This window comes from Pogona vitticeps, chromosome 4 (genome assembly GCF_051106095.1).
Source record: "Pogona vitticeps strain Pit_001003342236 chromosome 4, PviZW2.1, whole genome shotgun sequence".
NCBI lineage: Eukaryota > Metazoa > Chordata > Lepidosauria > Squamata > Agamidae > Pogona > Pogona vitticeps.
Genome location: NC_135786.1, coordinates 211,610,319 through 211,732,500, shown reverse-complemented (window position 1 = coordinate 211,732,500; position 122,182 = coordinate 211,610,319). Strand labels below are relative to the sequence as shown.

General features: G+C 40.5%; 1 protein-coding gene across 1 annotated transcript; it reads left to right on the top strand.

Moving 5' to 3' along the window:
* The first annotated feature begins 7,118 nt into the window (after positions 1–7,118).
* Positions 7,119–57,305, top strand: TRIQK (triple QxxK/R motif containing). The gene is made up of 4 exons (XM_020785388.3): positions 7,119–7,243; positions 13,311–13,388; positions 42,903–42,988; positions 53,662–57,305. Exons 2-4 carry the CDS (start codon positions 13,328–13,330, stop codon positions 53,773–53,775), a joined length of 261 nt encoding a protein of 86 aa, XP_020641047.1. The 5' UTR covers positions 7,119–7,243; positions 13,311–13,327; the 3' UTR covers positions 53,776–57,305.
* Positions 57,306–122,182: the final 64,877 nt, after the last annotated feature.

Genomic DNA, 122,182 nt, shown 5'->3' with positions numbered 1-122,182 from the left:
GAAAACTCTAAAAAGACCCTTTTAACATTTGAACCACTAACAGGTTTTAGTTGGCATAAACTCTTGTGGACTCAGCCCCAATGAATGCCAAATAAAACATGTTAGTTTTTAAGGTTTCAGAAGACTCTTTGTAAGAGAAGGAACAAGTTTGTCTTGGCAAGACACTTTTTTTTCATTTTGAAATCTTTGTACATTCTGATATAAAAATGTGGCCTTCAACAACATCCACCTATCTTCCTTCCCATAACCAGACATTAAATCAAAACAAAAAAGAAAACCAAAAGGGTTTAGTATTTAATACATCTTTTCATTATTCTATAACTTTAGACTGTGTCTGTAATCACCAAAATTGTAGGAAGGACTGAATGGAGAAAAGCAAAGCGTTATTGTGTGCATGGTACATTAAGTATGAGAATCCAGACATCCTGAAAATATGTCACACATCCTTTACTCACCATTTATTATCACGTCAGTGTTTTTTCCAGGCAGGACATGATGCATTGTGTAATCCATATGGCAGTTTTGGCTGTCATGGTGGCCTATGAACTGCAACTCTGTAATAAATGAACAAAACCAGCCATTCTTCTTGCAACACTGCTTTAGAAGTTTCAGATGATTTTGAGAATGTGAGATACAAAAAATGCGTCAGAGACAACGCATATGGAACGTGTTTAGCTTCCTCTCCTGCCGTTCACAAAGGATCCAGGAGTCACTGCAGGAGTGTGCTCAGGACACAGGCTCTATAGACCTGGATCTTGGTATATGCCACCAGCTTCTTATTAAGCCATACTCTCTTTGTGAATCTAGAGAACATGGTAGCTGCTTTGCCAATGCGTTTATCCAGCTCGACATCTAGGGAGAGAGTGTCGGTGATTGTTGAGCCAAGGTACACAAAGTCATGAACAACCTCCAATTCTTGTGTGGAGATGGTACTAGAGGGAGGTGAGTCCACGCCCTGGCCCATGACTTGTGTTTTCTTCAGCCTGGTAGCTGGTAACTTTCAGAGATTTTTTTAAAAAAAGTATTGTAATTATTTTTGAAACAGGAAAAATTGAGTTGTTTTTATAAAGTGTAACCACAATTGCACTAATTACTTTTTAGGACCTAGATGTTATAATGGTAATTAATTACTTTCTAAAACAATCCAGGCATGGTAGATAGGCTGCTCTAAGGATAAGAGTTACCCGGGATGATTTTTTTCCCACCTGAGCTGAAGAACAAGCCAAATGTGATATGCTAGTTAGAACAGTGGTTGAGGACTCACTGAAATGCATGGGTTCTCGTGGGCCAGTTGCTCTCAGTTAGCCCAAGGAACCTCAGAATGAAGTGAGGAGGAGAAAACCTATATATACACCACCTTGACCTCATTGGAGGCAGCGTGGGATATAGAAATAACTCTGTCCTCTAATATCTCATTGCTATCCCCTGCACCTGAAGCAACTGCCTCTTTATACCCAGTAGTATAGCTGATGCAGATAATCATTGCTACTACTGTGCTTAACAGTATTTCCAGAGCGAGAGGAACTTGAAAAAGGAGCAAAGCAAGTAACATAGGATGAGTCAAAACAATCAAGAACCATCAAAACTCTCACTGCAGCTTTCTCAAACCAAATCGCACAATCCCTGTTGGCATGGAGATTGGAAAGTGCTAGTGAGATCCTTATCCAAGACCACTAACTAGAACTATCAATGAACACTGTCCTTTCATCCCCCTCCTCATCACACGCATGCTGTTTGCAACATTTTGGAGACACAATCTGGTTTTCAGTGCATGATCTGTCCGAAGCAATTCAGGCTGATATGAATCTGGTTCAGATGCAATTAAGATCAATCTCATGCACATCAGCCCTGATTCCAGTTGATCTGAAACCACTTGATTTAGCTGAGGATTCAGTCTGCGATCCTCCTGTTCACACTGATGGATATTTTTTCTCTTTTGACACCCTCCCCACCTCCTCCCCTACTTTTCCTGCAGCTGTCAAGTGGACCATGTTGATGTTGTTAAATAAAGTAAATGATATAGTGCAACAGCAATGAATCTACCCAGAGTGGTACACATAATACCACCAATATATCTAGAATACCACTGCATCAGTAGGAAGATATATTTAACAAATTAAAATGATAGGGTAGATAAAAATAGAGGAAAGGGGTTCTCCATCATCCCTTCCAATGCTACAACCCACCAAATATGTGACAGGGTTATCACTTCAGATAACACTGTCCATAGCTCTGTTTGGGTACAACTAAGCAATAGCCCTAGCACTGTGCCAAAAAGGAGCAGGAAAGCTCTACAAAGGGGCAGGATGGATGGCTCTTGAGTCAAAACACGTGTGGAGGCCATAATTTGATTCAAACAACAGGTGATTCAAACAATGAGCTATATGCCTGTCTAGACGAGCCCTTAGTTTGTGCGACTAACATCCATCAGCAGAGCTACACCCCTTTGTTTTAATCCTGTTCTGAAAACTATGTAGGCTACAGGCTAGCACACTATCTTTGGGGTAATTTAACCAATTCTGTTCTGCAATTCTAGAAGTTAATTTTATGTAGGTGACTGTCCAGACCGATCATGACAATGTTCCAGGAAGAGACCCTTATTTCTTTGCAGAACTTAACAGTAACTGAAGCTGTCGCTACAATTAAGCTGAGCTGGGGTGTGTGTGTCTGCCTAAGGCAATAAGTGTGAATGTTTTAAAAGGGCAAAAACATATTACTGAGTTTATTATGATTTCAGTTTTTTACTTCAAGTGGTGAGGAGGGCCATTTATGAGCTTTTGGGTCAAACCAGAAGATTTGCTTAGCACGTAACTAGAATAGGTCCTCGCTCAAGCAATGAAAGATGAGTGTTCGTCATAACTTACGTTTTTCCTCACTTCCCCATCTTACGATTCTGTGTGGTTCATTTTCTGATTAGTCACTGGGAAATAAATATGCTCATATGGGCTCATATGGACTGGTAACCAAGCCCGGTGAGGAAAGACTGAAAAAACTGGGCATGTTTAGTTTCAAGAAAAGAAGATGAGGGGAGATATGATCGCCTTCTTCAAATACTTCAAAGGCTGTCATAAATTTATTTATTTATTTATTTATTTATTTATTTATTTATTTATTTATTTATTTATTTATTTATTTATTTATTTGACTTATACCCCGCCCATCTGGCCTAAAAGACCACTCTAGGCAGGCAGGAGCTGTTCTCAATTATTCCACAGTGCAAGACACATAATAATAGGCTCAGGTTACAGGAAGTCTGAATTTGGCTGAATATCAGGAAATACTTCCTAATTGTTAGAGCAGTACAAAATGGAACAACCTACCATGGGAGGTGATGAGTCCTCCAACAGTGGAGACATTCAAAAGAGAGTTAGATACCCATTTCTCAGACACACATTAACTCAGATTCCTGCACTGAGCAGGGGATTGGACCCAATGACCTTATATGCCCTGTACAAGTCTGTTATTCTATGATTATGTCTAATTGCCCTGGGTTGCATCTTTGAAGAATTCCCATCACTGAAGAAAAAACAAGTGATTACTGGAAATTTCCTCAACTTAGCAGATGCCAAAATACTTAGGCCTGCCTGGGAACGACATTAACCAAAATCAACCCTGCATTTTTATTGCCAAATGCAGGAACTACAGCTTAACCTGCTCCATGAGATAAGGTTTTGCCCTCCTACTCTTTCTGTAAAACAGATGGAAACCCATAAATACATCATTTTCTTTTCATATTGAAACCTACATATGTAATTAAATGCATACATTTTTATGCTGGATGACTGTCTAAAAACTTGGATTCTTTGATTAACCACAAATTCTTAATTCATTTTCTGTCTTTCAAAGTTTTATTATCTTTAGTATAAAAAATAATTGGTATTAATATTTAAGTATCCCCTATGACCACAGAACCAAAATACATTATACAAGATCCAGTTTAATTTTCATGAAAATTTGTGTGCTGGTAGATATTGCTATGTACACTGGAAGTCCCTTTGAATCTTATTATTCTTATTAATCATTTATATGGGGCCATAAATGTAAAGGCACAGTGCCATGTAGTTTATAGCACTTATATTCATTTTTATTAGTTGAATCATTCACAATATTTTTTTTCATTAATGAAAAGCAAGGGGTGATGCCTGAGATACTGAGGATGCAGCAATAAATCTCCTCAAAATGTAAAAATAATGCGGACTTCATGAGTAGTGGACTGAAATATATTCTCTTAGAGGTGTTACATAAATTACACAACTTTTCTTAAACAAACTAAACACCATTCTTCCACCTATAATATTGATAGAGAAAAGGCCTCCATTGCACAAAGTTAAGGAGTTGAAATATGTTACATCATTCCCATCTTGCTGCTGCTGCTTAAGGGATGTTAAGGCTTCACTTTAACTAACCCAAACTGTAGACCAGGGGTCCCCAATCCCCAGTCCGTGAGCTGGGCCAGACTGGGCTGAGGAGACTAATCTCCCACTCCCCCCGCACACACTCCCTCACACACAGCCCCTTCACATATGTGCATGAGTGTGTGCATGCCCTCGCGAGTGCCCCCCATCCCTTTGCGCATGCATGCGAGTGTCCCTCCACCCCTTTGCACATGGCTGTGCGAGTGCCTGTGCAAGTGCCCTTTGTGCATGAGCACACGTGAGTGCACCTTGCCCGTTCGCACATGCATATGAGCGCAGGGGGTGCCCTGCCTTCCCTGCACACTGACCCCGTCCTCCCCCAACTGGTCCACGGTGTCAAAACAGTTGGGGACCACTGCTGTAGACAACTACAAAGTGTTCTACTGTGGAAGTGACAAACGCAGAAGAAATGGAGTGGTTTAAATACTGTAGCAAGATGTAGCACAGCCAGTTAGGCACTACTGTATAATGCAAATTCTATCAATCAGACTCTGTGGAAAACCTATCAACATAACCTTCAAGTCTATGCTCCAACTCTAGATGCTAAAGAAGGTGAAAATGAAAGCTTTTATCAAGAAGAAATTGATCACACACCAAAACAAAATACACTTATAATCACAGGTTACTGAAACACAGTAGTAAGAAACAAAGAAGAATCTATTGCTGTTAGAAAATTTGGCTTAGGGGACAGAAATTAAGTACGTGAATGATCCATAGAGTTCTGTGAAGCCAACAACCTGTTTATTGTAAATAAATGCTTCAAACAACCGGACAGCTGTGCACATGGACATCATCTGATGTCAGTATAGAAATCAGACAGGTTATGCAACTGGAAATGGAGAAGCTGTATTCTCCCTTCCAAAACAAGACCAGGAGGAGATTGTGGAACTGATAATGAACTGTTATCCAACATTAGAGTAAAGTTAAAAAATAACACTAAAAGAATAAAGCCAAAACATAATTTAAATATTCCTAGTGAATTTAAAGTCCATGTAAAGAACAGAATTGCATTACTAAATTCAATTGACCATAAGCCAGAAGAACTGCAGATAGAAATGAGAGGTATTATTAGGGAATAATGCAAAAAGAAAATTCCTATAGCAAAAGGAAGAAAGAAAGACCTATATAATGGAAGAAACACTTCAAATTGTAAAGGACAGGCAAGAAGCAAAAATAAAAGGTAACAGGAATAGGGTCAGAACCCCGAATGCAGTTTTTCAGCAACTGTCACATAGAGACAAACAGAACTATTACAATAACAAGTGCAGAGAAACAGAATAACAAAAGGAGGAAAACAAGCTGAAAGCATTACTTGGAGCCTAAGTTGTATGAAAGCCCTTCTTAATGTGGGTAAAGTTAATGTACTGAGGTATTGAGACCTTCATAATCTCTTCTGTTCTTGAAATACCATTTAGGGGCCCCTGTTTCAGTTACTTCCAGCCAGACATGTAAAATTGCAGTGTTGTCATATGCAGGGTGTTGTTGCTGTTACAAGCTGTCAAGTTGCCTCCAACCTGTCCTGTTCTCAACAGCCCTGCCCAGCTCTTACAAATTCCAGCCTGTGGCTTCCTTTGCAGAATCAATCCATCTCATATTTGATCTTTCCCTTTTCCTGCTGCCTTCAACTTTTCCTAGCATTATTGCCCTTTCCAGAGAATCCTTTCTTCTTATCCAGTGCCCTAAGTAGGGCAGCCTCAGTTTCAACATTTTTGCCTCCAGAGATGATCCAAGCTGGATTTGATCTAGAACTCTTTGTTGTTCCCGTAGGTGGAGTAGACTAACTGAAGTCAACAGCTCATGTAAATTATGACTTTAAATTCCATAGGGAGTTACAAAAAGAGAAGGAAAGAAGTACATGCGTCTAGTGTGTATTAGAAAAGATTGCAGTTTGTTCCCTCCCCCTTGTTGTGGTTGTGAGTACATTGTGCTTTCACCATTCGGAATAGTAATCAATCCGTAGATCAGCGTCCCTAACACAACCAGATTATAAACCATGCTAATTTGCTTTCTTTGCCAGTTCTCATTCCAGTCTTTGTACAAGGCGTGTGTCAACTGATGGAGCATTCATTTTATTAGGCATCCTTCTGTCTCGAGAGACTATGGCAACGTCCTCTGTATAGAGGTCTTGGAACAGCGTCTAGTGTGGCTGAGAAGGCCAATTCGAGAGTGACAATCCCTTCCACATTGGAGACAAATACAATCTGTCCCCTGTCCAGCTCCCTGATTTTGCTGCTTTCGTAACTGCCTCTTTGCTTCGGCCTGCTGGACAAGGGTCTCTTCAAATTGGGAGAGGTCGTGATGCACCGCCTACCTCCAGGCTGAACGCTCAGATGTCAGGGTTTCCCATCTGTTGAGATCCATTCCCAAGGCCTTCAGATCCTGCTTGCAGATGTCCTTGTATCACAGTTGTGGTCTCCCTCTGGGGCAATTTCCCTGCACTAATTCTCCACTGCAGAGCCAGTGTGGTGTAATGGATAGAGAGTTAAAGTTCAGGAGATTTGGGTTCTAAATCCTGACTTGGTCATGGAAGCTCATTGAAACATATGGGACCACACTGAACATGTTGGAGCATGCATGCGTCCTAAAATAGGTTCTTTCCCCTTCAACCTTTTCTAGCAGCCTCCGCAAAAATCACCTGCCTTTCGCTTAGCTTCGTCCACTGCTTCTGTGCAGAAAAGGAAGGGAGGGTTTAAGAACCAAGGCAGAAGAAGAAGAAGAAGCGAGCTGGATTTAGGACCCAGAAGAAGCCTCAGGCCAGGAAGGCCAGGAAGTGGAAGAGCCTGAAAGCTGTGCAGTTCAACACAGAGAGAGACTTTGCACAGAGCGTGGTAACGGAAAAGGCGGCGGCGGCGGCGGCGGGGGGGGGGGGGGATAGTTACGCCCTTCTTATTAATAAAATACCTGCAGGGGAGGAGAGTGGGGGTGTCGGGGACTTATATATTTTTTTCCCTCGGAGAGCACTTCCCTTCTCCTATTCCCCCGCTCCCCAGGTAGAGCGACAAGCCCCTGAAAGCGAAACGTGGCAAGGAGGCACACCCGCCGGCTGCCGGATCCGGAGGCTTCTTGTTTGGGTCCTTGCCTGGATATGGCCCCTGAGTTCTCGCGTGGCCCTTCCCTCTCTGGCGGATAGTTCCCCACTATCCAAATACCCTCAAAGATTAAAAAAAAAAATTGTCTTCCAGTTCGTGTATGGTGGATGGCTTAAGATAAATCACCATCCTCTTAAGAGCTGCAGAGAAGGGACCCTATATAGCTTAGTGGTTCTAAAAACTTGGGTCTCCAGATGCTCTTGGACTACAACTCCCAGAAGCCTTCACTACCAGCTCTGCTGGCCAGGATTTCTAGGACTTGAAGTCCAAGAACATCTGGAGGCCCAAGGTTGGGGACCACTGCTATATAGCTTAGTGGTTCTCAAACTTGGGTCTCCAGATGTTCTCGGACTGCAGCTCCCAGAGATGCCGCCCAAGAACATCTGGGGACCCCAGTTTGAGACCCACGGCATGCAGATCCTCCAGTCCAGCCCCTGTTAGGGAGGCACAGTGGGGAACAGAACTCCCTACCTAAACCACCGAGCTGCCCTGCAGTTCTGGGTGGCTGGTTGCACAGTGGCCAGAAGGGATGATCTGCGTCACTAAAAAAAAGAGAAGTGATCAGTATGATTTGTGTAACATTGCATACACTTCTGTTCCTAATTATGCACATTGTATGCACACTTAGAAAATGGTGTTGTTGTATAATTTAGAAGTACAGTGCATTTTTCTAAGACAGGGAAGATTCCAGTGGCATCTGTGGCCTCAGAGCTTGCTTGGTGCTTAGGTGCTGACAGTGGATGGGTAACATCAAGATTCCTGGTCTCCCTCTTTGGTTCCCCCCGTCCCTTTAAATCAGACTTAGGCTGGAGAGCCCTCCAAGTGGAAGACACTTTCAAAAGGATGATTGTCCTCTGGAAGGCCTTCAGAGGGAGGATTGGCTTCCTTTAAAAAAAGACTGCTAGCCACCTAACTTGATGTATGTTTGGTGCTGTGGGAGAATCGTACCACAACATCCTGCTGTAGCTCTTTGGTCCTGTACTGCTTGCCGGTTGTGTCATCTCCCTGCTTGGGTGCATCTGGAAAAAAAATGATGCATGTATGAACTTCACATGTGATAGGCATGCCCTGATTCTGCCTTCCTCAATTATGGAAGTTGGGGTGCCCTGTCATACTTGTCTACACTTTTTTTTGAAACTTTGGGATACTGAAAAGGAGGTACGATGAGGTGCATCTTCTACCACCAAAGATGCAAGTATTTATATCTCCAAATTCAGCTAAATATTAACTTGAAGGAGATTGGCCCATAAGGGCTCGTGGGCCCCCACCCTTCTACTTGGGACTAGACAAATTAAGTGTGCATAGATTTATAATCAAATAGACAGAACAGTAATGTGGAAGCTGTCTGAAGGACTATTTTTCATTTCAATTAAAGTTAAATATGAGTGTATTGTTGATGCAAGGGTAAAGGAAGGAACAAAGCCAGAATTCATTAACCTCATTGTGGGCTTCAGCTTTCCTTCCCTGCCAGGTGGGCACCTGATGGGCACAAGTTGCCACTGTATTAATTCATTAAGACTAAAAAGTGTAGTCGCGTATTAGGCCGGATAGAGAGTTAAAGTTCAGGAGACGGGTTCTAATCCTGACTTGGTCATGGAAGGTTATTGAAAGATATAACCATAGTGAACTTCTCCTTGAACATCTCACATAACTCAAAAACCTTATTGTGTATGTGTCTTAGGTGCTGTCTAGTCTCAGAACTGATAATGATTGTAATAGAGTTTTCAAAGTAAGTGAGATATTTAAGGAGTGCTTTTACCAGTTCCACGCTCCTAGTGAGTTTCCATGACTAAGCAGGGATTCAAACCCATGGATTCGCAAACCCCATTAAGATCACCATAAGTCGGAAGAGACTTGACTGCACAGAATGACATCTCGGATCTTCTTTTTCATTGCAAGCATCATAGGCTTGAAGAGGTGGGGGAACAGAATGTTCCTTCAAACTCTCCTGTTGCACGTTTTATTTTCCTGGTTGCTTGTTTCCTAGTGAGGTCCATTAAAAAAGGATAAGGTTTGAGTGCAATTTATTCTCCCCCCCCCCCTTGAAATAAGCGATTGTAGCCTATGGATAATTCTTGGATGGGAAAATTGGTCTGGTAGATACTTTTGGATCTCAGTTCCCATCTGTAATAGCCATTGTGGCCAGATGGCAAAAAAATGGTGGGTTTTGTAGTCCAACAACATATGTAAGGCTTTATATTTCTCCTTGCTGATATAGGTAAATGCAGTAACCACATCAAGACATTGTTTGACTATGTGGTGTCACAAAGATAGTTCCAAGAGATCACTCTGAATGGGCCAACACACTCTTGAAAAATGAGTGTGTTTTCAGATCTATAAAAACTTTCACATAAAAATTGGCATTATTCCTTTTTTGTCTTAATCTTGCCAAAAATTACTGCCGGATCCTCCTTTTCTGGAGAAACTGATTTTTTCCTCCTTTTTTCTGCTCCCCCCCCCCCCCAGTTTAAATGCACAACAGTGATACTGTTTGGTCCTCATGTATTTTATTTAGTTGGAAAGACACTAAGTATGTACATCATTTTAACAAAACCATTGTTTAATACAGGGCTGATAGTTTTATTTTCAAAGTACTTCGCAAACCTCAGAACCCCTGGTACAATGATTACAATGAAAATCATTCCTGCACAGGATTCATAAATAATGAATATATTTTCTCATTAATCCATAGCTCAGTTTAACTTCAGCTCATAGCAAGTTCTTTCCATAGGGGATGAAGAATTTTTATTTTTTTTAATTTATTTTTTTTTTACAAGGGAAGGTGATGAGCTATGACCCCTTGGGAATTAAATTGTGAAAACAATCTTGATTTTGTACATGTTAATATAGATCTGTTATTCCCTTTCCACAGCTATTGCAAGATGTTTTAAATTGTGGCTGATCTTTTATGCAAATAGCTGTCTTATTAGACGTTGCGGCTGTATGTGCTAATGTCTCCCTGGGTTTCTTGGGAGTTTGCTATCTAACCATCAAAGCGGTTGAAATGAATGATGATTACTGCACAGCTTTGAAGAACAAAGAAAAGTCACAGCACTTTGAGAGGTCTTGCTTACTGCAAAAAAAGCTGTGACAGCTTGAGCCACACAGATACCCAGGAAAGTCTTTGTGGCTCGTATTAACTAGGCCAAACTTAAAAATAAACAAACAAATAACAAAATTGAAATTATTTTCCATTCTGTGGTTTATTGGCAGCTACAAAAGTGTAGTGCTTTTTTTTTACTGCTGACATTTTGTTGCGAAACATAACAATGCTATTGAAACTGAAAATGGCAAAATGAAAAGCGATTACTTCTGGTGAATAAAGTAAACGATGGATGTTACACATAACTGTTTTATCTCATTGCCTTTGCGTTGTTAAGATGTTGCCACCTTTCTTCTGTCATATCAAGGCTGTGATATTCTTACTGTCTTAAATCTTATTACATGGGCCTTGTTACAAATAATAAGTATAATAATACTCTTAGAACTGCAGAGCTGGAAGAGACGCTATGAATTGAGTGGGGAACTGAACTCTCAACCTCTTGTTCCATAGGCAGTCACCTGAACCACTGAGCTATCCTGCACTTGGTGCCATAGCTGCTCACAAATAGTTATGGGGACTATAGTTTGGTGAGGAGGATAACAATTCTCTAGCATTTCTTTGCTGAAAATGGGGAGAGCTCCATTATAGTTGTTTCCATGAATATGCTTGTAGAGGTAAAACTAGAGATGGGGGTATTCATATACGAATATCCTCGCATAGGTGGAAATAACGAGGGTTTCACCGCTGCCACCGGCTCCGCGGAGGCTTCCTATTGCATTGTTCTCTGCAATGGATTAGCCACTCTCCAGCCTAGCAGAGAGGCTTGTCATCCTGCCTACTCCCAGGATTGGGTAATCGACTGCAGACAATGGTGCAATAGGAAGCCTCCACAGAGCTGGTGGCAGCGGCTAAATCATGAGTGGACAGTCGTTATTTCCACCTGTGCGGGGATATTCGTATTCGAATACCCCCATCTCTAGTTAAATCATTAATACAAGAGCTTATATGTAGCCTCTTTTGGATTTTCAACATAGTCCTTCTGGAGGGTAGTTCCTTTGGCATAATTTAAAAATATTTTTTATTTGTTTTATTTATTTAGTATCATTTTTAGTCCGCCTTTCTGAGGGGACTCCCAGGGACTCGCAACATAAAAACAAATAGATTTTTTTTTAAAAAAAAACAATAAATGATTCACTAAAAAGGGAATTAAACCAGAATGAAAATTAAACATACATTACATGATTGAAAACATTTAAAACTTTATAAACAAACGTAGTAAGCTAAAAAACCAGCATGCAGGACTCTGTTATGAAAATTCTGTTTGAAAAGGTGGGTTATATTTATTGATGAGAGAGAGGGTTATGGTGAGGTCATCTTGGCTTTATAGATAGATACATGGAATTTTCAAGAGGAGCCAGATTTGCTCCTCAGGTCCATCAGCTTATGTTTTTCAGTTGTAGATGATGTCTTGATGCTAATCCAAAATTCTGTGGGGTTCTTATATGCACACACTTTAGCTAGTAAGACAGGCACAGCTGGGTCATGTAGTGTACACTTTGGAAACATAAGAAGCCATTATAAATGACAGCTGTGTTCACATACTTCTGTACATCTGATTTCCCATAGAAACATCAGATTCATTATGGTGTATACATCTTGTTTTTACTGCAGTATGAAATTGCACCATGCAAAGCAACATGTGATGTGGTTTTGATCATAATGATTTGGAGCTCAATGGGCCTGTGCATGAGCAGCAGGTGCTTCCACTTTTTATTTATTTATTTATTTATTTATTTATTTATTTATTTATTTATTTATTGGACTTATATACCGCCCCATAGCGCTACAAGCACTCTCCGGGCGGTTTACAATTTTTTAATTATACAGGCTACACATTGCCCCCCCCAGCAAGCTGGGTACTCATTTTACCGACCTCGGAAGGATGGAAGGCTGAGTCAACCTTGAGCCGGCTACCTGGGATTTGAACCCCAGGTCGTGAGCACAGTTTTAGCTGCAGTACAGCGATTTAACCACTGCGCCATGAGGCTTGGAAGAAGATGGGAAGGCTGTTGAGACACAATTCCCTACTCCCATTTCATGCCACACCACTGGTAATCTCTGGGTCCGCAGAAAAGGATTTGGGGGAGAGTGCAGCGTACTGCAGCATGGAGGAAGGATAGAGGACCACATTTCAAACACAGAACTTTGCCTGTCCACGTTGGGATCCAACCCAGAGAAATCTATGCAGAAGATCCAATTTGTATTTGTGTCCACCTGACAATCTGAAAATGTACAAGTCTATACAGGGTTTTCAAAGAGTATCTGTGTTAGTTTGTTTAGCTAACAACAGAAAGGAAAGAAAGAATTCACAGTCTGCTTTGCCTGGATGGCATCTGGAGAAGTGGATTATAATCAACAAAAGCTCGTCCTGGAATAAATTGTAGAGGTGCTGCCATACTTTTGTTTTGTCTTATGTTGCGTAATGCCAGCAGTCTTAGTGTTTGGAAAAGCATTGAAAGCAAGTGTTGGATACTGGCAGCAGTCCTGTGTAATGCATAACTTGGATGATTATCTCCAAGGTCTAACAGAAACATATTTATGTTTTGAATTTTCAATCTGTAAAAGTTACTTATTTGTAATTTATTTATTTATTGGATATTTATAGCCTGCCTTTCTGCTGCAAGAATAGCACTTAGTGCCTCTCACAGTACATAACAAACAGTCTTACACGTTGTTACAACCTTTTTCTTTTTCTTTATACAGTTCTTGGATACAGAAACATGGGCAGAAAAGATGCATCTTCTGCAAGAACCCCGGTTGATCAGTACAGAAAGCAAATAGGTAAAAATGTTCCTTGGATATTCCTGTGCAACATGCTTCCTCAAACACAAGCTTTCATTCATGTTTTTATTTTATTGTCATGTACTGTGAGATTGACTTAAAAAGTATCAAAGGAAATTTGAAACTCAATGTATTTGTTGTATCCATCTCTCATATACTCTTAGTTATTTAAAAAGCCTCCAGTTTATGAATGTGGGATATTCTGTTTCGGTATTCACAATTTAAAATTTTAGGAAGTGGCCTGAAATTGCTGTACAATATTGTGCTTGCGTTGCCAGGAGGAGAAAGGATACCAAGCTGTACATAGCAAAGGGCAGCAAGAATGTTGATACACCAGTGTCGGCAGTCAAGATGATCTACGATATACCCTCTTGTGCTCACTTTCATTCCCAAAGTGACACCAAGCAAGGGAAAAATCCCAGAATCTGACTCCTTTTTCAGACTATCTCCTGTACCTAGCAAATTTGGTGCTGATTTGAAGTCTTGTTTCACAGTTACAATTTTTATTTGGATTGCCCCTGTCTTTTAAGATTGCCTGGTAGAATGTTGTGAAGGCATTCTGCTGTACAGGAATATAAGCTCAAACACCCTCTGTCCTGTCACTTCACTATTTGGGTAATGGTCTCTGTAAATAACTATAAGAATAAATATGTTTTCATTAAGATACTGCTGGATAGCTCACTGGTTTAGGTCTCTTGTTACAGAGCTAGAGGTTGGGAGTTAAATTCCCCACTGTGCCTCCGCTACAGGAGCAGGACTCAATAATCCATAGGGGCATTTCCAGCTCTGCAGTTCTAAGGTCTAAGATTAAATAATGTTCACTTATTACTTTTCTTCCTCTTTTCCTGCCACCCTTTAATTGCCACTGAGGGGGTGGGGAGATCTGCGAAGGGCCATAAAATCAATTCATATGAATATGGCCATAAAAATACTTCTGAGAAGTCACATGGTTTTGCCCTGCAGTCATCATAGGCATCCTTCAGTCTCGAGAGACTATGGTAATGTGCTCTGTATGGAGCACTTGGAACAGCGTCTAGTGTTTTGACGCTGTACGCGAAGCTGGAGTGTCCTCTCCAGGGCATGAAGCCTGGGTAAAATAATATGGAAGATAGGCTGTTACCCAAGCAGCAAATCCCCCCTCTTCACGTCACTGAAATAGTCCAATGGAAAGGCAAGAGCCAATACAACTGATTTCAGTGATGTCGCAGGAGTTGACAGAATGACATGAACTGCCTTTGGGACTCTGGCTCCGGATTCTGCCTTGAGGTTAACTCCTGAAGCCTTTTCCATCGGTGGATATAGCCACAAGGCAGTGCAAGTTTGAAATCAGAGCTTTCCTTCTCCTAGATGGGCTGCCTGCCAAGGCTGATGAGTCCCACCTACCCGGCCTGCTCGGTCATGGCATGGAAGCCGATGGCGGCGCCTCAGTGGATGTTTGATGTCAGAGTTTTCCTTCTCCTAGATGGGCTGTCTTCCAGGGCTGAACAAGTCCCACCTACCTGGCCTGTTCCCTCACGGCATGGAGGACAATGGCGGCACCTCAGTGGGGGTTTGAAGTCAGAGTTTTCCTTTCGTAACCACAAACTGCTGACAAAGTGCTGGATGAAGCTGCCTTTCATCTTCCATTTCTGATGATGGTGTCATGCCTCCAATTTCATATCTTCTTCAGAGTCATTGTAACTTGTGGTCAATGGTGATCCTTCCCTGCTGCCTATTTCAGTCCCCAAACTGTTAGAATACTTCACCTGATGTTTTGTTGGAGGAAAGCTCTTCTGCTTTTTGCACTTTTTGGTTTTCAGAAGTTACCACTTCATTGCAGAAGTTTTTTTGTACTTCTGCAATGAAATCAGGCTGTTAAGGCAGCCCTTTAGGATCCAAAAAACAAAGGTATATTTTAGGATGCCCAATAGGATGTTTCGGAAAACCTACAAGCAGATTTTTAAAAGGAGTACCTGGAAGAAAACTTTCCTCACCCACCTCTATGACGGAAACATCCTGCTCAGCCCAGTGAAATAGATTTACAGTGGGGTCTTGACTTAAGAATGGCTCGAGTTAAGAACATTTTGACTTAAGAACCACTCTCATAGGAAAATATTGACTTGACTTACATACTTAGATTTGAGTTAAGAACTGAAAAAAAAACCACGTGGGCGGCAGGGAAAGTGCAAAATTTAAACTTTCAATTAACTGTTGGCCAGTGAAAAGGGTGCCTGTCTGCTTCCTCACTCCTCCCAGCGTTTAGAGAGTGGATTGGGAAACAGTCTTCGGACTGCCTGGTACTATCCTGCCTGGACTGTATTTTCCCTGCCTTCCCTGAACCTTTCTTGACCTAAGAAAAAAAGAAACAAAATATCCCCCTCTAGTGGTCGAAGGCGGAATAGCAGCTTCCCACTAGTTTCTATGGACGGAAAAGAGCAGATACAGATCAAATGGTTTTCAGTGCATTCCTATGGGAAATGCAGATTTGACCTGAGAACTTTTTGACTTGAGAACCGCCTTCCAATACGGATTAAGTTCTCGAGTCAAGACCCCACTGTAACTTCCTCACCCCAGTTGTTTTGTTGAAGGAAAGGTCTTCTATCTTTTCCACTTTTTGGTTTTCAGGCATTGTTGCCAAGCTGCTTTCCTCTGTTGAGGACATGATGACTCTACCTAAAGTCTCTGCTGGAGTCTTTATAAAGTTGATGAAAAGTAACATCACAAAGTGTGGTCAATAGGGCTGCAGCTTTAATGAGAAACTGGGGAACATAGGTAGTTTTAAAATGAAATGCTAAAAACATGGGTAGTTTTAAAATGATAATTGTGTGTTTTATATACCATCAAGTTAGTATCTTCTTGGCAAATATTGTGCAGTACTGTACTTAGAGATGCCATGGATTGAACCTTGAACTTCCACATTTAAGGCATAGGTATTACCTCGGAACTGTGGTTCCTTCTTGTCTACCACTATGTTTTCTCCTATGCGTATATTGTAAATGAATAGTGACTTGTCTTTGGGCAGTCTCTTGAAATTGAAAGTATGAAATATTAGATGCCCTCATCTATCAATCACTCAGTCAATAAGCATATAAACTGTCAGTGTAGCATATAAACTGATTAGTGTAGCAGTCTCATTAAAGAATGAAGGCTATATAAAGTAAAACAAAGTCTCTGTTGCCTGTTATTTTTATTAGAATGTATGTGTTCATATCTGTATGAATTGATTTATAACCAGCCCAAGGCCTGTCTTTAATCCCTTGTTTAAAGTCACAGAAATTTTCTTGATGAACTCATCCTCGGTTTTAGATAATCAGCTGTGTTATTTACTGGACTGCTGATTAACCTCTTGCCACCAGGAATCAAATTTGTATCTGCTCTAAATTCATAATCAACAAATTTTAATTTTTGTGCACTTCTTTAGGTAGAAACTGTTTTTCCCAGATAATTTCGGATATATACTGACAGAACAATCTGCTGGCACTGCTGCCAGTAATCTGCTAGTGGAAGAGCCAGAGAGGGTATGGATGAGGAAAATGGTGGAGGAAGAGCTGAGCAGCATCTCCAGCCCAGAGATGAAACCAGAATGCTGGCACAAATTTAGGCAAAGATAAGAACATCAGTGCAAATCTATCTCTAGGCTGGGAGATGTTTGGCTTCACCTTTATTTATTTATTTATTTATTTATTTACAATATTTTTTAGCCGCACCATTGCCAGTGGCTTAACATCAGTTCATCAGTCCCTTAGCTGTTTTAGTCAGTTACAATTGCACTGTTATATGCACGTAAGTCCCACTGAACTCACTGGGCCTTCTGAACAGGCATATGTGGGATTTCACAGAAAGTCTTGTACAATGTAAATAGAAGAAATAAAAAGATGGATTGAAGAAATAATGCGTGAATGGATGTGGCAAAGCTTATTAAATGTGTCTTGTCTGCTTCTCTTGCTGTTAGTACGAGGAAGAAGTGGATGCTTCATTTCCAGTGTTTTCCTCCAATTAGAGATGAATGGGAGAGACAAGTGGGGATGCATTTAAGTTGCTAGAAGTTCCTTATTTATTTATTTATTTATTTATTTATTTATTTATTTAGTTAGTTAGTTAGTTAGTTAGTTAGTTAGTTAGTTAGTCAGTCAGTCAGTCAGTCAGTCAGTCAGTCAGTCAGTCAGTTATACCCCACCTTTCTCCTTCTAAGGACCCGAGGGGGGTGTACATCATTAAAAGGACAATATTTAAAAGCTAAAAACAATAAGTATACAAATATTTACAAAGAATCAAGGTCTCCTTGGCACATTTGCTTATAAGCATACCATCCCTCAAGTCCACTGCTGCCTATCCGTCATTTTTCTTTTTTTAAAAAAAGGGAGGGGGAAGCGCCTTAAAAGCTAACAAGTTTTACTCAGCCATATAGGTTTGTGGAGAAGCAATCAGAGCATCTATTAAATTGAACATGCTTGCCTTTTACGGTTCCACAGGACTTTTCATGGTCTTTGCTGCCATAAGCTAAGGTGGCTACCCCTCCTGGGAAATTCTTGCATGTCAGACTGCACAGCATCATCTAGGCTTAAGATGCTCCACACATATCTAGCCCAAATGAAATTATTCTTTAATCTGGGCCAGCTGCCAGAGTCTCCCAAACTCCTCAACAGTTAGAATGTCTGTAGCCAATATGTGACGTGCCAGCAAATTCAGCCAATGGAGTAATGGCAAAATGATGCTAGAAACTGGTTTCTTTTACAGTAACTGGTTTCTTTAAACAAGGATTGAAGTTATATGTTGTAGTTGTTTAGTCGTTAAGTCGTGTCCGATTCTTCGTGACCCCATGGACCAGAGCAGGCCAGGCCCTCCTATCTTCCACTGCCTCCTGGAGTTGTGTCAAATTCATATTGGTTGCTTCGATGACACTGTCCAACCATCTCATCCTCTGTTGTCCCCTTCTCCTCTTGCCTTCACACTTTCCTAACATCCAGGTCTTTTCCAAGGATTCTTCTCTTCTCATGAGATGGCCAAAGTATTGGAGCCTCAGCTTCAGAATCTGTCCTTCCAGTGAGCACTCAGGGTTGATTTCCTTTAGAATTGATAGGTTTGTTCTCCTTGCAGTCCAGGGGACTCTCAAGATACTCCTCCAGCACCACAGTTCAAAAGCATCAATTCTTCAGCGGTCAGCTTTCTTTATGGTCCAGCTCTCACTTCCATACGTCACTACAGGAAAAACCATAGCTTTGACTATGTGGACTTTTGTTGGCAAGGTGATGTCTCTGCTTTTTAAGATGCTGTCAAGGTTAGTCATCACTTTCTTCCCAAGAAGCAGGCGTCTTTTAATTTCGGGGCTGCTGTCTCCATCTGCAGTGATCATGGAGCCCAAGAAAGTAAAATCTGTCACTGTCTCCATATCTTCCCCTTCTATTTGACAAGAGGTGATGGGACCAGTGGCCATGATCTTAGTTTTTTTGATGTTGAGCTTCAGACCATTTTTGCACTCTCCTCTTTCACCCTCATTATGAGGTTCTTTAATTCCTCCTCACTTTCTACCATCAGAGTGGTATCATCTGCATATCGGAGGTTGTTGATATTTTCTTCCAGCAATCTTAATTCCGGCTTGGGATTCCTCCAGTCCAGCCTTTCGCATGATGTATTCTGCATATAAGTGAAATAATCAGGGAGACAATATACAGCCTTGTCGTACTCCTTTCCCAATTTTGAATGAATCACCTGTTCCATATCCAGTTATAACTGTTGCTTCCTGTCCCACATATCGATTTCTTAGGAGATACATAAGGTGATCAGGCACTCCCATTTCTTTAAGAACTTGCCATAGTTTGTTGTGGTGGACACAGTCAAAGGCTTTTGCATAGTCAATGAAGCAGAAGTAGATATTTTTCTGGATCTCTTTGGCTTTCTCCATAATCCAGCACATGTTAGCTATTTGGTCTCTACTCGTAGTTCCTCTGCCCCTTCGAAATCCAGCTAAAGCCTACCTTGTAGGATTTTGAGCATAATCTTGCTAACGTGTGAAATGAGTGCAATTGCACGGTAGTTGGAGCATTCTTTGGCACTGCCCTTCTTTGGGATTGGGATGTAGACTGATCTTTTCCAATCCTCTGGCCACTGCTGAGTTTTCCAAACCTGCTGGTGTATTGAGTGTAGCACCTTAACAGTGTCATCTTTTAAGATTTTAAATAGTTCAACTGGAATGCCATCACCTCCACTAGCCTTCAGCAACCACACTATCTGGGTTGTCTAGGATATCCAGATCTTTTTGGTATAATTCCTCTGTATATTCTTGCCACCTCTTCTTGATATCTTTTGCTTCTGTGAGGTCTCTACCATTTCTGTCCTTTATCATATCCATCTTTGCACAAAAGGTTCCTTTAATATCCTATTTTTTAACAGATTTCTGGTTTTCCCCTTTCTATTATTTTTGCTATTTCTTTGGACTGTTCATTTAAAAAGGCCCTCTTGTCTCTCCTTGCTATTCTTTGGAAGTCTGCATTCAATTTTCTGCAACTTTCCCTATCTCCCTTGCCTTTCTTTCCCTTCTCTTCTCTGCTATTTGTAAGGCCTCTGATAGCCACTTTGCTTTCTTGCATTTCCTTTTCGTTGGGATGTTTTTTGTTGCTGCCTCCTGTACAATGTTACAAGCCTCCATCCATAATTCTTCAGGCACTCTGTCCACCAAATCTAGTTCCTTAAATCTCTTCTTCACTTTCACAGTGTATTCATAAAGGATTTGGTTTAGATTCTACCTGACTAGCCCAGTGGTTTTTCCTACTTTCTTAAGTTTACGCTTGAGTTTTGCTATAAGAAGCTGATGATCAGAGCCACAATCAGCTCCAGGTCTTGTTTTTGCTGACTGTATAGAGCTTCTCCAAATTTGGCTGCAGAGAACATAATCAATCTGATTTGTATATTGCCCATCTGGTGACGTCCATGTGTAGAGTCACCTCTTGTCTTGTTGGAAAAGAGTGTTTGTGTTGACCACCTTGTTCTCTTGACAAAACTCTATTAACCTTTGCCCTGCTTTGTTTTGAACTCCAAGGCCAAACTTACCTGTTGTTCCTTAGATCTCTTGACTCCCTACTTTAGCATTCCAATCCTGTATAATGAGAAGAACATATTTCTTTGGTGTCCGTTCTAGAAGGTGTTGTAAGTCTTCATAGAAATGGTCAGTTTCAACCTCTTCAGCATTGGTGGCTGGTGCATAAACTTGGATTACTGTGATGCGGAAGGGTCTGCCTTTGATTCGTATTGAAATCATTCTATCATTTTTGAGATTGTATCCCAGTACAGCTTTTCCCACTCTTTTGTTGACTATGAGGGCTACTCCATTTCTTCTACGGGATTCTTGTCCACAATAGTAGATATGATAATTGTCTAAATTGAATTCGCACATTCCCGTCCATTTTAGTTCAGGATGTCAATGTTTATTCTTGCCATCTCCTGTTTGACCACATCCAGCTTACCAAGGTTCATAGATCTTACATTCCAAGTTCTTATGCAATATTTTTCTTTCCAGCATCAGACTTTCCTTTCACTTCCAGGCACGTCTGCAGCTGAGCGTCCTTTCGGCTTTGGTCCAACCACTTCATTAGCTCTGGAGCTACTTGTCCTTGTCCTCCGCTCTTCCTCAGTAGCATGTTGGACACCTTCTGACCTGAGGGGCTCATCTTCCAGCGTCATATCTTTTAGCCTTTTTTCCCTGTCCATTGAGTTTTCTTGGCAAAGATACTGGAGTGGCTTGCCAGTTCCTGCTCCAGGTGGATTGCGTTTAGTCAGAACTCTCCACTATGACCTCTCCATCTTGGGTGTCCCCACACGGCATAGCCCATAGCTTCTCTGAATTACTCAAGCCCCTTTGCCACAACAAGGCATCAATGCGTGAAGTTATATAACTATCATATAACTGTATGATATAGCAGTGACAATCAGTTATTTATTTGATGGCTTAAAAATACCGACTGCACTGTTAAAAAGTGCTGTGTTGGGAATGAGTGCATTTCTGCTTCTTTAACCTGTGTCACTTTGATGGTTTTACTGTTTTGCGCTGGGAGTTCAAGAGCTTTACAAAGGTTAATAGTTACCACAGTCACTCAGCATGAATTTCCTATTCACTCCTACAAAAGTGAACAACCGGTTTAATTCATGGTCATATTCTTTCAGTTTTTTTGAATTGCATAGTTGACTGTGATGGATATAGCATCTTCCTCCTTAAAACAAACTAGAATAACATACATGCTAAAAGTATCTCTGAATTTTGGATCTGATCTTCTGCAATGGAAGTAAAATAATGTGGGCTTGTGGGAAACATTTCCTCTTTTGAAAATGTACCTCGAAGTATAAGGAGAGTTTAGGAAGGGCTTAGACACCTTTTTGAAAAAATGCAATCTCCTTATCTTAGTAATGTCCCACTGTGTATCTTACATGCATACAGTAATTCTGCTGAACACAAGGAAGAAAGGAGATGAGTAAGACCGTTATAACTCCACAGCAGTTGTTCCATGAGTATATGCTGTGCTTTCTGGATACCAAGTTATCCCCTTTATAGCTCAGTTTGCCTTCAGGTGATGGTGCTGAAGATAACATTTAATTTCCATTTCCCAATTTGTGTCTGGGTGGAATATATACACTCTAGTCATTTGTCCCAACCAACACTATGCATTTCACCTGTAGAACAGAGTAGTCTAGGTGGGACACTTAAACCTAAGTAAAGTTCGTAATCCTAATAAGAATAGACTCCTTGGCCAAAATCTTCTTGTGAAGTCTTGCACAGCATTAATGGCATCATGCATGGAAGCTAACAATGGTTCCGGTGGATAAAGAATAGACCTTTGGTCTAATGGGTGCCCAGAGTAGACCGTTGGTCTAAATGGGTGGGATAGAAGTCTAATAAATAAATAAATAAATAAATAAATAAAAGAAAGAAAGAAAGAAAGAAAGAAAGAAAGAAAGAAAGAAAGAAAGAAAGAAAGAAAGAAAGAAAAAGAACATCTAGCAATTAAAAAAAGCACCCATCTCTAATTGGAGGAAAACACTGCAAATGAAGCAGCGACTTCTTCCTTTGACTAACAGTACAAAAATCAATAAGCATAAAACTCTGGTTGGTGGACACATTTAATAAGCTTTGACACACCTGTTCATGCATCATCTCTGCAGTGCATATTTCTCTTATTTTGTTATCTACTAGCTATTGTGTCATTAATCTGAGAAAAGAAGCCCTTTGATTGTAATTTCATTAGCTAGGAGTGCAACTTCCCCTGAACACATGTAGAGACTGTATATGTCATGAGTAGAGATGGGGGTTATTTGTATATGAATACGAATATCCCTGTGCAGCTGGACTTAATGAGGGTCCAGCCCCTAGGGTCTGACAATGTACTCATGCATCTGGCAGTGGAGTGCCACTCTCTTCCGGAGTGCCTCTCTCTTCCTGCTCAGCTAGCAAATCAGCAGCTTTGCAAAGAAACTCATCCTCCCTCCCATTGCCAGGAGCGGCTAGCCGAGCGGGGCTGTGAGAGTGATTGAAAGGAAGAGTAAGCCCCACAGGGCTGGACCCCCGTTATCTCCAGCTGCGTGGGGATATTCGTATACAAATACAAATACCCCCATCTCTAGTCATAACTCTTTGGTTTGCATGACTGTTCATCTTGAGCCCCATGGATTAATCTTTTGTACTCTGATACTGTATTGGAGTATCTGTGTAGGATGGCTCTCTGTGGTTTACCTCTGCCACATTACTGCTGTTTATGGGTTCTGAAGGTAAGAATAGTGAGGGACATGAACAAAGAACAGGCTGCTTGCCCTGATATAAGTGGTCAACATGTGGCACTCTTCAGGATCAATAACGGGATCTTTATCTTGGGAAAAATGGTCAAGCTTTTAAAAATACTGCAATGATTCTGCTACCCACCTTCTTGTTTGTCCAAGCTGCATTCCTGTTCTCCATGACCTCATTTGAATGTAGGCTAGTTTAGTATATCTTATAAACTGATTGTGGAAGGTATTGTTTTAAAGGCTTTGCATATGTTCTATATCAAGGGTTGTGTTTAATTCCAGAAAATAGAATCTCTATGTGTTTGTCTATAAATATTTAATACTAATTTTTTATAAATGAGAAATTGATTCTGAAGTCCGGTAATAGCAGGAGTCAATCTGAAAGAGGTATGTTTGCAGTTGTTTTACATACTAATAGTAAATGTAATTTATGTGTTTCTATATAGAGAGCACCTTATATCTAATGAAATACAAATGTTGTATGAGCATTACTTGACTATATGATTATCTGGTTACAATTCAGAAAGTGGGCATTTGGTGCAATGTAGATTAATTTTAATTATGTCATCCACCAGACAAGAATTCAGATTCAAAGAGTGTGTTTGGACAGAACAATAAACAAAGAATCCTGGTTGTTGTAGGTTTTTCGGACTCTTTGGCCATGTTCTGAAGGTTGTTCTTCCTAACATTTTGCCAGTCTCTGTGGCCGGCATCTTCAGAGGATAGTAGCCAGAACTCTGTCTGTGCTCTGTCAGAACAGAGTTCTGACTCCTGTCCTCTGAAGATGCCGGCCACAGAGACTGGCGAAACGTAAGGAAGAAAAACCTTCAGAACGTGGCCAAACAGCCTGAAAAACCCACAACAATCATTGGATCCCGGCTGTGAAAACCTTCAAGAATATAAAGAATGCTGGCTTATTAAACTTCTACAAGGAGAAACTGCATGTTAATTTGTATTGCCTGCTACATTCTTCCTCAGTCATTTCACTTGGCTGGGGGAGTAAATGAACCTGGTATCAATAGTTTAGTACTTTGACCTACCAACCTTGGTCTGGATTTCTATTTGTCTGCTACTAATAGTGGTGGAGAAATGAAGATAAGAGGCAGGACAATGGTGGGTGAGGGAAAGGCTTTAATTAGAGTCTCCCATCACTGTTCAGTTCAAGATCCCTTTAGAGTAGGAAATTTCTCTGTCTCTTTGGGTCTCTCTCTCTCTCTCTCTCTCTCTCTCTCTCTCTGTGTGTGTGTGTGTGTGTGTGTGTATGAGACAGACAGACAGACAGACAGACAGACACACACACACACACACACAGAGAGAGAGAGAGAGAGAGAGAGAGAGAGAGAGAGAATGACGGAGAGAGAATGTGCTAGGTTACCTTAGTATTGTTTTCATTCACCAAATAGCAATTTCATTTACTAAATGAGTTTTTCTTACGACATTTTATTTCTACCTGCCTGTTGAAAACTAGTGGGCACTATGAATCTCATGCTAGGATATTGGCAGTACAGTATATCCATGAAATTACATGATTCTTTACAAGGAATTCCAAAGGGTGGAATCAGGAGTGTGACTTTCTGGCATGTGTGCATGTGTTTGTGTGCGAAAGTGGGAAGGAAATGAATGAATGAATGAATGAATGAATGAATGAATGAATGAATGAATGAATGAATGAATGGAAAAGTGTGCAACCTCTAGTTGGGAGAAAGATCAAATTTAAGTCCTGCTAAACTGAGGATTTAAGGGAATTCTTGGCAAGATAAGACACCCAATAATGTGATTGTTCACAGTTTTCTCATTACAATATGGAGTAGTCAGCTGTGAGAGTCCCAACTTCATGGAGATGATAGAATTGTGGACCAACACATCTGGAGGTCCCAGGTTGGAGAAGACTTGTTACACACGTCACTGAAAAAGACACAACATTCTTGTATCTGTGTTCCAATACACACAGAAAACAGAGGATTGTAAAAAACCTAGTCAGCAAATCCAGATAGTATGTTTTAAAGCGTTTGGAGCAACATTTTGTGCCACTAAAAGTAATTTGGGAAGTTAAAGACCGATACTGATTTTATAAGAGGTGTTATAAAATCTCTTTGAAACAATTATTTGGCTTTCAAACATGATTACATTTTAAAAGCTTAGTAAATAAGGGCACTAAAAAGAGCCCATTGTAAGATGGGAAGCATATTAAAAAGGAAGTTAATAAATACGGAGAGAGTTAAAATTGCAAGTAGGCAAATGAAGAGGGTCCTCTGTGGGCACAAAAGACCATTACACAAGGCATGGACTCTCTTGACAGAATTGTTGGTATAGATCACTCCTCTCTTTTGTTCCACCGCACTTCTTGACGGTGCCATCTGTGCATCTACTTCAAACAGAAAGACTATGAAGGTAGACATTTCCCAGTGGTTCCCTCCCAATTCTTTTGTTGAAAAATCCTTTCCCCTAGAGGAGAAATCCAGACCTCCCTTGCTAAACAGAGGGGGTTGGAGCTGGCATTTGACTGGTAAACAGATGTAGAGTGATTTTACTTCTTATTCTGCAAGCCCTGTTGTTTTCTAGGCAGCCACTGGAAAGCTCTTTCCTTTAGTCTGAGATCTATTAACATTTGCTAAGCAGAATCTTTTCTGATTTACCTGGCTGGCCACTGCAGATCTCCATTGTTCCTGTACAAGGCTGGTCCTCAGGTGTGAAACTAGTAAAGATTTCTGTTCAGTCCTATGCTTTTATTTGTGTAATCACTCATTTTTAAAAAAACTATATCTCATATTTTAGTTAGATGGTTCTCAACATGGCCTTAGAAGAAACAGGTAAAATGGGGGGACAACGAAGAAATAATGACCTGTATGGATGTTTGTTTGTTTGTTTCTTTTCCTTTGCTGGAATTCTGGCTAGTATTGTGAAATAGAATTTATGTCCTGATTTCAATCATAATCTCTTCTTATTTGTTTGAAGCATCCTCTGCCAAATTCTTTAGACAAAAGGCTTCTAGAATGCCTCGAATGTATCAGTAGCAAGACTGACTGTGTTCCCACATTCAGTATGACACAAAAGGAAATGGTGCTGGGGTGGGAGGAGGGAAAGGCAAGCTTAGGCTCCAATTTTAAAAGTTAGAAATTTAAGAAAAGTGAGAAGGAAATAAATGGGAAAACAGGATGGAAAAGGAAGATGAGATGCACAAATACAAAAAAGAAGAAAAGAAAAAAGAATAAAAACCTGTCTCAGTATCTAGATAATAGGTAACTTCCTGATTTATATTTTTTGAAAATATTTCCAGAGAGAAGTGAAAGTTGCGTATAGAAATCAGTGTAAAAATCCAGTACTGTAGCATTTTTAGATTTAAATGCAAGTATATCCATCCCCACTACAAAGCCCCCTGCCAACATCCAATATGACCCCCCAAAAAAGTGGTGAAGATGCACGTTGCATATTATGTTTTGGATGAAATTTCTTTACCGCTCTACCTACCTACCTGTTCCCCATTTATCTGTGATTTTTAAAGAATCAAACAACACTTTAGAAGCACTTCTAGATCCCATAAGGATGCAGTGGCTCAAGGCAGCTCTTTTTATTTATTTATTTTTACATAAAACCATACTGTCCCAGTAGTTAACTGCATCTCAAAAAGTGCCGCCATACTACTGTTAGGCTGAGTTTCTCTACTAGTGGGGCAACTTTCTTGTACTTCTTGAGAAGTGTATGAAAGTTGCAGTACCCGAGACGTTGGCGAACTTTTTTTTACTAGCAGTTTATATCATTTCCTCCTCATGGGTTCCTTTTGCGAACACGAGACAGTTGCTTTATGGATTTAAAATTGTAGCTTAACTTGCACAAGTAGACTTCCATCCTGAAACTGCAGGGAGAATGGAAATAATTGAAGGTGTACATATTGGTATACTCAAGGAAGTCTTTTATTTAGAGCAAAGAAACCCTTGCTGGTAGCATAAAAGAAACTTATTCACTTTAATGCATCCTTCCAGTTGGCTTAAAGCTGAAACGCAGTTGCTTGAAAATTAATTTACCTCTCATGAATGACTGGCTGGATTATCTTTGTAGCATAAAATGTAATGATATGTCAACCCAGAGCTCAGAAGACGTTGTGTCTACTGTAAAAAAAAGTTGTTCTTGAGCACTTAATGTTGTGTTAAATGATGATGTGTCCTTTGCAAATGTATTATTAGTGTCAAGCTGTTCCATCTCTCGAGATTGAGAAATGGCCGGTGATTTGAGCTGCCATTAAACCTGAATAAAAAAAGCGAGGAGGCGGTGGTTTTATTCTTTTCTTTTCCATGTTCTTTCTGAGTACTTATACTGACTATATTCAGTACGAATCAAAATGTTTCTTTTAGCTGAAGACACCAAAAACATCTTTAATCACAGCAATTGAAACCATATTAAAGCAAATCTCTCTTCCTCTTTTATGGGGGGAAAATTTCCCTGTACCAAGGGATGTTAATAGTAAGATGTTGTAAAAGACCACTGTGAATGCTGCTTATGTTGCAGTCAATTGGCTTGCTACTCCCTTGAATGGCAATGAAGCTGAGCGTTTTTATTTGACATGTGGGGTTACAGATTGCAAACTGAAGTAATATTCTGAGTATCTTAGCATTCGATCCCATCCAGGTTGTCAGTATCACTTTCTGTTAGTAACTCCCTCTTCAACAGTGGTCACAGCAAAACATATTGTATTATAAGAACAAGAGATTCTTGGTGTGGTAGTGACCAGACCTCTTGACCACATTGGGTCACCTGCATTTCCAAAAGAAAAGAAAATATCTATAAAACACTTACTTTACACCATGCAGTACTTTAAAATGGTTTAAAGATTTGCTCAGAGTGGGGTTCGTGTGTGTGTGTGTGTGTGTGTGTGTGTGTGTGTGTGTGTGCGTGCGTGCGTGCGTGTGTGCGTGCGTGCGTGCGTGTGTTGGGGGTCAGAACTTTCCAATATTTGAAAACTTCTTCATAAATGTGATGGAAAGAATTAAGATGACATTGAAAAATGTGAATATGAGAGAAGATGAAACTGTCAGATTGGCTTATCCAGGCAGAGGACTTTGGGTGTTTTGATCTTAAATGTCTGGGTTTGAATCCCTGGTTTTGAATTCCTGTACGTTCAATCATGTTTGTGACTCTGAATTACAGCCGTGTCCTCATCTTTAATTGTTAAAGGGCAGAGATAGCGTGGTGCTTTCTGTGCTGAGGAGAGCTACATTTAGCCAGTGCAGGTGGCCAGGGTAGGGAGAAGAGACAAGAACTTGCTTAGATTAGCAGATTTCTTGATAAATAAAAAGGACTAAATTAAAGTCCCTGAGGCTTAGTTAAGTCTAGCTCCACTCAAGCGTCCTTTTCCCACCCCAGTGCTAGCTGGGAGCTTTCTTTCTGAGCAGGAAGCTTGGGTGGAGCTAGACTGCCTCAGGGCCTTCCAGTTTAGACCTTTCTCCTAGGACCTTGGTGCAACACATTGAAGTGTTTGGAACACCTCTACAAGGCGGGTAGAGCTCCCAAAGTGGCCATTTTATGCTATTTGTGGTCCAGAAAATCCAAAATATCCCATCCCTTTGTGGGAAGGAACAGAATCAACAAATTCATCTTTCACAGTCTGGATTGGAACTGTTTTCTGTATAAGTCATCAGTTTTAGCGTGAAGGCATCAAGTAGGCATAACTACACACTTTAGGACTATATCCAGAAGGATGAACGGTCTCATCTCTGGACAAAATGTAGAAATCAGTTGTACTGAGCAGTTGAGTGATAAAATTCACAACAATCCCTTAAGCCAACACCCAACTGGGAGAGCCCAAAAGTACAGTTAGCTGGATAAGTCTGTATCAACAATTGAGAATCAGGTCTTTTATAATGGTAATGGCTCTCGACTGCCCATTTAGGACAAAGTGCCCACAAATAATTTGCTGTACAGGACGAATAGCTTGCAACAATGTTTTCCTCCCAGCTATTGCATGCAATAGAGCAGTGGTTCTCAACCTTAGATAATCTAGGTATTGGACTGCAACTCCCAGAAGTCCTTGCCAGCACAGCTGGTGGTGAAGGCTTCTGAGAGTTGCAGTTCAAGAATGTCTGAGGAATCCAAGGTTGGGAACCACTGCAGTAGAAGAGGAGCAGTGGCCAGACAATGCCGTCGTATCTGCCACTCAGGTGTCTTTTGCTGACCCATTTATTCAGCATTGTTGAATCATTGGGGGTGGGGGGGGAAGGTGGATTAGGAACCCAGTAAATAAATGAATGGGAATCATATCCGCTTTAGTGTGAGGTTGTGGCTCATTTGCTTGCTGATTAAATGTAAAATGGTTTACCACTGCAGGGGTTGGGGGAGAACCAGAGTTGACCATGCCACCTCAGTACAACTTAGCTTAGCACAGAGACCATGACGAAAGAATTCATGAGAAGGCGTTGCTGGAACAATAGTTTCTGCATAGGCTCCACAGCTTTAGAATTACCTTTCCATGTAGCTTAAGTTTATCTCTTTCACTGCACATGTTTAAATGGCTATAGTTAGGGATTAGAAAGGAGGAGAGGCTTATTTGCAGCTGATAGACTGGTAGTGGGTAATAGTGAGCATACCAAAGAAATGAGATATAGTTTAAATATTATTTCTGTTGTCCGTGTGAAGGGGTAAGGTGCCAAATTCAAAAGAAAGGACATTGTAGACAAGCAGTGCATCTTTCTAAGATTATGAAATGAATGGTGTCCTTTTAGGCCACATCCTGCTGCTAGAGCTGAGATTGTGCTGAGACTTGCCATCTGAGTTCTCACTATGCTACAGAGAGGATATTATTCAAAGTCAGTTGCAGTGGGTTGACCCTAATTCAGTAATAAGGATGTTTTGGTTCACAGCATTTTGGATGCTGCATTGCCTTTTATCTTGCATCAATTGTTCTTGTAGTGAAGAAGATGAGTTGCAAACTGTACGTATATAGTCTTTTTGTTTTAGTTGTTATTGTGGTACCAGCATAAAAAAAATATTCAGGGCAGCAATTTCTTGGCAGTTACAAATTGAAAAGAAAGTGCTGAAAGGAAATTTGAATCTGTAATGTTGATTCCTTTTGCTATCTCTCTGCTTTTGGCACGCAGTAAATAACTCATTTTCAAATAATTTGCTTATGTAATTAAATTTAGATTGCACATTTCTCATTTCAAATATTTTGACTCTTCCTAGTTTGCCATTCAATTGTGGCATAATTGGTATGGTCTATATGAATGGGCAATAAATTTATGGACTTTTGTTTGAAAAGATCAGGCGGTGAATAGAACTTGGTAATCATCCCAGGAGGAATTATGCTTGAACATGTTTGCAGGAGTTAAAGAACTGCATTTCTTTTCTCTTTTTTTGTTTTTAAATTAAAGACAATTAAAGATGTGCAGGCACCCATAAAAGACAATGTATTGAGGAACAAGTTGGAAGCCAGTCCATTTGCAGGTGAAAAGAAATGCCTTTGAATCAGAACCAGCTGTATTTTCCATGAAAGAATGTGCATGCTTGATAGCATAATGTGCTCCTAAGCTGCTTATGTTTTACAGTATTCAGAAAATAGGACCACATTAATTTTTAAAGTCGCAAATGCAGGCAAAGAGCAGCCCTGCCTCATGACGATAATGAGGGTGGATATCGGAAAGTCTGTTGGGTGGGGGGAGGGTGGCAATAAAGGAGCTTCTGAAATGTGAATATTCATAAAACAGTAACCAGGCATCCCAATGATAACGAGCTTGGACAGGAGCAAGAACAAAGGGCAAAGATGAAGGCCCTCGTTAACAGCTAAAATGAAAAAACCAAAAAGTGGGTTGATATTCCTCATTTGTTGCTTAAGCCAGTCAACTTGCTAATTCCACCCCCCCCCCCAATGTTTCAGTGAACAAATGTTAATTCCATTGTAAAACTAATCCAGAGAGTTTGACCAAATTATCTCTTCAACCCTTACTGCTACTGCAAGGCAGCACTAATGGGAGATGTGCTGGTGGAAACCCAGCTGATGCAGTAAATTTTGAGACTGGACTTTAATTGGCCATTTCTGTTTATCTGCATGTGTTTGCACTTTCTAGTAGACATGGAGATGAATTAAAAAAAAACAAATTGTGATATTTGTGAAATATCACTGATTTGTGGGATATTTGTCCGTTTGTATTTGTCAGGTCCAGAGACCCCAACAAATACGAAGGGATGAACATTTACCCATTTTTATTCATCCCTTTGTGCAGGATGGCTGTGGAATGGAACCAGGATTTGCCTTCCCACAGCCAGCCTGCTTGTCAGTGTCCTGTTGATCAGCTGATGGTCAGGACACTGACAAGGAGGCTAGCTGCTGAACAGAAATAGTTCATTTCCAGCAGCCAGCCTGCTTATCAATCATGAGCTGATGGTTGGATCATTGAGAAGTAGGCGGAATGCGGGAAAGCAAGGTTCAGTTCTGCAGTCAGCCTGCTTGTCAATGACCCAGTAAATGACAAGCAGGCTGAAACCAAGGTTTGCCTTCCAACAGCCAGCTTGCCATTCAGCTGATTGGCTGGACATTGACAAGCAGGCTGGCTGTGGGAACAATAATTGGGTTCAATGTATTCGCGAAGGCTTTCACGGCCGGGATCTAATGGTTATTGTAGGTTTTTCGGGCTCTTTGGCCATGTTCTATTGTTCTTCCTAATGTTTCGCCAGGCTCTGTGGCTGACATCTTCAGAGGACAGCACTCTGTGCTCTGGTGTGGTTGGCTTGGGAGTGGAGTATTTATGGCTGTGAGATGGGCTTTTGTCTTTTTCTGTAGTGTGTCTTGTTGTGGGTGTATTGTTGTGATAAGGAGAGATTATCTGTCACTGTGGTTGATGGGTGTTATTAGCTAGTCAAGAATGCAGAGGCTGTTTCCTGTCCTGGGACAGACAGTGGGGAAATGAACTTCCAATTTGTAGCTCTGCAGCCAGATTCTGAAGCTATCCACCTTTGGACTTGGTCTTCAAGTCCTTCTTGAATTTGTGCATTTCACATTTTGACATGTGTATGTCAGACCAGTTTTCCCAAGTTTGGGTCCTCAGGTGTTCTTGGATTACAACTTCCAGCCAGTGGTGAAGGCTCCTGGAAGTTTTAGACCAAGAACATTTGGGGATCAAAGTTTGGGAACCATTGGCTTTGATCATCTCAGTCATGGTCCTAGAAGTCTTGTGGTGCGTTTGAAAATAACAAGTTTTATGTGACGTGTGTTTTGTGGGCATAATCCACTTCTATAGGATCATGAAGGACAAGCAATTCAAGCAGCAGTTGGTATGCACACAGGTTCTGTGTAGTTCCAGTAATGGCAGAACAAAATGAAACATAGAAAATGAGCATTGTTTTATCAACACTGGTCATAAACATCATCACATGATGTCTTCTGTGCTTTCCTATCCTCTGTCAGGCACCAATTCATCATCCATTTCTAAATTTCTGTTAAAACATATGTGGGTATAATGCAAGCTGCGGCCAGTTATAGTCATCAGGCAACTAGGATAAAGCTGTGGTATGTGAACTGACTTTAGTCTAAGGTTCCAGCTATAATTTGCTCAGTGTGGATGCCCGGGAAAAGTATTTGTGGAGAAATCCCAGGAAAACTATGAAGCCTCCCAGATTTTCAAATTTAAAAGGACTGAGAGGCAATGTCTGAACTGGTGTGAGTGACATAAATGAAAGTTGGAGGTATGCATTGGAACGTGTGTGTGTTTAAACAGGAAGTGGATTTCCCGTTATAAAGTGGTGCCTCGCTTAATGAGCGCTTCATTTAACGATGAATTCGCTTAGCGATGGCTTTTTCGGAGCGATCTTGCGCGCCGTTTAATGATGTTCCCTATGGGCAATTTTCGCATAGCGATGTTTGGGACCATGCTTCGCATAGCGATGACAGTTTGGGTCCCCCTGTTTTGCGTAACAATGGTTTTGACAGCCTCATGTTGGCTGTTTTTTATACGTTTAAAAATGTTTTAAAAATGTTTAGAATGCTTGAAATCATAAGTTCACTTTATAAACCCTTTGTTAAACTAATTTGACTTTGTTCCAACTCTTTTTAAATTTGTTGTAATTTTTCCCCCCATTGAGATGCATTGAATAGGTTTCAATGCATTTCAATTGGGGAACCACGTTTCGCTTAGCGATGTTTCCTATGGCGATTTTCGCTTAAGGACGGCAATCCGTTCCCATTGGAACGGATTATCCGGTTTTCAATGCATTTCTGTGGGAAACCGTGTTTCGCTTAGCGATGTTTTCCCATAGCGATGAATTTTTTTGGAACCAATTAAAATCATTAAGCAAGGCACCACTGTATATAGTACATGTATTTCTTTCATTAGTGTTATTACTATTAGTGTATTAGTGTTAAGATCATCAGGAGAGGCATTTCTATCAGCCCTGTCACCTTCACAGGTGCGTTTGGAGGGGACACAGGAGAGGGCCTTCTTGGTTGCTGCTCCCAGACTTTGAAACTCCCTCCCACAGGAGGCCAGGCTGGCCCCATCTTTGCTGTCCTCGGCAAGCAGGCAAACACTTTTCTCTTAAGGCAAGCTTTCCCTCAGTGACTGCCTGCCTGGGTGGGGTTTAAAAATGGATTTTTGTACCTTACTACTTTGAATGTAATTTGGTGTTGCTTATGTTTTTAAATAGGGTGTTCATTTGATCCTTTTCAGTAATTATATACTCCCCGTTATTCGCTTTAAAACACTGTCTTTTAATGATGCAAGCCACCTTAGGCCCCTTTTAAGGAGAAAGGCAGGGTAAAAGATGTTTGAAATAAATAAATAAAAATATTCCACTACTGTTTCTGGTACAGCAATACAGAAAGCTGTGAAATATGTTCTAAAGAGGCAAAAAAAGGGATGCATATAAGCAGCGGTTTCTTTTTCAAGCCACTTTCAATTCCCTGGAGTAAATGAATTCAATATAACCTTGTGCAGAGATAGAAAATATGTGGCCTCCTAGATATTGCTGGACTTCGACCCTCACCATGGGCTGTGCTGACCAGGGTTGATGGGAGTTGCAGTCCAACAGCACTCCAGAGCTACAGGTTACCCATCACTGATTTACTGGAATGAAGTGTTTTAACAATAGTGAAAGGTGTTTGTGTGTTTTATGTAAATTGAGTATTTCAGATGACTACTCTGTGGGTGCATGGGGCAGTTTTGCAGTACAGGTGGTTATCTTGGGATTTTTCAAGAAAGTTCAGCTGCTTAAAGAGGTATGTGTTTTTTTTCCCCAGTCCAATGTTGAAATGTGGTTTCCATTACCAAGGATTTAACAGATGTCCTTTGTAAATTTTTACACACAGTTGGTTCAGACTTGTATTTTCTGGTACAGTATATACTTTCTCTTCTAGCTACAGCATTTAGTAAGGAGAGTGGTAAATTAATCACAGATGCTTTGTTTTGGAGACTTACCAGCTGTAGAGTCATTATTAAAATAGATTGTTTGCAATAAAGGTAGTTTCAGTCGTTAATATCGACTTTAATTTCAGTCTGCAAATACTGTCAATATTAACTTGTGCCAAGGTCAGATTTAGGAAAGTGGTAAGAGAGAGAGCATGGGATTTTACTTCAGCTGAAATGGTAAAACAAGTTGCTCCAATGTAATCTTGATTCAACTTGTGTGTCTTCTAAGAGATGAGTGACTGCTGGATTGTAGTCTCGTTTTAGCTGGAAAAAGCTGATTTCCCCCCTAAAAGCATAATATAACTATGAAACTAGTTATTACATATGCACTCATTTCACATGCTAGCAAGGCTATGCTCAAAATCCTCCAAAGCAGGCTTCAGCAGTATGTGGACCGAGAACTCCCAGAAGTACAAGCTGGATTTCGAAGGGGCAGAGGAACTCGAGACCAAATTGCTAACATGCGCTGGATTATAGAGAATGCCAGAGAGTTCCAGAAAAACATCTACTTCTGCTTCATTGATTATGCAAAAGCCTTTGATTGTGTGGACCACAGCAAACTATGGCAAGTCCTTAAAGAAATGGGAGTGCCTCACCACCTTATCTGTCTCCTGAGAAACCTATACGTGGGACAGGAAGCAACAGTTAGAACTGGATATGGAACAACTGATTGGTTCAAAATTGGGAAAGAAGTACAACAAGGCTGTTTATTGCCCCCCTGCTTATTCAACTTATATGCAGAATACATCATGCAAAAGGCTGGACAGAAGGAATCCCAAGCCGGAATTTATTTATTTATTTATTTATTGGACTTATATACCGCCCCGTAGCGCTACAAGCACTCTCCGGGCAGTTTACAATTTTTTAATTATACCGGCTACACATTGCCCCCCCCCCAGCAAGCTGGGTACTCATTTTACCGACCTCGGAAGGATGGAAGGCTGAGTCAACCTTGAGCCGGCTACCTGGGATTTGAACCCCAGGTCGTGAGCACAGTTTTAGCTGCAGTACAGCGTTTTAACCACTGCGCCACGAGGAATCAAGATTGCCGGAAGAAATATCAACAACCTCCGATATGCAGATGATACCACTCTGATGGCAGAAAGTGAGGAGTGTAGCGGGCACACTGAAGCCTCTACCAACTCAGGCCTCCAGGGGTGCTCACTCTTCTTCTTCAGTTGCTGCCACCAATTTTATCCAATATTTAAAAAGACAAGTGTTGTTTCAAAACAAAAACTTGTTTATTGGTTTAACAAAATAAAGTAAGTAAATCACAAAATGTTAATCAAGGTCTCTCACTGCCACACACAGACTCTTCCCTCACTGACTGTTTGGCTCACCGGCCCATAGACACACTCATCACTAACTCTCTCAAAATCTGTTTCTAATCTCCGTTCTCCCTCATCATACACCCCTTTATATATTCCAGCTCCTCCCCCTTCTGCACCACTTTCCGTTCCCTCATTGGCTGATGTTCCACTGCCCAGCTGTGACGGACAGGTGAGGGCAGGGCTGAATGCTACAAGGAGGAATTAAGGAACCTTGTAATGAGGGTGAAAGAGGAGAGTGCAAAAAATGGTCTGAAGCTCAACATCAAAAAAACTAAGATCATGGCCACTAGTCCCATAACCTCCTGGGGAATAGAAGGGGAAGATATGGAGGCAGTGACACATTTTACTATCTTGGGCTCCATGATCACTGCAGATGGTGACAGCAGCCACGAAATTAAAAGATGCCTGCTTCTTGGGAGGAAAGCGATGACAAACCTTGACAGCATCTTAAAAAGCAGAGACATCACTTTGCCAACAAAAGTCCGCATAGTCAAAGCTATGGTTTTCCCTGTAGTGATGTATGGAAGTGAGAGCTGGACCATAAAGAAGGCTGACCACCAAAGAATGGATGCTTTTGAATTGTGGTGCTGGAGGAGGCTCCTGAGAGTCCCCTGGACTGCAAGGAGAACAAACCTATCAATTCTAAAGGAAATCAACCCTGAGTGCTCACTGGAAGAACAGATCCTGAAGGTGAGGCTCCAATACTTTGGCCATCTCATGAGAAAAGAAGACTCCTTGGAAAAGACCTTGATGTTAGGAAAGTGTGAGGGCAAGAGGAGAAGGGGATGACAGAGGATGAGATGGTTGGACACTGTCATCGAAGCAACCAAAATGAATTTGACACAATTCCGGGAGGCAGTGGAAGATAGGAGGGCCTGGCGTGCTCTGGTCCATGGGGTCATGAAGAGTCGGACACGACTAAACGAAGTTATTATGTATATCACAGATGCAGATATGGACAATGTTACTTTTTTGAACTACACATCCGAATATCCTGGGAATTGTAATACGAAAAGTGAGATTTGGTGTGAGTACGTCAATGGAGTCTGAGGTTGTTCCATACGATCTGCACTGTGAACTACATCATTTCTCATTCTATTTTATTGTACATATAAATAAATGGAATTCACTGCGTTAGCATAATGGCATAGGTCATACCTGCTTGTGATCCTTCTGCTTTACAGATAAATGATTTCTTTAGAGGGAGGGGATAGCAGTCTGTGTATACAGTAGGAACTCCCCTATCCATGGGATCACTATCCACTGGTTCACTTGCCCACTGCCTAAAAATGCTAAATAACCCCCCCCCCCCCGAAACAGGCAAACAAGCCTATTCAGACCAGGGGGAAGTGTATGGAGGATAGATCAGGGATCTCTTATCAACTCTCCTCAGACTGAAGAAGCTACTTGGATGAGTAGTGAAACATTTCAACCTAGCAAGAATGAAGTCCAGGTGACATAACTCAAGTTCCAGATAACCACACCTGAATGACTGAGAAACGTCGCAGATGCCCCTAGAAATACCATATTTTTCAGTGTATAAGACGCCCCCGTGTATAAGATGCCCCCCACTTTTCTAACCCCAAATTAAGAAATCTAAGTGGGGCTTAGCAAGTGTAGGGGGAAAGGGATCAAAGCGATCCTGCAGTGCTTTGATCCCTCCTTTCTCCCTTCGTGCTAAGACTAGACAAAAGTCTAGTCTTATGCATGGAAAAATACGGTATGCATTTATATGTATCTCCAGGGTGTATTTACCAGAACTGGCCACTAGAGGGAGCCAGAGACAATGCCATGTACAGCATTCAATTCTTCTGTATTTTTCGACATCTGCAGGGGCTTGGAACTGATCCCCCTGTGGTCCAACTGTATTTCTGCTTAGTGAGGAAATAAGATACTTGGCCATGGAGTGGGGAGGATCCAGATTTCTTCCTTCTGAATTTATTCACATATATGATCTTTATTGAGGAGGAGCTGAAATTCTTCTTGAAGTTTAGGAAAGGGGATGGGCATTTCGGTGGAGGTAGTGAGGATTTGGGTATGGAAATGGCCCCTGTATTTTAAATAAGAAAGTGGTCCAATGCTTTTTGAACCTTAAGAGCACAGCTTTATGTTGGGCTTCTTCCAGGGAAGGCAATTTGGAAACGGGGCTATAAACTATCCTGAGAAGATACTACACTATCCCCAGATATTTTAATGGAAATTGGGCTGGAGGAATCCTATCTCATAATATAGTTTAGAGTTACTGTTTCCCACCAATCTGAAGGTCTTGATTATTTCTTCCCTTTTGAATTTTCCACTCCCAACATTTCTTGGGAAGAATGATCCAAAGAAAAGTGAGCTGGGAATTTTGCCAAGCACTTCTTGTTGCTTTCCCAGAATTGGGTCAAGACAAAATTTAGCCCTGGCCATTTAATGAACTTTATGGTTGACTATATTGCAAAGCCAGAGGGTTTGTTAAGAGTACAGAAGGTGTATGGGAAAAAGTTATTAAACCAACTACATAGTAAAACTCGATATGGCTGTTTGACACAATAACCAGTTGACCACCATATATGCCAGTTGCAGTGGGCATTCGTTTTGCTATAGGGGCAGAATAAACTTTTGATATTATGACTCTGTTCCCTGTCTCAAAGCCCAAGGTCTAAATTAGACATTAAAATCATGAATAAATCCTGTTTGAAGATCTTTACGGTGTACAAGGTCTCTTCAGCTTTGCATTTTATCCAGTAACCCTTGGGCCACCACTATTGGTTACATCTGTCTTCTGGGGACATTTCCGTCTTTTTATCTGTCATTCTGTCAAACGCTCCTCCCCCCCTCAGAAAATCTAGGACCGTAATATAAGTATCTGTGTAGCTGTCTTAACTACTCTTATATCTTTATGTCTATTCAGAGATATAGTCAGTTTCAGGAACAGGAAACGGTAACACCGATATAAAAAAACACACTGATACCCCGTCCTCTTCTGAGTTAGAAGCCTCACATCTCTTCCTATATTGAAAATCTACATCCTTTGCCTTTATTTACAGTTAATAGAATAGTAAAGTCTGTTAAGCTGGTTCTACCACTTGCTTTGTCAAGATGCAACACCTTTCCATACCTTTAGTGATAATATCTCTAGCAAGTGTGCCTTGTTTATTTATTTATTTAAAATATTTTTACCCTGCCTAAAAGGACTAAAAGTTATTTAAAAATTATAACTCTTCCAAAGCTGTATCATTAATTCTGTTTCGTCTTTGGAAACAGCAGGTCTCTGGGATGTAAGTCATGCTTTGATTGTCTTATTTTCTTTTTACCACAAGTATGAGAAGATATTTGTTGCAGTCTTGTAGTGAAATGAGCACATTTCCCTCCTCCTTTCCAAAAGTCTTCTAAATCTGTGTCCAGAGCCCAAAATGAATAAATGTCCATGTTTGTTCTCAGGTACAACTTTTTTAGCAGCTGTGTGCCGTTAGTTCAAATTGGCTCCAAAATATTACAAGTTGAGATATATATTTAAAGCCAAGTTTTACCCTGGAGTGATTTTTTTTTTATGAGCTTGTAAAACTCAGTCAATTCATAATGGAAATTCTGACAGGTCCCTTACTATCACATCGCACATGGTCATATAATGACTAGTGGAGAGCAACTCATATAAACATTCTTTTGCTTACTCCACTGTGGCCATCCTTTGACATTTAGTCAGAAACGAACTAATTTTCCCATACATTGTAGCTTAAAGGCCTCAATTCTGTGGATGTTGAGACAGCATCTCTGGAGCAATAGATTTGTGGGGTCTCCTCCTCTAAGAATAGAAAGTTCTGATTTTGGAGGCAGGGATCAAGTCTTTAAAAACCCTTCCTAGCTCCTGTGGAAACTCCCAAGATCCTTGCCTGTTAAGTGTTGGAGCTCCAGTACCAATAAAGGGAGTAAGGAGGCAGATCAAGAGATATGTGTTGTGACAGGAGTCTTCTGTCCTTAAACACACACTACTGAAGGGGGAAAATGTACAATAGTCTTGAAACTAGTATATATTACATCTGTCCTATTGGTGACAGTGGGAGGGTGGGTGTAATCAAGGGGGGGCAAGTCCTTCCTTCAACAGAAGTGAAAACCGACATTTTTCTCGTTGCTTATGAGCTAGTGGGATATTTTTGCTCAGCTTCTTGACAGGGCTTTTGTGCAAATTGTGTCACTGAACTCATTATGATAATTGAGTGCCCTGTTTTATGGACTTTTAAACATCAGAAGAGTAGGATGTGTTTGGACCTTTTCTGTCAGTCAGAAAAGTCCTTCTGTGCTTGCTTTGGGTGTAGGCTTTGCTTCATAAAGGGAAAAGATAACAGTTTCTTACAGACATTTTCCACAAACTGCAGACACTTAGAAAGAAAAAAAAAGTGCTACTTGTCTAGTTCTCACACCGGAGGCAGGAAATCTCATGGGGTTTAGCAATCTTTCAATAGGTTGTATCAATGTGTAGATGTAGCCTGTCTCTCTGAGAATGACAAATTTATTGAGATTTCTTCACATCCTTATTGTCATTGCCATTGTCATCATCATCAACATCCAACCCAGAAAATACCTTTCTTCCTTTCCACCCTGCTGTTGTGAGCCCAGGAGGGCTTTGTGTGAGACAGTTCATCCATCTTCATACCTCCCCACCATGGCCTGTCAGATTGCTCTGTTAAGATGTCTGTCATTTCTAGTGTGCCATAGAGACCTCCAGAGAAGCCACCTTATGTCATCCCAGTAAGGGAAACATGACATCTTAAGTTAGACTTTTTAGGGCTAGAAGTAATTAAAAACAAACATACGTTGTGCTATTCTAATAATCAGATATTAGACCTTTTGCATGTTATATATATGTCCAAATGGAGGCAGATTAAAAAAAGAATATCTGCTATTTAAAATTACCTCAGACCTACCAGTTTCATAGAAATGATTATTAGGTCTGTGCATGGCAAGGGAGGGTGTAGCCAGTACTGTATTAGAGACCACAAACATGGAAGACTTAGAGATCTGTCTTTGTAACCATTTTAATGGATCATTTTGGCAGCTATTTCTTGATAGTAGCCATCAAAGTACCCTCACGCAAAAGCGATAGCAAAAACTTCGTCGTTATGCGATTTCGTCATAAAACGAAGCGCTCGTCTTGCGAGACACCATTGTATTTTAAAGGCCGTGTAAAGCTACAGTCAGAGCTTGGAAATGTTATTACTCCAGACTGCATTTCTTGTGGTGTAATGTTGGGATTCTGGGAATTGTAGTCCATTTCTGCATGTTACATTTCTATGGGCAGTACATTTTGTCATGTGTGGTATGCAGCCACCAATAACGCTGAATCAAAATGTGTGTATATTTGCAAATATTTCCCTCTTGATTTCTGTCCAGGCTTTTGCACCCTTTTATACAAAAACAAACAAACAACCCCCCCCCCAAACTGCTCTTGGAAGGGCAAATGTTTTAAGAAACAGGGAACACAGCTCCACTCTTCTATCATAAAATTGACCCTTTAGGTTTTTTGTATGTGGTAGGATAGGTATAAAAAGTAAAAGTTCCCCTTGACATTTAGTCGAGTCATGTCCGACTCTAGGGCGCGGAGCTCTTCCCCGTTTCCAAGCCATAGAGCCAGCGTTTCTCCGAAGACAGTTTCTGTGGCCATGTGGCCAGCACGACTAGACACGGAAAGCCGTTACCTTCCCACTGAGGTGGCACCTATTTATCTACTCGCATTTACATGCTTTCGAACTGCTAGGTAGGCAGGAGGTGCGACAAGCGATGGGAGCTCACTCCGTTGCATGGATTCGATCCCACGACTGCTGGTCTTCTGACCTTGCAGCACAGAGGCTTCTGTGGTTTAACCTGCAGTGCCACCACTTCCCCCTAGGATAGGTATAGCTGTGTAGTAAATTTCAACAATAATCTTTTTGGCCACTTGCAATTAAATAGCTTGAGTCTAAGATATCTCAAGGACTGTGTCTCCCTTTATAAGTCTGCCTGGATGTTAAGATATCAGGGGAGGCATTTTCTCTCAGTCCTACCGTCTTCACAGGTAGGTTTGGTGGGGATACAGAAGAGGGCTTTCTCTTTTGCTGCTCCCAAACTTTGGAACTCCCTCCCACAGAAGGCCAGGCTGGCCCTGTCTTTGCTGTCCTTCTACAAGCAGACGAAGACCTTATCTTCAGGCAGGCTTTTCCATAATGTCTATCTAAGACAGGTTTTTAAATGGATTGCTGTGCCTTGTTGCTTTGAATACAGTGGTGCCCCGCATGACGATGATAATTCGTTCCGTGAAAATCGCTGTTTAGCGAAATCATCATCTTGTGAAAACCGTTTCCCCATTGGAATGCATTGAAACCCGTTTAATGCATTCCAATGGGGAAAAATAGCCCATAGAGGCGAAGATCGCCCATAGGGCAGCCATTTTGTGAAGCGCCAATCAGCTGTAAAAATGGCTGTCCTGTGAAGCATCGGTCCCAAAAACATAGGGAAGCCATTTTGCTAAGCTGCTGATCAGCTGTAAAAATCGTCATCTTGCGAAAATCGCCCATTGGAATCACTGTTTTGCGGATTGCCATAGCGATCGCAAAATCTCATTGTTATGCGGATTCGTCATTTTGTGAGGTCGTCGTCTAGCGAGGTACCACTGTATATTTTTGGTGTTGCTTTTGTTTGCCATTTTATCGTGGCATTTGTTTGATTGTTTTTAAATATTTGTGTACTCCTTTTTTAGTTTTTTACTGCCTTGAATACTTTTTAATGAGAAAGTTGGTGTAAAAAAAGAAAGAAAGAAAGAAATCATCCCTAGTGTGAAAAAAATTCATTGCTCAAATTACACTGTCATGCATTTCCTATTATAGCAAATATTTCAAAGCATGTCACTGTGCAAGCAAACCCAATTCTCTCTCTCTCTCTCTCTCTCTCTCTCTGTCTCTCAGTTGTTCTCGGTGACCATTTTAGAGGCTGCAGTTATGTTTTGTGCTTTGTAAAGGAAAATTTGGATCTGCTGCAGACATTAAGATAATTGTTCCTCAGCGATTTCAGTAACTGTTTTTCTCCTTCTTCAACAGGAAAACAAGATTACAAGAAAACCAGGCCAATGTTAAAAGCAACACGGTTAAAAGCAGAGGCCAAGAAAACCGCACTAGGCATAAAGGTATATATCTCGCTGATAGCTTACATCAACTTCCTATAGATATTGAGTTTCTTTCCCCCAAAGATGTCCTGTGTGAATATTGATCTTTGAGAGATATTGTTTATGACACTTCTAAACTCTAAGTGGAATGCTAGGCTCTAAAATATTAATGTCAGATTTCTTTTGCTTTAACCCCCAGCCAAACTAGAAACTACCAGCTGTCTTCAGAGGCTGCCTTCTAGGACAGCTTTACTTGGGAGTCAATCCCATTGATTGTTGAGAAATTCATTTATACGTTAAGCTGCATGGATGTGGGAAACAAAGTACTTTAGATTCTCTGCATGTCTGTTGAGAAGCTTGTTTGTTTTGCTGGCAATGAGCTACTGCATGTTTTTAAAATGATTACTATCAGTAACCCATGAATGTTGTATAGAAGCCATTCTCAACCTTTTTTGGGGGGCCATGGCCCTTTTAGGAGCTCTTCTGAGGAGCCAGGCTCCTCCATCAATCAAGGAAAGCCTTGGGATGAGTGCAGACAAGGACGGATGAATCTGTGGCTCCTTGCAGATGTGGCAGGGCCCACCAGGATGCCATATGGCCCCTGTTGAGAATGGCTGTTCTATAGCACAGTCCTCCCCATAGCATTCTATAGTGCTAAATGAATATGTGTAGAGGTACGGGGGTCTTGTGACCTATCTAGCCATTTATGTACTCTTTCAGCACTCTTGTGGCCCCTAGCCTCCATACTTTAAAAATATGTTTTTTAAAAAATCCCCTGGGGGGTATGGGGGAAATTTTGCCACATTTTGAGTGGTCAACAGACTCCCGCTTAATATGGTTGTGGCCTCTAGAGATTACTAGAAGCAGTTTCATAGAAGTATAGAGCTGAAGAGGTGGAAACCCATTTTTAGTTAGCAAAAACTCATTGCAGTTAGAGCAGCTAATCTCAGTGGGGGGGCCATCTGGCTCCCTGGGGGCCCCGGGAACATTTGCAGGTAGCTACAGACTGAAGAATGTGAGAAAGAGATTTTTTTAAATTCTGTTCATGTTGTAAACATGTTTGACAGGATGTCCTGGAAGCTGAGAAGAGCTCCTATAAAGGCCATTACCAAAAAGGATTGAAAATAGCGGAGTTACATACATACATACAACAGTTGCAACATACAACAGTTGAAGTCACCTACCCTTCTATTACAACTATAGTAGTTTATATGCAACACTGGTGCCCAGGGGCTGAATCCAGTTGTTACGCCTAACTGGCACAGATCTATTGAATGAATGCCACTTGTTTCACTTATGTAAGTCAGAGTGATTCAATAGATCTACTCTAGCCAGGATTAACAATTGGGCTTAGCTCCATAACTTAAAAGAAATAGAGTGAAATCCAACTGTGAAGGAGTGAAGCATCACTGGTTTGACAGAACTTCTCATCCTTTTCCTTCCCATGGCAGCTTACCATCCCTGTACATTTCCAGTTTGCTCCAGAGAGGCCAGCAACTTTCCACAGTGAATTTGAGAGTATGAGAAGTGAGGGGAGCATGCAGGTAGAAATATAGGAAAACGCTGACTGGATAGCTCGGTGGTTTAGGTATCTGGCTGTGGAGTCAGACGTTGAGGGTTCAGTTCCCCACTGTGCTTCTTTGACAAGGGCTAGACTTAATGATCCATTGGGTCCCTTCCAGCTTTGCAGTTCTAAGATAATGCTGATGCTGATGTGCTGTTTCTTTTTCATGGAAGACAGGGGGGAAACCGGAGACTGTCCTTAGCTGTTGTCTATTTGTGTTTGTTTAATATGTATCTAGGCTACAGTTTTCATTTTGTCTTCAGCATGCAAAACCATTACTTTTTCTCTCAGTGACCCAGCAAGAATACTAGTGAACTTTAAATCATTTTGAAACATCCTGTTTATAAAGACTAAGGAAGGTGTGATTATAATTTAACAAGCAAAAAAAATAAATAATAACGCAAAGGGCATAGGTAATATATTTTCACACAAACATAAAAACACACCCCTGACCCTTGTTGTAGAGTTTGGCTAAATGTATGCTGTTTATTTAAATTGTTTCCAGTGTTTTGCTGTCAATTTATTTTTGGTTCAAAATAAATTAACATAAAATCAGCTTAGCAACCCATGCTGGAAGAAAGATGCAGATCTGGGAGAAGAAAAAAAAAGGATTTTAAAAATGAGCTGTTTCTGTTGAAAAGAATTTTAGTAGTGTTCAAAGAAGAATATTTTCTTCTTTCTGGCAGATGAGAAATCATTTTTTCCCCCTCCCCATGTTATAGCTTACAGGAAATGGCAAGGTATTACTACCATGCTGCACAGCTGTTGAGCTGCCAGATGATGTATTTGGTTGTCTTCCAGAATTTGCTATTATAATCATGAAACAGTGGTTTCTTTTCGCTCCCTGATAACTGATCTCGATCAAGCATCACCATGCAATGCAGTCTGTTTTCACAACATAATCTCTTCTGCTAGTGCTGCGTGTCAGGCTTTAATGAGAAAAAGTAGATTGCCTTTTTTGTTGTTTGCTTAAAAGGCAGCTTATTAACCTGTTGAGTCGTATCATTTTCTCCACCCCTTCCTGATTAAATTTTACTTCTTTTGTTGGGAGCCACGTGGGATAGACTTGAGGCTAGCTTAAGCTAGGAACAAAATAGACAGTGCATTATGAGCAACAGTTAAGTTCTCTCCATAAATTACAAAAGCTGCAGGTTGAGGACCTTGTAGCACCAGGTTGAAAATGGCTTCAAACAGAACCTCTCGCACAGAAAGCAAAATGTGCTGCTAATATACCATCCCATATTGCTTAAAGCACTCTCTGGGTAGTTTACAATTTAATTTTACAGGACACAGGCTACACATTGCCCACCCACCCCTAGTGAGCTGGGTACTCAATTTACCAACCTTGGAAGGATGGAAAGTTGAGTCAACCTGGAACCGATTACTGGAGCCCAGGATCAAACTCAGGTTATAAGCAGGGACTTAATTGACGTACTGCAGCTTAACCGCTGTGCCATAAGGCTCCATGGGACTTGACATCAGGGTCAGTTGTGCAGCTGTAAAATTGAAATAACTCAACCAGTTATTAAGCAAGATAATGACTATGTATTATTTTGCATACTAGAACTGCTATGTAAAAGATTAGAGCTTGGCTACACAGTTGAAATGAAACATTAGCTGGATCGAGGGGTTTTTGAAATCAATTTAAAGTCATGTCTTTATGTCGGTGTGTGTGTGTCCTCTTGGGACAACTTTCATTCCTGTATCACTGCACCTTTTCCTTGAGAGCTTTCATAGAAACAACAAGTGAGCCAATGAACTGACAGGCAGAGAAAGAAGAGTCTTAACTATTTCACTAATCCAGACAGTCAATTCCCTTTATGCTCTGTTCCATTTCCTGAGCCTGGTGTCACCAGCATGGCAGCCACATCAGTCGACTGTCTGTTCCCTAACAAGGGAATATTTACAGTCTCATCCCTATCATTCTTCAGCACATTGGGTTTGCCCATGACATGGATCTTTCCTCCACCACCATCCTCCTTGTCAGGTCGCTATGCTTCTCCCCCTTCCCCCCTTTTTTCACATGTTAGCTCTTCAGGAGCCTCATGACAGTTTTGAATGGGCAATTGGAAGTGCAACTAATTAGTGCAAATGGTTTCCTTCTCATTATTGTTGTTGCAGCTGCTTTTGGGTTTGGAAAGTTGGACTTGTTCTGATCTGATGGAAAGACAGCATCCTTTGAGTCTTCAAGGAAAATAAAATCTTTGCCCTTCTTCCTCTCTTTTGCCTGCATTCATGTCACAATCTCCTGTTTTTTAAAACCTTCACGGATATCCGATTGGAATGCTGATGGGTCTACAGTAATGAATGCATGGAGGCTTTCTGAAAATACAACCTTTTAATATTTGCTTTAAAATTTTTATATGCATTTCAAAATGGCATAGCACTAGAGCAGTGGTTCCCAACCTTGGATAACCCAGGTGTTGTTGTACTGCAGCTCACAGAAACCCCAGACAGCACAGCTAGTGGTGAAGGCTTTTGACAGTTGCAGTCCAAGAACACCTGGGTTGCCCAAGGTTGGAAATCATTGCACTAGATTGGTGTTACAGATAGAAAAAAAATTAAGATTTTGGACTGCAGTCTGAAGCCTGTGATCCTGGTCTCCAATACTTGACAGACCCCACAGACACAATGTACTCCAAGATGGGCATTCACAAATGCCAACATGATTCATAATTTATTTAAAATAAATAACCCACTATTTTTTAAAAAAACTTGCTTTCCAACTAATATGTGTAGTTAGCTATATATCACGTAAGCAGATATTTTTAAATCCATTTCAAGTGTGCTAAACCTGATGCAAAAACAGGAGTATTATGACTTGTACCCAAGCCATTAATACCAATAAAACAATTCAGAAATGTAGTTAATTATAATGCATTGTTATTTTTCAAGGATTGAAGACTTTGAACCTCATAGTGCAGTGGTTAAACAGCTGTACTGCAGCCAAAACTGTGCTCATGGCCCAGGGTTTAATCTCAGGTAGCTGGCTCAAGATTGACTCAGCCTTCTATCCTTCCGAGGTTAGTAAAAGGAGTACCCAGCTCGCGGGGGGGGGGGCAATGCGTAGCCTGCATAATTAACTTGTAAACTGCCCAGAGAGTGCTTGAAGCGCTATGGGGCGGTATATAAGCAGCACACTCTGCTTTTTGCTTTTTACTTTGAGTTGGTTGTCAGACACATGTACATTACTAATTTTGAGGGTATTTTATTACATTTTTGACTGGCTTCTATACATTGACACAAATGAAAAGCATGCTTCCTGAAGCACTGAACTTCTTCACACACAATACCAAAATTTATGCTGGCTCACTGCTACATGCCCTGAGAGTTCACTGCTCCATGTCTACTTTTGAAAAATAAAGGTATTTTTAAACTGGAAGTGGCTTTGAAACCAAGTATAATTTTGAGTTTTGGATGTATTTCAGTCTAAGCCCAGTACTGAGATGAAGAAATTAACCTCTGGACCCACCAAATTGTTCACATCTTGTTAGAAACATAGACGGTCCGATAAGATTAGAAGGATGTTGTGATTTCATAGAGATAATTTAATTAAATGTTATTCAAACATTTTCCAGTTATGACATAACTTTGTTTATTACTTACCCAGAGAAGGAGTTCAAGAATCCATCAGGAGATGTAGTTTGCAACATTTTCAAAGTTTGAGCCTTCATTCCTCAGAACAGACATTAAACTTTTTAAAAATCAGCCCCAGTGTGGTACTTTTGATTTCATAACTGGCATGCTAATTAGTCTATACTGTCACATTTTGATTGCCCGTCATTTTTATGCTGGATTGAAAGCAGCAAAGTTTCATTTAGTTATTGCCGTTTAATACTTAGTTAATTTCCCCAATGAGTGATTTTTATCTATGTTGATAATGTCAGCATAGTAACTTGTGGGCAATAAATATCTGATGTTTTTGACTCTCTGTTATTGAAGACAATTGATTGTTTTCATCTACTGGATTTATGTGCTTTTCTAGGAGTATTAAATGTTCTCTATATGTCAGTAATCTTTCTGTCAAAAATACTCGTGTGGGCTTCTTTGATTTGATATTCTGTCATTCAACAGAAATTAGGGTGTGCATTGTAAATATGATCAGCATTTCTCCTTACTCTTCCCCTAGATTTGGAAAGGATCCATGTTTGTACCATATTTGGAGACCACCTTAAAGAAAACGTTTTCAGACTAAAATTTCATAGATCTTTAGTTTCTTCCCAGGTCCAACAATACATGTTGATCTAGACTTGATTGACATTTGTTTGTTTGGGCAAACATAACATGGGAGCCTAGGAATGAAAAAAATAAAGTTTGAGTGAGCTTTGGATAAGGCAAATTATAGATGTATTCTCAAAGGCTTTCACAGTCAGCATCCGATGGTTGTTGTTGGTTTTTCGGGCTGTTTGCCATGTTCTGGAGGTTTTATTTCCTAACATTTCACCAATCTCTGTGGCCGGCATCTTCAGAGGACAGGAGACAGAGTTCTAGCTCCAGTCCTCTAAAGATGCTGGACACAGAGAGTGGCGAAACGTTAGGAAGAAAAACCTCCAGAAAATTGCCAAACAGCCTGAAAAACCTATAACAACCAGAAAATTATAGAGTTCATACATAGAATGGAAAGAGCATTTTAAGTTGAATGTGGGAGAAAGAAAAACAGACAGATATCCCCATCCAGACAGAGAATGGTGACTGCCCCACTCTTAAATTTCTGAATAGTGAATACATGCACTTACGTTTGTCACCATTTTTTTCTAACAGCCTTTTCTTTCAATGGTAGGCATGCATTAGATAGTCCTCTCCCTGTTTGAAGAGTTGTGCCTTTTGAGTTTTGTGGCTAGCAATATGTGGGAATTCCATTTGGACCAATTTTTGATAGAAATGTGCCAATATTCACAACTTCTGCATAGAAAGCATGGTGCCAGCTGACCATAGAATCACTTTCTGCTACCACAAGGGCATATGTTTCCATCCATTATTGTAATACTAATTGCGGGATTCTTCTCCTGTGGTAAGGCACTTCTTTTCAAGAAACACATTGCACATTCACTAAGCTGGGAAGCAGCTCAGGTTGCAGATGGTTCTATGGTATATTTGATGGGGACCAATTGGTTCACACGCCAGGTTGGCCAGGCCAACAGAGCTTCACTGTCAGTCCATTTAACTGAAACAAGTAGCACAGAAAGCTCTTAGCAGTAATTCTACACAGTACTATAGCATTGTTGTTGTTTAGTCATTTAGTTGTGTCCAACTCTTCGTGACCCCATGGACCAGAGCACGCCAGGCCCTCCTGTCTTCCACTGCCTCCCGGAGTTTGGTCAGATTCATGTTCATAGCTTCGATGACACTGTCCAACCATCTCATCCTCTGTCGTCCCCTTCTCCTCTTGCCTTTGCACTTTCCCAACACCAGGGTCTTTTCCAGGGACTCTTCTCTTCTCATGAGATGGCCAAAGTATTGGATAGCAGAGGAGGAAGCAAACAAAGGCAGGCAAGCTATCTTTCTGACAAGCTTATCCAACATTGTGGTCTATGGCCTAAGCAACTGACCAAATCTCATATGGACCTCCCGAAAGAGGTCACCCCTGGTTAGTACTTGGATTAGAGACCTCAAGAGAACACCAGGCGACCTCCAGCTAGAGCTGTGAAGGAATCCTGCCTGAATCTTTGAAGGTTCCAGTCAGAGTTGACAGGACCGGGTTAGAAGGATGAAAGAAAGGTCTAATTGGTTTAAATCAGCTGCCTATGTTTCTGTATTCTGACAAATGACTATTATGAAGGATTGGCTGCAACAGGAAGTATTCATTCTGGGAAATTTTCTAGAGAAATACACACAGGTAGAAGTAGACAGGTGGCGGCCGGTTCTGCAACCAGGCAGTCGCATCAGACCTCAGAGTCAGGGCTCCCGCGGGCCTCATCGTCGAAGCACCATGACAGCTGCTGCATGGAGGTCGAGAGGCTCCGCCAGGCCCATCCAGCGAGCGTGGAGGCACTGCCAAAGGCAGCCATGCAGCTGGGTGAGCGTCACTGCTGCCCAATGGGCTAGGACGGGGATGGGGCAGTGTCCCAACACCAGAAGGCTGAGCCTGGCCCAGGCTGCTGTCATGGCCATACTTGACCCCCTTCACCGTGATCCACCCCTCCAGCACTGGAAGGAGAGGCTCCACCATGGCTTAATCTATTTACAGCCGCTGCCTTGATTGCCGTACGCTGCCAACCCGGGGCCTGTTGCTGGCCGCCATCCGCCATGGCTCGGTTGCAACCTGGCCAGAGAAGGGGGCGATCAGACAGCCGGGGACCCCCCGCCGGGCAGAAGAGGAAGAGGGGGGAAAGGGGGTTAGGGTCATGTCCTCATTACCCCCAGGATTTTCATTTTTACCCCATTTGGGGTAATTTACCCCTGTTCCCTGACCACTGCACTGTCAAGGATTTGGCAACAGGAAAAACGCAGAGTTATTGAAGACACAAGTTCTTCTTCTTTTGCAAGGCGGTTGTATTTACAGTATTTACAAGTATGTACAGGCAGGTACCACATCAGCATGGCAGGACATCATTACACAAACCGGCAAAGAGTATAGCAGCATATGGTGGAGAGAGAAGAGAATGATACATAGACACTGTTCACTTATATACATACACATGGCATCTCTAGTCCAATCAGAAGACACATGACTTCATCTTCTGCACCTGGGTGTCTTCTTATTTCCAGACATTGCATCATCTTCTCAGTAGTCAGAGTGACTCAGCATACACACATCTGTGCCCAATGGCAGCTTGTTAATAATACATTTATCCAGGTTCAGGCCTATAAAATTTCTATATTCTGACATGCACTAGTGTGTTTCAGCTTTCCAGAGCATCTCTGAGGATACCGTTGTAGTTGAGACAGAAGCAGATTATCCCCTCCTAGTTCTACTAATGAAAGATATCCCACTAACAAAAACTGAATAGCTCCATAGTTTAGGTAGCCAGAAGTTGGGAGCATGATTCCCCACTGTGCCTCCTTGACAGGGGAGGGACTTGGTGATCTGAAGGGTCCCTTCAAACTCTGCAGTTCTAAGATTATCCTTATAAAATGGCCTACAGTTGCCCTGGAGTCACAGGCTTTTTTGTTCATTTGCTTTTGTTTGTTTGTTTGTTTGATGTATCACCACCAAAAGTAATATGCTGTTCATGCAAGCCTCAAAGAGTGTTAGTTCATTTTTTAAACAGGTCACTGCCTCTCCTCATTGTTGAACACAAACAAAACGAAACACAAAACAAAATAAAGCACCAGTTTTTCAAAACCAAAGTACACCTCTGGTGCTTTTCATGTTGTTCTTTTTTTTGGGGGGGGGGTTTCCTGTCTGTGTGACCTCTGGAGGCTTGTGGTTGGAGAAAGTTGACACCTGGAATCCACCCAAGTTCCCCATCCATATGGACTTTGTTGTCTGTTCTAGCAGAGGCAAAGCCAGCAGTTGTCACTCGGATATCACATCCTCTTAAGGGGAGTAGATGGGTGCTGAGATGTGGTTGGAAGCATGGCTGTAGTCGGTGCAAGGAAAAAAAAAGTTTTTTTAAAATGTTGCACCACCTTTTTCTATTCAGAAGTTCCTCGTCCTCGTAGATTTGAGAAATGTGATGTGTTTAACTCCATTAGATGAAACCAAAGAAAGATAGTAAAGGTTAAAACATTCTTCTTATATTCCCTTAAACAAATTGGGATTGGGAATGGAAGGATCCCATCTGTTTAAATTGTCTTTTTCAAGCTATTATGAGTCAAATTATTTGTGTGAGAAAGGAAAATGGGACTACCTGCAAAATGGTAACCCACAGAGACATCTTTGCTCAGAGAAGCTATAATATTTGAAAAGTGTATGAGGTGGCATATACTGAATTATGAATCTAAAATACTGATAAAATATAAAACAGATTCATGTAAATGCAAATGAAGTGTGTTCCAGTGAAGCTTGCCAGATCAAGGAGCTGATTTTTATTTTTTATTTTTTTTAATGGAGTTGACAGAAGAATGTTAACTCTTTCATGGACTTCTGTTGATTCTGTTTTATATTCTCTCTGGCTTGAATACTTGCCTAACTGTTTGTGCAGAGAAAGAGGACATGCCCTGTGAAAATCATTACATCCATTTTGAAGAAATACATAGGTTCACATTACATAATTATAAATACATGGCCACAAGAGATACACACTTTATCTCCAGTGGGAGAATATCCCCTGTCAAACAAAGAACAATTGAGATGCTCATGTTTAAAGTTACTCTTTGTGTTAATTCCAATGTTTCTAATATTATAAAAGAAGGCATGGATGCAGATGCGTAAGCAAAGATGTCCCATGATCTCTACCTGGTTGAGTCATGGCTGCCCAACATACTTCACCTGTTCCATTTGCCTTCTGAAGATTTGCTCCCAATCTCCCTTTCATTTGTCATTTTTTTTAAAATGCAGTAAGACAAGCTTCTTAAAGGTGGGGAAAATTGAGCTTAGAGACGTCATTTTGAGAACTAGATTCCAGCAGCTGTAGCCCCCCCCCCCAAGTAAAATTTCCGAAGGAGTTTGCAAATATAGCCTGGGATAGTGTGCATCTGACAGGTTCTGTGAATTCTATCCTCCTTCAGAATCATGAACAAATGAAAGACAATTCTCTTACATTGCAATTTCTCTTCTGAAGCCTAATATTCACCTGGGGTCATTGACTGACTGACGGATGGATGAATGGATTGGGCTTATATTTCATTTTTCTCCCACAATTAAAACTAGAGGCAGTTCACAACAAGATAAAAAAAGATATAAAAATACAGTAGCTATTGCAATACTAAAACACAAAGCTGATCGGCAGTTCACAAAGCAGCTTTCCTATGGCCAATCTTCGCTAGACAACAACGATTCTTCCCCATTGGAACGCATTAAACAGGTTTCAATGCATTCCAATGGGGAAATGCTTTTCGCTAGACAATGATTTCGCTAAACAGCAATTTCAGTGGAACGGATTATCATTGTCTAGCAAAGCACCACTGTATTGTGTGGCCTAGTGTTAATGTTAGGGTGGATTTATGAATGAAAAACATTACTGGTTCTTAATTACATTGAAATATTGTTATATCTAACTTTTAAACCATTCTGTCTTTGCTACAGGAAGTCAGTCTTGTCCTTGCAGCTATATTGATATTTTTATTGGCCTGTTACGCCTTCTTTTATCTTAACCTGTCTGAAGATCTTGACCTTGAGCTGGATCAAGATGAAAACTAGCAGGAGTCTTCACCCCCCGCCGCCCATGTTTGCTGCCACAAAAGCATTACTTTGACCAGTCATATTGCAAACAGACTCTGACCACTGAGATGGACGCAACTACAGCTGATTCCTGTAAATGAGAGGTGAATTATATTCATGAGACTATTTCAACGAACCTGATGGATTTTCATGTGCTTCATCTAAGCTGCAGACTAGTTCAGTGGCTCATGTTGAGCCTTTTCACTTTTTTCTGAAATTGAACATAACTTTATTCCAAAAGAAAATTTTCTACATTTATTACCATTGGTGTTAGTGGATAGATCCTGATTTCCTTGATAACATTCTTGAGCTGGAGTAATTTGCTGTGTAAAAGGATGACAAGAGATAGAAGCCATCTGATGCTGTCCGTGGTCTTTGTGGGCATATATCCATTATAAACACTTTTAAATTCACTTTTAAATTCAACTGATTGCAGAGGGAATGATTCAGATACATGGATAAATTTCATTTAAGATCATTGAGAATGAAAATAAGCTTCTCTTTGTCCGGACCATATTCTGTGTTGTCTGGAATAAAAATTGCACACTATGCTTTGCTTTATAAAGTGAAACATGTATACAAATGGATGAGCTACGAATTGACTGTACTATGCACCAAGGGTCCCCTTGTCACCATTGGACTAGATGCAAAGAAAGGATGTATTTCTGTTTCGAATTCTATGAGCGAGTACTTAAATTCTTCTGGAAGTGATGAGATTTCAAAATGCTTTGCTCAAACATGCTTGCTGAGATTAACTGACACATATGAAGACCAACTCAGAGTCCAAACTCAAAAGAATCTGCAAGATGTTGACATGGAAGGTGACAGTGATAGAACAATTCCACATCTCTCTGTTCAGAAGAAAGACCCATTATTTCAGGAGGGCTTACTCCCACATAGGGATGTACAGGGTTTAAAATGTAAATTTACTACATCTCTGCAGGTGCAAATACCTGGCAGCCAGACAAGCAAACAATATTTAGGGTTTGTTGCTGTAATTTGTTTGTTTGTTGTTGTTATGCCAAGTCACCTCTGACTTATGGTGACCTCATAGATGAGTGATCTCAAAAGGTCCTGTCCTCAGCTGTCCTGCTCAGCTCTTGTAAACACAATCCTGTGGCTTCCTTTAGGGAGGTAATCCCCCTTGTATTTGTAATATGCCAATCTGTAAAAGCCATCTTGAGTCATGGACTTTTCCATTTCCATTAGGAAGGAATGCTTGGTCTCTAAATGGAAACAAAGGCAGAAACAAAAAAAAATTGCTATTTCCTGAAAAACCATTATATACTTATTTCCTAATATGAAATTAAATTGTACTCATGTGCAGTTATTGAGAGAGAAGCCAGAACCAGAAAGTTTTAATCCCCATCTTTTCAGATTGAATGTAATAAAACAGAATGGGTTGTCGTCCTCCCTACCACAAGAAGACAAGAACTAGCTCCATCTCCCATGCTTTGTGCTCCCCTATACCTTCTATTGATATTTGAATAGAGCATGGAGAATTTCAGCTTTATAAAAGGCTGTCTGAATCTGTGAGCTGGAGCCTTCCAAGTTAGCAAGAAGTACCAGAGGAAAAATAAAGATGCTTTAATAATTTGTAATTTCAGCATTGCTAAACGAACAAACAAAAATCACAGCAAATGTCTGTTCAGAAGGAGCTTTTGATTTTTCTCATTTTTATCTTTTGGTGGAAGTTTATTTTCAGCATAATCCTCACTCCACTGTGTGTGTGCATGTGTTGTAGTACCAGTGCTCATCTTTTTCATTCATTGCCAACTGTTCAAGGCACATGTGTTCTGTCAGAAATGGCACCTGGATGACAGAAGCTCTAGCATTCACATATGCCTCTGAAGCAGAGTTCCTTGCCTCTTGAGCTGTCTGAAAGAGTGTAAATAGAAAGTTCAGTCGATGTTGATTTTAATTAGTGCATCGCTGCATTAATATAAAGTTGAAGTTCTGTTTTAATTAAACTATGAATGCTGCCTGCAATATCAACATGGAAGATAGAGGGTTGATGGTGTTTGATTTTTTTAAAAATCTCTTTTGCCATAAGGCGGTGATTTCCCCCCCCCCCCCCCCATTTATTCTAATATTTGCTAGCAAACTCTTTTTTTATACAGAGCCCTACTAAATGAAGAACATGCTGTCTTTTTGGTACTCACTCACAAGAATCAATTCCAAATCTGTTGCACAAGGAGGTTTGTATTTCATCCCCTCTTCTGCATCATTGTTCCAAAAGAAATAGACAATATAAACAAAATACATCTTAGGTCTTCGTGTGTCCACGTGTACATGCATATATGGAGCACTCGCAGTCCAATTGCTTTATAAACCTGATGACTGGAAAGGTTATTACAAATTACTTCTTTGCATTACAGCCTCCAAACCTCCTGGCCTAGTATGGCCCATGGCTAGGTTTGGGGGAGATTCTTGTACTTGTACAGTATACAACTTTTCCAAGGGCTGAGTTATGATGAGTTAAATAAGAAGCACTGATCCATAGAGTATTCATTCATTTGGGACACTGGAATAATAAGCCTCTGTATTCATCAGGATATGGAAGTAAAAAAGATCATGGATTAAATCCAATGTTGTCCTTGAGGGTCATAGAGGAGCTTTCTTGCCCCTCCCACACCTCTGCACCTATCCACGCTGCGTGAAAACCGGATCTTGAGGGGTTTGCAGGTTTTGGGGATATGCAGATGCTACAGTGGTGAAGGGATCACGCCTCTCATATTTCTGCTTGATTCCACCATTTGCTAGCACATTTCCATCACTGGATCCTGCCCTATATTTTATTTAGTTGTTTTCATTTATTGAAACCTTGAATTTAGACCTTACTGCTACTCACTTCAGTCTAGGGACCAATTCACAGAATTCTGGGTTTTTTAAAACACTTATTTATAAAATAAAGTCAGGCATCTGACTTTTTCTTGGAAGATGTATTGTTTGAAGATTTGACTTATGTTGGAACTTTTCAGTCTGTAAAAAAAAAACATCCACGGGAAACAGCCCTATATTCATTTACCTGAGAATAAGCCCCACTGAACTATATATAGTATTGTTCTGTACAATCAGCAACATGATACAGATCATGCACTGTTTGTATGTAAATATAATACAGAATTTTTATAACTACGGAGAAGATAACTGAGATCTGGTTTGTACAACATTGTTGGTCTGTTAAGTTGTGTGAACCAGTCCCAAGCCAGAAAACGACAATTTTAAATCTGTATCCTTTTTAAAATATAATTTTTAAAGAACACTCTGTTTTATATGATACATGTGTGTAAAATATAGATAAACATTTTTGAGAAGGGGTATGGCATTTCATATGGTGTGTCAGGGCACTTCACTGCTAGCAATCTTTCCTTATGTGTGTGTGTTTTAAACTGGAAATCTAAATTTGTGGGGATACAGCCAAATGTTAGGTACTAGTGTCTCTCCAACAGATGTCTCAGCATTATTATGTAGCTTGCTTGGATGAATAAACATGTACAACTGTGAAATGTTGCACTGTATGAGCCTCTTTTTTAATTTCAAAAAATGGGACAATCTGTTTACTGCCCTAATTGAGACAACAGTATGAGTTGTTGCCAGTTTTGGAAGCAACACCTATGCTCTGTAATCATCGGAATCAAACAAGTGGTTGCGCATGATAATAGCCCACACATATTTCTAGTTTTTTGGAACTCCTGCATAATTCTATGAAACTTTGCTTTCCGTTTAAATCAAACACAGCAAACCCATCATTAAAAGCACTCTTCTTTTTCTATATATTGTACCTCTCCTATATACGTATACCACTCAAATAATTTTTAATAGGCTAAAGTCAATTCATGCGCCATCATTCAAACTTTACTTTCTAGGAAACAAATCTTTATTGGTGATAAAAAGTAATATATAGGGTTTACACAGGAGTTGGATCTAATGAATTGGGAAAAGATGTCTCAGCGTGAAGTTCATCTTGGTTTCAGACACTGGCTTTTAAAATGAGCTTGCAAGTTTCTAGTCCATACAAAAACCAACTGCTCCATTCAGAGAGGGTAAAGCTATCTAACACATTCATGGATGGTATAAATTGTTTTAGTGCCCTTAAAGGAAAAGGAAAAAAAGAAAGCAAAATGCTGACTTCGAAAGGTCAGCAAAAGCTAAGAATTAAAGAACAGATTGTCTCAAAGCATATGTTTTGCCCAAGAACTTGCAGTTAGTGCCAGAAGAAAGCTCATGTGTCCTTTTACACAAGAACCCACTCCAAGTATTCTTTTTTTCAGCAGCACAATTCAGGGGGAAAGTGTTTTTGTTGTTAGTATTGGTGGAGAACTGGGAAGTCAGAAATCCTTGCCAGCTGATTGCTCCACCCTCGAATAGCTAATCAAGTGAATGAGTATTTAGATATCTGGATGCTGCCATTTGGATGTTCCTGTTCATAAGTAATCGAGAGCAGTGTCTCATAATCAGTGGGCAATAGAACATGTCGACATCAGTTGAGGCGGTCCCACTGAGTTGATCACTCGTGTTTTTGGAAATCCTTCTATATAATTTACAATGGGCAAATCATGCCACACTTTTCCACACCGGTGCTTCATGCTGCCAATACATTCTCATATTTATGAGGATCTCTCCTCAACTACCATGGCAAGCAAACTGTTGTTTACAAGCATTTGATGAACTCAGAGGTGCTATCCAATTTGATCTGAAGCCATTCTCATGTCCATCACAGCACACTGATCAGACCTGATCTCATCGGATTGTGGATGTCAAGCTTCGGTCATTCCTGGTTAACACTTGGTTGTGCACCCACCAGGAAATACCAGGAATCTCCATTAAGGTTTGGAAAACAATCCTGCTGGTACCTTAGACAGCAGCTACCAACCAGAGTTCATAATTACTGGCTTAGATAGAAAAAAGAGACTACCTCAGTTATTAAAACATCTATGTTCCATTGATCTCAAATAGCTCTTTTGTCCATAGTACTGTACAACTGTTACAAATTAAAAAATTCTGTCTTTGGAAAGATTATTATTTCCATGCATTCTAAACCCAAACACATGGTTTAGCATGGTACATAAAATTCCCCATTTATGAAAGGACCCTTAGTTAAGTGTGCCACTTACTTTGCTGGAGTAAGTGCTCAGTGACAAATAGATTGTTAGTCTATAGATCAGGGTTCTGAAGCTATTTGCTCCTAAAACTGACACTGGGCAAAAGCAGAACAAACCAACATCCAATTATGAGGAAAAACTCTCTCAGGATTTGCTGCCAATGTGTAGGATTCGTTATCAGCTTTGATAAAGATATGAAAGAAGCCAGGAACTCTCTGTTTTTTATTTTTTTCCACAACCCAGTGGTATTTGAGGGAGAGGTAAGGCAGCGCAGAGGTAAAGAACTGCCAGCGAGGAGCAGCTTGAGAATGGCTAAGATTAATGAACAGATAAAGGCACATATGATTGCCTGCCTTTCCAGAACAAGCAACTAGCAGCTCATTAAGCCAGAGAGAACTCTTGAGACAGTTGTAACAAACAGCTGCACTTTGAATAGGCGAGGTGGCATCTTCCTTCTCGTTTATAAAAGCTCCTGACATGGCAGCCAGAGAAAAGCCACACAAGAACCATGTGGGCGCTCAGTATGAGCCATGAGGAGGAAAGACTGCTTTATGAGGAAATGTTTTTGGCTTCACCTGCAGAAATTAAATAAACCTGACAAGTCTGTAGTCCACTTGTTTTCCCAGTGAACATCCTGGTGGTCACGTTCTAAGTATGGACGGGCCCCATGTCAAATATAGGTGCAGTTAAAAGTGGCCAGGTCAGTCTCAGTTTCATAGACACAGACGCATCGATTTGCATGCACATCCATTTTTATACACAATAAATACCTTCTTCCACACAAGAATGAACCCTGCCTTCCAGATATCCTCCACATGGCAAATAGACTTTTTAAAGGAGAATCTGAAAGGCGAACCTAAGCTTTGCTGGGAAGGTTAGAGGTCAACCATTCCCTACTACTGCTTCTTAATTACAAAAAAAGGCAACAGTAGTAGTTTCTCACATTTCATTTCATTCCTCCTGATTGATCAAAGTGCATGGCTTGTCTGTTAAGATATCTAGTTATATTTTATTACATCCTTGTAGATCACGTAAAGCTATGATTTGCACTCTTAGATAATGATAATAGCTTTTGTTGAGATCAAGAAATATTAGCATCACCGATAAGGTGGGATTGGACGTTGCTCTCAACAAGATGTTTCACCTTTATAAGAATGAGTTTGGTGAAAATTATGAGGTTGGTTTTTGCCCCAGCTAACTGCTGCCTTGTTACTCACACTTTTAAAGAACGGAAGAAGAGAAGCAGTGGAAGGGTTCTTTGAAGCTTTTTGATCAACTGCCCAGTCCTTCCACATACACTGGTGCATACACATGTATGTGTATACGCAGTGAACTTCAGAAAGGGAAGATAGACCAGTTGTGCAGATATATTTTAATGCATAAGCAGAAATATCAATGGGTAAAAAACTCACTGCCTTGTTCCCATGCTGGAGGCAAGAAATCTCACCTCCAAAGGGGCTGCCTCAAAATGTCAAGGTGACCTATATCACTGAGACTGTGAAATTTAGTGAAATTTCTGCAACTTAAAGCTGTCCTTATAAATATAGTGCATCACTAAAAATCAAACTAGATATTAACAGGAATGCAGATTCCCTCTTATGATTAACTTCCCACTGCAATTTCCTCAGAGATGCATGCCTCTCCAATCAGATTTGCAAATTAAATTTGTGTATATATATTTCACTAGCCAGGAGGGGTGACTGAAGAGAAGGGGACGACAGAGGATGAGATGGTTGGACAGTGTCATCGAAGCAACCAGCATGAATCTGACACAACTCCGGGAGGCAGTGGAAGGTAGGAAGTCCATGGGGTCACGAAGAGTTGGACACGACTAAACGAGGACGATATATATTTCAATGTGTAGGCATCCTTCAGTCTTGAGAGACTATGCTATAGAGGTCTTGGAATAGAGGTCTTAGAACAGCATCTAGTGTGGCTGAGAAGGCCAATACGAGGGTGACAATCCCTTCCATAGTGAAGACAAATACAGTCTGTCCCCTGTCTAGCTCCCTGATTTTGCTGATTTTGGGACTGCTTTTTTGCCTCGGTCTGCTGGACAAGTGTCTCTTCAAATTGGGAGAGGCCATGCTGCACCGCCTGAAAGCTCCAGGCTGAACGCTCAGATGTCAAGGTCTCCCATCTTTCAATGACCAATTATTTATTTATTTTATTTATTGAGCTTACAGTATATGCCGCCCATCTAGACATAGTCTACTCTGGGCAGCTCACAAAACGCAGAATAAAAACAATATCAAACAACAATTTGCAGCATTTACACAAAACAAAGTAGATAAAGATAGAGAAAAAGAGGAAGTTACGTAGTGCCTGGAGGGAAGGCCTGTCTATATAACCAGGTTTTGAGTTGGTTTTTGAAAATGCCCAGTGAGGGGGCCAGACGAATCTCTGGGGGGAACTTGTTCCAGAGACTGGGAGCCACTGCAGAGAAGGCCCAGAGTATTGTTTTCTCTTTCCAGGCCTCCCTCGGCGTTAGGCTCCTCCTGGCTAGTGATACGAGTAGATCTATGTGGGAGGAGGCGTTCCGCCAAGTATTGAGGTCCCATTTAGGGCTTTGTATGTGACCATTAGAACTTTGAAATCAACACAGAATCGAATTACAAAACAACAGACCCAAACTGCAGGATATGTTGGTCAGGAAATGTGTGGACTTTCATAATGTGAGGGAGCACCTCTTCTAAATGCATCATGTAGTTTGATGCTGAGATACTAAATCTTAATTGACATGATCATCTATTCCCTTTCACTACCACTGATGAGCAGCATCTTAAAAGACTGCTTACAGAGGTTTTCCCTTAACCTGCTGTCTAAGGAAAAAGGAAATGGTGTCATTTGATTGTCTCTCCTATTCTCTTCTTCCTGGTCTGCGTTCACACATGACAGCATACATTCACATGTGTGAGAAATATGTTACAAGGCAATCAGGATACTGTGATGAAAAGGTCTGAGTTAGAGAGCAGAGAAAACTGCAGATTGTGGAGGGCACCCCAATCTGAATTCACCCATACCAACATCAGAATTCACTAAGTTCCATATATGATTGTCCAGCACAATGAATTTAAAGAATTGTAAATAGATCATTCATTTGGAGGGCTAGCATTAATTAATTAATTCTTGGTGGACTCAAAAAGAAGCATACCATATGTTTACATTGGAGGCATCATGGTAGCCCAATATTGATCAAGTTCAAGTCAGATCTTTAACTGATCTGCGGGAAGATGGCTATCTATTTTGATTCCCCATATTTCAGAGTTCATTGTTAATTAGATATCAAGCTGCTTCAGGGAGAAATGAATGCCTGTCCCACTACCTCTAATACATGTGTAAAATCCTGCAAGAAACGAAATGCAATGCTAAAATGCAAAGGGAAATTGCTTGGTGTTGCTATAACTCACTATATATCTCTTCCTTCTGAAATTGGACACCTTCCTATATTATTCAAATTATAAGCACATCTGTAATCAGAAGTGGCAGAAATGGTTTGATCTGAAAATAGAAGAATTCCTGGATGACATTTCTCTGCATTTTACAAATGTGCCAGAAGAAAAGGTGTAAGATGAAAGTTCTACTATTGTCTAGGAACTGGGGCAGAAGCAACAGAAAAATGCCACCCCGTGTTAGTTTTTGGAACAAGCATACAAAGGTGAGTCAGACACATTATAATTGTCTCCATTTTCCTTCATGTGATTGTTCTCCGTCACCCATGCTGTATTTTTTGTTGGCTTGCAGCCTTTTAAGAAGAGGCATTCAAAGGTATTTATATGAATTCAATAAACAAGTGAGCTTTTACTGAAAAACAGTGTTTCAAGCATGATTTTCGCATTACAGCTTTATTATCCTGGCAGGTTTTTGAATTCATTTGTAGAAGATCATTACATCTGCTGTGTAGAACACTCTGAGGAATCATTACAGGTGTGCCAAACCTGTTGCTTGTTATGACTGGACCTGTATAGCTAGAATGATAGTTTTAAAATGCTTTTGCTAGAAAGTGATTACCATCAGCTTAACTATACCTGTCTGTCAAACCCAGGTGGAAAACAATCAAGGGTGGGGGAGCAGGAACCCTTTCATACATCTGGCAATAACCTTTTTAAAAAAATACTGTTTATATGCCACATTATTTTCAAAGATGCTTTGCACAGGCTGGAAGGAAGAATAAATAATGTTTGGAAATCAAATTTCCAAACTCCTTAAAGGAAGCTAAAAAATGTTGATGTTTATCAAAAGAGAATATGGATTGGTAGAGGTTGAGAAAGACTAGCTTATTGACCATCATCACCCTCATCACATTCTGCTAGCTTTCTTTTAAATAATTGTTATATAACAAATAGCAGTGTTGGTTATTGTTTAGTACAAGGTGCTTTCTCAGTCTAGATCAATATATTTGTAAAATCCATTTTCTCCTGTACTTTGACTGTTGGGAAATGGGGCGAGGGGGTCCCTCCCAGGTTGATTTACTTGCATGCAAACATTTCAGGGAAATGACTTGTTGTTAATTAACATTCCACTCAAGTACCCAGTTCTGGAGTTGTAGAAATGGCTTTAGCAAGAGGAAGCCTATATTTTCTGAGAGTTTTCCCTAGATGTTTCTTTCTAAAGTAGCACTACAGGAATGCAAACACACAAGAGGTTTTGAAAACAACAAGGTCATAGAAACAATAACTATCACAAAGAGACTGCTAATAATGTATATTTTCCCTCTTTAACTACCATCCACACTGCTGTCCCACTTCTGAATAATACAGCTGTGAAGGTAATTAATTAATGTAGCAATGGGGTTTAATAATAGCACAAGCTCTCTCATTGGCTGTTGGCATTAGCTACCATGCTGATAACAGGTCCCTACCATTGTTGTCACCTCACTGGAAAATTAGCATTTAATTAACTTAGGGAGCTGTAGAATCGTTTCAATGAAAGACTTATTTGTATCTTTCAAAATTAAATGCTCCTTTATAGAGCAGGATAAACCAGATGTGCAAGCTAGAGGGCTGCAAGAGAAAACCTTCGAAGCTGGGCAGCTGAAATTGTTACCTGGGGTTTAGGAGAAAAAATTAAAAACGCTATTCAGATTGCTTTCGATATGTGCACAGTAGAAGGAGGATATCTTTAATAGGTGTTTTATTTTATTTTTAAATTTTACTCTTTATTTAAGCTGCACCTACCTCAAGAGCACCCGATGGGCTACCCTAGAACAGTGTCGCTTTGCTGAAAATGCCAGGAAGACTGTTTTTTCCTTTATGTTTGAAAACATTTTATTTTGAGGGAGAAAAAATGTCTTTCCGTACATTTTCAAAGAAGAAAGTGTCAATGATATCATTATAGGTTTGTTTGTTTTTATCTTTCCACTGAAAAAAGGCAGCTGACAACATTACTAATATTAATTTTAAAAAGCATTAATATGGTTATTATTTATTTATTTTGTATAGTTATATACCACCTAATTAACGCCAGGCACTATTCTGGGTAGTTTACTATCAGAGGAACTACAGAGAATAGAACAGAATAGATAGTGGATCATCAATAATAAAATAAAAATATATCAAAATATAATAAATCTAGCATGGAACTTAAAAGCTAAAGCTAAACAATAGCACTACAGGTGGCATAAATGTGTCATGGCTCAAGAGAGGATGCCCTTAAAAGCTTCTGTGAACAACCTTGTTTTGAGGATCCTCACAATAATCTATCAAGATTCTTAACACTTAATATATATATAGATGGATTGAGAATATTGATTATATGGCCGCGCGCAGCGTTTTCGCGCCCTTACCTCACTTACCGAGGGTGCGAAAATGGCTGCCGCTATGGAGGAAACTTCGCTGAACGGTAAGTTTAGGGCCCATTGGATGTTTAATGCATTCCAATGGGTTTTTATGTTCCGTTTAGCGATGTTTTCACATAAAATCAATATTCTCAATCCATTAAAAATAGCATAACAAAACAATACATATTATATTACAATAATGGGAAATTTCTTATTCATAATCTCCTATACCGTCATATATGCAAACTGTTTACATTATCTCTATCTTTTATCATCGTCTCTTAATTGGCTTATTATTGCATTTTTATGTCTAGCTAATGCTGTTTAAATGGGACGTGATGGTGCTGCGGGTTAAACCACAGAAGCCTCTGTGCTGTAAGGTCAGAAGACCAGCAGTTGTAAGATCGAATCCATGCGACGGAGTAAGCTCCCGTCGCTTGTCCCAGCTGCTGCCAACCTAGCCATTCGAAAGAATGTAAAAAATGCGAGTAGATAAATAGATACCACCACGGTGGGAAGGTAACAGTGTTCCATGTCTAGTCGCGCTGGCCACGTGACTAGGAAATGGGGATGAGCACCATGCCTTAGAGTAGGACACGACTGGACTAAATGTCAAGGGGAACCTTTAACTTTACCTTAATGCTGCTTAGAATAACCAGCAGTCCCAACAATGGGAATCAAGGTTCTTTACAACATCACAGTTTAAAAGGTCAGTTTGAACAGTTGTGTTCTCACAATCTTTGTAAAAAGAAGTAAGAAAAATTGATTGCATCTCTGAGGGAAAAGCATATCACAGTCTGGGTGCAACACAGGAGAATGCCCTCCTCTGTTTGTCCACCAAGTGGACCTTCTCAGACAGTGATAATCTCAAGGGACCCTCTCCTATAGAAGTCAACATTTGGACAGGTTCATTAACAAGAGAGGCAACTCTTAGGTAGCTAAACTCCAAACCTTTTAGGTTCTTAAAGATTAAAACCAGATTCTCTTGCAGCTGGGAAGCATTTAGTAAGCAGTGCAAGTCCTTCAGTCCCAGAGTAATATGATCTCCACAAGAAACACCAGTTAGCAGATTAGCCGGAACATTATGCTTCCAGACATTAAGTGCCCCATATAATGCGGATTTTAGTAGTCAAGATGCTTGTGAGGGTCCGTTATTTTTCACCTCCCCCGAACCAAATAAAACAGGAGACGTCTTTGAACCAAACAATTTGTCTTCATTTATTAACTGGGGTTAAAGGAATGGAAATGTCTGTCAACTTGGGAATAAACTTCTCCTGTGGGAGCAACGGCTCGTACAGGGGCACCCAATCTTCATCAAACGGGTTGCTTGACCTCGACGCCCATGGGCCAGCCTGAACCCAGGTGGGTTCTTCGGGTTCGAAGTCATCCGGGTCCGTTGTCAATAACGGGCTTGTCTCCTCATGCCCTGTATATCCCCAGGGTACATGGTTCTCTGCCCTGGTGAAGTCCCAGGGTCCTGGTAATAACCCAGTTTCTACAACTCCTCCAGATGCCATAGTCTCTTTTCCTCTCTCTCTTTCTCTACTCTCTTCTTCTCCTCAACCAACTTGCGTCACCACTCTCTGGTCTCCCTTTCTCCCCAGTATGAGGGCTGTACTGTCATTTCCCTCCTCCTCTTCTCCTCCGCCTCCTGCTTAGTGAGTCACACCTGTTCCCACTTGCCAGTCCAAGGGCCTTGGATGGACACCCATTCCCATCCACCCTCCTCAACGTCCCTCCAACGACTGACTTCTCCTACAGCTCCCTCCTCTGGATCGTTCCATTCCCTTCCTGCCCAAACCTGAGGAGTCTGGGTAGATATTGTTAACCCCTTCATTCCCCATTCTAAATCCAAGGTGTCCACTGCCTGATGTAGCATCCGGGGTGGGAAAGGCATGGGAGCTGTCTGGGTGCCCACAGAGGCTCTAGGGTGAGACGGCACTCCCAACATCACCTCACGACCCGGGGTACGGGTGTCACAATGCTGTGTAGCAGCCCTTAGTTATGAGATAGTTGATGGCTGTGAATGACTGAAGACACTGAAGCTGTCTTTCCACAAGTCTGCAACCTCTTTGTCTTCCCATACTTTAGTTAAAGCCCAGGGGAAGATATCTTGAAGTGATTCCTTCCCTCATAGTCCTTTCTCCTAACAAGTTGTCAGGGTCACTGGGGAGACTGGAGATGTGTAGTGGAAATGTTTAATAGCAAACCACATCATAATTTAAAAAAATGCAAGACTCTTTTATTTATTTATTTATTTATTTATTTATTTATTTATTTATTTATTTATTTATTTATTTATTTATTTATTTTAATTTATATGCCCCCCACTCTACCCAAAGGTCTCTGGGCGGCTTACAACAATTAAAATTCAATGCAATAAAATAAAATGATTAAAATACAATTAAAATACAATTAAAATACAATTAAAATTGCCATCATTAAGACCCACAGTTAATGTTATTTCAATTAAAAGCCTTCTGGAACAGGAAGGTTTTGACCTGGCGCCGAAATATCATCAGTGTCGGCGCCAGGCGAATTTAAGGGAGACAACTGTCATGGGGTTGAAGCAGTGTGGGATATGTAGTCAGAGAAATGTAAGATGGAGTCAGACAGGTTCTGTGTGAAGATGATTTGAGAGACATTGGAATGTGTTTTCTAAGTGCTATGAGAGTGTTTTTCTGAAGACCGGTACAGTGTGGTTCAAAATAAAGCTGAAGGTTGGACAAAGGAGCCCGTGAAAGACTCAACATTCTGGGCTAATTGGAGAAGAGGTAAACCACTTGGATCTTCATGGAACTGAGGGCAGAGGAAGGTGTTACAGCCCCTTGAGGCTAATTGCTTAACAGCCATGAAGTGTCAAGAAGGAGGGAGGAGTTGGAGAACGTAGAAATGGACGATGGGTTATGTGGGAGAGGTTTGATTCCATGTTAAGGGAAAGGAAAATAACTTGATGGTTTGAGTATGTCACTTGAAGGAGAAAGAATGTAAATGAAGAGAAAGAAGGAGGTGGGGCTAGCCCACCTTAGCCCAGCTTAGTAGTGTTTAATATTTTAATGGGGATTAGTTATTTTATTTAACTGTAATGATCTTTGAATATGTTCTTTATGCTAAAGCTTGAGCAATATAAACTGAGTCTATGGAACTATTTTTCTAATAAAAATAATTATAAAAATTCATACAAAAGGACTGGTCTCTTGAACAGTAGGGTCTGGCTAAATTCAGGGAGTGGAGAGGGCCACAAACTAGGTATCTTTAAGAGTTTTACCTAACTGAGCTGTGGTGAGTTCTAAGGAATCACAAAGCCCATGTGTCTGTACTTGCAAAGTACGTACTGGGTAAAAGTAAAGTGTTCTTTTAAGGTCAGACTTGTTCAAGGGGCTTACGCTACGCACTGCTGAGGTCTTGGGACTTGCCCCAGTGCAAAGGTGGTAGGTAAGTGGCCTGTTGAACACTCTGACTGCGTGCTAAGCGCTCCTTATGGAGGCTTGGACGCCACAACAACATCTTTGGGAAATTGAAGATTCCCACACAACACTATTATAAACAGAAAATGAGGTAGTTTCTGCCCCAAAGATGAACAATTGCACATACCAGAGACCAATGACACACTTCTTCAAACACAGGTGAACCTGGGACTGTTTGCCAGACCAATTGTAAACTCTTGTATGTGAAATCCTGTTAGTTGTGTTCCTCTTCAGCAGACAACAAAGAACCCTATAGTGCCTCAGCATTTAAATATATCTCATTCAGCTTCCTTTTTCCGACAGAGGAAAGCTTGTGTCTCTATGAGCCCACAACATTTATTACTATTTATTTGACTTCCAGTGAACTCATTTTATTCTCTGATTCCGCGCTGTATTCTGGCAACAACCCTATCAGCTAGGTGAGATGGCTGACTGAGGTAATCCAATGAGTATCACAGCCAAATGGGAATTTGAACCCTGGTCTCCTAAATCCTACTCCAACAATCCCTAGAAAGGCACAAAGCCAACAGTACTTGCTCTGGCTTGCCTACAGCAACTGGCACATCGCCCCTTAAACTGGAGTTTTCCTAGGCCCCATGGCTCATAGGAATGACTAAATGTGTTCTCCCTGAATTTGTTCAAACTATTTTTCCTGTGATGTAAGTTAATTCCCCATTGCTGCACCTTGGCTGAAATCCTGTGGACAGCTCCATATACACAATGGTGACGATGTCATCGGAAGCAGCAAATCACCTCTGATTAAAGGCAAATCGGCACTCATTATAGATCCTTCGTACAGTCTGACAAAGTCACATGCACCCAAAAATCAGCCATGAAAGCCTTTAATCAGCAACTGCACCTGACATAAATGCTGTTGCAAGCACGAAGCTATGCAGCAGGATTTGTGTTATTAGACTCCATTAGTTAATTATATGAGGTTTTAAAAAGTACATCCTTTTATCTTTACTGGGCAAAAGACAGTGCAGATTTAGCAAGGACTGCTATAATTTATATAGCAGTACATCCCACCAAAGTTGGAAAGATAGTGATTGGCATGATTGGCAAACTGGGTAATAAGTAGTTGAGCCGCTGCGAGCCTCAGCTCTCCCTTCTTAAAATTGTGTAGCTTCAACTGACTAAAGCTGGGCAATAGGTGGGCTTCAGGCTGCATGCAGCCTCCGAACTGCCACCACTGAAACAGTGTTGACCCTATGGATACTGACACTACAACCCAGGACAACAAAGTGCTGCCAAAAATGGCTGGCATCACAAGAATGTGTTTTTGTCTTCCCTTCCAGAAGGGCATGCTATCGTACAGGCTAGCCAGGCTCTATGATGCAGGGCAGTGCTCTGACATCCCACTGCACCATAGAGAACCACAACTGTGCCAAATTTCCACGGCAACTGCAACCAGGGTAGGACCCACACCAGTGGCTTTCAGCTGTAGTGCAGCATCTCGGGGTCTACTTTAGCCCTCTCCCCCACAATCACAGAAAGTGGCCTGCTTCTGCAATAGAGAATCTCTTCAAATACAGACTTGTCCTCTGTAAGGAAAGCTGCGATGCCACTTCGCTGTCAGTCATACTCCTATAGCTCTAATACGGTGTCAAGAAAATAGCTCTTAAAAGAGTGGTTTGTTTTGTTCTCCCATACAATGGAGACAGAGAGAGTTAAGTAGTCTACTACTTGCTGGGGGGGGGAGTGGCAAGAGGATATTATCCCCTTATTGAAAGGGATCAGTGCCTGTGTTGTGAAGGGCTGGGTCCCAAGAGGGTAGCTCGTTCCTGCCATTACAGCAGGCTGACAGGTAGGGACTGACAGCACCCATCAATCATGCCTTTAACGGCCTGAACTTTTGCCATTTCTCTTCCTGAAAACAGCCGACAAGCTGTGCTGTGCTGTCAGTGAGGTAAAAGTCCTTGGTGTCAGAATTTCTCCTGAGGGGGTTCTCTAGTGATGTGCATTTTGAGCCAAGAGCAGCTGCCCTTTGCTTTATTATTATTATTGTTCTTCTTAAAACAAAAACCAAACAAAAAATCACTGGTCACAAGGTGAATAATAATATGCTTAAGAAACGGGACAGATTTCTGATCAGGCCAGATGTTGCATAATATATGCGTAAACTAGATTGCTTGACACTGTGATATGTTCGTGGTGTGACAGAAGTTTAAGAGAAACAATCCAATTAAATGGCAGCACAAGTGTTGGCTGGGTTCATTCAAATCAATAAGTGAAAACACACACACAGAGTTTCATACACTTGGGGTACAATCCCAACCCACCAAGGTGGTCAGGGGGAAAAGGCTGAGCTGACACTGAGCCAGCTAATGTTGTGGTGGACCCAAAGACAGCTGAATTCAGTATCCTAACTGGCGCCCTTTCCGTCCAAAAGGTGTTCAAAATTATTTAGAAATACACACACACCAGTATAGCTTTGTGCTACCATTATGACATATCCATGTGCTAGGTAAAGTTTAGATCTTACATAATTGAACTCCTTCATCCTACCTTTTCTCCTTCCTCTTTTTTGACTCTTCTGCCAAAAGATTGCTCTGTTGGCAATTCTATAGGATCAGTTGACAGAAAGGAATTCTGCTGGTGGAAAGTGGTCTCTACAGGTGGAACACGTTGATGCCTAACCATAACCTTCTACAGCCAGTGGTTTTTTTTGAATTGTTATGACACTGCCTGTCAACTTTAATATAAACCCCTTTGGATTGTGTCATTAAAAAAATGTTTCCTCGGGTCTCCTGAATATGAGGCTTGAATTCCTTTTCAAGCATAGATGAAACGCTGCATCCTCTGGCATACAAAATATTAATCCTAAGGAGGAAATCAAGGATTGTGAGAGTTGATTGCCCCTTATTCCTTTCCATTCCCTGGAGCCTAATGCTTCCAAATTTCTCTAGAGGTTATGCTCAAAAACTAGATTTTCACTTAGCGAAGTGGGAGGTGTTTTTTTTTTTAAACCATGGATGCCTGTCCCACTAGTGGACAGACACAAGTGAAGACAATCTATTTATCACAGCTTGGGAGAAGTAGCCTCTTAGACTCCACCTTGAAAATCTTTTGAACTTGTAGCCTAAAAGGGAGCTTCCTTAACATCTCAGGATGAGGGCCACTATCCTAAAGTGCTTTTATAAATGTCATGGAAGTGGGAATGAAGCTATAATATAGTAGTCACACCCTGTGGTTTCATTGAAGACATTTGAGCCAAAATTCTGTTTAGTTTTTACCATACTCAGTGGCTCCTTCCCCAGTATGGCATTGTTTATGTAACTATGTCCTTGTGCACGTAGAAGTTCTGTCCCTGTCAAAGGGGCAATCTCTGTCTGCAAACCAGTGATCAAATGAAGTGTATGAAGTGTGATCAAATGAAGTGTGGAATCCTGACAGCCTTTGCTGACAGGATTCCAAACACTGCAGAATACCTGTATCAGCGTTGATTTGAAATGTGTTTATGTTGAACAGTTCTATACTACCCTTCTGTTCAAAATATTTGGGGCCATTCATAACAATGTGCCTACCACACAAACTGGAAGGACAGATCCTGAAGATGAGGCTCCAATACTTTGGCCATCTCATGAGAAGAGAAGACTCCCTGGAAAAGCCCCTGATGTTGGGAAAGTGTGAAGGCAAGAAGAGAAGGGGACGACAGAGGATGAGATGGTTGGACAGTGTCACCGAAGCAACCAACATGAATCTGACCCAACTCCGGGAGGCAGTGGAAGATAGGAGGGCCTGGCGTGCTCTGGTCCATGGGGTCACGAAGAGTCGGACACGACTGAACGATTAAACAATGACGACCACACAAACAAGTGCAGTAGGATCATCCCTTTTGCATCATACTTGGTTACATGAGCCTGGTTGAGAAGGGCAAATAAAAAAAATTAAGTATTTCTGAAGAAAAGGCACATATGCTGTGTGCCCAGAACAGCTGAGCACAGAAGGCCAGATTGGGATAGGGATGGTTTCTGGGGAGTGTACTTTTTAAAAAAGCCTGATGTAATTTATAATGTCAGATTAGAAAATAGAAGAGAAGGGCCAGCAGCCTCAACTGAACCGCTGGAAGTTAATAAGGTGTTAATTGAAGCACCAGCTGATTGTAGCACTTCAGCACTTAGTTGACAACTGAAAGTTAAAAATGAGAGAATGGAAATAAATTGTGTTTACAATATATACCCAAAGAAGATAATAGCTTAAACTGTTTCAGTCAGAAGACAATTGCTGGCTGCAGTCCTGTGCCCTGTTAGTTTTTCTAAATCCCAGTGAACTCCAAAGGACCACATCAGGTTTTTACATACATGAGCACATCTTGATGGGCAATTCACTAGTACTGGATTCCCCATCCCCATTCAGCAGCTGATCCTTTTTTAGTAATTACATACACACTGTTGTTAGCTTTAACAGAGCCCTCTTCTAATTATGTAAACTGCTTTGGGTCTGTTTTAAGGAGAAAAGTGGGGTAAAGATATTTTAAATGAATAAAGTAAATAACAATTTTTAAAAGTCATTAGGAAGAACAACTTTCAGAACACGGCCAAAGAGCCCGAAAAACAGAACAACCATTCTTTTAAAAAGTTGAAATCTTAGTGATTAGCTTATTTTATTATTTGTTTATAGTATTCATATACCGTATTTGCCAGCATATAAGATGACTTTTTTGGCCCAAAAAACATGCCTCCAAGTGGGGGGGGGGCTCATCTTATACGCCAGGTGCACTTCAGTTGGGCCAGGAAGGAGCTGCCGCCACCACCGTTGAGTGAGTGACGCGGGGCCGCGCCAGCTGGGGAAGAAGGCAGGCGGGCAGGCAGGCAGGTGGTCAGTCCGGATGGAGGGAGGGAAGCAGAGCCGGCCATACCTGAGTGGCCAGAGCCCGCCGCCGGGCTGCCTGCCACCGGGCTGCCCGCCGCCCCGCACCACTGAACCAGCCGCTTGCCCTCCTCCTCTTCCTCTGCTGCCGCTGCCCACCTGGCCACTTCCCCTCCTCCTTGCCCTCCTCATCGTCGGCCATGAACTTCCAGGGCGGGCCTAGACAGAGCTCTGGGCAGCCGCCGCCGGCACCACAGCAGAGCCGTCCACTCTCTATTTTGAGTGGAAATGTTGGGGGGGGTCATCTTATACGCCCAGTCGTCTTGTACGCCGGCAAATACGGTAATATAAATAATATTCCCCCATCGGGAACCTAAGACAAATCACAACAATTAAAACCCTACAATAATAGTAAGTTAAAATAGCACACAAAACTATATATTAAAAACAATTAAACATTGATCAAGGTTAAAGACAAGGTTAAAAATATTTTAAAATATATATATCTCTAAATTTCATAAATGGAGCATTCCCTCTACACCTCCCCCCCCCCTTAAAAGCCTGCCTGCAAAGGAAGCCTACCTGAAAAATCCTTCTGTTTGAGGACAGAGGGAGAGGACCAACCTAGTTTCTCAGGGCAGCAAACCCCAAATCCTGGGAGCAGCCACTGGGAAGGCCCAAGTTGTTCAAGCCATTGGGTAGAGGGAATCAGATAGTAAAGAACATGTGCTCAATCCTTCATTCTTATCAGTTTAGGCTATCTCAATTTAAGGAGACACCTTTACCAGAAATTTTCAAGCCAAACAAGATTCTATTTACCCCCAGATGTGAGAGACATAAGCAGTCCTATTTCTTCTCTTTTTTTATTTCTCATTTTATTTCAACTAGGTCTTTGTAATTTACACAACCTGTCCCTGGGCAAAAGTAGTGCCCTCTGGGAAACAATGCAGGAAAAAAAATTGATTCATCCAAAATGCACAGAGAAGCCTTCAAGGGATTCTATTCTTGAAAACCTCTTGCGACCAAGTAACAGCATCCTCTGTTTATGCAGTATCCATTGGTTGCTTTAAAATATTATTTGAGTCAATGGCACAATTTTATACAAAGAATTGTTCTCATTCTCTTTTGTTGTGAAAAGCAACATCTGAAAATATGGCTTCTTGCAGGAGAGGGAGAATATTTTTTCAGTTCCAAACAGAGATGAGACAAATACACATTTATTAATTCAATGCAGCTCTACATTCAGTGCAAATTCACAACAAGCATTGGTATTAGCATTGTTGGGCACATGGCCATTTCCATTCTCTATCCAGAGGGCCCATGGCCAGTCTCTGAAGCTTTTTTTATGCCTAGCAAAGGCCTTCTCTCCTATCCCTACTATTCTACTTGTTTCCACACAGAGGGATTAGATTGCTCCAGGCTGCCATTTCAGGCCTTGAAACTTGATAGTATACTAGGGATTCTTCCCTGCTTTGGGCCAAAGTAGTCAGAGGGCAGTCAGGTGTCTTCTAAAGCTTTCTTGAAGTGAGCATAATTACAAAGTAAGCATTATGATCTCCTCTCCTTACGAAGCTCGCTATGCGGTCCTGAGCCCAGTGAATTTTGTCGGTCAATTGCTTATGACCAAGCTTGGTTCTTTTGAGGGCACCCTGAATCTTTGTTGATGAAGTTCAAAAAATGCAAAAAGCTCCATGACATCAATAAAAGGCATTTTCAAAGTACCTTGTTATCTTTAATAGCAATCGCTATCTCCTGGTTTCAAAATAAATTAATAATTGAGAATGGGCACTTAGAAATCTGATCAGATACTTAAGATGGTGGAATTTTTGCTGCTCTTAGCTTGTTTTGGGGGGGCTTTTTTCACAGGGAAGGATGTTATGAAAATCTGCAGCAGATAAAGTGTTCTAAGAAACTCAGCTTTCTTTAGAAGAATTTATGATGTGTGAAATCATTTTACCTTTATAATTTGATTCATTTGGTTTTTTCTTTTCTTTCTCTTGTGTCACATTCATCCACCACAGCCCTTCTTCACACTAAAATTATAAATCTCCTTTGGCGTGCATACTACTGTATAATTATCTTTTACAGTATATTAAAATCACAAATTAAAGCTACCTTTAATTTAAATTGAGGGAAAAATCCTCTTCATTTTCATTATATTACTGCTGTCATGGCATAAACCATGTGGGTGTACAATTCTCATCAGGCACAGATGAGACCAGGAACAATGAGTGAAATAAAAGACATAAAGCTTGGGTTTTCGCAGAGGGTAAATAAATAATGCTGTGCATAAATATTGAAGCACTGAACAGAAAACAATTCATGTGAAAAGATAACTAGTTTGATTCCCTTAACATTTTTAAAATAACAAACTTCCATGTACGGGTACTGTGAGCATATAAAATATCTCTTCAACAGGAGAGTACCTTACCTTGTATAAATTCCTATATTGCATTTCTATTTTGTTTTAAGCTCAAAACAATATATATTTTTAATTACAGCAACTTCTCTCTCTTTTTCAACAACATAGTGACCAAATCTGGTTGCTTAATTAAGTAAATTGCACTAGAGTAGCCTCATTGAATGAATAGTAATTTGGTGAGTTAGTGCCACCATTCCATTTATTCAAATGTGCCTACTGTAACTGTGTCTTAGCATAGTGACTTGCAGTTACGAGATCGTTCTCATGAATCACTGAAGGTTATGGAGCAGCTGACTCACTAAATCACCACTGATTCAGTGCAGCTACTCTAGTGCACTTTATCATGCCAAGCAACAGGATTTTGGCCATTATAGCAGTAACAGCCTCTTGCCCAAAACTGGACTCCTGAGGAAACTCATGACCTGAGAGAAGGAGGAAGAATCAGAAATGTTTAATTTTTTAAAATGTTGTGGCTGTTGATGTCATCAGCCTTACGCAGCAGAACGTCTGGCAACAAGATTTCAGCCCCTGCATAGTATTCTTTCCTTTTCAGAAAACATATCAGGAGTTGTGAAGTCAGATGCATCTCATTTCCTGAGAGTTCAAGACTAAATCCTGAGACCTGAGGATTGTTCCTCATAATGTCACAAGGTAGGAAAGGCAAGGTTTGGATGCAACTAGTTGGTGGTCAAACAGGTACGAGTGGAATCTAGATAAATGGTTCAGCAATCCATGTAAAACCTAGTTAACCTGGTAATTATACTGCTTCCTGGACTATTGGAAGTTTCACCAGAAGCCCATGGGGAGTCATTTCCCAGGCCCTGCTGCCAAGGCTTGTGCAATGTGAAGGTGGTCAAGTCACCATGTTGGTGCTCTGCCCCCTGACTTCAAATGGTGCAATGGGTCCAAATCCTCTCATGTGTTCAGTGTGCCTATGGCAGCATGTGCGTAGTGCTCGAACTTAGAAGAACGCTGGTGTATAGCATGGGCTAAACATGTGAATATTCAAAACTGAGCAAAATCCCTCTTTTCTTCTTGCAGCAAGATTTCTTGGGTGCTTCATGACCATTTTTGACTGGAATACACATCACTGGGCAGAATTATTAAAATTCTTTGGCAAAATGGCATCTTTGCAGCCTTAGATTCTTTAGAGTGATATAGACTTATCAGATGGGCGGGATATAAGTCAAATAAATAAATAAATAAATAAATAAATAGAAAGGGCATTTAATTGTGCAGAATCTGGCAGCTTCTTGCTCAAAAGAATAAGCAAAAATATTTGTGGGAGGAGGGAACAAGAAGATGGCGAAGGGTGTCTTATTTTTCTGGGAAGCTGAGAGATCTCTCTGGTGCAGAGAGAAATCATGGCATGGAATCTAGGCATAGTGAGACCGGGAACATCCCTGAGAGGAAGAATTTATTTGATTACTCTCCACACGCCCAGCATGAGAGACACTACTTCTCAAGAAATCAGGGGTGTTTTTTATTTATTTGCTTGAACACCCCTGGATGGGTATGATTCTTCTGGCATTTGTGGGGTGTCGCCTCTCTATAGGTGTTTTACTCCACACGTCCAATGGTGGAAGTTCAAGACCATCCTGTCCAAAAAAAAAAAAAAAAGGAAAGGAAAGCATAAATGGGGTACTGTATACCTCTTTGGGGAAAGAGCATGAAAGAAGAACCATGCATATAATAGCTCGTTTACATGCACCATTAAATGAAAGATTCTGGTCAGTGACTATATATGTTGTTAAGCTGCCAAGGCCAAATGTTGGCAAACACTGGCTAGATTGAGTAAGCAATGATCCTGCACAGCCAGGCAAGGCAGAAGGGGAGTAATTCAGACTGGTGGAGTGCCAGTGACCTAATACGTCAGCCATTATCTTGGGAGTTACCACTCCTATAAGGAAATAAATCTTGCCACTTCATTGATTTGTTTTCACAGTTAAGTAGAAACTCTGTTAAAAAACACGCACACACTATGTTTTCAATCTATTATTGTGTTTTTAGTCAGCTGTTAACTACTGAGGTATTAATTTTGTTTTAATCTTTGCTGAAAACTTGTTTTGAGTTTATAGTGTCAGACCTTAAAATATTTCAGTTTGCTAAACTGTGGAATTTTGTGGTGTGTCATTTTGGCTCATGTGCCCCAACTGTGATAGAGGCAGAAATCGGAACATTTCCCCCCCCCACGCCCCATTTCTTAAAATAAGGAATTGGCCCATGACAAACATCACAAAGGGCTTACAGATGTTTATCTGTGGCATAGGTTCACAAGTTTAGATGGGTGAATGTGCCTGCTTGAGGTCCTTCTGAGCTTTCTGAAGCTTGGCTAAGTCATAGAATCATAGAATAATTAAGTTGAAAGGTGCCTATAAGGCCATTGAGTCCAACCCCCTGCTCAGTGCAGGAATACAAATCAAAGGATGTCTGCCAAGTGGTTGTCTAAATTTCTCTTGAATGTCTCCAGTGTTGGAGCCCTCACCACCTCTCAAGGTAATTAATTCCAGTGCTGTACTGCCATCCACAACAGTTTGTAAAGATTTTTCAGTACAAAGGTCCATTTCCAAATTTAAATGCAATTTTTTATTCATTTTCCTAATATGTGAATTATGTATGCATTTCCCCAATGCACACTTTTCTGTGCATATTTTTCAAAACATTTGCATAGTTGTATATGTTTCCTAATGCATGCATTCTTATATGAACATCTAATTCATATATTAGAAGAAATGCTTATGAAAAATATAGACAATACAGTAAATGGGATAGAGAGACTGTATACAAAAATACATCTATTAGGACAGCCCTGGTTGTCATGGCCACTGGCCAGTATTTCCTGGAGTTACAATCAATAATAAAAATAAAAATAAAAATAAAAATAAAAATAAAAATAAAAATAAAAATAAAAATAAAAATAAAAATAATAATAATAATAATAATAATAATAATAATAATAATAATAATAATAATAATAATAATAATAATAATAATAATAATAATAATAATAATAATAATAATAATAATAATAATAATAATAATAATAATAATAATAATAATAATAATAATAATAATAATAATAATAGCAGCAACAACAACAACAATCCCAGAACTGCAGAGCTGGAATGGCCCCATGGATCATCCAGCCCCTGTCAAGGAGGGATAGTGGGGAAATGACACCCAACCTCTGGCTCCGCAGACAGATACCCAAACCACTGAGCTATCCAGCAGTTATCTGAAAGGTACCAGACTGGGGAAAGCTGCATGAAGATAAATGTGTTAAGAATAAACACATCAGGTGAAATGTATATAAAAATATGTGTTACTGGAAAGCCATTTTAGATAAAACAGACAATGACACAAAATGTACCTTTAAAAGTATACATTAGGAAAAACATATACATTCTAACACATTCATGTTTGTACTATATACAGGTTTCCTCAATGTGGGCATTTTTTTCTACACATGTTTTTGATTGGAGAAATGCATCTCAGACTTTCAGATAAATCTGTGAACTGAAGGATAATCGCATGCTAATTCATGTGTCAGTGAGGGGAGTGCAATTACACTCAGTTCCTTGGAAAACACAAACTCATCCCAACTACTTCAGATTGATGCTATGTTTCTTAACATATATGGCACCAGGTAGCCATAACATTATCACCATAGGAGAAGACCCCCAGACACCTAGAAATGTGCATTGTTAAATAGCTTGGGAGATGATGATTCTATCATTGGAGCTTCTTTTGCTGTCACGGTCACTTCTTAGTAGAACTACAGCTATACCTTGTCGATCAACAGCACTACTTCTACACAGAGAGGTAGTTGAGTGTGACCTGTTTCACCTGACAACAAGCAAATTCCTTTTAATTAGGCTTTCCCAGGAAGATAATTTTGCCTTTTTGACACAAAGCAAGGTCAGGTGTACACTATGGTTGATTTCCTCCAGGCTTTGAAGTATTAGTTTTGGTTAATTTGCCAGGTACGTGGAAAATAGCAAGGATAGTTGTTTTGTAGAAGGCAATCCTGGGAGCTTGAAATAATGATGGTATATATTTACAAAGATTTCTGATGTGCAGGTGTTCTGTAGACGAACTTTGACATAGATCCATCCATTATTATTTGTGTGTTCTTTTTCCCTTCTACCTTTCTTTACTTTAGGAATGTGATATCAGTTTCAGGTTGGGAAACTCATTAAAGATAATGCCAGCTTTTAATGAGTAATTTGTGAACAATATATTAATGCAATCCAAAATGGAGGCTAGTCTGGTAGCATTGTGAGTGACTGGAGCTTAAGGAACAAGGGTCTGTTTCCAGCTGGGTCTCCCAACTAGAGCAGAAATACTGAATCCATTCAACAAACTGATTCAAGTTGATACTAGCTGGCACCACCAATAAAGTGGAAAACATTGTTCTTGAGATTCCAGTCCATGTGCAAGTGGTACTGATTCTGGTTGCACACTGCTGTTTGCTCAAATGGATCAAAAGAGCAAACAACAGCAGCACAACAAAGCTACTACTTTCGCCTCTCCTACTAGATCTTGGATATCATCATCATGGCTATACTGACATTGGATATGGCAGCTCTAAGCTACAATATTCTGCTAGACCCAAACAAATCCCCAGGGGTCTTCTGCTAATATGTGATTCCTCTTCTCATATTTCTTTTCCCATTGATTTTATCTTGAATGATTAGCTATCCTTTTGGTTTCTTGCTATAGAAAGCTTTTTATGATTTCTTGGTCTTTGTCCATTTTTCTTTAAACTTCTTGGAATCTATCCTCTTGTTTCAAGAAATTCTTAGCATCCTGTGTTAACTCCAGATTAACTATACCAATTATTTATTTATTTTGTTTATTTATTTAACATACATGCCGCCCACACTACCCAAATGTCTCTGGGTGATTTACAACAATTTAACTACAGTAAAAAAGATAAAACAATTAAAATGCAATTAAAATATATACTCTAAAAGTTGGCATCAGGACCCACAGTTGATATTATTTCAATTAAAACCTTCTGGAACAGGAAGGTTTTGACCTGGCACCGAAATGTCATCAGTGTCGACGCCAGATGAATCTCAGGAGGGCATTCCATAGTCTGGGGGCAATTGCCGAAAAGACCCTTTGTCTACAAGTCGTCCCTCTTACCTCCTTAAGGGACGGCTCTTTCAAAAGGGACCCCTGGCTAGATCTTAACTGCTGGGTAGGCTCATATGGAAGGAGGAGGTGCTTCAGGTATCCAGGGCCCAAGCTGTTTAGGGCTTTATATGTCAAAACAAGCACTTTGAACTGGGCTTGGGCAGCAACTGGAAGCCAATGTAATTTAAACAGAATCGGCTTGATATGTTCCCTAGTGGCCCCACCACTCACCAGCCACGTAGCTCAATTCTGGACCAGTTGCAATCACCGGACCGTCTTCAAAGGGAGCTCCACATAGAGCGGATTGCAGTAATCTATACGAGATGTTATCAGTGCATGTGTAACTGTCATGAGACTCAGCTCATCCAGGCAGGGCCATCGTTGGTATAATTTCCACAGCTGAAGGAAGGCGCCACTGGCCACCAAGTCCACCTGGGCTTCCTGAGTTAGACTGGGGTCCAAGAACACCCCCAGGCTGTGGACCCAGTCCCTTAGGGGGAGTGTAACCCCATTCTGGGGAGGGAAATGTCCCTCCAACCTGTCCAGTGAAGCACCCACTAACAGCACTTCTGTCTTGTCTTGATTGAGTTTCAATTTATTAACCCTCATCCAGTCCATTATCAGGTCCAGACACGAGTTCAGCACAGAAACTGCCTCACCTGGATTGGTGGAAAATGAGAGGTAAAGCTGAGTGTTGTCAGAATATTGCTGACTCCTCAGCCCAAACCTCCTGATGACCTCTCCCAGCAGTTCCATGTATATGTTAAATAGCATGGGAGACAGTATCAAGCCCTGAGGATCTCCATGACATAAATGCCATGGAATAGAGCAACTGTTCCCCAGCTCCACGCTCTGGACACGGCTAGCCAGGAAGGAGTGGAACTACCATAAAGCGGTGCCCCCAACTCCCAACCCAGCCAGCCTATCCAGAAGGACACCATGGTGGATGGTGTCAAAAGCTGTTGAGAGGTCCAGGAGTATCAACAGGGTGACACTCCCCCTGTCTCTCTCCCAGCAAAGACCATCATACAGGGTGACCGAGGCAGTCTCCATACCAAAACCTGGCCTGAAATCTGATTGAAATGGATTCAAAAAATCCGTTTCATCCAGCAGCGCCTGGAGTTGCCCAGCCACAGCGCGCTCCAACACCTTGCCCAAATAAGGGAGGTTCGCCACTGGTTGGTAGTTAACCACCAGCCTTGGGTCCAGGTTAGGCTTTTAAAGGAGTGGCTGAATTACCACCTTTTTCAACGTCGTAGGAACCACTCCCTCTCTCAAAGAGGCACTCATGGCCTCCTGGACCCAGGTGCAAACCACCCTGGACGATCTTCCAATTAGCCAAGATGGGCAAGAGTTGAGCGGAGTGTTGGTAGAATGGACAGATCCAAGCACCCTGTCCACATCCTCAGGTGTCAACGATTGAAACTCATCCATTGATACTTGACCTAAGCACGGCACACTGGACACATCCTCTGATTGTGCAGTAATGGTGGAGTCCAACCCACTGCGAATCTGAGCGATTTCCCCCTCAAAATGAATGGCAAGCTCATCACAGTGAGCTGATGAGCAGTCCAGGACCTCCACCAGATTTCCTGGCTGAGGAAGATCCTGGACCACCTGAAACAGCTCTGCTGGACGACATTCTGAGGAAGCAATACGACTGGAGGAAATATTGCCGTTTCGCCAACCGGATTGCCATGAAATAGGCCTGATAATGGACTGTAAATCATGTTCAGTTGGACTCCCAGCGGGATTTCCTCCACCTGCGCTCCAGCCATCTCCCCTTTTGCTTCATCGCCCACAGTTCAGAAGTATACCAAAGAGCTGTCTGGGCTCTGCGTACAGGGAGAGAGCGCTTAGGCACAATTGTGTCAACCGCCCAGGTCATCTCCATACAATGGACCCTTGACTTACAAAAATAATCTGTATTGGAACAGTGGCTGCAGGTTGAAAAGTCTGTAGGTTGAGGCTCCATTGACCTACAATGTATTGCAAACCAATTAATCTGTAACTGGCTGTTTTTGTTCCATTTTGTTTTTGTTTTTCCGGTCTGTAAGTCGATTCTCCAGCTGCAAGTCAAACCTAAATTTTGCAGCCAGAGAATTCTGTAACTTGAAAAGTCTGTAAGTGGAGCCGTCTGTAAGTCGAGGGTTCACTGTATTCCATAGGGCGACCTGAGCTTCGACAGGAGTGCTGACCATAACAGACGGATAATCCCCCAGATCATTTAGAAAACCATCCAGATCCATTAGTCTCTGAGGGTGGATCATCTTAATAGATTCCCCCACCCTTGCAAAGGGGAGAAGAAGCTAATAGACTAAACCTGACCAGGAAGTGGTCTGACCATGATAATGGGGTCACAACCAGATCCTCCACATCCAGACCATCATCTTCCAGTTCCGTTGAGAAAACCAGGTCCAAGGTATGGCCCTTCTCATGTGTCAGGCCAATAACACATTGAGACAGCCCCAGGGTTGTCATGGTGGCCACCCCAGTCAAGGCAGCCTCGGCATGAATGTTGCAGTCCCCTAGCACCAACAGCCTGGGAGTCCTCAACACCAGGTCCAAGACTATCTCAGTCAGCTCAGACAGGGAGACTGCTGGTACACAGCAGGGTGGGCGGTATACCAACAGAATCCCCAATCTGTCTCGTAAGCCCAACACACAATATAGGCCCTCAAGACCTCCTCTCAAAGAGAGGAATCCTGGTTAAGGAGACAGAACTCCTATAGACTATAGAAACTCCCCCTCCCCAACCCTCCAAGCGGCACTGGTGCTGGACTGAGTACCTAGGTGGACACAGCTGGGAGAGGGGAACACCACCCTCCTCTCCCACCCAGGTCTCAGTGATGCATGTCAGGTCAGCCCCCTCATCCAGAATTACATCATGGAAGAGGGCAGCCTTATTTTGTACTGACCTGCCGTTCATCAACAGCACCGTGTGGCTTGAGGGTTTGCTGATATGGTGACCTGATACCATCTGGTTGGGGGTAGGACTAGAAGAGGGGATAGATATAAGATATCTAACCTCTCTTCTCCTACATGGGCATGTTCTACCCCCACTGCTATTCCTTCCCCTACCCAGCACCACCTCAATGACTACCCCCTTCAATTATTTTACTTTTGCATCCATACATATCCAGTAATAATAACAACAATGTACTATCAGGTTGGTTCTCATTTTTAGTGACCCTCTCAGGATTTTCTGGAGAAAATTACTCAGAGGTGGTTTATTGGAAAATGTCATGTGATTATGTGCCCTCTTTTCTTGCTCATGTGTAAGTAGTCGTCCTTTAGTAAATGTGTGTGTCTCACAGAGGACAAATGTATGAAGCTCTTTGAGTAGCATATGATAATATAGCCTTTGTCTGCTGCTCAGTATACTGATTAATTGATTTCACTTTGCTTATCCAACAACAAAAAGAACATAGATTTGGACTTACTGATAAATTAATTCCTTTGAGATTTAGTCAGGTTGCAAATAAATGTCCGAGAACTCTACTTGCCCTCCCTGTGCCCAAATAATTTGTTTCTACAGATGTTGTATTCTGTTAGGGAATAGTGCAGAGGCTTTGTCATGTATATGATATGGATGTTGAGGTCCATATCAACCCATATCAACTGATAATGGGTTGAAAATGATTACAGAAATACAATACCTCTACTGTATGTAAAGCAGGTTTTTAATTACAATAGAAAAGCAGTTCTTAACTAAGTAATTTCATTCCTGATGACATATAGGTAAGGTTGAAAACAACTGCATGAACAAATTTGATCAAAGCAATAATCCTGAGTAGATTTTCCCAGCATTTACCATAAAATTTTCTAAATATTATGGTCTTATGGATTGAAAGCAACATTATATTGATGATGATGTCCAGTCAAGTCAATTTTGAATTAAGGCAACTTGCTCAGGCATAAAGTTCATAAAAGTGGTTTATCTCTCTCTCTCTCTCTCTCTTCTCTTAGTGGTGCTCCAGGACTCTGCAACTTGCCCCAAGCCACTCAGATCTCAGCTGAGTCTCCGCCAGGAGGCACAGTGGGGATTTGAACTCCTGACCCACATCTAGATGCTCTAGCCCTCTGAGCTATGCCATCTGTCTAACAAAGATTTAGATAATCAGGTGACATGAGTGACCACCATGAGCACAGCTTGCAGTAATGGGCAGACAACTTCATTCCATATAGATATTTTGTACTACAGTTGCTATACTCCTGGCCTGGGGTTTATGAGAGTTCTGCTCCAAACCAGAGGATGTCAGTTTGCCTGCTCCTAGCTTATATAAATTACCAATATGATGTAAAGGCAAATATCAGAACTCCCATTTTAATATGAGTGCTGCTGTAATCAGAGTTCTTTTTTCCTTTGGTCAGTCCCATAAAGGTATCGAAGTGCTAATCATGTGGATCACTGGGACCACATTCTTATTAGTTCCCATGTTAGCATCAACGGATCCATGCAATGCAATGGTGGTGGGAGAAGAAACCACATTAATCAGATGGCTGGAGGTACTTCAGTATCCCCTCAGCCTTCAAAAGCACTTACATGAGACACAGTAATAAACAAATGGATTTATAAACAAATTGATTAACTGGTTGCATTTAAATAGATTTAAATGCAACCGGTTAATTGATTAACTAAATCATTAATAATTAACTTTATTAAAGATTAATTGTCGAATTATTAATTAAACTGAAATCTTTAGCTTTATGAACAGCTTCCTCCCCAAATACATTTTTCTGCAGTTTACCGTGGCTCTTATGCCTTAATACCAGAGAGCCATTTTATGTTTTCTATTCAAGGGAGAATTACGCAACCGTCTGTCAGATCTGCTTTGATTTGGATTCCTGCATTGAGCAGGGGCTGGACTTGATGGCCTTATAGGTCCTTTCAAACTCAGTTATTCTATGTTCAAAGGCAGGGACAATGGAATTAGTTTTACCCCAGGCATAAAAAACAAAAAAGAGTTTAAATTGCAAAGAACTGGATTTATAATCGGGCAGATTATAAATCCAGATTACAAATCCATTCATTCTCTTTACTTAAAAAAGAGAATGAATGAGGAAGGTGCTTCAACTCAAATCCATGCATCTTCTCAGATGCTTTTTGTCTTGTGCTGATTTAATTTATTTTTCAGGCCGTGAAGATACAGGTTAGGGCACGTCAATGCTTGTCATGACTTTAATAAATGATATCCAAGAAATGTTCCACTTACAAGCCTACTCAGGTTGCATTTATTTATTTATACCATCATTTATATGCTGCTTTTCAGTGCTCAAAAGGTGGGATACAACACTCACAACATCAATCTACACAAAATGATAAAACCAGAGAACAATTAACTCAGCCAAGAAACAAACCCAAAGTAACTTCCCCTAGCAATAAGAGATTATAAATTTTGTCAAAATGGCAGTACAGTCCTAACTCAAAGATATGCTGATTGTAGCGAGTTGTGATTCGGCATTAATCACTTCTCCTGGCAGAAATGTCCTTCTTTTGCCACCTTGTCTCAGAGATCTGCCAGCAGAGCAATCGGCCAACAAACTTGCTCTGCTGGTTCAGATCTGCCGGCAGAAGAGAAAAATGGGGTGGAGAAGGGAGCAGCTGAGTTACACCAGATCCAGATTTTTTTTCTAGTCCAGGACAAAACTGCCACAGTTTTAGTCTAGGGCAACCATAGTTCTACATCCCCTGTATGGGAGGGATTTCAAATTAGTAGAATTTTAGCAGACCTGGTCTCATTTTAGCTGACTATTTTAGCCAATTCTGATCCACTGGAAGAATTGGCTAATATTTTTTTTCTAAATATCATGGAGATAATCTATAATTTGACCTCAACAGTAATTCTGTCTCTGCCTTCTTCCAGACCGAGTGTATAAAGGTCTTGCTCATGACATTTTGCTGGCTATGAAGCACAAGATGGTGCTCCGTCCCAGGCCCACATACAGAATGTGATTGGACTGAGGGCTGAATCTTCTTTCCGTTAGAAATTTCATAGGTGGTCTATGCCAACAACCTGAATATTGGCAATGAAACTGAATCCTCCATCATTTCATCATAATGACATTTAACAGGGATAAGTGCAAAGTTCTACGCCTGGGAGAAAGAAAGCACATGCACAGTTACAAGATGGGGACACTTGGTTCAATAATCCTACATGCTAGAAGGATCTTGAAATTGCTGTAAATCACAAGCTAAATATGAGCTAAGAGTGCAATGTAACTGGGAAGGAATGAATGAATAAACAAACAAATAAATAAATGCTAAATAAGGCTGCTTTAACTGAATGAAGTTTAGTCTCCAAATCATATGAAGTACTAGTTCCCTTCTATTCAGCACTGGTTATCCCTCATCTTGAGTACTGTGTCCAGTTCTGGACACCACAGTTTAAGAAGGGTTCAAACAAACTGGAACACGTTGAGAGGAAAGCAACAAGGATAATCAAAGAATTAAAAAACATGTTCTATGAGAAAAGACTGAAAGAACTGGGCACGTTTATGCTTGAGAAAAGAAGACTGAGGGTTGATATGATAGAACTTTTCAAACACTTGAAAGGTTGCCATACAGAGAAGGGGCAGGATCTGTTCTCAATCATCCCAGAGTGCAGCAGACATAATGATGAGCTCAAGTTAAAGGAAGCCAGATTTTGGTTGAATACCAAGAAAAATTTCTTAAGTGTTGCAGCAGTACAACAATTGAGCCAATTACCTCAGGAGGTGATGAGCATGCCAGCACTGGAGGCATTCAAGTGAAAGTTGGACAACTATCTGTCGGATATACCGTACTTTAATTTACATTCCAGCATGGAGGAGGGGATGGCCTTATAGGCCTATTCCATCTCCATTATTCTGTGATTTCATGTGAGGCAGCAGACAAGTTTAGGGGCCTAGGAAACCTGTGTGAAATACAGGGTTCTTTCATGCAAAATAGAGGGATAGAAAATCATAGGAAATGTCCATCAGCTTCTTGAGGTGCTTGCTTCCATTTGCCTCATAATAAAGCCATCCTGGTTTCCTCATAAATTTACCCAAGAAATAGTTTCATAATCAGAGTTTGTTTTCTGCATCTCCTGGTATAATAACTGGAACAATGGCAACTGGAGAATATCCCCTTTTAGCAGTGGCACTTGTTTATGTTAAGCACTTCACAAGAAGCTTTGCATAGTGCTTTTATTCCAAGGTTTCAGATGCCAGGTTAAAGTTCATGTTTAATCAGGCATTTAAATACATTTATCTATTTACTTTTTATTGAACAATGCCCTTACGGGCATTTTATACTGAATATTTTAACAGTATTCTGCTCTATGCTGTGGTAGTATTTTTAATCCTTTGTCTCCTGAACTTGCTGCTGTTATGGCTTTATTGTTTACTTTTCAGCATATTGCTAAACCATTATTTCCTGTTATCTGCCTTGAGAAGTTTCTGAACTGAGATGCAGACTAAAACATCCAAGTAAAAATTCCTGAAGTATATAAATATATGATGAGTCTTCTGTAATATTTGAAGGGCTTTAATTTCTATAGTTCTCTTTTGTGGTGAGGAAAATAAATAGGACCACATTCAGTCAAGCCTACACACAGCAAGCTGAATGTTATGGAAAGAAGCCATTCCAACAGGCGTAAATAATTTAATTCTTAAGTTAAAATCACCATGCTCAACGGCACTGTGAGCTAACAAAGACCTCTTCACTTTAATAAGATTTAACAGTTTTCTTTGTTGTAATAATATGTGCCAAATGCTTTATAATTCCCATTTCTTTCATCTGCTGGGGAATATAGTGTTGCACCTGTTTGAGCATATATCAGTGGGGTTCAGATGAACTTCAGCTTTTTTTTAAAGGGCAAGTGAGGGAATGGCGTGGCACCCTTAACCCCATCAACACAACTGGTCATGACTATCTTTGAGTGTATGAAGAGGCCCTGTACATATCTTTAAAACACCAACAGGTTTCTGGGTGAGTTAGGGCATTGCCCTATATGACCCTTGGTATCTCTTCCATTATTTTGAGATAGAGGGGGTATTGGGGCGGGGGAGTACTTTCCTATCCACTTCGAGCATATTTGTGTCCACCTCTTTCCTACCTGCCTTTTCCACCTCAAAGCAAAGTCCGTAGGTTTTTGTAGTAGTCTCCCACCAGATTAGCATAGCTCATATCTCTGCACTATATGTCTCCTGACCGTAGCTCTGGAACCTTCGATCCATCTGGCTGAGTAGCATCCATTTGGAACACAAGATTTCCTAAATGTCAGGTAGGCTTTTCCTTTGATTCTTGAGGTCCATCAACTGGAAGGGCTTGAGATTAAAATTTGAACTTGGTATGAGGTTCAAATTCACATATTAATAAGGCTGACATGATTTGGACTTTCCATCTGTAGCGTTCTCCATTTATTAGATCTATGGTTCTTGTTGTATTATGTAATGGTTTATGAATATTCATATTGCTGTGAGGCGGAGCTGAGAGAGATGCTATAAGAGGCAGAGTCAGAGAGTCAGTAGTCAGAGTCAGTGAGAGAAATGTAAGAGTCAGGCAGTAGAGAGTAAGAGTCAGACAGAGTAATAGAGTGTGTAGTTTGGGAAATTAGGAGTGATTAACTACTGAAGATATTCATGAATCAATCTATGTAATCAATAAACCAAAGTTTTATTTAAAAGAACTTGAAGCGTGGACATGAATCTTTCTGAAGTAAATGGTGATTTAGAGATCACCTGGTGGCAGCAACTGTAAAAGAAGAGAGTGTTTGCCTTCATGTGCTCTGGGGCTTGAAGGTCAAGCAAAGGGCACGAGGGTGGACATCACAATCTGCATAGACTGGTCATTCAGTTTCCACACCTTTCCATATTTTGCAACATATGTTTCTCATTAAATGCATACATACAGGAAGTAGTATGCTAAAACATATAATGTATTCGCGAAGGCTTTCACGGCCGGGATCTAATGGTTGTTGTGGGTTTTACGGGCTCTTTGGCCGTGTTCTGAAGGTTGTTCTTCCTAACGTTTCGCCAGTCTCTGTGGCCGGCATCTTCAGAGGACAGCACTCTGTGACCAGAGCACAGAGTGCTGTCCTCTGACGATGCTGGCCACAGAGACTGGCGAAACGTCAGGAAGAACAACCTTTAGAACACGGCCAAAGAGCCCGAAAAACCCACAACAACCACTAAAACATATATTTCATATATTTATCAAAAACTGCTTGCATTTTTTCACACATTGGAGCAGGTGTGGACAAAATAAATATTTTTTGTGCTTATGATGAGTGCAAATGCATACACATCATCATCATGATCATCTTAGAACTGCAGAGCTGGAAGGGACCCGGTGGATCATAAAGTCTAGGCCCTGTCAAGGAGGCACAGTGGGGAATTGAACTCCCAACTTCTGGCTCTGCAGCCAGATGCTGAAATCACTGAGCTATCCAGCAGTTCAGTGTTTGTTTTACCTGTAAAAATCTGCTTCAAACTGTTTTAGAAATGGGATGGAACAGACCAGGACTCTTTGTAGAAAGCAGAATACAATCTTTTCCATATATTTTTGGAAGCATTGTTTATGTGTATATATATGTCTGTGTGTATTCATGCAAAATGCTGACTTTCATCCCTTTGTTGCCAAATGTCAGGATGGTGTACAGCATTAATGAAAACAAAAATTGTATTCATGAATATGAAGTGCTCAATAGAAATGTGGGTCAGAATCCGGAAATTAAAGAAGCAAAAATAAAGGGTGAAAGCTACAAGCATTTGCAGACAATTTGATATTTATCTTAGAAGATTTACTGGAATCAACACTGAAATTAATAGAAAAGATTGATGAATATGGAGAAGTAGCAAGACTGAAAATCAACAAGGAAAAAAATGAACGTTATTATAAAAAATTTAACAGCAAAGTAAAAAAACCAACTATCAGAAACGTCAAAGTTAAAAATAGTTAAAAAGGTTAAATATTTGGGAATATATCTAACCACAAGATGTGCAACCATCAAAGAAGACAATGACATAAAATTACTTAAACAAATAAAAACAGACTTGGAAAAATGGAAGAACTTACAATTATCAATGTTAGGAAGGATAGTGACAATTAAAATGTATATCTTACCAAAATTACTTTTTTTGTTCCAAACAGTACAAATTAAAATAGAAAAGAAATACTTTGAGGATTTAAACAAGATGATTTTAAAGTTTGGCAAGGGAAGAAGGCAAGAATTAAACTGAAAATGCTACAAGAATCTAAAGAAAAAGGAGGATTTGGACTATCAGACTGGGAGCTATACAGTATTACTAAGCATGTATTCTAGTCTGGTTTAAAGAATGGATCATTTTGAGGAATAAAAGACTCCTCTATCTAGAAGGACATGATTTACATTTGGGCTGGCACGCGTTTTTATGGTATGAGAAAGCCAAAACCCATAGATACTTTCAGAATCATTATATTAGAAACTCACTATTGATAATATGGGAAAAGTTAAAAAAGAAAATGTACATAAAAATACCTAGGTGGCTTTTGCCTATGGAAGCATTTGTGTACCCAGATCTCAGGAACTTTGAGGAAATTTCATGGTATAAAGATATACTAGACACAGGAGGGAAATTAAAATGAAATCAAGATCTTATTGTTCAGGGATTAGGCTTGTCATGGTGGCCATTAATGCAAATTCAATCTAGATACGATAAAGATATCAAAGATGGTTTTATAAAGAACAAATACTGCTTGAACAAATATTGTTAACCTCTGACGATAAACTAATTAAGAAACTATATAAACCACTTTTGAATTGGAAGATGGAAGATGAACAGGTGAAAGAAACAATAGTGCAATGAGCTAAAAATTTTGGGCACAACATTGAACTGGAGAAATGCCAGAAACTGGGGAATAGAAATAACTATGGCGACTCTGTATAAAGAAACTCTTTATAAAATATTTTATAGATGGCACTTGCTACCTGCCAGAATTGCAAAATTGTTTCCAAATATGTCTAGTAAATGTTGGAAATGCAAACAAAAAGTAGGTACCTATTATCATGTATGGTGGACATGTGAAAAAGCAAAAAAATATTGGAGCAAAATACATACATGGTTGGTTAAAATGCTTTAAAAATGTATAGATTTTAAACCAGAACTGTTTTTATTAGCTATTTTACCAGAAGTAAACTGGTAACAATCCGTTTACCTAACATTGCATTGTGACAGCAGCTAGGATTGTATTTGCACAACACTGGAAAAACAAAGAACTACCAACAGAATAAGAGATAATTAAGAAGATTTTAAATTGTGCAGAAATGGTTAGACTCACACTTAGACTGAGAGAGAAAGAAGATTCAAAGTAACACGATGTTTAACAAGCACGAATTGAATGTAAAGTGAAAAAGTAATAACATTTTATTTTTAAAAATTGTATTCATGCACAAATGCACAGATGAAAGTGTCAATAAAGTAGACCTCAACAATGTCAGCAAATGCTTGGCCAAATACATACATAAGGGCGGAAACACTCTCCTTTAGGCTTTAATCCAGTTGCTTTCTTAGCGACTGTGCTATGTATTCATACTTATTCTTTGATTTCCCCCAGCATGGAATTGTTGCTTTCTCACCTGGGAGTCCTACCTTCCAGAACTCTCTCGTCTCATTTTGGAATGTCTCATCATAGAACTTTGAAGACATACATATTCAAAGCTGGTTTACTATTGCTGCCTTCCATGCAATATAGTGGTGCCTCACTTAGCGATCGCTCTGTTGAGCGATGAAATCGCTTTGCGATGGACTTTTGGCCATCGCTGGAGTGATTGCTTAGCGATGTCCTCTATGGCTAAAATTCGCTTTGCGATGATTGCGGGGGAGTGATCATAGCAAAGCGAACTTTTTAAAACAGCTGATCGGCGGTTCCAAAATGGCCGCCGCTGTTTGGCTCGTTGTAGAAGCACCCAAAATGGCTGCTGCTATGGAGGAATTTCACTTTAAGGTAAGTTTTAGCCCATAGGAACGTAGTAAACGCGTTTTAATACGTTCCTATGGGCTTTTTAAAACCGCTTAGCGATTAAATCACTTAGTGATGTTTTTTCCTGCACGGATTAACATCGCTAAGTGAGGCACCACTGTATTAACAAATTTAGTTTGTTACTGTCATGTGTCTCAAAGAGCCTCTGCTCTTGTCACCTTTCACTACTGCTACTGCCCAGGATTTCTCCGCCCCCCCATTACTAGAATGTCAATTGTCTTCTGCTGATCTGAACATTTATTTTTTAGAAGGCTAGGTCTTAGATACCCGTGTGGTATAGTGAAAAGAGTGATCAATTAGGAGTCAGGAAGCCTTAGTGATTCCCTCCAAGCCATGGAAACTCACTGGTGATGTGGAACTGGCAAAGCCACTCCTCAAAGATCTCACTTACGTTGAAAGCTCTGTTAGGATTGCTATAAGCCAGTTCTGACATGACGGTACAAAACATATCAGGTGCATCTTAGTATGGCATCTCAGCTTCATCCACTTTGGTGGATGACACACTTAGGTATCTCTGCTAGGAGTGTAAAGCCATTACAGAGGCTAGCCTCATGACCTCTTTCACGCCTCCTGACATAGTCAAGCGCCTCACCACATTATCAAAGGGAAATGCAACATGGTTGTTGGGGGGGTTTCCAGGCTGTTTGGCCGTGTTCTTAAGATTTTTCTTCCTAACATTTTGCCAGTCTCTGTGGCCGGCATCTTCAAAGGACAGGAGTCAGAATACTGTCCTCTGGATTTCTGACTCCTGTTCTCTGAAGATGCCAGCCTGGAAAACCCATAGAGGCCATTGGATCCCCAGCCGTGAAAGCCTTCAAGAATCTAGAAATGCAATAAATGGATATCATTCATACGAAATAAAATGTTTAAAACTGTTTCTCAGATATACCACCCAAAAGGTATTTTGCACAAAGATCTTAACATTTTAATATTTTAATATCTTAATATTTTATTTTGTTTTAAAAATAGAAAAGAAAATGAGCCTAATGGGATATTTATTCTTAGAAACTCTCCATGCCTAATCGGAGATCATTGTAGTGTATAGTGATTTTGAAATGTGTACCATGAGATAAACAGATGCAAATTAACAATTAAAATAGAAAATTTGAGCAACTGTTTCAATTAGTACCTTTCCAAATAAAAACCAAGAAGTGTGAGCTAGTGACATATTTCACCTGATGCTTAATATTTTTCAGGTTTCTTGTTGATGCTAATCACACATGGTGTACTCCTGTTCTTAACACAAGTAACAGAATGGGCTGAAATGCTGGTTAGTTTGAATAACTGTAGGGCTAGAAGCAGAACATATATAAAATGTTTAAAAATTATTACTATACTATAGATTAGAAAATTACTGGAAGTGTAACTGTCTTTATAGGTAATTGTTACTTTTTTCTTTTTTGTTATGTGACCTGAGGATTGTAACTTATATAATAATTAAAAGAAAAAGAAAAAAAATGTAACAGAATGAGAGACTTCACCTTAAAGTTCTTTAAAGTTATTCACAGAAATCAAAACAGAATGTTAGGATAAAAGTTAAGCAGCAGGCATAGGCCAGAAGACCCAAGTGAGGTGGGTGGGGTAATTCTTTCTTCCATTGCAACCCTTTAAACCACTCTGAAAATCTGTGCCACTGAGCTGGAAGAATCTCTGGAGCAGGTTGGGGAGAAAGAATGTTCCAACACTCTAGCAATCGGTCACAAGTTGGACCTATTATTTAAGCCATAGTAACCTTCAACCCTTGAATTGCTCTTTGAAGAAGGGGTCATAGAAGACCACACCCATTGTCCTTTTCAAATACCTTCCTTGCTCCTTTCCCTGTAGTTGCTGTAGGAAGGTGCACTGTCACTATGAGATACAGGCTTTGTCCTGGCAGCTGAAAAAGAAGTGGGGAACTTTTAAAGGGGGCTTAGTTGGGATCATTGGGTAGCTACTGTATTTCAAAACAGCATCTTAACTCTACAAGAAGAAGGCATCATCAGGCTCAATCTCAGTCTTTGAAGAAGTACAGTTCTTGTTGTTTTTAAAGAATGAAGTCCACAGTGTCATTTATTTGGTCATCCAAAACAGCTCAGTGAAGATTGAACATGCTTCGCAGATATGAAAGCTAACCAACAATCATGGGCAGGCAAACAGAAGTGAAATGGAGGATTCTGGACACATATATCTGGAAGAAAGACCATTAAAAACAGCCCCTAGTCTCTCACCTGAGTCCAGCTGCTGAAAATATATGTACACAGGCTTGTTGGTAAATCAGTTATAAACCAATCAGCTAGAATCCATTGACTCTCTACTGAACAACTAATCCTCTAGAATTTTACATTTTATAGTCTGGTTACTTTTACGGTAAGGACCTAAGGTATGCCCAACACTTCTAGCAAATGCTTGCAGAGGCACATATCACTACTCAACACTGTAAAACACCAGGACAAAGAGTCTGAGTATGCCAGATCTGGTGACCAAATGGGAGAGATAGATGGGATGGGTCAGAGGATGAGGTTCAGTAAGACTGTTAGGGCACAAGTAATTTCTTTGTAACAGGCCACTTGACCCCAGATTGTTTCAGTCCTTAGCCAAACATTTAGAAAGTCATAATTGCTGTTTCTTGAAAACAGTATTGAATTTGTAGCTTCATAGAAAGGATGATTGATTTATGGTGCAATTATGTATTCACAGAGACTCTCCTTTGAGATTGATCAATATCTTTGATTAATGTCTTCGCATTTTATTGTTTATATTTCAAAGCACTGATGAAATAATTGCATTGCAGTGGAGAAGGGGGAGGGCACAAATTTGCCTGTATAAATACATAAAATATGTTCCCACAACTTTTATTGAAGAGCATTTTATATTTTATTTGGTGCTTAAGTTATAAGCAATGGGAATAAGTTATAAAACACTTGGTATTTATTCAATGTTTATTTCATATCGAATAGGAGAGCTTTAGCTAGTCCAAAGTCCCTGTATCAATCCCCAACACAAGGCAAGATCCTTTTTCCTAGAATATACTTTGTATGGCCTTGATGTGTTCTTCATTATGATTTAGTGACAGTTGTCAGAACTAAGCCCTGGCAGTCTAATTATGAAGATTCCAGCGTTAAACCTCAGAAAGCCTGCTATGCTATTTCAAATAACACTTGGGGTGGCTCTGTAATGCATTAGATTCACAGCTTGGAAAAGTAACTTTTTGAAACATAACCACACAATGCCCAAGATAGCATGGACATTGTGAACTGTAGTCTGATATAGACTCAGACCATTGCCCACTCTTTTCCTACACCAGTGAGCTGTAACTCCACCACTTACAGTGGACCCTCAGCTTACAGACAGCTCCACTTCGAGTTACAGACTTCTCTGGCCACAAAATTTAGGTTCAACTTTCAGCCGGAGAATCGACCTACAGACAGGAAAAACAAAAACAAAATAGAACAAAAACGGCCGGTTACGGATTAATCGGTTTTCAATGCATGGTAGGCCAATGGAGCCTCGACCTACAGACCTTTCGACCTGCAGCCACCGTTCCAATACAGATTAATTCCGTAAGTCAAGGGTCCACTGTACAAGACTAAGTAAACAAAATAAAAGAGCCTTGTGACGCAGTGGTTAAACCGCTGTACAGTGGACCCTCTACTTAAGGAATTAATCCATATTGGAATGGTGGCTGCAAGTCGAAAAGTCTGTAGGTCAAATCTCCATTGACCTACAATGCATTGAAAACCAATTAATCCCATAACCAGCGGTTTTTATTCTATTTTTGTTCCATTTTGGAGTTTTTCTGGTCTGTAAATCGATTCTCCGGCTGTAAGTTGAATCTAAATTTTGCAGCCAGAGGAGTCTGTAACTGGAAAAGTCTGTAAGTCGAGCCGTCTGTAAGTTGAGGGTCCACTGTACTGCAGCCAAAACTGTGCTCACGACCTGGGGTCCAATCCCAGGTAGCGCCTCAAGGTTGACTCAGCCTTCTATCCTTTCAAGTTCAGTAAAATGAGTACCCAGCAATATGTAGCCTGCATAATTAACTTGTAAACCGCCCAGAGAGTGCTTGAAGCGCTATGGGGCGGCATATAAGCAGCACGCTTTGCTTTTGCTTTGCTTTAAGTGAGGCAAGTGCAGATCAGCTCCATCCTCTAAACTGAATGAGACTTTTCCTCTCTGAACATTATTGATATGAAAGGGAGCATAGTCTTGCCATTTTCTAGTAACAAGGCCAAGAGCCAGGCTGTTTGAAATTTTACACAATGAGGATAAAGCCAGGAGGATCCTAGGTATTTGGGCTCCAGCTGAGCTCCTTCAGAACTCACCTCCTTGACTGGGTCTTATTTGTCACCACTGCCTCCAGAAGACAGAGCCAAGGTCTCCTCACTATCGTTGGACCTTTAGTGCCCCACATTTCACCCAACCAACCAATGAGCAGTGGGGGGGGGGGTTCGCAGTTCAGAAAATACAACTTAACTTTGTAAAATGGAGGAAAGGAGGAAGTGCGGCTGTCCAGAAACTGCACTCAAGACTGCATTTGGAGTTGCAGCTTCCAACCTTTTTCACTCTTGGCTATGCTATTTAGGGCAAGTGCTGGCAATGCAGTCCAACAGCATTAGGAAAGCTCCAGTTTGCCTGTCCCAGGCTAAATAACAGCAGTATTTGCTATAGCTGCTCACAGCAGTATTATAGATCTCAACACAAGAGCTGCTCAGAAAGAAGCTTGTCGCAGAGACAAGATATTTACAAGTGAGCACTGCTAGTGGCTTTGCTAGTAACCTTCAAAAATGGCTATAAATCTTGTATCCTCTCACTCTTCTGGAAAACTTCAGGTGTCTTTGTTGAACTGAAGCTCTCACGTGGCAGGGGATTGGAATTAATTATTTGCCAGCCCCAACCAGATATCTGGCACCATTGGGATGATCACACTCCATTGGCCCCCTGACCCAGAAGTGGCGTATGAGGCGCAAGTGCCAGAAGAAGATACAGTGATGTTTTCAGGAGGACTTGGGAAGACCTGCAGCATCACAGCAGCCTGTCAGTACAAGCTATCCTTGAAAGGAGTGTGCTGGATTAATGGGCTTCAAACAATGCCAGTCTGGTGGAATCAACTGGGGACTGTCAGGGGAACAAAATGGACCCTGACCTAGTGAAGGGAACTGAACCCATGTGCAGACCAGGGGAGGATGAGGTGATCCCTGTGTTGGAGACAGCTAACCTGGAAATAAAGTCTGCTTTGAACCCTGACCAGCCTCCTGAGGTTATGGAAGTCACCACCACATGGAATGGCACACTCTTAGTAACAAATTCTTGTCACATTACTGGTTCTTGATGAGATTAGCAGTCTTATCATACTGAGGCAGGTCAAGAAGTTGTTGGTCCCCATTAAATTCCTTGCCTGCAGTGTGACAAGAAAAAGAAGTTCCCAGAATTTGCACAAAATTATCTGTGCAGAATGAGTGTTTTCCCCATCATTAAGCAATGCATATGTGCACAGTAAATACAGAAAGACGGGCTTTGATCAAAAATACAGAAACAACCTATCTTATGGTTGTTGTGGGTTTTTCAGGCTCGTTGGCCATGTTCTGAAGGTTGTTCTTCCTGATGTTTCGCCAGTCTCTGTGGCCGGCATCTTCAGAGAACTGGAGTAGGAACTCTGTCCATGGAGAGTTCAGAACACGGCCAAAGAGCGCGAAAAACCCACAACAACCATTAGATCCTGGCCGCGAAAGCCTTCGCGAATACATCAAACCTATCTGATGCCTGTATTTTTTTAAGTCCATAGAATAAGACAGCAGCTGTCACAGTTTTGAGTAATTTGCATAATTTGGGCTGCTGTTCTCCTTGTATTTGTGAACTCTCACTGATATCAGCATCAAATACCTCATTGTCCCCACCACTACCAAAAATTTTTTTCTCATTCTTGATCAGCACATTCAGATATTCTTGCCACTGGATTTTTCCAGTTAGGATTCTGTAGGTTTACCACAAATGATTTGCTTATGATCTTTATGCTTTAAAACACAGACTTAATTGTACCCTTTCTCTACCCATACACTTCTCCTTTCCCTCTATCAAGCATAACTCATTTCAAGTTTGTCATTTCAGCCTTAATGATACTGTATATTTTGCTTAATTTTCCACAGATTTGTTTGATGGAGGTTGATGGAGGTTGAAGTTCTTTTTGTATCCTGTTCATTTTTTAACTGATTTTTCTTTGGCTGATTTTCACCTCTCAAATAAGGGAAGGCTTAGGCTTGGAGCAAGCTGAGGTGAGAATTGAGAAACTGTGTGAGGTCTCTAGACAATGTAAAAGGAGGCAGAAACAGTGAGATATTACATACGTATTGGAAAATACATTACAGTATATGTTTCACTTGTAGTCCTCTCCAGTTCTCTCTTGACTGAAAAATGTTAGATTCAAGATGTGTGTTTTATTTGTGTGGCATGTCCTATCCAAATCTCTTTTCCTTACCCACAACTTGGTCCTAATCAGGAAGGTGGTACAAAGTAAATATTGTCTCACATAGCTAGGAACTGAGAAAAGTTTTCCTCCCCAAGCCATTACTTTCATGTTTTGTGGTGTCATCCGCTTGGTTGACTTATCCTTATTGTAGGATTATTTCAGCTCAAATGTGAAACCAGGATCATCGGGTGGAGCATATTGAGAATTTCTTGGTGACATTCAATGGCAAGAGATGCTGTTAATATTAATGCTAAATTCTGTAACATTGCCTGGTGGTGGCATCCAACTTCCTGAGATGTTAGGGCCAAAAGCCAAAACATCAAGGCAGAACCTTGTGATGTCACAGGATTGGGCAGACAAAGGGTGGGAGAAGGGCTGGAACTTATTCTGGGACAGCTGATTCTGAGAAAAGGCACCTGGTACTCCACTCCCATTGGCACAAGGCATGCACCCAACAGTTTCTTTACTCATTCCCCTCGTCTTGCTCTGAAATCTGTGTGTACTGCCATTGCACAAAGGCAAACACCTTTGCACCAAGTAGGTGAGCCTTGCCAGCAGTCATAAATGGGTAGACAAGCATGTGCGGGCTTTAAGACCACCCCAGCCATTATACTGTAATCAAACTGTTTTATCCTCCATGACCATTTGCTCTAAGATGTTTTGCTCCAGCTAAGAGAGCCAGAGAAACATAGCAATTCTCCGTGACCTTGGCTGGCACCCTGAGATGTGGTGACCCTACTCATTACAGTTGTTCTGACCTGGATATTAACTAGAGCATAAACTGGTAAGGCTAGATTTAGTTTCTTCAGGAAAGAGTGAAGCTGGAGCATGCATGCAAGTGGAGAGGGGCTGGACTGTTGGATCCATTGTTTGACTGGCTGACAGATTTGTCTCTCGATGCTCATGAACAAGTCCTGGTTCTGCAGACAATCTTGCTCTTTCCACGTCCCTCCTTCTCCCTAGCATGCTACCACCATCTGGGTCTTTCTGATGTTTTAAAAGTTTCCAATCTGTCCTTTCACAGCCTTGCGTCTGATCCCATTTCTCCACCACAAAAAACAGGGGAAGGCACTGACATGTATAATAAATAATGTTCAAATAATAAGTATTTCCAGCAAACAAATGGCTTGTTTTTCTCCTGTTATGAAAATCTGATTTGGAGCTATAATCATAACTGCTCAAAGCATTGTGCATTCTTTCTTGGAACCATTCTGCTCCCATTATTCCAGTGCACATCTGCTTATTAAGAAGAGGAAGAAAAAAAAAAGAACCAGGCACAGTAATAATTTTGGTTTGTGAGTCACACAAGGTAACAAAGCAATAAGTAATCTGCTATGGTTGTAACATGATTTGTGGATTACCTAGTATACATGCAAACAAGGAAAATAAAATATTTTGAATGCTTGCATTGGCATTGCTTTCTGGAACAAACCTGTGTAAATAAATTTAATTACGCAGATAGTATTCAATTTAAAATAGGCTGGGCAAGGGTGTTCAAGCAGTATAATGAGCTGAATGTATGGGAGACCTAGTTATGATTGCTTGCGTATGTAGCAATAGAAACTTGTTGCCTGCTTGCTGACTTTTTAATGAGTGTCAGCATTATATTTCCACAGTGTAGGCAAACAGTTTGCAAACAGATAAGTATTCTTGTATATGGTTATACAAAGAACAATATATTCATTAAATCAGTAAGGTTTCTTGTGTCTCATTTCTGTTTGTATTTTTTTCAAGGTATGGGGGAAAAAGATTGGAATGTCCCTTACACTTTCCCATTTCACAATACTTTCCCATTTCACAATACTCATTTCACACAACTACAGTAAAATGTCATTTAATTTGAAGTGCACTGCACATTTGTTAATATGGAGATGTAATAGCCTTTTACTTAAATATATGGCAGCTTCAGCTCATTTTGTGTGTTTCATGAATAGTTTCTTCATAATTAAAGTGTCAGGAAAACACATTTGTAGCAAGACTGATGAAATTCATTCAGAACAATTTTCTGGAGAACAACTTTAAACCTCTTCTGTTCACACAGTATTGTTCCTTACTAGTTGTCCACAGTCCTTTTATCTTTCTTTTCTTTTCTTATCATTTCCTTCTTGCTGCTTTTCTTTTCATTGTTAAAAACTGAGCGCTCTGACAACTGCTATTGTCTGCATCTCTTCTGAAGTTTAGGACAGGATTTTGTCACACACACTCTTACAAGAATTCTAAAAATGTCAACAAATATTAATCTTACAGAATTCAGTGGAATATAATTCCAAACCTTTGATGGAAATGAATACTGCTGCTAAGAATCATGTGGCAAAATCAGACTACAGCTCTTTGGAAGATTCCAGTGAATGGTGATGTAGAAATAATGTAGTTCTTAATTCAGAAATTGGAAAACATCAAAACTGACAAAAATGTGCATGAGCCCAAAAACCCAGACCCATATGTAGCTTGGATGTTTTAACTTCCCTCTCATGAATGTACAAAACCAAACACTCAACATTTTATAACATATCAATGCTTCAGATTCTGAGAAATGCTCATTCTTTGGGAAGTATCTATAGAAAGATGTCCATACGACACTGCAGTCCCCAAAACAGAGGTGTAGTTAATGGGGGAATGTTTAGAACAATTAGTTGTTTACAGGCCACCTTCTCTTTGCTTGCAACTCCAAGGGTCCAGAAAGGTAATCAGAGGACATAATGGAAGGACTTTGGGTCTCCACATGGCTTGGACAGCTGACATCAGCCCCTTCAGGATAGCCAATATTAAGAGATCATAGGACTCTGGTGCATTGGACATTATTGAACAATGTCCCCTCCACCCATCCTTTTCCCCTCCACCCACTTGTCTTCTCCTACCACAGAGATTTCCAGGAGCCCTATTTTGTCCCATGTCTCTTGTAGGGCTCTTAATGTTTCAGCCATTAATTAAAATAGAACCTTGAGCTCCAATATAAGAAACATACATGTGACTCCCATTTAAAATAATGGTTGAATACATCACATTCTAGGGATGGTAAAGGCTTTTATTCCAGAACTTTTATTTTTTTTAAGCATTTGCCAACATTTACAAATTTATGGATACTTGGGATGAAAAGAAACCCAGGGTTGTTGTTTTTTTAAGGGGGAAGGCATAGCCATTGAAAGATACATCTGACCAAACCAATGTTTTTGATTACTGAACTCTTAAATCTCTCTTTGAATCATGGGATGCGGAAACATGACAATGCTGAAGAACCAGTGTTGCCAGATCCACTTTCTTCCTGTCTTCCATCTTTCTTTCTTTCTTTCTTTCTTTCTTTCTTTCTTTCTTTCTTTCTTTCTTTCTTTCTTTCTTTCTTTCTTTCTTTCTTTCTTTCTTTCTTTCTTTCTTTCTTTCTTTCTTTCTTTCTTTCTTTCTTTCTTTCTTTCTTTCTTCCTTCCTTCCTTCCTTCCTTCCTTCCTTCCTTCCTTCCTTCCTTCCTTCCTTCCTTCCTTCCTTCCTTCCTTCCTTCCTTCCTTCCTTCCTGTTTTATAATACAATCACCAGGTATTCCTAATACATCACGACATACATCAAATTTCATGTGCATCAACGAAAAACCCAAAGAATTGTAGCCATTTCTGTTTTCTAATGCAAATGATTGGGTGACTTACAAAACTGATTTTAATCCCAGGCAGAAATCAAGCTAGATGAGGCACAGACTGCTCTGGACCTAACCCAAAGACCTGAATTGGCCTTCAAATCAGACCCTCCTTCCTTCCTTCCTTGTTTTGAAAAAAGATTCTCACCTTTAACACCTATACGGCAAACGAGTGTTGAAAAGCTATCTTCTCTTCCAGGGAACAGCTGTACTGTTCCTACTGGGTTTGACAAATTTACAAGCCTTGGCTGAGAATGGGAGAGTGAGGTAGACAAAGGGTAAATAGCTGCAAATGGGAGTCTTTCATCCCCATTTCTCCTGCACACTGGAAGAAATTGATCATGATCTTGAAAGTGACTATTTTAAAGTAACAAAGGGTAATGTTCCAGTCTTTTATTATGGAATTCTTCATAATGGATGTGGGAGAATAAAATATGAAGAGGTAAGCTTCCCCTTTCATACCTGAAGGTCATTCTTCTAGCAAGACACCACTCTGGATCTTGGAAAATTTTATTTTTGGACTACAGTTTCGCTAATCATATGGACTGTGGGATTCTGGGTTTTGCAGTCCAAAAAAGTAACCTATCCAAGTTCTCCATCTGCTGCAAGAGATTCCACTTCCTCCATCTTTGCTCATTTCAACCACCACATTTTCCTCCACTTTAAGATGTATCCATATCCCACCAGACTAATCTTAGAAGGTGCTTAACGCTTATCTGCAAGGGCGTTGAAAATGCTTTGTTCTCACTGATGTTAATGGAATTAGAGGCTGTGAGATTAGTTCCAAAGATCCCAGAGACAAGCCATCCTAAGCATCAGCTTTAGGGCTTTCGCAGGCAAAGGTCAAGTATAATTGCATGAAGCAAATAAAGCATTCTGAATAATTTATCCCTTTTAAAAAAAGTTTGTCCTTCCATGCAGCTGCATAATTGTAATAGTTTTTTTAAAAAGGAAAGAAGAAAATAAACACGCATAAGCATCTGTGCTACATTTCAGAGAGAATCCTTTCCATCTGGAGTTGGTTTATTAGGTTGCAAATCTTATACCTCCCAAAACATCTTTGCTCCTTTGCCCTCTGCAAAAAAAAGGCAAAGTACAGGTTTTTACTGATATTTTGTCCAATATATCTCATTGTTTGGTTTTGACTATGGATATGAACATTACGGAGACCCAATGTGGTGTGATGCTCAGTGCTTGGACTAGGATTTGGGATTATTGTTGTTTAGTTGTTGTGTCGGACTCTTCGTGACCCCATGGACCAGAGCCCTCCTGTTTTCCACTGCCTTACAGAGTTGGGTCAAATTCATATTGGTAACTTCAATGACACTGTCCAACCATCTTGTCCTCTTTCACCCCCTTCTCCTCTTGCCTTCACTCTTTCCCAACATCAGGGTCTTTTCCAGGGAGTCTTCTAATCAGATGGCCAAAGTTTTGGAGCCTCCGCTTCAGGATCTGTTCTTCCAGTGAGCACTCAGGGTTGATTTCCTTCAAAATTGATAGGTTTGTTCTCCTTGCAGTCCAGGGGACTCTCAAGAGCCTCTTCCAGCACCACAATTCAAAAGCATCAATTCTTCAGCGGTCAGCCTTCTTTATGGTCCAGCTCTCACTTCCATACATCGCTACAGGAAAAACCATAGCATTGACTATGCGGACCTTTGTCAGCAAGGTAATGTCTCTGCTTTTTAAGATGCTGTCTAGGTTTGTCATCGCTTTCCTCCCAAGAAGCAGGCATCTGTTCATTTCTTGGCTGCTGTCACCATCTGCAGTGATCATGGAGCCCAAGAAAGTAAAATCTGTCACTGGAAAGTATTACCAGCCAACACATCAAAATTCTGATCCGCTACAGCATTCACATTTCTGTAGAGGAGGTGGGGTTAGTCAGGTTTATTCTTGGAAATCCCTGCAATATATATCCTTATCTCTTTTAAACAGTGGTTCCCAACACTGGGTAATCCAGGAGTTCTTTGACTGCAATTCCCAGAAGCCCTTACCATTAGCTGTGCTGGACAGTGTTCCTGGGGATTGCAGTCCAAGAACACCTGGGCTGGTAACTACTACTTGAAGAGATTGGCTTAAATTGCAATGGTAAGGTGAATTTCTGAATTGTAAGAGAATATATTTTATACCAGAGGGCAGAACTTTTTTTTAAGGTCAACTTAATGATACTGTTGAGAAGAATTTCTGACCAATTAGAATCACTCCATATAGCCATTGATTAAGTGAGTCCTCTGGATGGAAGTAATAACTGGATTTGTGTGTGTGTGTTTAGTCGTTTAGTCGTGTCCGACTCTTCGTGACCCCATGGACCAGAGCACGCCAGGCCCTCCTGTCTTCTACTGCCTCCCGGAGTTGTGTTAGGTTCATGTTGGTTGCTTCGCAGACACTGTCCAGCCATCTCATCCTCTGCCGTCCCCTTCTCCTCTTGCCATCACACTTTCCCAACATCAGGGTCTTTTCCAGGGAGTCTTTTCTTCTCATGAGATGGCCAAAGTACTGGAGCCTCAGCTTCAGGATCTGTCCTTCCAGTGAGCACTCAGGGTTGATTTCCTTTAGAACTGATAGGTTTGTTCTCCTTGCAGTCCAGGGGATTCTCAAGAGCCTCCTCCAGCACCACAATTCAAAGGCATCAATTCTTTGGCGGTCTGCTTTCTTTATTTAGGGTTATAATTATAACAATTATAATTGTAAATATGTTCTGAAACAAAGCTTCTAAGCTTTCTCATGGCAATGGAACACGTAGCTGAACAGGGCTATCAGCATCTAGAAACATGTCTGTTAGTGGCCCAAGTGGGACATACCCATAAACCACAAGCCACAATTTCTATTTCAAACTCCTTTTCTCTAAGAAAAGACATTTAAAAACTCTAAGGGAATTATTTAGTTAATAACAATTATAAGCCATCAAGTTGGTTCTGACTTATGGAGACCCTTTTCAAGGTTTTCTAGGTACAGAATTGTCAGAAGTGATTTACTATTCCCTTCTTCTGCGAGTGGGGTTTGCTCTGACACTGTGCAGCTTGTCCAAGGCTTCAAAGGCTGATTCTTCCTTTTGAGGGCACAATGAGGTATCAGGCTCCCAACCACTGGATCCACAGTCAGATACGTAACTCACTGAACTATTTAGCCAGCTTGCTAATAAAATACCAAAGGTTTTCCAGGTATGGAGGGGATGGGGCAGGGGTGGAGAATTTTTTAAATTACCAGTCCCTGAACCCCACAATAAACAAGCCACATTCTCGGCTGTGCAAGAATGCTGGATTTGTAGTCTAAAAACCATGTCCTATCTATTGATGGGAGGGATGTATCAATCAATCAGGAACTCCTAGGGTGAATCTTACCTCTGCTGTGAACTTTTTAAATGGCGCTAAGCCAGCCACTCACTCTCAGCCTCAACTGTTCCCTCAAACCCCCACCCCCAAGAAAACTGATAGGGGGATGATAATAATAAAGACATAAGTGAAGAGAACTAGGTGTAAGATAGGGTTTGTGGTATGTGATGGAAGTCACGTGTTCTTTGTAAAAGTGCTGTTGGGTTAAAACCAGCTTCTATGCTAATTTGGGCCAAGGATGTATCATCTGACAGAGAGCTTGGTTCTGAAGAATAAACAGTGTTCGACCTTCAGCAGGAGTGCCTGCAACAGCATCACCCTTTTTATTGCTACTGTGGATGAATGACGTACTGTGTGACTGATCCTGTAAGCAGAGTACATGTTTAAATAGGTCCCCAGATAGTGAGTGGCATGCCCTCTGTCTTTGTTTCAGCGACAGGGTTACAGCTGTGTGGCTTGAATTCAAATCACGGAATCCAGCTCGTATTTCAACAGAGAGAAGAATATCTGGATTTAAAATGTGTGTGGGGAGAGGATATGTTTTTTTTTCCAGTGAGTTCCGTCACCTTGTTCTTGCATCTGAACACTTTCAGCATTTGCCCTCAGCATCAAAAGTTTTGAGAGTGTCTGGAAGAATCTGAAGAGATAAGCTCGCTTGACTGTGCGTGTTTTTGACTCTGTGAGAACTGTACTGTTCTTCCACAGAAATAAAATTTATTTTTGCTGTAATCTAGTCTTTTCTACCCTGATGTTTTCCAGACATTTTATACTACAAGTATCATCTCCAGCTACCTGAGCTATTTCCTGGCAAGTAATGCGGACTCCAGTCTGACACATCTGGGGAGCATCAGGTTGGGAATGGTGGTTTTTAGATATTTATCCTAAATACTACCTGTTTTCTTGACAGGTAGTATTTTGCAGACCTGGTATATGGCCAATTGACAGAGAGGCTGACAAATCCTCTAACTCTATCTGCAGACTATACTTTAACGGTAGGGTTTCTGCCTGCACATTGTAGATTTCTTTCCTGCCCCAATTAGTTTTGCTTAAGGTGTATTTTATGTATTAAACTGCTACATAACTAACATGTTTCCCAATTGTCCTCTTGCAAGATCTGTTCTTACTAGGTTGCAATCTCCAACCAATCCACTTTGGCCCCATTTGCAAACCGCTCTCTGAAAAATGACTGTCCTATTCATCCGTTAATGTGGTTAGGAGGAGCACGGCAGCCGCCACCTATCAGCATAACTAAATTAGAGACGGTTCATCTAAGGCGGACACGTAGGTGGTGGCTGTGGGGGCAGGAGGATGTATTTATGAAACACATGCCTTCCTCAACTAGAAAATGACAGCAATTCTGATAAAATGCTTTTATTATTTACTTTGAACAAGTATCCGTGGCTGCAGCTTGACTATTGTCGAATCATTTCCATAATCTTGTTACAGGACAGGCAATAAAAGGAAAAGCACTTGAAGGGAATGAAATGGCCTCGTAGCACCTGACACGTTTAATGGCATGTCAGGGGTATGTAGATATTCTTTTCCCGTCAAAACAGCACCGTTGTCTCTGTGTCAAACAAATACATCCTTTCTTTGAACTCTCATATCATCCCTCCTTAGCACACTTGAAGTGGAGTGTTTCTGCAATTTACTCATGACAACTTACGTTTATATGATGTAGTAACTTTTTTAAAAGGCAGAAAATGGTTCAGCGATTGTTACTTTTCACTGGCCGTAGCAAGGCACTTGGCACTACCATGCAAGAAATTTCAGTTAAGAACAGTGCATTTCTACAAATTCTTACCCTTAGGAACTGAGATATATTTTGATAGTGTTTTTACTAAAAATGAGTAAATCAGTCTCTTTCCTGGCAACATTTGGAACATTTAAATTTTTGAACTACAGTTTCCAGAATGTCCAGCCAGTGGCCTTGCTGATGGGGAGGGGGTGATGGGAATTTTAATATAAAAGTAACTTTTCAAAGCTCTGTTTCTGATCCTGAATGTGTTGTATATATTCAGTAATCTATCTGTTCTGTCCAATTTCAGTACATGAATTGGGGGGAGGGAAGCTTATCAACATTCACTTTTTAAAATATATATATATATTTTCCTCCTATGCTGCATCTGAAAATCTAGATCCAAGTTATGCATTCATCCAAGAATGTGCAAATTATGTCAATTTGCTTAGTGGTATGGACCACTGCAGATGGTGAGAGCAGCCACGAAATGAAAAGACGCCTGCTTCTTGGGAGGAAAGCGATGACAAACCTAGACAGCATCTTAAAAAGCAGAGACATCACTTGCCGACAAAGGTCTGCATAGTCAAAGCTATGGTTTTTCCTGTAGCGATGTATGGAAGTGAGAGCTGGACCATAAAGAAGGCTGACCGCTGAAGAATTGATGCTTTTGAATTGTGATGCTGGAGGAGACTCTTGAGATTCCCCTGGACTGCAAAGAGAACAAACCTATCAGTTTTGAAGGAAATCCACCCTGAGTGCTCACTGGAAGGACAGATTCTGAAGCTGAGACTCCAATGCTTTGGCCATCTCATGAGAAGAGAAAACTCCCTGGAAAGACCCTGATGTTGGGAAAGAGTGAAGGCAAGAGGAGAAGGGGACGACAGAGGATGAGATGGCTGGACAGTGTCATCGAAGCTACCAGCATAAATTTGACCCAACTTCGGGAGGCAGTAGAAGACAGGAGGGCCTGGCGTGCTCTGGTCCATGGGGTCACAAAGAGTCAGACACAACTTAACAACTAAGCAACAAGAAATGGACTAAATATCACCTATTTTCCAAGAGTTCATTTATTTATTATTTACTTACTTACTTACTTACTTACTTACTTACTTACTTACTTACTTACTTACTTACTTACTTACTTACACACACTTATTTAAACTATTAGATATATACAAGTCCCTAGATTTTAATGTGCCATTGTACCAGTTTGTGTCCATCTCTACTCATAGCACTAGAGCCCTTGGGCCACGTGGTGAAGCTGAATTGTGAGAGGACAAGGGTTGGTCAAGGGAGGCATTTCTTCTCATAGTGTACACTTAAACTAGAGAATGCAATGGTGGTCACTCACAGGGCTATAATAAGGGCAGAATAACAGGAACTTTGCCTCACGGCACCAACATTTAGAGGCAAATGTATCAGTGTGTATTAGGAGAATAAATGGCAATACTACCCATCTTATGCATTTTCTTTTTTTAAAAAAAGCACAGTCCTTCTCTTTCTTTTGGGAGATACTACATTCTTTCTCCTTCTTTTGCATAGGGGGCTTACACCCATGACTTATGATGAAGTGGGTGGGACATAGTGCCAATTGTCCCAGCTCCCGAAATGGCTAGTTAGGGCTCCGCTCACCCACTTAGAAGTCTCTAAGAGTGGGTTAGGCAAAATCATGGTGTCCAAAATGTTCAATAGCTACTCTTCTCTATAGGGGATGGCAATATATTGCCTGCTGGTTCAGAGGCAATCTGTCTGTGGATGATAGTGTGCAACATGTGGGAGGCCGTGCTATAGCACTCGCCCTCTGTTTGTGGATGTTCCATAAACAACTGGTTGCCACTGTGGGAAAATAACACTGAAATAGTTCCTTCTTTTGATCTAATCCAACTAAACCCTTTTTATGCTCTTAAGGAGGTATCTTCTGGAACAGGAAGACTATGCTTCAAGACGAGGTGTACGAAAATGTTTCTTTTAATTTTTCCAGGGGGGGTTGCTTTAGCACTGGGAATGGGATTGAGTTCCAGTTTGGACAAAGTGGGCTGATGAGCTAAATCTAATTTAAGATCAAAGCGGCCTTCCCAGACTTTCTCCAGGACCAAATAGAAATGTGGAGGCTGAAAGGTCTTCCCTGTTAAGCCTGCAGAGCAGGCAGGCTGAGAGGTGAAAAGAGAGAAACCTTGATTCATTCTGCCTGCGAGGGCTGTGTAAACACAAACAAAACATTCTTTCAGAAGGGAACACAAAGAACTGGCAAGGGGACAAGACTGTAATGGAGAAGATTTTTGGGCCACCCAGCTGCCTAATTATTGGCAGCCTCTGTACATTTCTGCAGCATGCCTCTCATAACCCAGTCCTGTGGAAAACAGGGTTCCACATTATAGGAGAAAGAGGCTCAGACAGAAAAGTTACTCTAGATACTGTAGCCTGACGGCGCTTTTCTTTTCTGTTGTCTCAACCTACTGTGAAATTTTGAAGAGGCACATTAAATCCAGTACAGTACAACCCGCTGCTCTTGCGTCTTGTAACATATTAAAATTTAATTGATCGAGATGAAAGCCGAGCGTGTCGCATTTCATTTTCCATCTTGATCCTGAAGACAGTCCTGGCATTATTCACATGGTTTCCCTGAGGATAATAGTGAAGAAGCTGGGCACGGCCTAGCCGTGCATTTATGGGGGACCATACTGTGCTTTTGAAGAATTATGTAGCCACTCCCACAAGGGGCTGCCGTGTTTTCAATAACAGATGCCTCCACAAGAGCATTAAACAAGCTGGAGAAGGTGGGTCGGAATAAAAAATGAGATTTATTTATTTATTTTTAATGACAGAGAAGAAGAATGCCTGTGGCTGTAGCAGGGGATGGAATGATACTCACTTAAAGCTATTGGTTCAGAAAAAGTAATATACAGGGACCTACCCATTCTAAGTTCTCAGAAAAAAATGGATGTGGTTGGAAAACACAAATCCTTTCAGCATTAATCCCTATACTACATAGTTTCCCGTTCAGAAGTTAGAAAGCTACTTAATTGACAGACTAAAAGGGAGGGGCAGCCAGTCAGGCTGTTGCAGTGAAAAGAACAAAGCATCTTGTGACACCTTAAAGATGAACCATTTTATTTGGCACGAGCTTTCATAGACTTCTGAAGCCTATGGCAGCCCAAGCAAAAAAAGTAAACATTTGTTAGGCTTTAAGGTGGCAGAAGATGCTTTGCTAGTGTTATAAGACAGTTGGCAGCAGTCACTCTGCCTCTCTAATTAGTTGCCAGCCTTGCAATTTTGAAGCGTAACTTTTCAGAATAGTTTTAGCTTTTTATAAAATCTGAATGTTGTATGTCATACAATACACCCTCTTTCTACCTTATTGTCATTTCAGCATCCACAGCAGAGCATAAAAGAGCAGTCCACGGAGTGGCATGTACTCATGAACTATGTGATATGACTCCTCCACCATTTGGCTATTCCTTCAACACGCATGGCTAGAAGAGTAAATGTACGTCTCTTTTCAGACATGTTATTTCATTCTTCCAGCTAAACCCATAATTGCTTACTGAATTTCAAGAAAAGGCCAATTCGCCACTTAGATCCACAATGATATCCCTCTAATTATTGAACCTAGGTGCTCATGTGGAACTCGTACAACCCGCCCCCTTCTGTCCCTCCAAAGGCATAAACCAGTGGTCCCCAACCTTGATTCACAGATGGTCTTGGACTACAACTCTCAGAAATGCTGGCCAGCAAAGCAAGGAGCTTTGTGGTTCAGTAGTTCAACTGCAGTACTGCAGTCAAAACTCTGCTCACAACATGAGTTCCATCCCAAGATGCTCAAATAGCCAGCTCAAGATTAACTCACCCTTCCACCCTTCTAAGTTTGGTAAATTAAGTACCCAGCTTTCTGGGGGACAATATAGCCTGCATAATTAATTGTAAGTTTTAAGTGCTATGAGGTGGTATAGAAGCACACTTTGCTTTTTAGTAACGAAGGCTTTTGAGAATTTTAATCCATGAGCATCTGGGTACCCAAGGTTGGGAACCACTGGCATAAACACATCTACTGCAATACTGTTTCAAATCAACAGATGTCTCTGTAGATCCCTTTCTGTGTCAGGGGGACTAGCTGTCAATGCATCTACTGTATCAGTAAGCATCTAGGGAGAAAAGAAATTAGGTTCAATTTTTTAAAAAATACAATGAAATATCATTTTTCTAAAAATATCTGGTCTGGTGGATGGTATTATAGTTATGAAACAGTGGCACTAATGGAAATTTTCTCTTCCACTCCGTTCTCACGTTCCTTGGTTAATTGACTTGTACTTTCGACCATTCTGGGAGATGTTTTATGAAAGTCATACCAAAAATGCATCCATTTCTGAACGTCAGTACGTGGAGAAATGAATGTTTGGAGGCAAGAGTCAAAGCTTGCTATTGTGGTATTCCCCCCATGCATAGATTTCTTGACACATTCATCCATGTTAGCATGATAATCTGTGGACGTGTGTTGTCATTGTGACAGGCTATATAAACTGGTACCCAATAGGAACTACAGTTTCATTGTACACAAGGACGATCTCAGTTATATGTTCCTCACAGCAAGTTCCAGAACTCCAGAGTCAGCATAACACTGGCTCAAACCCTTTATCATAACACTGGCCCTTCCATTAGGGAGCAAGGCAGCAGCCTCAAGTCACAGGTGCCCTGGGGAGACAGGAAATGGTGATGGGATGTTTAAGGACAAAGTTGTCCATAGTCATAAAAGTCATGCTTGCTGTATAAGGTGACTAGATGAAAAAAGTGAACAGGGTTCCTGTACCTTTAGTGGTTGTTTGGAGAAGGAAATTTCAGAAAGTACCACCTGTATTAAGTTACCCAGTGTGGTGTAGTGGATGCAGTGACAGACCAGGACTTGGGAGATTTGGGATCAAATCCCTGCTTATGGGAGTGAAACTGGTAAAACATAGCTTAAACATCTCTCCTTGAATGCCCTGTTAGGGTTGCTATAAATTGATTCTGATATGACAACATATAACACAGTTATAACAGCTTGCATTAAAGGTTACACATGCTGAAATGCCCTATTCTAAGAAATAACTCTGTCTTTTTCATCTGGTTACCTACATGCCCCAAATTGCCTTCCTGCCCTCAGGTGTGGCAAAGGTTGCTGCTCCATCACAAGTGTTGAGGTGAGACACAATCATACAGCTGTACCTTGAATGTAAATGGAACACTGTCCTTCATTCAGGCAGCATGGCTTTAGCCACCCATGGTAACACTTCCAGAAATTCAGCAACCTGTTGCATAGTTCTGTGGGTACAGCAGGACTGGTGTCATTAACAGTGGTAGATGGCCACTAATTAAAGAGCCCCTGCTTTGATTTCAGTTGCACAAAGTCAAAAGTCAAGAACAAACTCTTTAATTGGCAGCCATCTGCTGACCCCAGTGATATTGTTCTTGAGATACGCATGAAGATAATGGTCAATGAGAAATTTCTAGTCCTCTAGAAAGACTGAGGGGAAAATCGTACAATTTAAATGAGACCACTTGACCACACACAATCATCAAAAGTTTTTTTTTAAATACAAGTATTTCATTTGGAAGCACTTCTTTTTATGTTTAAAAAACTGCAGATGTTGTTGATGATTTTCCTCAGTTCAGAAGGAGATTGCCAGGAAAACTGCAGATTAGAACATCGGTCCCTTGAGAGCCAGATTTATGGGCACCAGAATGAGCACTGTGAAAATTCCTCCTACAGTTTCAACAGCATTGCTTGACTTCCTCCACACCACTTATAGGCAATGTAGTCCTACAAGAGGTAGGCTCTCTTTAAGTGACTTCCATTAAAACTCAAGATGGCATATCTGGCTAAAGGTTTCTAATGAAAATAAACTGAGGCATAAAATGTGTAACCAATTAACCAACCAACCAACCAATCAAACAAAAAGTGCATACATGGTAGAGAACAGATTGAACTGCTGAGCACACAAAAGCACTCAAAAACCCTTCACCTCAAAATATATTCAATAAATATGCCCTGGCATAAAACACAACTATGATTCCCTGCTGCAGCTTCGGTTGAGTGATGCTCATATGAATATACTCATCTTTTGGCTTGAATCTAGTAGTAAGTCACAACTAGAGTAAGCCCTCTAGAGTAAGAATTAGTGGGCATTTGTGAGCCAACTCTTCTTTAAGTTCTACTGATTCAATTGGCCTAGTTGCAATTTATTACTGGATTACAGCCATTGCTAGGAATATAGGATGTTGTTTTCTATTGAGTTAGACCCTTGGTCTATTTAGCCTATTGTCAACACTGATTGGCAGTCTCTCCCCAGGGATTCATGTAGGTTCCTTCTTTAGCCCTATCTGGATATGCTGGGAATTGAACCTGTGAGCTATGCATACTCTAATTATTGGAGATGAACAATGCATCACTTGCGAAAAGAATGCAGAGGCACAACAAGATATTATGTAGCTGGTCACTCACATCTTTGACAATACATATGGCATCTCTCTGCTTTATTGTTGTTGTTATTGTTGTTATGTGCTGTCAAGTCAGAACCAATTTATAACAATGGTAATAGGGCTTTCAAAGTAAGTGACATATTTAAGGAGTGGTTTTACCAGTTCCACTCCCCTGAGAATTTCCATGGAGTTTCAATGGGGAGCAGGACTTTCAATCCTGTTCTCCAGAGCCCTAGTCCATCACTCAATCTACTACACCACACACTGGGAACTTAATAATCAATTATCTTATGCACACACAGAATTACTAATACAAACTAGATATGTGCAAGGAATCTGACCTGGTAGACCTCCCCCACACCGCCAGATTGCTCCCAGTCTACACCTCCAGAGCCACCCCCAAACTGGATGCAGTTTCTACTCTGGAATCCACATGGTGAAGTCTAAAAAAATTCCAGACATTTCCAAAGAACCCATAAAGAACTGTGTCCCCCATCTCATGGGTATGGAACACTGCGTAGTACAAATACTCTATACAACTTCAAATGTGCACAGAAAAATATGTACATTGGAAGAAAATAACAGGATAATGTCAGATTAAAACATCACTAAAGCATGCAAAAAATCCCCTCAGTGGAACATGGGAGAGAGTTTAAGACTGTGGATGTGGATTTTATATGGGCATATCCCTAATAAAAACACTTCAGGCTGTAAAGGCCATATGTATTCATATGTAACATCCCTTCAGGAAACTCATATAATATATTTTAGCTCTTCTTTTTACCAACTGTCATGCTAACATAGAGAAAAATTAGCCTCAGTCATGTAGCTAACTGAGTAAATGTGCATTATAATGTCTATGTAGCTACTCTGTAGGCTGTCAGTTAATCCTTCTCAGGATAAATTGCTGACCCTTTATTTAGGCTTGCTTGAAGTGGAGCATGGAGCACCAGCCAGTTACATGCTGGCAAGCTAACTGTCCAGCTTTGTTTACTTCCCTTGTTCTAATAATACTCCCATATAATCGCAAACATCTGTATACAATGATGCAGATGTGTGTAATTATAGAAGCATTTAAGGATTACAGAAGATTTCTGATCCTGAAGCTGTCCAAGCTTTCTGGTGGTTCTTTTATTCTGTTATTCATTTTTAATTTTTTTGTCTTCTTGTAAATGTTGAAAACATGTTTTTTTTATTAAGAGAGAAAAGTGTTATCCTGCCAGTTATGACCAATACATTTAGCAATGCAGCACTCTCTTCATGCCCAAGAAACAGCTGTCTAGTAAAGCACTGTTGATCTTGTTTAGTCTTTGCTCTGAATTAAACTCTGTTAGCCTAACATTCTTGTGGGAGTAACCAGAATCCAGTTCACGGAAGGCAAACATGCACAACAACAACTGCTGGAATAGCCTGTATTTTCTATTCCAAGACAGTGTTGTATACAAACACGAGGTGTTACAAATCTTAGTCCATTATAATATCCGCATCTATGTATAAAAGCTAGAAAAAGAAATTTTAAAAAACGAAGACAAAGGTATTGTGGTACTTTTAAGGCTAATAGTTTCATTTGTATGTGAGGTTTTTGAGGTTACATTACAGTTCTTGAAATACATGGAACTCTAGCCCTTCCTGTGTTCACAGTCATAGGAAAAAGAAAGTAGATCTTCTTTGAATGCTATGATTTTTTGTATCAGGACACAATAAAAATCATCTGGTGCTCAGCAGGATTGAAAATTAGTTAAATACAACCTCAGATGCATAACAACACATGACATATTATACCATGTCATGATTTATTTTACAAAAATAAAGCCAAAATGGAGAAGCCATATGTGAAAAACTGTGCACCTTATGATTCAATACTTTGTGGAACCACCTTTAGCTGCAACGACTTGAAGTAATTGTTTTCTGTATAACTTTATCAATCCCTCACATCGCTGTGGAGGAATTTTGGCCTATTCTTTACAATGTTGCTTCAGTTCATTGAGGTTTGTGGGCATTTATTTATGCACAACGCTCTTAAGATCCTGCCACAGTGGCTCAATCAGGTTGCGGTCTGGACTTTGAGTGGGCCATTGCAACACCCTGATTTTTTTTTTCTTTTTCAACCATTCTGTGGTTTGTCCAGATACAACATTGCAAACCTAAGCCAGGCTGCCATGTTCTTTTCAGAGAGAAGAGGCTTTCTCCTAGCAATCCTTCCAAACAAACCATACTTGTTCAGTCTTTTTCTAATTGTGCTGTCATGAACGTTAGCATTTAACATGCTATCTGATGCCTGTAGAATTTGAGATGTAACTCTTAGGTTTTTTTTTTTTTTTTTTTTGCAGTTTCTCATTTTCTCATCCTTGACATTGTGTTAACACATACCTGAATACTCCAGACCACCAAACTGCTAAAACTTTGACTTTTATTGAAGTGGTCACACTTGCTGATGATCAATTACTCATGGACATTTGGTTAGCAGCACCTGGCTGTTACAGTACTTAGCCTCTTAATTCCTATTGAAGCAGGAAGGGTGTACGTAGTTTTTCACACATGGCTTCTCCATTTTGGCTTAATTTTTATAAAATAAATCATGACACAGTGTAATATGTCATGTGTTGTTGTTCATCTAAGGTTATATTTGCCTAATTGTCAGACCTGCTAAGGGCCAGATGATTTTTATTATGTACTGATAAGTAAAACCATAGAATTCAAAGAGAGTGTACTTTCTTTTTCACATGAGATGTGCGCACAGGCATTAAAATGTATAAGCTGCAAACCTATTTGGAAAGGTTTTAAATTAGCATTATACATGCCTGTCATCCTCCAAGGAACTCAAGTGGTATGCATTATTCCTCCCTGATCTCCATTTTTTACAACCTATACAGGAACATGTACATGGAGTGGGAAATCCACTGGACAATATATGGACTCTCACCAAGACAGCTTGTGGATTGAGATGGGGGTACCTCAACCCCATATTTCAGCCATCCACTCATCCTAGTCACAAGCTGCCAATGGTTGTGACACTAGCGTTCCGGAAGAGGATGGATCTGTCTGCCTGGGGATGGGCAGACAACTGAGTCTGGTAAAACCAGATTCATTAAGTGGGCTGCCAAGGGGTCTCTGAAAATGAGTAAACACATAGCATAGAAGTATATCCAGGGAGTCTGGAAACCCTCCGTGAACATTTGTTTGGTCTATGTCAGATCCTCCAATTCCTTAGTATTCTCCACCAAGACGACAGTAGGGATGGGAGAGAAATTCATTTGATTTGCATTTTAATGTGAACTTCCTTCATTTTTCATTTCTACAGTTAGTATACAAACCAAACCTCAGTCATCACACTGAGTTCAGATTTTTCAGATTTTTTTATTAGCACGATCACATTTTTTTTTAAAAAGTGTATGTTATGGGAAAGTGTGTGCAAGATTGCTTGTATTTGTACAAATAATCTAATTGAAATGCATTATATCAGGAAAACAGGTGTATAAACAAATAATTAGGCAAAGCTGCCTACAGCCCCCCAAACATTCAGATCAATTTGCACAAAAATGTGTACACATTTTTATGCTCAAAACAAAACAAAAGCTCAGCATTCAGATAAACCATTTTTAGCATTTTGAATAAACCAAATAAGATTTATTTGCATACTTTAGCTATTATATTATTATAGCTATTTTGATTGTTTATTGCCTTATTGAATGATAATAGCTTACTTTATGTTTATATCATTGTAATTATGCTATGGTTGTATTTTAACTGTTTTTGACTATTGGAATGTGCTCTGGTGTAGAGCAGAATAATAATAATAATAATAATAATAATAATAATAATAATAATAATAATAATAATAATAATAATAATAATAATAATAATAATAATAATAATAATAATAATAATAATAATAATAATAATAATAATAATAATAATATAATGCTGCAGCAAATAAACCAAAAGTGGGTATGATTTGGGAGTTAGATTTTCCTTCCTTCATGACCTTTCAGAGAACTGCCCAGATTTTTAATGAGGAGGTGGGGCTAAGTGTAGGTAATTAGAAGGCCACTTCTGGATTTGAAAATAAGATTTATTTGACTTGCAAAAGATGCAGCCCTAAAACCTGTTGGAAACAAAAAATTTCCATCCCAGGAGGTTTCTTCTTGTTGATTTTTAGGGTTGTGGGGGGAGGGTTTGGTTCTGTGTGTAACTGGTAGCCCGCATGTTTCCTGCCCTCCGTTAGATGCTCTTTGGCATGAATTATGTATTTGGAAAGGACTCGGTTATTCTAGAAGCTAGGAGTACACATGATTCAAAAATTGGATCCCCTGCTGCCTGGACTAACCAATTCAAGATTCTGATCCCAATTTTTTATCTAAGTATGCAGGCGCAGATGAGTAAACAGATCCAATGACTGTGACACTTCTTGTAATTTTTCTCTCTCATGCAGTAGCCTCTAGTCATAGACAAGCGTTTCTGAATCAGGGTCAAAGAGCGCCAGAAAGTTGGCTGGAAAAAAAGGAGATGGTGATGGATTGAAAATGTCTGTGTCTTCCAATCTCTCTTTCCACTATTTTTATGGAATGTAGCCTGGTCCTTTAAGACGTCCTTTAAAAAATCTTAGAAATAGCATTTAGATCATATGATATGATGGTTGCTATAGTAACTATGCATTTGCTAAGGGATAGCACAGTAATATGGTGTAAAATGTGTAAATTATCGTCTCAGAGCAACCGGTGCCCTGCAGCTCTCGCTCTCTCTCTCTCTTCCTTTTTTTTAAAAAAAGAGAACTTTTCAATGGAGATAAATTTTCATTCACATATGTTCAAAGTGATGTCTTTCTGCCATGTTTCTTTTATATTTTGTCTGTCAGACAGCCTGTGTGCCACATTTTCTCAAGTTAATCACTGGTCTGATGTAGAAGAGGATACCAAACTGCTATGCCACCTTTTCTTTTTCACCTTTTAACTTGTTCTGCTTATAGAAAAGACAGTGTACGTAGCCGCAATGTTCCCAAATCTTTCTACCCTCGCCTCCTGCGATTCTAAGCTTTAACATTTCCACTGTTCTTTTGTCAATACTAAGGGCAAAACTCTGCTATGTTTTGGAGTGAGAATACTTTCTGCTTAATGTCATCTTTCGAATGGCACTGACCTAATGGCCCAAAAGAGAGCTGTATTTTTAATATACATATATTTAGTTCAATATCCATTTGTGCCGTATTCCAGAGAGAGCTACCCACAAATGTAGCAACACTGGCTGAAGATCACACAAATGTTCATGCAATGAGATTTATATACTGTGAACACATATACCGTTTACGTCACTGGCTTTAATTATCCTAGGTGGCTGTGATATTTTATTTTATGAACTTTCTAGCTTTGTTATGGCGTTGTTGGTTGGAGTGAGTTTTTCAAAAGAAAGACATCTTTAATGTAGCATAAGATGTAGATCTGTGACTTAAAACATTTCACTCTGTTAGATATGTACATGATGACGGGTAACATCATTCAGCTCTGCCACCCTCTAAGAAGTGAACAGCTGACTTCACATGGTTTGGAGAGCTTTAGACTTTATTGTGTTTTGAATACTAGTATCTTGCATTAAATGACAGAAATGAACTTTTAAAATTTGACGCTGTTTCCCAAACAATTGGGCTAGTATTCTGCAGTAATTACACAACCTTGGTTGCACGTGGAATTGCATGTTCTCAGTTTTCTAAACATAGTTGTGCAAGCAGTTCTTCAACTTGCAAAAAGCTGGGTAAGCACCTTGCACCTTTTTTAATCAGATGGAACGGCACTCTCTAATATGCAATGGAGACTATGATCACACACAGAATAGGATGACCTGGCACCATTTGGTGAGCGGCAATTTGTGCTACATGAATGTTGAATGGAACCTCCTAGTTATCAGGATGATCATCACCCAAAAAGAAAGAGGAAATACATCACCTAAAGAAGAGGATACCGATCTGCATAAACTATGCCTGTGCTAGTATACGTATATGTATAGATGTAAATATACAAAGACTGAAACCAATGTTACAATGCTCCAGTCAGTTTATGTGAAGATCCTGGTTAATAAATGACATGGAAGACCATGTTTATTTTTTTCAAAAAGATTTGTAGACTAGACCTCATTTAAGTTCAAAATGAAACCTGTATCTGCACATTTGTGAATAATTCCCTATGGTCTTGTTGACTTTATTCTCTTAATAATGATGGCATATTTTATTTTTGTTGGCTGTTGTTACCTGTTTGAAATTTCCAGGAAGGCCAATACTGTAAATCTAAACAAAAGGGAAAATAGCTTTTAACAGGTTCCAAATTTAATGTCTATGTTCCAGCTCTGCCTGCTGCAAAATGAACATATGTTTGTTTCAAATACTTCCAGTTCTACAAATACAGAAAAATGCGGCATGATCAAATTCTTTTCTAGTGCTAAACGGTCACCCGTGCCTCCAATGTGGGATAAAAATTAGCATTTATTTTAATCCTAAAAGCTATTATTGTCTCATGTGCCATCAAGTTGGAACCTACTTATAGCAACCCTAACAAGGCATTCCAGCTACGTGACATATATACAAGGAGTGGCTTTACCAGTTCCATATCCAAAGTGAGCTTTCATGGTAGAGCCATGGAACTGAACCCAGGTCTCCTGAGTCTTGGTCCATCACTCTATCCACTACATCAGTGGTCCCCAACCTCGGGCCTCCAGATGTTCTTGGACTTCAGCTCCCAGAAATCCTGGCCAGCAGAGGTGATGGTGAAGGCTTCTGGGAGCTGTAGTCTAAGAACATCTGGAAGCCCAAGGTTGGGGACCACTGCACTACATCACATGGGATGTCCAGTGTAAGTGCTGGGCTCATCACACTGGGTAACCATGACTGAATCACTCTAATGTCATAATTATCAAACAACGTCCATTGAGACGTGGGGTTTCCTGAAAGTTTAGGGATCCAGTTTGAGGCACTAAGTGGCAATATTCATTTTCAGGAAGTTTTAATATGTATAGCATTTGAAGTATTTGTATAAATGTTTTTCCCCCACACCATTTCATAATCTTATCTTTTGTTATGCCTTAAGCAAGAACTACAGACAAACTAAATGCTATAAAGATTGCCATGGTCTTATCATCCTCTGCCACATTTCCATTTTCTATTGCAAGAGTTCTCTACAAATGACAACAGAGGAGTCAATAACAATTTTATTTATTTATTTGCTTGTACTGTATGTTTATATATTTATTTTACAAAATCTGTGTCACTGACAATGTGTAATATGAAAAGAGCCTAACCTTCAGCAGTTGGCCACAGATATCGCCTTCCTACGCTTCCTGTGACACAGAAATCGTCTTTTAATTTCATTAATCATCTGGGCTGAGTCATTTCAATTTGGTTTTACTGTTAATTTACCAAGCTGCCTTTGCCATACAGGAACTGGGGAGTTAATGCACATTGCCATTCTTTTTCCTTGTGTAACCTTTGATAAACTGTGATAGGCTTTTGTTACTTTTCTGGGCTGCCTTCCAGACAAACCAGGGATGCACTAAGAATGTATAATACCAACCCCAGATTCTCCTCCTCCTGCTGCATGCCGTCAAGTCCATTCTGACTTTTTCCAGGGTCTTCTAGGTAGAGAATACACAGAGGTTGCTTGTCATTCCCTTCTGGGACTGTGCAATTTGCCCACGGCTACACAACCTGGCTCTTCCTCTAAGAGGCACAGTGGAATCAAACTGTCAACCTCTGGCTCCACAGCTCAGTAACTAAACCAACAAAAAATCCAGATAGTTTTACTTCCATTATAGTATGTAAAAGAAAACAGCATTAAGATAGTACAGAAAAAAAATTCCCAGTGTGAAAGTGTTACTTTTTGGGGCAAGAACTCCCAAAGCTACACTCAGAGTTCCTTCCGTTATCTTCTCTTTCCCTGGTGCAGTTGTGTCTATCATGTCCCTTGCAGCAATGCAGATGGCAAGCAACTTGTGTTCTATTAGGGTGCTCTTGTATTCTGAGAATTGAAAGAAAATATGATTTTTTTTTCAAAAGGTAATCCCAGGTTTCAATCTCTCCCTTTAAAACTACTCCTAGATCAGGATTTCA

What these genes read in the sequence shown, in the direction of transcription:
- TRIQK (XM_020785388.3), top strand. Translation starts at nt 13,328, where the DNA reads ATGGGCAGAAAAGATGCATCTTCTGCAAGAACCCCGGTTGATCAGTAC. An exon ending in TCAGTACAGAAAGCAAATAG is followed by an intron (nt 13,389 to 42,902) that starts GTAAAAATGTTC and finishes CTTCTTCAACAG; the next exon opens with GAAAACAAGATTACAAGAAA. An exon ending in AAACCGCACTAGGCATAAAG is followed by an intron (nt 42,989 to 53,661) that starts GTATATATCTCG and finishes TCTTTGCTACAG; the next exon opens with GAAGTCAGTCTTGTCCTTGC.